We start from the raw sequence: 132,682 nt of genomic DNA on the forward strand, positions 1-132,682 counted from the left end.
CTCTCTGATGACATGCTTGATTTTGACTGAACATCCAATTTGAGTAACCTCTGATTATTATTATTATTATTATTATTATTAATAAATTATTATTATTATTGTCACAGGACCACACACGGGAAACAGGGATAGATCCAAAAGCAGTAATTTATTATTCAGGGTAATCCAAAATTGTAATCATCCAGGCAGGGGTCAAAATCCATATAATCAATCTAAACCAAAAGACACAAAACAAGAACAGGCTAGGAAACAGACCTCAGAAGTGGTGTGACGAATAACAATGACTCCGTGACAAACACTAACCAGACAGGGTATATATACACAGAAACTAACAATGTGATAGGGAACAGCTGAGTGCAATGAACAGTGATGAGTCCAGACAGGGATTGTGGGAAATGCAGTTCCAGAAGTAATGGTGACAGTATGGGGAAGAGACCTCTAGTGGACTCCCGGGGAAACACAAACCGGACACTGTGACAATTATAACCATAGTGAAATCGTGCAAGCGATAAAAACCCATCTTGTGCACTGTCTTAAGGCCTGTAAAACAATTTATTTATCTATATTAAAAAAATATGACCGGCCCACATAAAAAAAAAAAAAAAACGATGGACTGTCATGTACCTCTTACCTCTTCTCAGCTCGTAAATCTTGTACCTACTCCATTTCCCCCAATCATTACTCCATTTCTGTTTATGTCTCAGTAGTTACAGTCAAACTTACCTGCTTTGTGGTAATAAATAACAGCTTGATGTATAAAATCTGCAGTAAATGAATATGAAATCACCAATAATTACCTGTTACATGCCAGTAGGCCGTATAAAGTCCCCCTGTTGTCAATCATTTCATCCCTTAAAACTCATCTTTGATCACCAAAATGACATATTGAAAAATAATTTTTCATGCCTTAAAATAGCTTGAATGTAACTCTACACCCTTGCCTTGTTTAGTGTGGTTCTATGAATATGCCCCTCCTCCACTCACTCGCACCAGTTCAGATATCCACTCGTTGATGATCACAAGTTGACGTGATTGGTTACTAGGTAGTTTGTGACGTCAGATTCACCAGCGATTTCAAACCGTGTTTTTGAGACTGTCTTTGGTTCACTGCAGTTTTAACAAGAAAATACTTAGCAATGGTATTGACTTATGCATTTGTACATGGTTTGTCTTAAAGCATATTAAAAACACCACATAGACATATAAACAACATTAAAAGTCTGATTTTTCACCACAGCTTGACTTTAAAACATTATCTGAGACTGAAAAGATAACAGAAAAATAAATAAATTGCTAGTCTGGATTTAAATTGGCAAATGCTTAACAGTAAATGATTGGATAATTATTGCAGTGATATGTTTCTAGAAAGTTATATGTTTGGCAGCAGTTTGTCTAACCCTAATTGATGGATTTAAAACACGGTTGATACAAAAACGGATCCTTAGTGGCCTATTCTACCCCATAAGTCATTGCGCGCCGGTGACGACAGCATTTTGTATTTATTTTTAAAGGCGGCCGAGACTAGAGTTTGGTGGTGGACAGCAAATTCACATTTAAATGTAAGTATTATGTTTTTATTTACTCAAATAGCTAGCGAACCCAGAGTTAAAGTTTCATATAAACTTCATCTTACTCCTTCGTCACCATTGCGTGGCTTCATTTGTCAGGTAGTTTGAGGCAAAACTTGTGCTAATATTAGTTTAAAAACCTATTTGTAATATTTGCACTAGTCTATCTCACTTGTGTATTATAAGAAATATCACTCACCCTATAAAGCCCACAACAATAAGAAAAGCAGTAAATAAGGCAATGGGGTTTCACTTTTATGTGTTTTTGTAGTGCTGTCATGCAAGCTATGTGGTTTTAACCAAATTTGAGTATCCAGAAATATGATTTCTTAAGTATTTTGTATGCATGTCTTGATGTGTCATATTTTGCAGTGTTAACAATACACTTAAGATTGCACCCCTGTGTTAAGTACCCCTTTCTGCTTTTTTAGACCAATTCAGGAGAAAATGGGAAAATATATATATCTGTCCCAGCGTGTATCCCATATTTGTACATTTGTACATTTGCACATCAAACATCTTCGTTCATGACGCGGTCGAATCACGTGAGGCCGAGGGACCAGCGGAGCATCTTCATCTCCATAACATGGAGGGACTGCTTATGTTTGGTGGTGGCTGGCCAACACTCGGAACTGTACAAAGCGACCGGGCGTACAACGATTTTATAAATCTTGCCCTTGAGTGGTATGGGCATTCGGCGATCACAGAGAATGCCTGTGACTTGTCTCCATTTGAGCCATGCTGTATTGACTCGGGCTCGGGCGTCAGGAAGAGAGTCGCCGTCGCTCCAGATTAGAGAACCAAGATATTTAAATTCGATGACTTTGTTTAATGGCTGCCCTCCAACTCTGATTGTCCCGTCGGTCTGAGGTCCGCACTCCATATACTCGGTCTTTTTGATGTTAAGGCGCAGTCCGTACACGCCTAATTGCTCATTTCAGTCTTGCACTTGACGTTTAAGCTCACAACGGGTTTTGTCAGATTGGAAAGATGTCGTCGGTGAATAGAAGTGACCAGGGCTGAGACACCTGAATATCCCTCGTGGCAGTATCCATGCAAAGGATAAAAAGAAGCTGGGTGAGGGCGGATCCCTGGTGTACGCCAACGGTGGTCGGAAATGTTTCGGACAGGCCTGCAGGGCATCGGACGACGCTGGTGGTGTTGGTATAGAGAAACTGGATCCATCGTATGTACTCTTCGGGGGCACCGTGAGAGCGGAGGGAATACCGGGGCACACGGTCAAATGCCTTCTCGAGGTCGAGAAAGGCCATGTGTACTTGCTGGTTCTTCTCCCGGTGCCTCTCTAGCAGCAGCCTGACGCCGTGGATCGCATCAGTAGTGCCGCTTCCTCGAACAAATCCGCACTGATTTGGACTGATGGAAACAATCTTCCGGAGGCGGGTGTCAATTACGCGCTCAAATATCTTCATGGCATGGCAGAGCAGGCGAATCGGGCGGTAGGTGTTGCATTTGCTGACGTCGCCTTTGCCTTTCCAGATCGGGACCGTTACGCTGGCAGCCCATGTTGAGGGAATGGTACCCTCATCAATGATCTTATTAAAATGTCGGGCAAGGACTTCAGTTCCTCGGTGTCCGAGTAGCTTCCACGCCTCAGCGGGAATGTCATCGGGTCCCGGGGCCTTTCCTTTCTTCATCTTTCTAACTGCAAACTCGACCTCGGCAAGGCTGATCTGCGATACCGGCCCGAAGATGGGGGCGCTGCTTGTGATCAGTGGATGCGGGAATTCCATGTTGCAAATCGAGTCAAAATACTCTTTCCAGCGTTGCAAAATGGCGGGTGGATCACGAAGGACTTGATGGTTGGAGTCTTTGATATTCATTACTTGACCAATATCCAGTTTTGAGCAATGGCGGGCATTTGCGAGTTTGTAGATTTGGTTGGCTCCTTCAGGCGTGTCGAGCAGACCCAGTGTCGATCATATTTGACATGAGGCGAACCGAGATGCGGTTGACCTCAACGACATTGTTGTATATATATATATATATATATATATATATATATATATATATATATATATATATATATAATTATATAAGAAAATAAAAAGTTAAATATATAAGAAAATTAATACACACATCTTTGCTGAAATGTAGTGCTGTTGTTGTTAACAAGCCATGGTTCATTTGCTCTGCCCTTAGGATTGCAAATGTCCTGGGACAGGTGAGGGTGTGAGTGGGAAACTCACTGCTGCAACTTGGCCCTGGTTTATCCTCATGGATGAGGTGTTGGGACAGAGGCATTGCACCCTGTCGTCATTGCCTCAATCCCTGACACCAGGGCCGAGTTCAGCAGTGGGTGCCCACAGTGAGGAGGAGCCAGAGGCAGCAGCAGCAGCACCAGCAGCAGCAGCAGGAGCAGGAGCACCAGCAGCACGAAGGCGGCGAGACAGAGGATGAATTGTTGGACTTGATCAGAGAAGACATGCAACTAGAGAGGGAGGCAGAGGCGAGGAGAGCACAGGAAAGAAGGGAGAGGATGGACAGGCTGTTTTCTCTTCTTGAGAGAATGATTGAAAAATTTGTTTTTCACTTTTTTTCACTTTTATTTTTTAACAGGAAATAAATTATGTACATTATTTTTATGCAACTTTAAATGTGTAAATAAAAGAGAATGAATTGTTCTGGACATTGTTTATTTTTGTAATGACAGTCATAATTTCTACATGAAACAAATTCTTTTTTTTTTTTTTTTAAATAAAATTGGTAAATGAAAATCATTTGTTATATAGGCTATATAGAGCAGGGAGACCCTGGTGGAGCTGCTGGACCGGGATGGGCTGCCCCTGGTAAGGCCCCCTGCTGGTGGGACATCATCTGGGATGGTCTCCAGAGTGTTTAAGTGCATATTTCCACTATCCACTAAGTTGTCTACCAACAGGTTGCATCGATTCAATCGATGGCTTTCTGAGAAAAGTACTTTTAACCCTTTGACACGTACGATCACACCGGTGTGATCAGTCTAGGCTGGTCCCTGGTCAGTGCATCACGTGATCAACTGCTAAATTCAAAATTTCAAACTTTTGCTTTCACTGCTTTCCCGCTTTGACTGGCACTGAGCCAGAGACGGACGTGCTCAGCTCTCATCATTATCACAACTGTTCAGTGTATTTTAATGTTTATTTTAGGTTTCATTCACTTTAAATTACATTACACAATAACAAATATATAGTTTATTATTGCACACTAATATTTATAACAGCAAAATAACCTTTTAAATATGATGTAATATTAATATTTATTCGAGTCAAACACACCTTGTATATATAAAACGGCCGTTTCACACAGCAAGCGTCAGCGACGCGTGAGCAGCACTTATGTTTTTCGGCGTGCATTGCATGTTAATCAGAGTGCATTCACACCAGGAGCAGGAGCAGCGCATGAGCGTCAAGCAGGAGCGTCGCGTGAGATGCAGTGAAGCAGGGATTACTGTCATATATTTTGGGAGACATGGATGTAAATCATGCATGTTGTAAATCCAGCAGGCTCCGAGTCCGACTCTCCATCAGTATTGTAAACAAATAATGGCGGCGCCCATAGCCCGTGATAACTTACCGATCAACGTGATCTTTTTTTCTCCAAATAAAACCACATTAAGAGTTCTCTTACATATGTTTAACGATGTTAATAGCTACAAGTTTGTAAATATTTTGTATAAAAAAAAATAAAGATTTTAACTGTCATGCATTGCGAGTCTTTTTTTCCCCGCTGACAAGTGTTGTAGAGCTGACGTCACCGTTACCTCACACTGGCCTTTGTTCTAATTTAAAGACACAACTTTAATCAAGCTCACCAACTTCAGAGAAAATGACAGAAAATTTATATAAAAGAAGAAAACTGACAAATGAGGAAATTGAGGACATTTTTTTTTATTCTGATGAGGAGATTTTTGACAGCGAGGCAGAGAGTGACAGCGATGAAGATCTTCCACCAAATCTTGAAGCTCTTGACAGCACTGCAGATGAAGACACAACACCAGTCCTAAATGAGGCAGAAGAGGTAAACTCATTGTTATGGAAGGCAACCAACCTTTTTAATCCTCCTGGCCCAGGCAATTTTGACAACCAGCTCTGTGGTGTGCAAAATCCACCAGAATCACCCAGTAAGGTCAACTGTTTTAAAATGTTCCTCACAGAAGATGTTATGGGAGAAATTGTGGAGGAAACAAACCGCTATGCCTCTGACTTACAAGAAAAGGAAATTAAAGGAAAGCTGGTTAAATGGGTTCCAACAAATATCCCTGAAATGTACACATTTTTAGTATCAGTTCTCCTAATGGGGGTGATAAAAAAACCATCACTTCGTGATTACTGGAGCACAGACCCCATGCTCTTGACCCCATTTTTTGGGTCTTTGTTCTCACAGGATCGCTTCCTTCTGCTCCTCCGCTGTCTTCACTTCACAAACAATGCGACAGCAGTTTCCAACGACCCGCTGAAAAAAATCAGAAACATTTTCACTGCTCTCACCTCCTCCTTTCGTCGCATTTTTGTGCCATACAGGGATCTGTGTGTGGATGAGTCGCTGATGAAGTGGAAAGGCAGGCTGGCATTTCGTCAGTTCATCCCATCTAAACGGCACAGATTTGGGGTCAAGTTTTTTGTTTTGTGTGATGTGCTCACTGGTTATGTGCAGGACATGATCATTTACACCGGATCTACCACTGACATCCAACATTACCCAGGTCTTGGGATTTCTGGGTCTGTTGTGATGACACTTCTAGCACCTTACCTAAGAAAATGTCATGTTCTTTATGTGGACAACTGGTACAGCAGTCCCACACTTTTCCAGCACCTCTTGTCACTTTGCACTGGAGCTTGTGGGACTGTGCGCGCAAACAGGAAGGGGATGCCAAAGTTCACCTGTAAGATGAAAAAAGGTGAGGTGGAATTCGAAGAGAATGGGTCACAGTTGGCAGTTAAATGGCATGACAAGAGGGATGTGCATGTCCTTACCACAGTCCACCCAACTGGTATGGCAGCCACAGGGAAGCTGGATCACATCACTGGGCAACCAAAGATGAAACCAGTCTGTGTGCTCGAGTACAACAAAAAGATGGGGGCAGTTGACAAAGCTGATATGATGACTGGTTTTCATGAATGCGCCAGAAAGTCTACCAAGTGGTACAAGAAAATCTTTTTTCATGTACTTGACACTGTGTTACTCAACAGCCACATCGTCTACCGACAAATTACTGGTGAGAAATGGATACAAATCATCTAATAATAAATATAAACAAGATAAAAAGTGATAACATTTTTAATTAATGTAATCTAAAGTGTTAAATTCACAATAATAAACAGACCACACAGTCACATAATATTCTATTCTCCTCACTCCCTATTGATGTGCTCTACTATGAGTAGGAAAGGAAATCACCTCCCTACAATTCAGAACGAACCTGATGAGAGGGCTGCTGGAGGAGTACAGCACATTGCGTGGTCCAACTAAAGGAGGACATCCTGCCTTGGACACTCCTCTGCGCCTTACAGCCAGGCACTTCCCATCTGAAGTCCCTCAGACCACTTCCCAGGGCAGCAAGACCAGGCGGCACTGCAAGGTCTGCCTCTCCAGCACACGCAAGGGCAAGCAGAGGCGCCTCACCAAGCACATGTGTGTGCCGTGTCCTTGTGTGCTGTCCCATGTTTTGAGGAGTACCACACACTGAAGCATTATTAAGCCTGTAAAAAGTCAGAGTGTATTAATTAATTTATGATTATACTATTTTAATTATTATTTATTTTAATTATATTATTAAATATAAAGGTATGTATAATAGTTTGTTTAAACTTTTTTTTATCAAAAGTCAGAGTATATTTATAGATTTTTCGTTTGTTTGTTTATGATGATACTATTTTGATTGTTAATCATTGTAAATATATTTGTTAGCCTATCTGTTTTGTAATTGTATTAGTAAGTATACACGTATTGTATTAAACAAAAACATTTAACTTACATTAAAATAGATTTAATAAAACATACATGAAATGTGTATACTTTGTGATTTCTTTTTAACAAATGTCATACGTTTGAATTGTATGAATAATGCTAAACTTATACTATACATATATCTCACTAGCAAAGCAGAGAAAAGCTACATGGTATGACATCGTTAAAGGGATAGTTCACTTTAAAATAAAAATTCTGTCATCATTTACTCACCCTCAAGTTGTTTCAAACCTGTATGAATTTATTTCTTCTGCTGAACACAAAAGAAGATATTTTGAAGAATGTCTGTAACCAGACAGTTATCTGGAGCCACTGACTTCCATAGTATATATTTTTTCCTACTATGGAAGTCAATGGCTCCAGTTAACTCTTTGGTTACTGACATTCTTCAAAATATCTTCTTTTGTGTTCAGCAGAAGAAATAAATTCATACAGGTTTGAAACAACTTGAGGGTGAGTAAATGATGACAGAATTTTCATTTTAAAGTGAACTATCCCTTTAAATTATATTTCCAACAAACATTTGAGCAAGCTAATAATATAATAAATATAGATATAATTGTATATATGTATATGGTCACACAGCTTGCTCAAATGTTTTGTATATAGGAAAATATAATTTAACAATGTCATACCATGTAGCTTTTCTCTGCTTTGCTATTGAGAGATATAAAACTCAGTAACAATATTAACTAAAACAAACAAGAAAATCGATGTAAAGGGTTTACCATCAAATATGTGCTTTGGTATATTCATGTTACGTATAACGTATCAATTCAACTGAACCCCGACTTTACCTCCTCAATGCACGGATTACTGAATTTGCAATGTGCAAAGCAGCCAGTTGACAGACAAACAAACCGTAATGACGTGAACGACCACATTATTGAGCACTGTCCGTTTTACATTCTTTATTCATATTTATTGCATGCTTGTAAATAATTCTAAATGCTTCAGAATACAATTAAAAACTAAAATATAGCCTAACGTTACTCACCGATTGTCACGCGGCTGACTGTTGTGAGGGAGATGCAAAGTACCATGTGCAAGCGAAATTCAAAGCGGGGGGGGGGGGACGGGGGACGGGACATAAACATAACCATATCAACCATAGTCGGTACACGCAAACAAATTATTTGAGAAGTTTAGAATAAAAAATAAAGCGAAACATTCAAACTACTCACCTGCAGACGGTTATCCATCGTGTGCGCCATTGTGACTGCGAAATGTCACGTGACAAGGTTCATGCGTCTCCATGGAAATTAGAACGCGATCGATTGCAAAATAACGGTCGAATAAAAAAAACTCACGCCAGGCTGCCAGTCTGACTATTTTAGAAAGTACGTGCGAAGGGGTTAATACTGCATTGGGGGAAAACTACTAAAACCTTAGTTAAGCAAAATTATCTTGCATACTCTTATGTACTTAAAAGTATCAAGAGTAAAACTAAAGGTATGTATTCTGCAGGGGAAAAAAAAACTCCTTGTCAGGGCTTTTATGATGGTTTTGCATTTATATTAGGCTACTACTGCGTATGTTGCATTTTACTTCTGTATATTTTCAAGGTTGTTACATTTAAACTATATACTTTTGTGTAGTTTAATGTAAAAACGTATTGTGATGTGAGGGGAAAAAAAGTACTTAAGTAGGTTACTTCACATTTGTATGTGAATACTTAACGAAGTATGCAGTTCCGAAAATTAAAGTAACAAAATGTAGGCCTATTGTCATAATATTAACAAATTGTTTCTAACTACAGCTGCATCCCATATCAAAGGGCGCATCTGAAGCGCTCAAACCGGTCTAGCCTATGGAGGATTGTTCTTGGCGCTTGGCAACTGTGACAGCTGCTGATGACGAGCGGGAGAAATACTGGACTTTTTTATATTCAATTGGGTTTTATATTCAAACAGGGCTAAACCGAAAATACATAACCTGCCAGCGCCGGGGCTGAAACATCCTCACCATGTCCTCCAGTAAAATATAAAACATGAAAATGACAATAGCCAATTCTGGCTCCATAGCTGTTTACTCAATTATATAAAATGAATTAACAGGATGGCAGCTGTCCTCTCGCACCGTTGCTTTGCGCCAGGAGCGGTGATCAGAAACACCTGGTTGCGCAATTAGGAAATCCTATGAAGGCTACATGGTGCGTCCTTCGAAGGACGCATAGGCTGCATCCTTCGAGATCTGCGTCCTTCTAAGGATGCAGCCTTCACATTGGGACACAGCTTACATCAAGATACATCAGGCTCAAACTGTGACAGAATGATTGGGAGGGAGCATGAAGAATCATTTCCATACATAAATTGGCACTTCTGAGTCCAGGCGCCAGTTGCATAAACTTAGCCACTATGTTAAGACTGTGTCTTAAGAACTAATTTGGCCAACTAGAAATTAGTCAAGAGGTAATCAGTCTTACTTTTCTGATTCAAATTAGACTGATCTACCCTTTTATGTAACTGACTTTAAAAAGTTAGCACCAGTCTTGAAGAAAAAAATTAGATGACTAACTTTTAAGTCTAGTCTAAGCAGTTTATGCAACCGGCCCCAGATCTTAAATTCATTGAAAGTCATTGGGATGTGCTGGAGTAGACTTTACTGATTGATTGACTCTAGCATTATCAATACAAGATCTTGACCAAAAATGTATGCACCTCTTGATGGAAATAACATCACAACATTTATACATATAACAGAACATGCTGGAAACATAATAATCTCTGCAATAATGATCCATAGGCTCTTCAGCATTTTCCTCTTTAAATCCAAACAGCTACTTTTTTGGACTGGGCAGTGTATTATATAATATTTCTGCTGACATGCTGACATGAACACAATGGGCTGATGGCCTTGTTGTTGAGATGGAACATAGCTCAAAAAGTAATATACATAATTATTATTGATCAACTGTGTTTTTTGTAGAAGTGTCCTGCACAGTCCCATCCTATTGAAAAGGGTTTTATGACTGCTGTTCTTAGAGAGTATGGAGCATGTCAGATATGGCTAAATGGGAAATATAGGTTAGAAAATCTGGAGGTGTCTCAAAGATAGTAAAATCCGTAAACAGTAATCTGTAGCTCCCTGACCTTACCTGCATTGGCCAGTTCTGCACCTAGTTGTATAAAGTTGGTTGAAAAAAAGGACTCTGCAAATGTGTAATAGTAAAGGCACTCACCCCTGTAATACTCTCTTCAACACACATTTTACACAAACACGACTAATATTTTTTTATATATATATTTATTTATTGTAGTTTAGTTACATTGTTACATTTATTTATTTTTTAAGGAAAGAAAACTAAATAGAGTATGTTTATAAGTTTGAGTTACCATTTTGCGACGATAGAAGTTACAATTTACAGTCAAATTACATTAATGTGATACCATTAAACATGTTTATTTATATAGTTATATATACGTGTTAATGTTAACTTTGACAGCTCTAATTTTAGTATATCAAACATGTTTAATCAAGAACTTGAAGGTAGAAATACAGTATTTATTAGTAAAATATAAAACTGTACGTACAGTTTAACTGTATATATTACTGTTTATACAGAAGTAAATAATTCACAAAAATGCTTTTAGAAACACAAGCAAGATATAAATCTACAAGTAGTGCATTATTTTTTGTTTTGTTTGCCCAAGCTGTGAAACAGGCCACCATCATTTAATGTAACTGCTTGATGACACATGTAGGCGTTACCAGTTGTGCCTCCGTTTTCTCATCCTCATCAATGAGATGCTGAATATAGCATGAAGTGCCCACTAATACATGGCCAGTGGTCTGCATAGTGAACAGAGTCCATCTTAGGGCTTCCCTTTTAGAGAGAAAACAAGAACAGTGAGACATAAGCATTTCATATTTACTCTCTTAGCACTTTATATGTTAATGTAAATTAACTTTTTAAAAGATAATTTCTTTTTAAAAGATAATAATCTATTGTTTTTTATATAATTTATTATTGACTGCACTTCAATAATAATTTTTGTCATATAGAAGCCCTCAGAAGCCATTCATTATTTTTTGTCTTGTTTTCTCAGGATTTTGAAAATGACAAGAGGTTAAGAGTAACATTTAAAATATAAATAAATATAGAATATGTTATATGTTTATCTAAGAATATACATAATTTAAAAAATAATATTTTACTTTATTTCAATTTGTTGCACCAAAAGACAATGTTTTATGTACAGTATATTTATAGTAGCCGAATGAGTAAGTATAGCCTAAATCTCCACAGTGTACACAAAGCCTGGTTACTGACAAATTGTCTCAGGTTGCTTATGCAACCTGGTTCCCTGAGAAGGGGAATGAGACGCTGCGTCTTGGTGTTGATGCTTTGGGGAACACCATCAGCATGACCGGTGTCTGAAGCACGTGTAAACAAATGCCAATATTCACACACAGCTTCTTGTTGCTCAATGACTTATCAGGGAACTGGGTTGCATACACAACCTGAGACATTTCCTTTTGAAGTGGAACTTGAAGTGGATGCTGTGTCTTAGTGTCCAACAACATCATGCTTAAGGAATGCCTGCCCTACTAAGCTGTGAATATGCACAAAAATAGTGGGCATAGCACCAAAGACTCTACTGAATTCAGTCGGAGTGCATCAACTCTAAGGGCGTGACTTGCAAAAAGCTGCATACTCCATAAGTCAGTAAAAATCCCCAAGCTTCTATTCTCCATAACAAGGGAAGTCCTGGTATGTACTCGCTTCCTCCCTTCCTAGCGGAACAGGCCTCAGTCCAAAGCCCCAAGAGCAGAGCTATAAGGGGGGATACACAGTATAGCCTCGGCTCTGGTATGCCTCGCCAGCACCTCACCAATATTGCCTGAAAAGGATCTTTTGGAGCAGCCTACCAAAATGAGTTTTGAAGGGTGCTAATCCATCGACAAGGAGTGGACATCTACTTGTTTCCCTAAGATGTAGTTTAGGGCTGCACGATTAATCGAAAAAAATCACGATCTCGATTCAAACATAAATGCGATCTCATTTCTTAATGATGGCGATTCACTTCTGTGTATTTCTTTTTATTTTCTTTTATTTTCTTTGTATTTTATTTTATGATAATAATAATAATATTCAAGTTGTACCGGTAAAAGTGCGTGTTCAGTGCTGTTTGCGAGTGTCACGAGTCACCACAGCAATCAACTAACCGCTTACGTTTCTGTGGTAAATTGTAACAGCTCCTGCACTGGGATTCAAGTAGCTTGTTTAAGGTAATGGCGAAAATCATTTTAGAACAGCAGCGAAAATGTAAAAGTAGGCTATATACACTTTAATATATCCTTTTATTGAACCGGGTGCTTTGCTATGCTTTTACTTTCACTTTTGCCGCAGAGTTTCACTTATGTCCTATAAGTGTGTCGTATTTTTGATAATCCGCGCAGATTTCAGTTGATGATTCTGTTTAAAGTTATTAATAACAAATCATGAATGAAAGATAAAGAAAAGAGCAGAATGTGCTTTAAATTGAAAATAAATATTAAAAGCGCGATAAGTCGCAAAAGAGAACTGAATTATACTGACAGGATGCTGTGCGCGCGCTCCGAGCGCAACACGGACAAGCATAGTAGCCTTTGTCTTCGGTTGCACGCCTAAACGGCCAAATAAACACAGAAATGCCATAAAACTGCCAAGTCGAGTATTCCCGTAAACACAGTAGATGTAAGTACTATGTACATCAAACCCCCCGCAAGGTAACACCACTAATCTCTACAATCACCTCAAACGTCACAACAAAATACAGTACGAGTTAGCCATGAAAGACAAGGGAGCCACACCTCAAAATCCCACTAGGTTAGTGTTCTTTTGCCAAGAACCTTTAAGGTTCTGTGCCAATTGGAGCAAAAAGCACAGGTTCTTTATTATTGTAATGTTCCCTTATGTTCAACAACATAAAGCTTTAAAATTATTCACTTTAAGGGTTCTAAAATAAAGAAAAGAGACATTTTTTTGTTACTCCTGCACTTTATTATACTGAATGTCCTGTGTTTTTTTTTTTTGTTGTTGTTTTTTTTGTACTTGAGTGCAATAAATTTTGGTTAGAAAAATGAGAATCGTGTAAGAGAATTGTGATCTCAATTCCCATGGAGAAAAATCGTGATTCACATTTTAGCAAGAATCGTGCAGCCCTAATGTAGTCCAACTCCATAATGCCCAAGCTACAACTTTCTGTATTTCCACCAAACCAATTGGGAGCATACTTCCTATCACTGTTCAAGAAGGAAGGGAAACTAGAGAATTGCATATTGCAGTTTGCCCAATAACTTTCATCAAAGTTATTTTCATCCCTACTTAAAGATCCCAATGTCACTGGGTAAGATCAGCTCGTACCCTGACTTGAGTAAAGGCACTTCTCCAAGCGCTTCTGCTAGCGCTTCACTTCAGTACTAAACTATAGAGACCGATAGACCTTATGCGCCAGAGAAACGAGGGCGCCGCCATCTTTAGAATATTGTCTTTTAACTTCCGTTTTTGTGGTCGCTCTGTATATTTATATGGCGCTGCTGTCCAGGAGTAATTCGCTTTTGAAGTGGATTTACTTAATGTAAAGTTAACGAAAGTTATCATGTGGACTGTGATGTTTAAAGCAGATGACTTGACTACAGACCGAAAGTCAAAAGACAATGAGCGCAGCGCTGAAAAGGGGCGGGGCTACATAAGGTCTATAGAAGCGCCCATTTCCCTATATATATCCCTACTTCAAAACCCAACAGTAGTTGGGAAGGGAGGCAAATGAAAAAGAGAGACACTTGCAGACTGCCCACCATAATTCCATTTACCCTTAATGGGCTCCTGCCAAGCAACCCATTCACAGTGGAGCGGAAAATTCTTCTTTAGACCTTAACATAGGGGAGAATTTACCTCTACTCTGGAAAAAATATACTTTAAATAGGACATCAGTGTGGAAGCACTGCCAAAGGGAACCTACATCCACCCACAGCCACTGACCAATGCCACTCTCACCCTGGGGGCAGGTGAAGGGGCAGGCTGTCCTCAGACTTGACTTGACTTCTTTATCATCCCCATGGGGAATATTGTGTTTCAACATGCGTACACACAAAGAACCAACAATGTACATAAATATAAACGGACACATGCCCATCCTACAACCTAATCTGAAAACACTCTGGCATGCATAAGTAATCGAGCACTGCACAGCGCATAGTATGAATCGGGTGACAGAAATAGTGGTTCCCGATTTCTGTTTTTCTTTTAACCAAAAACATCTTAGGTTACGACTGTAACCCCTGTTCCCTGAGAAGGGAACGAGACACTGCGTCAATTACGACATTTTGCGGGAACGCCCCCCAGCGTAGCGCCTCTGAAGCATGAATGAAACTAAGCCAATCTTGATTGGTGTTGTGTCATGACGTAACGTGTGACGGCATACATGGAAGCTACAAAGGTACGCCGGCACATAACAGCGTCAGCTTCTGTGATGAAACAAGTCGCTCCCCGGCAGGTAACTATGAAGTAGCGGCTGTAAAACCCGGACTCCCTGTCCAGTGGAGGAACATGTTCTATGGCTTCCTTTACCAGCAGGGAGTTTACTTCCTGTTCCAATATACGACCCTGCTCTGGGTCGACTGCAGTCCAGACCACCCCATTGAATTTCAGTGGGCGGGAACCGAATTGCAGTCTGTACCCCTTTTGAATGGTGCACAGGGCCCAAGGAGAAATATTCGTTAGATTTTTCCATGCATCAAAATATTTTACCAAGGGAACCAGTCTCTCAGGCCATAAGCCTGTGTGGCAGACAGTGCAGCGTGCATTCGCTGGAAACCAATGCGTCCCAAAGCGCACTTGATGGCGGGAAGCCGACATCGATTTCCTTTGGGCCCCGCAGAGGAGGCTACCTCGATCGCTCCTCTGCGGGTGGGGCAGCCCGAAGAGATCCTACGTTTGCTAGGATCTCTTCCCTGAAGCCTTTTTTGCCTGCAGGATTCGGCTGAGAGCGCCGTCTATGCCCTCAAGCTCCTTGAGGGGGGGCTTTAGAGGCAACGCTCTCTTTTTGGGCCTGTCTATAGCCTGAGGAGCTGGTGGATGGCTGCGGCTGCCCACTGGGGGCAGACTACTTAGGTTTTAAGCGGCGAGGAATATATTGCTTAAAGGCCACCGACTGTTTTTTCGCCTCCTGAAACCTGTTGACGACTGTGTTAACGGAGTCACGAACAGGCCAGAAGGCGAAATCGGGGGATCAAGGAGGAAAGCCCTGTCTTTCTCCTTGATGCCTGATAAATTCAGCCAGATGAGTCTCTCCGTGACCACCATAGCCACCATAAAACGGCCGATAGCGCGGACCATTTCCCTTGGTGACACGGAGAGACAAGTTGGCAGCCTTACGCAATTCAGCTGTATCTTCAGGTGTTGGTCCCTCGCCCACATAAATATTCTTAAGAAGGTCGGCCTGGTAAGCATGTAGCACTGCCATGGGCAGCACCGGGGACTTCAGGGTTGACACAGTGTCGGGTGAAATATACCTAGCCAATATATATATATATATAATTAGGGCCCAAGCCCTGAAAGGGCGAAGGCCCTATTGTTTCCGGTAGGATTATTTATTAGGGCCCAAGCCCTGAAAGGGCGAAGGCCCTATTGTTTTCGTAAGGATTATTATTATTATTATTTTTTTTTTTTCTTCATTATTTTTTTTTTGCCTTTTTGCCACTTTTGGGGCCCTTAACATGCTCAAAAACTCTTGAAATTTTGCACACACGTCAGAACCTGCGGCCATCAGGGCCGGACTGATGCTGGTACCGGGGCGTGGCAGGGGGGCTCGACAGCGCCCCCTGGAATGAGGTCCAAAAACTTGGTCCATAAATCAAACATGCTTGCATGTAATAATATGAAACTCAGTACACATATAGATCTCATCAGGCCGAACAACTTTCGTGCTCTAAATTTTACAAAAGCCCAACAGGAAGTCGGTTATTATACGTTGTTTGGAAAACGCATACAATGGAATGTGAAATACTCCTCCTAGGGATTTCATCCGATCGCCACCAAACTCGGTGAGAATAAAGTCAAGACATTGAGGATGAATTCTTGCGAACAGATTTTTGATATCTCGAACGGTTTGGCCGTGGCGAGGAAACGAATTTATGGCGAATAATGGGACACAGGAAGTGTGTTATAACTTCTGCATACATTAACTGATCTTGATGAAACTTCCGCAGTGTGTTCGTTGTAAGAGGCCGATCACATGGATGTGACTATTGTGAGTCAAAGTTATAGCGCCACCAACAGGCAGCAGGAAGTGTGTCACTTTGAAAATGCTTTGAAGTCACCCTCTTACTTTTACCCGATTTGCTTCAAACTTTATGTGTATAATGTAAACACACGGCAGATGTAGACCTGTGAAAGGATTATTGATATCTTAGATACTGTTGCCGTGGCAACGCATCAAATTTTAATATTCTTTTCGGATGCGTTTGAGACTCTTAGCATGCTTGAAATTGGATGAAACTAGACAGACACATAACACTTATTAGCCAGTAGACATGTGAAAAGTTTCAGAAACGGGCGTGGCAGGGGGGCTCAACAGCGCCCTCTTGAACAGGGTCTGAAAACTTGGTCCATATATCAAACACGCTTGCATGAATTAATATGAAACTCGGTACACATATAGATTTCATCGGGCCGAACAACTTTCCCTCTGTCAAGTTTCACACCAGCCCAACAGGAAGTCGGCTATTATGGGTTGTTTGGAAAACGCTTGCTTTGGAATGTGATGTACTCCTCCTAGAGAATTCATTCAATCACCTCCAAACTCAGTCAGCATGAAGTCAAGACATTGAGGATGTTAAATTGTTGACGGATTTTTGATATCGCGAACGGTTTGGCCGTGGCGAGGAAACAAATTTATGGCGAGAAAAGAGAGGAGACGAAGTGTTATAACTTCTGCATACATTAACTGATCTTGATGAAACTTTAGCAGTGTGTTCGTGGTAAGAGGCCGATCAGATGGATGTAACTATTGTGAGTCAAAATTATAGCGCCACCAACTGGCAGCAGGAAGTGTGTCACTTTCAACATGCGTTTGACAAAAGTGGGGGGGTTAGTTTTACCAACAGTTACAAAAATCAGTATATATATTGGTCTCACCGAGCCGGACAACTTTCTAATTTACAGTTATTAGCTCAGAGCAAAAGGAAGTCAGATATTTTGGTTTGAATGTGGATTTTTTGGATATTTCAGACTCTGAGTTTTTAGCTACTCTTCCTAACTGGTTTATTTTATTCACACCAAACTTTTTCAAAATGATAAAGATACATTAAAGATGCTAAATTGTGAACGGATATTAAACATCTCAAACGGTTTTGCTATAGTGAGGGACTAAAGTAAAGTAACACTTAAAGCCTCATCTTCTAAAAATGTAACACCATTTATTTCTATATAAAAGTATAAAAATATCACAACTAAACCCATTTTATTCTTTTTTTTCAATTTAATAATTATTTATAAGTTTAAAAATAGTAATTGTACTATTTAGTCCCATAAAAGTCAAGTCATACATAGGGCTATACTGCCCTCTTGTGTTCAAAATCAGGTAGGGTTATTTTATCTACATAAAAATATACTAGGTATGTGACGGTGAGAATATTTTACCACCGGTTAATCGACGTGTGACACCGCTGTGGGCTTTTGAATCGCCAACTTAAAAACGAAAGTAAAATATGTTCGTCCGCACTGACATTGATAGTGGTTGAGCGAGCGTTTCAAATGAATTCCTATGGAAGTAGGAATTAACTGAAAAACGTTCACTCTGTTCTGCTCGTTCCTCGCCGTGGATGTGCACCGTTATGAATGCCCGTGCAGCCATGAGCATTTTAGTTTAATTTTAAAATTAGTGCCTTTCGGGGGGTGGATTGCTTGAAATTATTTTACAAAAGCACAATGTTGTGTTTCATTGCGACTGTACACAAACATAAGTTAAGACTTTGCAGTTTGGATGTCGTCCTGTATAATGACGGAGTATGTTTTTATGTGTCCACTGTTCAATCGCGCCCACGCCACACACACACACCCACCCACACACACACGGTTTACTATCTTTGTGGGGACTCTCCATAGATTTAATGATTTTTATACTGTACAAACTGTATATTTTATCTCCTTACACTAACCCTACCCCTAAACCTACCCATCACAGAAAACTTTCTGCATTTTTACATTTCCAAAAAAACTCATTCTGTATGAAGCTTGTTTACCCATGGGGACCTCTATTTAGGTCCCCACTGTGATACGAGTCCCCATGAGTCTGTGTGCATTCAGGTTAAAGTCCCCACCGGGACAGAAAAACATGAACACACATACACACACACACACACACACACACACACACACACACACACACACACACACACACACACACACACACACACACACAGCCTATAATAAAGAATAGTTTAGCATCCAAATACATGGCAAATGTTGAAACATTTTGATTCTAATGAGAGGGTTACGTGAACCCAACACTGCTTACTTTCATTTTTATTTTTACATTAAATTTAAAGGATTTGTTGTGGAATATTTTGAGTGTATCATAAAATCAGAATAAGTTAAGTCAAGTAATATTTTCTGTCTTTTATATATTTATATGTGTATACAGTATATATATATATATATATATATATATATATATATATATATATATATAAATAAATATTGCTGCGAGCAGCGATGAAGGGCCAAAGCCGGCGGTACCGCCACCCCGGTGCCTTTAGGTAAAGGCACCAGGGTTGCGGTGCCACCGGCTTGGGCCCGTAATCGCTGCTCGCAGCTATATTTATTATTATTATTATTATTTTGTCAACCTTTCGGGCACTTTTGGGGCTCTTAACATGCTCGAAAACTCTTGAAATTTTGCACACACGTCAGAACCCGCGGCCATCAGGGCCGGACTGAAGCTGGTACCCGGGCGTGGCAGGGGGGCTCGACAGCGCCCCCTGGAACGGGATCCAAACACGTGTCCATAAATCAAACACGCTCGCATGAATTAATATGAAACTCGGTACACATATAGATCTCATCGGGCCGAACAACTTTACCCCCGTCAAGTTTTACGCCAGCCCAACAGGAAGTCGGCTATTATGGGTTGTTTGGAAAACGCTTGCTGTGGAATGCGAAATACTCCTCCTAGAAAATTCACCGTGTCCCCTTCAAACTCGGTGTGCATGTAGTCAAGACTTTGAGGATGCTAAATTGCGGACGGATTTTTGATATCTCGAACGGTTTGGCTGTGGCGAGGAATCGAATTTATGGCGAGAAAAGAGAAACACGGAAGTGGAATAACTTCTGCATACATTAACTGATCTTGATGAAACTTCAGCAGTGTGTTAGTGGTAAGAGGCCGATCAGATGGATGTAGCTATTGTGAGTCAAAGTTATAGCGCCACCAACTGGCAGCAGGAAGTGTGTCACTTTCAACATGCTTTTGACAAAAGTGTGGGGGGGGGGGTTAGTTTTAACTACAGTAAAGAAAAAATAGTTTGTATATTGTTCTCATCAAGCCGGACAACTTTCTAATTTACATTCAATAGCTCTGGCCATCAGGAAGTCAGATATTTTGGTCTGAATGTGAATTTTTTTGCAAAATCAGCCTCTGAATTTTTAGCCACTCCTCTTAAACTATTTATTTTATTCGTACCAAACTTTTTCAACATGATGAAACTACATTAAATATGCTAAATTGTGAATGGATAATAAATATCTCAAACGGTTTTGCTATGGCGAGGGATTAAAGTAATGTCCAAAAAGGAAACACTAAAAATCTTCTAAAAATGTAATTATATACCATTTATTTCTATATAAAAGAATACAAATATCACAACTAAACCCATTTTATTCTGTTTTTGCAATTCAAGAAGAATGAAAAAGTTAAAACAGGCTATTTAGTGCTATTTGGTTCAACAAAAAAGCAAACATAGGGCTATACTGCCCTCTTGTGTCCAAAAGGACATCAAAATAGTATATAAAACTTTTTACCAGGTAGGCCAATATTGTATTTAAATATACATTTATTAGGTATGTGTCTGAGGATATTTTCCCACCGGTTAATCGACGTGTGACACGAGTGGGTGCTTTTAAATCGCTAATATAATAGTGAAAAAAAAATAATGATAATGTTGCACACACAAATCACACACATGTGGGAAAGAATGATGCTTTTAAACAACACTAAACCGCCATTAGGTGTCGCCAGGCATCCATCTTAATAAGCGAGTCATTGATTCATTCGTTCAAACGATTCGTTCGAATGAGTCGATCATGATTAAGACAGATGTTTATGGATTGATCATTCAATCTTTGAGTCAACCGATTCGTTAAAAATGCTGAATCGTTCAGTTATGAGAAAACACGTGATGCGTGATGGTTCTGCCCATAGACATCATATATAGCTAGACGCCCTATTGGCCGCTGGGCGCAAGAAATGCGGCCGCCATCTTAAACCGGTCATACTCCTATTTGCGTTGCATAGCAGCAGTAGACGCCAGAGCACTGTGCAACATATTCCTGCTCAAATCGGCGGACCATCGCTCTGGGATTACTTTTCACAAGTTAGATTTAACATTTAACATTACCGTACTATTGATTGTATTTTGTGAATAAAATATTCAATGTGTCCTGTATCATAGCTACATGTATGACGTTTGCAGCAAAAAAACCCGCGTGAAAATCGGTTCGGTATTCAGTGAGATATGATTAATTAAATGTGCTGACACCTGGCAAACAGATTACACTGAGCGGAGCGGTTGACCGGTTTAAGATGGCGGCCCCACGGCTCGTCCGTGCCAATAGGCAGTAGCGGTCGATAGGGCGTCTACCTATATGATGTCTATGGTTCTGCCGTGATCTTTGTTTAACTATTTTCGCTGCTGAAACAGAACAAAAACAGTCAACATTGCATCTAAAATGTAAGTGACTTAATTGTAACTGTTTATTAACCTGTTGTATGAAATCTAGGGGTGGGAGAAAAAATTTATTCTTAGATGCATCGCGATGCGGACGTGGACGATTCTGAATCGATTCACAAATGTAAAAAAAATCGATTCTCTAAAAAAATATTTTTCTAATAACGTAATATTGACGGAAGGCAAAAGGCGGAACTCTAAGCGGACGTGCGTGCAGTCTGTGGCGCGCACATAACAGAGAAGTTTCTTCTGCTCACCAAGGCTGCATTTATTTGATTAAAAATACAAACAAAAACATTAATATTGTAAAATATTATTCCAAAATTTAAAACAGCTGCTTTCTATTTTAATATATTTTAAACTGTTATTTATTCCTGTGATCAAAGCTGAGTTTTCAGCATCATTACTCCAGTCGTCACTGTCACATGATCCTTCAGAAATTATTCTAATATGATGATTGATACTCAAGAAACATTCATTATTATTTTAAATGTCGAAAACAGTTGTGTACAGTCTTTGATGAATAGAAAGTTCAAAAGAACAGCATTTATCTGAAATCTAAAGCTTTTGTAACGTTAAACACTACCGCTCAAAAGTTTTGGGTTAGTAATAATTAAAATTTTATTTTTGGGGGAAATAAATAAAATAAATCAATACTTTTATTTATGAAGGATGAGTTAAACTGATCAACAGTTACAGTAAAGACATTTATAATGTTAAAAATATATATATTTGAAATATATGCTGTTCTTTTGAACTTTACATTCATCAAAGCATTTTGAAAAAAAAAAAAAATCTGTACACAACTGTTTTCAACATTGAAAATAATAATGAATATTTATTGAGCATCAATCATCATATTAGTATGATTTCTGAAGGATCATGTGACACTGAAGACTGGAGTAATGATGCTGAAAACTCAACTTTGATCACAGAAATGAATTCCTATGTAAAATATTTAAAAATTGAAAACAGCTGTTTTAAATTGGAATAATATTTCACAATATTACTGTTTTTGTTTGTATTTTTAATCAATAAATGCAGCCTTGGTGAGCAGAAGAGACTTCTCCTAAAAACATTAAAAATCTTACTGACCCCAAACTTTTGAACAAAATATATATATATATATATATATATATATATATATATATATATATATATATATATATATATATATATATATATATATATATATATATATATATATATATATATATATATATGGGCTGTCAATCGATTAAAATTTTTAATCGCGATTAATCGCATGATTGTCATGAGTTAACTCGCGATTAATTGCATTTAATCGCACGTTTTTTATTTGTTCTAAATGTACCTTAAATTAATACTTTTCAAGTTTGTAATACTCTAATCAACGTGGGCATGGATAAATAGATGCTTTATGCAAATGTATGTTTATTATTGAAACCATAGTCAATATAGAGCATAAGGAGGAGACATGTTTCAAAGGTCATAGATGTTTTTCAAAGAACTTGTTCATGTCTATTAGACATGTAGAAAGAACAAAAAAATGCCAGGTTACCATTACTTCTCTTTCTTTGCACTGAGCAATTTACTAACACAAACATGATTAGATTTTTGCATGACAGGGGCAGCTCTTCTAAAAATGCTAAATGTAGGCTACATTAATTATTTATTATTACATTGTAGTTTGTCTCTCTCTGTGCCCATTTTGATGAAGCTAAATTCTCAATAAAAATGTTTTCATTGGTATATTTTACTGTTTCTGTTGTCAACGGAATGAATTTGAAATGGTGACTGAAACGCGACCCATTAAGACATAACCAGCTCTTCCTTCTAAGATGTTAAGTTAATCTGCACAAAAATTCTGATAATCGAGCCGTCGTCTGGTGAAATCAAATACACATAAGATAAAGACAATATCTGTGCTCTGATTTCAGCTATACTTGTAAAATTAGAGAAGCAACATAATATCTGTGAATTAAAGAGCTGCTCCTCCGCGTGAGACGCAGAGAGAGAGAGAGAGAGAGAGAGAGAGCGAGCGAGAGAGAGAGAGAAAGAGAGAGAGGCGCGCGCGCGTGCTGAGAGAGCAGTACCGGCATTACCGGTAGATTCTCAGAAACTAAATAAGGTTTGGGCGCTTTGTTGAAGGGAAAAAAATCGCTAAAGGGGTCTGCAATGTCGCCAAGTTGGCAACACTGTGTAATCTCCATTTCTCCAACTAGGGGTTGGGCCACGGGTCAAACAGAAAATACGCGCTGCGTTAATCGCGCGTTAAAAAAATTAGTGCCTTTAATATGATTTTGCGTTAACGCGTTATTAACGCGCTAACTTTGACAGCCCTAATATATATATATATATATAAATATAGCTGTGAGCAGCGATGGAGGGCCCAAGCCGGCGGTACCGCCACCCCGGTGCCTTTAGGTAACTAAAGGCACCGGGGTTGCGGTGCCACCGGCTTGGGCCCGTAATCGCTGCTCGCAGCTATATTTATTATTATTATTATTATTATTATTTTATTTTATTTATTTATTTTATTTTTTTTACTCTTTTTTACTTTTAATCGTACTAATCTGCTGTAAATAATGAGTCATTTTCCACAATCAGAGCATGTTTCATGACGTAACGAGTGAAAAAGCCACATGAATGCAGCATTTACATATTATTTACATATGACCTTTCAAATAACATATGGATGACACTTGACATCTTTCTAGTACATTGCAGTTCATAGTACAAAAATATTTCATATATTATGAAAAAGCAAACAATTAATATTTAAACAAAAAAATATTTTATTTAACAGCGAACAACTCAGCACAACTAAGAAGTAAATCAAATTGGCTACATGCATTGTAAAAAGTGAGTACACCCCTCACATTTCAGCAAACATTTTAATATATCTTCTCAAGGGACAATACTATAGAAATGAAACTTGGATATATTTTAGAGTAGTCAATGTGATGCTTGTATAGCAGTGTATATTTGTTATCCTCTGAAAATAACTCAACATACAGCCATTATTCACAAAATAGCTGGCAACAAAAGTGAGTTCACCCTAAGTGATAATAGCTGTACGTTGTTTAACCATGCAAAGCCACATGTCCTATTCATCATTTTCATGTTTTTGTCTGCTTGACAGGACCATACAAATTTTTGTATCTTGTTTTAGAGCAGTTAAATTTTGTGCTTTGTGTACAATTCTCTCATATTACCACTGGATGTTCAACATTGAACCTCATGGCAAAGAACTCTCTAAGGATTTGAGAATTAGAATTGTTGCTCTCCACAAAGTTGACCTAGGCTATAAGACGATTGGTAACACCCTGGAACTGAGTTACAGTACAGGCCAGGGTCAAACAGAGGTTTTCCAAGATGGGTTCCCCTTGGAACAGGCCTCTCAAGGATCAGTCAAAGAAGTTGAGTCCTTGTGCTGTACGTCAGGTGCAGAAACTGGCTTCAAAAAACAGACGCATGAGTGCTGCCAGCATTGCTTTAGATGTTGCAGAAGCGGAATGTCAACTTGTCAGTGCTCAGACCATGCGCCACACACCACAACAAGTCGGTTTGCATGGCCGTCGTCCCAGAAGGAAGCCTTTTCTGAAGCTGGCTCACAAGAAAGCCCGCAAACAGTTTGCTGAAAGCAACCTGTCCAAGAGCATGAATTACTGGAACCATGTCCTGTGGCCTGATGAGACCAAGATAAACTTGTTTGGCTCAGATGGTGTCCAGCATGTGTGGTGACACCCTGGTAAGGAGTACCAAGAAAATTGTGTCTTGCCTACAGTCAAGCATGGTGGTGGTAGCATCATGGTCTAGGGTTGCATGAGTGCTGCTGGTACTGGGGAGGCTTCTTTGAGGCAAACATGTATTCCAACATGTACTGCGACATTCTGAAGCAGAACCATCAGAAACCCTCCCTTCAGAAACTGGGTCGAACAGCATGATAACGACCCCAAACATACCGCCAAGATGACAACTGCCTTGCTGAGGAAGCTGAAGGTGAAGGTGATGGAGTGGCCAAGTATGTCTCCAGACCTGAACCCTATTGAGCACCTGTGGGGCATCCTCAAGCGGAAGGTGTAGAGGCGCCATGTGACTAACAGCCAGCAGCTCCATGATGTAATCATGGAGGAGTGGAAGAGGATCCCAGCAACAACCTGTGCAGCTCTGGTGAATTCCATGCCTAGGAGGATTAAGGCAGTGCTAGATAACAATGGTGCTCACACAAAATACTAAATACTCACTTTTGTTGCCAGCTATTTTGACAATAATCACTGAGTTATTTTCAGAGGACAGTAAATATATACTGCTATACAGTAGGGGTGTAACAATACATCGATATGAATCGATGCATCGATCAAACGTCTAACGATACGATGCATTGATACCACACATAAAATATCGATATACGGTACCTTTATTTTGACACACTCCACATCCTCACGTAACTTTTCTCCGCTGAAATAGACGCCTGACAAGATTGACTGAACCCTTTGTCACAAAAGCCGGTATTTTCCACTGTCAAGGCATCACGAGTTCATGTTTTACAGCAGAAACGGCAAGCCCCGAAAAGTCCGTTTTAGCGCTAGCGCATCAGTGCGCAGTATTCAGGTCAGGTGACAAGGCTGCTTGCTTGTCAATTTGAAAAGACGCGCTACCTGAGAGGAGTTTCGTCAAAGCTGACTAAAAGTGATCGAGGATGGATTTCAGCGAACTTGATGAACCCGTGATATCTTCTTCGGGGCGTAAAAGGAAAATAAAAGCTGAAACTTTTTCACGGAATCTTGCTAAAACAGCACGTTAGTGGTGAGGGAAAAGCTCTCTGTATTGCGTGTACGTTAATCACAACAACAAAGTTTGACAGGCGTCTATGTCAGCTGAGAAGATTAACGTTACAAAGATTAACCAAGTGTTTTATTATGTATCATAGCAATTATTTGGCTTTATTTAACTTGAAATGAAACATGAAATGTGGAGTTATCTACTTTTGCCACAAAAACAAAATAGATATAAAAAATACTTTCAATGAACTTTAATTTTGTAAGTTAGCAGTATATATATATATATATATTTTTTTTGTTGTTGTTGTTGTTGTTGTTATTGTTACTTAATCAAAACAACCCAGCTGCAGTTTGATTGATATTCAAATGCACAATATAAATGAAAAAACATGATATAAATGAACAAGAACGGAGTTATCTGTTTTTGCGAATGAACTTCTGTTATAGAGTTCATTTGCAAAAACAGATAACTCCGTTCTTGTTCATTTTCATATATGTGACCCTGGATCACAAAACCAGTCTTATGTCGCACGGGTATATGTGTGGCAATAGCCAACAAAACATTGTATGGGTCAAAATTATAGATTTTTCTTTTATGCCAAAAATCATTAGGATATTAAGTAAAGATCATGTTCCATGAAGATATTTTGTAAATTTCCCACCTTAAATATATAAAACATTTATTTTTGTGAATGGATGCAGCACTATCGCCAATAGAAATGGACAACTTTAAAGGCAATTTTCTCAATATTTCGATTTTTCTGTACCCTCAGATTCCAGATTTTCAAATAGTTGTATCTCGGCCAAATATTGTCCTATCCTAACAAACCATACATCAATGGAAAGATTATGTATTCAGCTTTCAGATGATGTATAAATCTCAATTTTAATAAAATTACACATAAGACTGGTTTTGTGGTCCAAGGTCACATATCATGTTTTTTTTTTTTTATTAAACTTGTAACAAACAACTTGTATATGTCCCAATTGGGAGAGGGTGTGCAATTTTCAAAGAGTTTAATTCAACTTTCATGTTATATATTTTTGCATGTAGGCTATTAGTGTGAGTTAATAAACGTAACTGGCTGTGTACACTTGGCACATAATATCTAAATATCGATTAATCGATCGATATAGCCCTGAATCGAATCGAATCGAATCGTATCGTAGAATTTTTTGAGGTATCGGCAAAAATCGTATCGCTGCCTGAGAGAATCGATATCGTATCATATCGTGATTAACTGTCCGATTTACACCCCCTACTATACAGGCAGCACATTGACTACTCTAAAATCTATCCAAGTTTCATTTCTATAGTATTGTACCTTGAGAAGATATACTAATATGTTTGCTGAAATGGGAGGGGTGTACTCACTTTTGTGAGATACTGTATATAAAAATAAAACACTCAATTTCTTGGAAATATGCATGTTGATTCATAGAAATGTTTGTCAATTAATAAATGGAAAGAGGTCCTTTTTATGGGCCTTACATAGCCGTGTTTCCACCGAAATTACCCGAAACAATTTGTCCCAGGAACTTTTTTTTCCCCTCAGACCTGTTGCTGTCTGCGTTTCCACCGTGGTCTAAAGTACCGGAAGATTAGGCAAATAGTCCGGTGACTTAGGACTGCTGGCTACTTTCCAGTTCCCGATGGATTTCATCCACTGAATTTAAGCTTAATAAAGCCTGAACCTCGTCGTTGGTCCATCGATCGTATTTTTTTAAACTCCATTGTTAATTTGAATAGCAAACAACTGTTACTGCACGCACCGCAACAGATAAAATGCTGCGTGGAGTCAACCAATCAAAATGCGGCATGAACTCAACCAATCAGCTTGTTCAGCACCCAAGTCCCACCCCTGAAAGTTTCTGAACTTTGAAAAAGTACTACCTCAGCTACCTAAGCAGGGACTTTCTGAGGGGGATATATCTACCCGGAACTTCATTTAGACCCTGGTTCCTGTGGTGGAAAAACACAGAGTACCACCCTAAAGTCCCTAGTTCCTGGGGAAAGTTCCTGCGGTGGAAATGCGGCTTATGTCTGGTGCAATAGGGAATGCAGTTGAGAGCGAATCTAAATTCCTTTGGGTCCTAAAACCGTCTTTTCTTGCTGATCTGTCTTTTTGCCATGGTAACCAGAGGCCTTTTCTGGCTTTTGGGGGTTGTTCACAGACACCTTGGCACCTAGTTTTGTTGTTGGGTGAAGGGTCTGTTGGATTATTCATTAAATATAATGAATGTGAGAGAACGGTGTGAGGCCGGTGTCGTGATTACAGCATTTTGTAGAAAACAGACAGAAAATAAAGGTTGTAATCATAAAAAAAATGAAATCACTATAAGTTTATAAATTCTTCCCTTAGTTTGGTTAAATTTGTTTTAGGTTACATTTAATTAAATTTCACAAGTTTGTGTGCCATCTTTTGCAGTTCTAACTACTAGGTCAGTCATTAATATAATATTTATTGATCTCAAGAAAGCATTTTTGTTGTTGTTGATATTGTAAGAAAATTTGACTTTTAAATGACTTAATGACTTATTTTGCCTGTGATTTTGAGAAAACAAGACAAAAAGTAATAAAAATGGCCTTTGTCGACTTACATACTTTAATTGTTACATTATTTCTTTCTCTTCCTATCTCAAACTGGATGATTCCTATATCAACGCATGGACACGCATGCACACACAAACTTACCTTAGCATCCTTTTTGCCTTATAGCACTGCAAATCATATGAAACAGAGTACATTCCATACAAGGTTGCCTGTACATTTAAGCAGCCAATAAAATCCTTTGGATGGTTTTTGTAAAGATCAAAGGTCAGTTTGGCTACATCCTTCCTCATCTGTTTCCAGCCGAATCCAGGATCACTCTTGGTTGTATTTCTCTGTGTAGTAATGATAAGGAAACAAAAACAAGATTTCACTTAAATGTGTTATCAGGTATTCGGTCAAAAACTCAAAATGTTGGAAAAAGATAGATGAGGAAAAGGGTGATCTGTGCAGGATATAGATTAATATAATGATGAAAGTATGTAAGGATGAAAGGATGTATTTTCCTTTTATATGCTCTAACATATGGAAGCATATGTGACTCTGGATCACAAAACCAGTCACAAGTAGCTAACAATACATTTTATGGGTCAAAATTATATTTTTTTCTTTTATGCCAAAAATCATTAAGATATTCAGTAAAGATCATGTTCCATGAAGATATTTTGTAAATTTCCTACTGTTATATATAAAACATTTAATTTTTATGAGTGAATGCAGCACAATCGCAAAAATAAATGGACAACTTTAAAGGTGATTTTCTTAATGTTTAGATTTTTTTTTTGCACCCTCAGATTCCAGATTTTCAAATAGTTGTATCTCGGCCAAATATTGTCCTATCCTAACAAACCATACATCAATGGAAAGCTTATTTATATTCATTCAACTTATTTATCCAGATGATGTATAAATTTCAATTTAAAAAAATTGACCAATGTGATTATTTTGTGGTCCAGGTTAACATATGGGCAGTGATATTCAATTTGAAATGTAATATGCAAAATGACAATGCATTTCTGTATTTACATGTACATTTTCCATTACATTTGTACAACGTTGTGTGCAAAATGAAAATGAAAATGTATTACAGAAATGATTAGATCTGTTTAACATGTTCAAGCAAAATTTTTTGCAAAATTATCATTTAAATGTTAGTTTTCTTAATTGCATTTACACTCACAGTTAAGGCACTTGCGATTGCATTTTCATTTTTGAAAATTCAATGTGCAAATTGAAAACGCATTCCGAGCCGATTCGCTGGCAGATGAAGTGGAGCGTAAACAGAGAAATGGTAGTGTTTCCGTAGATTATTACGTGTCTGCAGGTGATAGAACCAGTACGTTGTTGGAACGTCTGGGAGAATTTTCTGCCATTTCAGGCGTCGACACCTGTTTGGTGTCAACATTAAGCTGCATTGTTGTCTGATACTGGACTGTGTTAATGATGGTTTAGTTTTGTATAAAATATTCTCATTGTATGATACACATATGCTAATCTTTATTCTTATTACTGTTAACTATAATTACCCAATAATGTTGGAGATCCTATAGTTTTTCCATACAAATGCAAAGGCCTATTACTCTGAGATCACAGAATATGATGGTTCAGCTACTGAAAAATGTGACCGCTCTTTATTTCTTCATAATTGACTGTAATGTTCAATAAAGTGACTCATGTGATGTATGACCATCTCCCATTTCTATTTTATTAAGCATATTGATTAGATATTGGTAAATCTATAGGTACAGTAGGGTCACGGAATCTGACGGGTCAAATTCATAGCTACTGGAAAATGTGACCACTCTAATTTCTTTCACCATAACTGAATGTAATGTTCAATAAAGTGACTCATGTGATGTGCGACCATCTCCCCTCTCTATTTTAAAAAGCATATTGATCAGATATTAATAAATATATAGGGTCACGGAATCTGACGGGTCAAATTCAGAAGACCCAGCCTTTTTTGGGTGAATGTGGAGCAGGTCGGGGGCTGGTGACGCCATCGTCTATAATTCAGTGTCTAATATTTTAAAAACCGATGCAGCACAAACCAATTTTTTACCGGCACAAAACAGCCCAAACGAAGCCCAAACAAACAATACTATTTTGGGTGAATGTGGAGCAGGTCGGGGGGGCTGGTGACGTCATTGTTTATAATTCAGTGTCTAATGTTTTAAACACAGAAGCAGCACAAACAAAACTTTAACCAGCACAAACGAAGCACAAACAAACAAGACTATTTTGTGTGAATGTGGAACAGGTCGGGGGGCTGGTGACGTCATCACCTGTAATTAAATGTCTAATATCTAAAAAACTGAAACAGCACAAACTAAAAAATGTACACTGTTACGTCTTATGTTATTATTTGTTTGGAGTTGTTGTTTTTTTCCCCTTCCCTTTCTCTCTTTACTTTCACGCTTAGCAGGACGATGCAGCCACCTGATTGGTTTATCCATCTGTCAATCATCGAAATGCTTGGTGATGATACAACGCGGCTTCTCCAATGAGGGCGCGCCATGTGCCTATAAAGAGCGCACCTGTGTGGGAAGTGGGAGATGATTTGCACGCTAGAGCACACTTACTTTCACTTGATCGTTTTGTGATGCATGTTTGCCCTGTACCATTTTAGTGTTTTGAGAAACGTGTTGTTTGAGAACTTGGTAAGAGAGGCTCATTTGGGCTGTCTTTTCTCTGTCAGTATTTCGACGTTTTTCTGTTATGGTTGTTTGAAAGAGAAAAGAACAGCTGAGATATCACGTGATATACATGTGCTACACTGAGTTATCAATTGTGTATAGAACACTAGTTCGTTTTGTTAGCAAGAGTAGTTTATTTAGGGCGTCTTTGACGCTGAAGATCTTTTTGTTTTTGTCTTTGATGAATGTTAATTTAGTCAAACTATACATTGGGCCCTATTTTAACGATCTGAAACGCAAGTGTCAAAGCGCAAAGCGCAAGTAACTTTGTGGGCGGGTCTTGGCGCTGTTGCTATTTTCCCGGCGGGATAAATGACTCTTGCGCCAGGCGCAAATCTAAAATGGGTTGGTCTGAAGTAGCTTCATTATTCATAGGTGTGGTTTGGGCGTAACGTGAAATAAACCAATCAGAGCGTCATCTCACATTCTCAGCAGACGCGCTTTTTCTAAAGCGGATTCCTATTGTAACGGCGGATTTGCCAGGCGCACGCCAGGAGCGGTTCACAGCCAAGGAGAGCAACGCTCTCGTCAGGGACGTTGGGGATGGAGAAACCCACCCAAATTAACTTCGGTTAAAAAGGCGTATGATAATTTGGGTAAATGTGTAAGCTAGATGTATGCTTTTATAATAAATTGTCTATCTATCTATCTATCTATCTATCTATCTATCTATCTATCTATCTATCTATCTATCTATCTATCTATCTATCGTAATAATGTATGATTTGCAAAAATGAAAACTGCTGCTTCTGTGTAGATGAGAGAATCAAAGTGTATGCGTGTTGTGCACGAGCTACATTGATTATGGCCAAGCATGCGCCCTTAAAATAGCATATGAATAACATGCACAACGCGCCACTGACTTTAAACTATTTTTTCCTGGTTAGTGGCGCAATTGTTTTCTAAACCTGCAAAATAGCATGAAGGAATGTTTGCGCCGGAACACGGCTCCTTTTTTGCGCTGAACCGCCCAGGGAGCGCAAGTTCATTCCCTAGTTTAGCGACGTGCTTCTGTGGAGGGAAAAGCGCGCTTTGCGCGGGTGCAAAATAGGAATGATACATGCGTCGGTGTACAAAGTCAATTGCGCTGGGTGCAAGATAGGGCCCATTGTTTTGTTTATCTAGTAAGATTGGTTTTGGTTTTACTTCTTTCTTTGATTTGGCACGGTCTAGGTCTTTTCTCTTTACCTCTTTCTTTTGTAAACCTTTTCTTTGGTTTGTATAAAGTGTACATTTATGTAATCAATTATTTTGAGGTGTCCTTTTCATATCGTTTCTCATTGTAATAAATTATCACTTTACTTAAACTAGATTGGTTTGTGAGTGAGATGTTTTCCAGTACACGTTCAGTATTTTAATGTTGCACGCCTTATTCTCTCTAGACTAAAGGGGTTTGTAACATTAATGGGGGCTCGTCCGGGATCAAACGAAGTAAAAATGATTGAGCCTATTTTACCGACTTTTTGCATTGGGTGGGGGGCCAACTTCACACAGTGATTGACAGGGTGGGAGGGACGGGGACATGTTCGGCTCGGAATGCATTTTCAATTTGCGCACTGAAATTCATTGCCATTTTACATATTGCATTGTCATTTTGAATATAACATTTAAAATTGAGTATTGCAACCCATATGATACCATACTAACGTCAGTTACTACAATTCTTTTAATAATAATAATAATAATGTTCAATTTATAGAGTGCCTTTCCAGAGCTTATGGACGCTTTAAAATAGTAGTACTAAAATACAGAGACAATGAGCAGTCATTGGCAACTAGAACATTTAAGCACAACTGGCAGCCCAAAAGATTATAGACTGATCGTTATAGTTGCTGAAAAACAAGTTTATTATTTTATTTTTTCAAGCAAGTTGTTTAAAAAAATTGTGCGAACAAATAATACTGCGGTGGCTGTTGGTGGCTGTTGCTGACTATTTAATTCTAGCGGGTTTGGTGTCTCGTGTTACAAATCCAATAACGCAGTTAGTGACGATTCTTACTTACCAATCAGTGATCTGTAGTGTTTTCACGTCACGTTTTAGTATCGGTACCTCAATAGAGGTGGTACCATTTAAAGCGAGCTGTTCCGAGCCATACCATGCAGCGGAAAAGCACCACAAAGTGAGCCGTACCAAGCCGTACCGTACTGTACCATGCAGTGGAAAAGCGGCAAAGCGAGCCATACTGAACCGGTACCATGCGGTGGAAAAGCGCCATTTGTTCCCTTTCATAGGTTCTCTTGACACTGCGAGACTGTCCGACCGTTGGTGTGAGGAATGTTTTAAAGCCCTCATACCACCACGCCAATTTGATTGGCCAAAAGCACTTAGCATCGCCCCAAGAATACGTGATGTATGCTTCATATCAGTGTGCTACGCGCTATTTCATCAGATTTTATTCCTTGTCGGTCTCAGGTCGGGCTCGGACATAAATATCTTTATGCATGTCGGGCTCGGGTCGGGTTCGGTTACTGCTCTGTCAGACGCGGGCCGGGCTCGGACAGAAAAATTCGGCCCGATCCGCACTCTAGCTCATAGGCGATTTGTGTGGCTCTCTCCCTCCGAGCGGACAGAAGAAGCGCACTTCGCCGTCGTACAACGAGCTGTTAGAAGTGGTTACTTGTGCTGTAGACAAGCTAGGGCTAAAATGGGACAGCGAGCCTGCTCAAACTCAGGCCCTGTCGAAACTGAACGATCAGTATTTGACTAGTCGTACCCCAGCCCAGCCCAGCCCAGCCCCGCCCCGTAAGCCTCTCCCCTTTTTCCAAGACCTCCACCACGAGGTTTCGAAGTCTTGGAAGCAGCCTTTTTTGCCGCGCATCACAAATCCCGCTGCCACTGATTACAAAGCCGTACCGTACTGTACCATGCAGTGGAAAAGCACCAAAGCGAGCAGTACCGAACCGGTACCATGCGGTGGAAAAGCACCATTTGTTCCCTTTCATAGGTTCTCTTGACACTGCGAGACCATCCGACCGTTGGTGTGAGGAATGTTTTTAAGCCCTCATACCATCACGCCAATTTGATTGGCCAAAAGCACTTAGCATCGCCCCAAGAATACGCGATGTATGCTTCATATCAGTGTGCTACGCGCTATTTCATCAGATTTTATTCCTTCAGGAAGTGGATTTTATGTCGCCAGTAGGAAAGCGTATTTATCGTGTTCTTTGTTATACTCCAGAGCAGTTTTTCCACTCCTCTCAAGCAGACACGATGAGTTTCAGGAAATACATTGACCCATGCGAGAGGTTCATCGCAGGAGGAGACACTCACGACAAGTGCGTGCAATGCTTGGGCCTAATAACCCTTCACGTTCGACGTAATGGGCCAGCCCGATTGGGTGATGGGATAGCGCTTTTATGCTCTGCGTCCGTGGTCGAGACTTTCACTCCTTTACAGAGGAGTCCAGTTGGGGGGCATGTTGTCATCGCAAAACTGTCACGACAGACACATCCCTCATAGGCAGGGGGGAAGTCTATCAGGAATGCCCGAACGTAGGTGGATTTGTTTGGGACTGGATGCTCTGGCTCAGTAGTGGCCCGGGGCCAGGCTTTATGCCTTCATACCGATTCGATTACTCTTAGCGGTTCTCCTCAAAGTACGAAAGGCCGAAGGTAGACATCTGTTGCTGGTGGCCCCGTTCTTGCCCACTCAGATGTGGTTTTCAGACCTGGTTAGTCTGTTAGTCGGCCCTCCTTGGGAGGTTCCCCTCAGACCGGACCTGCTGAGTCAGGCCCAGGGGACGATTTGACATCCCCGTCCGGACTTATGGAAGCTATGGGTTTGGCCCCTGAGCAGGGCGCACTAATGCATTCTGGTCTCTCGACTGAGAATACAGAAACTATTGTTAACTCTAGGGCCCCCTCTACGAGGCACCTGTATGCTTTTAAATGGGGGCTGTTTACCTCTTGGTGCAGCCAGTGTGACCTGGACCCAGTTCATTGCCCTGTGAGTTCAATACTGGAGTTCCTGTTGAGTAGTTTTTCAGAGGGGGTAGCCCCTGCCACTCTTAAAGTTTATTTGGCAGCCATATCTCCAGAGCATGTGCCCATGAGAGGTGTTTCCGTTTTCTACAAGGGACGATATGACTTGTCCACCCTGAACAAATTCCCTCTTGGGATTTGGCTATCGTCATGGAAGGTTTGGCAGATCATCCATTCGAACCATTAGAGTCTGTGTCAGAAAAACAAAGAAGTCTCTTTTGGTGGCTCTATCCTCTCTTAAGAAAATAAGACCTAGCTGCGACCTACGCCAGGGTATGTTCCTAAGGTTGTATCAACCCCTTTTCATTCCCAGCAAGTGGTTTTGGAGTTTTTTTCCCCTCCTGACTCGGAGGCAGGGAGTGATGTGCAGTCTCTCTGCCTCTGCCCGGTGAGGGCGTTGAAGATCTATGTTGACCAATTGTTTGTGTGTTTTGATGGTAAAAACAAAGGAGTTGCCATCACCAAACAGAGAATGTCTCATTGGCTGATTGAGGCTATCTAGGCGGCCTATGAGGTGCGTGGTTTTGTTTCACCTCTAGGTGTGTGTGCTCATTCTACTAGTGGAATGGCTTCTTCTCAGGCCTCCCAGGTCTTATCTGCTTGAGCGGACTCTTTCCTATTCTTCAAGCTATTCTCAGGTATCTGAAGGCGTTATGGTATATTGTTCCCATAGCGACGGTCTTGCAGTGTTGAGAGAACCTATGAAAGGGAACCTCTCAGTTACGTATGTAACCTTGGTTCCCTTGGTACATACTTTGTAGGGTGGTTAAATGAGCACACAGACTATGAATGACAGGTGTGACGGGTTAATATTCTGGTGATTGTGAATGAGTGGGTAGAGCTGAATGATCTGGTGCTGATGGCATGCTGGCTGAATCCGTGACTCTAATATATTAACTACACACATCATAAACCTGTGTTTTAATGAATTAATTTATATTTAATGTGATAATTTAAAAACATGCTACACATGTGGACAAAACAAGCATTGATAAAGTTACTACATTCAAGGTCCTGCACAAAGACATTATCTTTTAAGACTGCACGTCCAAGGAATGGCAAACCTTGCCAGGCTCGTAAGAAAATGTAAAATCTTTAAAAAAAAAAAAAAAAAAAAAATGTAAATCTTTTTTTTTTTTATAGGCATTTTTTTTTTAATTTCTGATTCATTTCCTTGTATTGTAGGTACGCAGATAGTGTTCTGATGTGTCGTCCATGGTACACTGCATATTCTTGCGACATACAACAACTCAAAAATTAAAAGCTAAACATGTCACATATTTTTGGAAAGCTGAGACTCTTGTGATTCGAACGATGTCAGCCATTTTAATATACACTTAACACAGCAGGTACAATCATAGTCTTTGTCAGACCATCAACAACCAAATAATCTACTAAAAATATGAAGGAAGTAACCTATAAAGCCTCCTGTTAGTCCACTGGTCCATAACATTACAACAAAAATGGTTTAGTTACACTGTAAAGGGTCCAGACATTCGGTGAAATATTTAGTCCATAACACAATTATATATCAATAAATATCCACGGAATGTAGTAGTAGCATTTCAAGTAAGCCGACGGAGCTATCACATCGTCGACACATTCAGTTGGTCTAGATTATTTTCACATGTAAACATTACAGATTTTTTTTATGTCTAAATGGCCACTGACCCCTGAACTTTTGATTGACAGCTAATTTGAGCCAATTGGTTCATGCAAGAGGTTTGACCAGGCAGCATTAGGTAAGCAGCACAGTATGGGGCATCAGAGTTTGCAAATGACTGGCTTATCTCATAGCCAATGAACTTCTGAAAAGATTGATATGCAGTTTTAGTGGGATGAATCAACTTATCGACCACAGAAGTACGAGTGCAAAGTTTTATTGTGACCCATGCGTTGTGAGTAAAGCGTACATACATGGCATATGTGACACTTGTAGAGATGTTTTTGGATGGGGAGACATCACTCTCGACAAGTAAGTGTTTTATATAACAAATTTTACTTTGTATACTGAGGTATGCATTTATGTTTTGAGATTTTCCTGCCAACTTCTGTTGTGTTTTTGTTTTGCTCATGCGTGAGTGTATTTGTGTTTGGTGTTAGGCGATGTTGTGGGAGAAAGGAGGAATAGGGAGCTGTTCCTTTAATGTCGTAAGGATGCGAAATTGTAGTTCACTCGGAAGGGAATTATGGGTAGTGTGGTCCGGAACACGTCGCGTGTGCAGCGCTGAATAGAGTGGAGATATATGTTTCCTTATTTTTCTTTGTTATATTCAGTGGAAATGAACCGAGTATTTACGTTCACTGCAACATTGAAAGCCATGCGAATGCATGCCGAAGAGATCAATAAAGCAGATCAAACAAGCATCCGTTATCTTGCTCTCTCTATCAGAGAGAGCAAGATAACGGATGCTTGTGAGAGAGCGAGGATGATGAGAAAATACTCTAATACAAATAAGAGCAGTCATTTGAACCCTGCTATGCCTGTAATGGCAGAGAATGAGGAAAAATGGACGCACATCTCATTCGTGGATTGGTTAAATGAATTGGATGTTCAAGTGTCCAATAATGAAAGTAAAAATGATCCGTTCAAGCAAAGTTTTGCTCCTTGCCCTCAATCGGCTACAGTTAACAGACCTGTGTGTTGCTATGAGCCACAGATATCACCACAAACAAAGAGGGAAACCAACCCTTTCAAAAGTGTTGTGGAAAGTGAGTTTTTGTATCACCAATTAATCTCTGTTCTTGTCCACATGATAGTGGTACCGTCCAGCATAGCAATCATGAGGCTGAAAATAAGACTGCTTAGATTAATGCTGATGAGAGTTGTTTCCCTGAGTTTACTAGACCCCGCCTGCAGGGAAGAAAACCACGTCAGGCATGTTACGATCTATCATCTGACAGTGGAGAGGAATGCAGTACCCCAAGAGAAAGAATTCCTACTCTCCGACCAGGTCAGTTTGATGGTTCAAAGTCATGGAGAGAGTCCCTAAATCGTTTGGAGAATTGTGCCAGAGCTAATCACTGGTCTGAAAGGACAATGACTGTGCAGATGAGGTTTTGTTAGGTCGGAGCAGCAGGTGCAGTGATACATAAAAACCCCAGGTCGGGTAGATGGGATTACACCCGCATTGTGGAGGAAATGGATGCCAACACACGACGAACTGCAGCCAGTGTAACACAACTCATGCAGTCGGCCACAAGGCCAATGGAACGGAGAGCCAGAGCTGCAGCAGTCCGTGAATGCCCCAAACCGAGTGAAAATGAAGGAGAGGGTTCAGTGTCACCACACTCTGATCTGAGACAGAAACCATTCAGAATGGAATCTAAACCGCACCAACTAAGATTCAACAAACGAGGAAAAATTAATTGGGGAGAGATTGTATGCCACAACTGCCATGAGACGGAACTTCCCTTCTCCCAGGCTTGATCTGCCTCGTGTAACTCCATTAATACACCATTCTGCAGACATCCAACCTACTTCCACCATTCTCCAGGTAAAGGGCGCCTGTCCTGAAATGTGTATACACACTGTTATACAGCATGGAGCTATGTGCTCTCTTGGACAGCGGAGCGAGAAGGAATGTACTACCCCGTCACTGCTATGAGGCTATTAATAAAGGAGTTCGACCCCCACTTGAACTATCGACAATACAGCTCTGCAAGGAATAAGCCCTATAAATGTGGATGTTCTCGGGGAAGTCCACATGCCGATATAGGTCGGAACCCACACAGTCAGCGTTAATTTCATTGTAGCCGATGTAACAGAGGACACAGAAACCATTCTTGGACACCAGTTCCTGGAACAAGCACGAGCACGCCTCGACTTTGGCAGTCAGAAAATTGTACTGTTCGGTGAGCAGATACCTTACTTTAATCCCAAAAACAAACCCAGGGTGCATGTTGTTATAATAGCACGCACCACTGTTCTGGAAGCAGGACGTAAATACTGTATATCGTGCCAGGAAATGCACATTTTCGAGAGCATGTGCAGGGCAACGTGTTATTTAGCCCAACAAAAGGGTTTATGGAGAAACACAGAGTGTTGGTGGCATGGATTGTAATTGATGCTCAATGCAATAAACAAATTCCAATAAAACTGTATAACTCAAGTACCATTACCATGCGAGTAAGGAGGGGAGCCATTGCTGGGTTTCTACAGCCTGCAAATGTTGTAAGGGTTGCCGACTCTGAGCTGCCAACTGCAAGCCCAACCCCCGCAACTGTCCCAAGTCATTTACAGTCTTTATATGCTGAGAGTATAGTGCATCTGGGGAAGTCTGGATAAAGAAGGGCTAGCAGAACTTCTGAGCACTTATGGTGATGTTTTCTCAGCTGTACCGACGGACCTTGGTCGCACCAACCTGGTGCAACATGACATCCAAACAAGACCAGGTCCGCCGGTAAAACAGTAGCCCTGAAGAATGGCCTTTGAGAAACAGTGCAGTGCAGATGAACAGATCCAGCAAAACCTTGACACTGGTTTAGCTGCCCCTAGCCATAGCAGCTGGGCTTCGCCAATTGTTATGGTATGGAAGAAAGATCAGACGTACAGACTGTGTGGATTATAGAATCCTGAATGAATGCACTATTAAAGATGCTTACCCCCTTCCACGAGTCCAGGATACCCTGGACATTCTGTCTATGGAGAAATGGTTTAGCACCTTGGATCTGGCGTCAGGCTATTGGCAAGTGGAGTTAACTCCAAGGGCAGGCTGGAAGGGGCTATTTGAATGGAATGTGATGCCATTTGGCCTGTGCAACGCCCCAGCGACGTTCCAAGTCTTAATGGATCATGTTCTGGCTGGACTACAATGGGAAATTTGCCAAGTCTATTTGGATGACATAATTGTTCTGGGGAGGGATGCCAAAGAAATGATGCAGTGCCTAGCTCAGGTATTCGAAAGTTTGCACCAGGCCAACCTCAAGTTGAAACCCAAAACGAAATGCCAACATGAAAACGCAGATGTGCTGTCCAGGAGGCCATGTCAGTTCAAATTGTGCCTGCAGCCTTAAAGAACCTTCTTCCAGTAACTCACAGTTTTGTCATCAGGCAGTCCAGTGTGATTTTGACATCGGACCTGGAAATTATGTTCTCTTCGTTGGGTAGGTGATTCCTACGGGACATGTTCTGTTCACTTAGTTTTGTTGTGGGAACGTGATAATATGTTGTGGCCACGAGATATTCATTCGTGGGAACTTGATAATATGTTGTGGCCACAAGATCGTTTTGTTGAGGTTACAACATCCTTATGTCGTGGCCATGCTTTGAGATTACTATAATAGTAGTCCTATAGACCTTATGTAGCCCCACCCCTTTTCAAGGCTGAAAACACAGCGAGTGTCATGCATGCTTCAGTGTGTGTGTGTGGTAAATTAGACTACGTGTCTGGTGACCACCTGGTTGCTCTGTTACAGGACGTAGATGTGATATTGCGAGACAATGCTGGACGTGTGTGAGAGATAACATTTTAAATCGCCAATAAGCTTTGTTAATTGTGAACGGCTCAGTGACTGGCATTCTATTTGCCCAGGTTCGAATCAAGAGATGCAATGTCATTTTCTCTAGGGACTTATTTAGTCTACTAAATATAATTAACTGAATAACAGGCTAGTATAGTTAAAAATCACATTTTATACTAAAACAAATGTCCTTAAGAAGCAACTAGTTTTTCCTTTATTAGAGTATGCAAACAATAAATGTGTTTTACCAGATTCAGCGAATCTTGAACGTGTATGTTTTTTGTTGGATCTGGCAAGTTAATCAGGATGGTCTTATCCAGGACATACCTAGAAGCAATCCTGGCTGGTGTAGCTATATTTAATGAGTTTTGATTAGGTCCACAGTGGTTCCTTTGCTTCGTCCATGCAGTCATAATCAGCAGAAAAACCCCTCTCAACGAATGCATAGTTTGGATATTTTCTCGCTCTCGCTCTGTGCAAATTGATTTTAAAACGCCAATCACATTTTTTTTATATTATATTTCTTATTATGGTATTGTAATTTCAGGGAAGAAATAAAATAATACAGTCATACAGGACACTGATTACATATTGCGGGACACGGGACAAAGCTCCCAATTTCGGGACTGTCCCCCATTTGTCACCCTAGTCTTAACCCTCTGGGGTCTGAGCTGTTTTTGGGGCCCTTGAGATGTTCTGACATGCCCTGACATTTGTGCTTTTTTCAGTTGCTTATAAACATATTAATGGCAAAGGTGTAAATTCACTCTATAAAGCACAAACAGGGCTACCATAATATGTGAGCCACGTGTATGTACGTTTTCATTTTTGAGAGAATAATGTTTATGCATGGTTATTGAAAAAACTAAAAACTAAAATTTCTGAAATAAGGCCACAAAACACATAGTAAATATGTGTCAATAAGACTTTTGAATAATGGATGTCCTCGCCTAGTGTTTTTTCTTCAAAATCATGTGAAAATAGTCTTGCTTTATCGTTCACATAAAACCATACATTGATTTAAATTGATGTAAAACAGGTTTTGCTTGGAAAGCCAATATGCGAGGAGGCGTGAACGAGGAGTGGTTTACAACTTAGAACACCCACTCTGCATAATGATGAGCTATTCACACAGGTGTGAAACTGGCTGAGCCACAATGCAAGGACAAAGGATATTTAGAAGAAGACTTATATTGACCATTTAAGATTTTGCTTACATCTATCTTGTAAATATGTTTTGCCATTTTATTAAAAAGGTTACAATTACAACAATATTACAATTTCAACAATATTTCAAGTGTACTCTTTCTTTGTAAAAAAAGAAAATGATTATAGGCCTACATTTTATCTATGTATTCATTACTTTCATATTTCGCTTGACTGTAACGTTGTTTTCATGAAATATTAGGGCATATTGTTAATTTGCAGTTTAATACGTTGCTTATACAAATAGCCTACATTTTATTTCAACATATTTCAGTCGATTTTTACTCATCTCAGTATAGCAATACAGTTTGCTGAAACATCATCATTCATTCATTCACACACGCGATTTAAATTTAAACTGTCTTTACCAGCTGTGGTAAACAGCGCGCATCTCTGCCGTTCATTCATTCATAAACAGAAACCCACGTGAAGAAATTCACGTGAGAAGGAAAAAAACTTACTAGTATTCCTCAGCTCGCTCCTCGATATACCCGCACTTCTGGGGGACATTTTCCATTATTATTCCTCACAGCTGCAAGACGGTGTAAACAAGTAATGATCTGAATAAACTTGTGTTTTCTCGCGCTGATATGGGGGCGTTCACAGGTTTGCGCGGATTGCCTCAGTCATTTGCGTTTGAATAGCGCGCGCTCTCCGTGGGCGGAGTCACATTACATCTGAATTAGATGTAATTAGCTCGACTGGAATCGCTCTCTTTTAATACAGATTTCACAAGATGAGAATATTTGTTTTTTATATAAATTACTTCATTAAAAAGAAGAGAATTCAAGCTTCATGCCTGTGTGACTGTATGCCTGTTTGACTGAGTATTCGCTGAGTTATTGTTCATTTTCGGACGCGTTTCAGAATGGACTACACTGGCAGAGAGAAGGCAGAACTCGCTTCGTGTTTATTTTTCTTTTTTTGGCAAAAAGCACAGCACTTTGTTTTTATTGTGAGTATACACAAAAATAATACACATTTAACAGAATCGATTGATGTATGAAACTTGTTTTGTAAAATCAAATTCAAAAGAGTATTTCGGGTCTCAATTCAACTCATAAGGAAAAAAGCGAGCAGATCACGCCGGCGTGATCTCCGACCTCTGAGGGTTAACTATTCCTATACACAGAGACATGCAGAACATTCATCCATGTATATGAAATCATAGCGATTTATATGCTATTTTGTACTGCAGCAGCATGTCTGTCTGTCTTGCTCATAGCTGCATGTTTTGCATGTTTTGGCAGTAACAAGTCCTGTACTTGCTCTGCAGCAGCAGCAGCAGCAGCAGCAGCAGCAATAACCAACAGCTACAGTGTAGCAGATCTATTCAGCCAAGACCAATCATATCAACATTGCCATATCCATTACCATGGCAAACACTCAGAGAGTTGTCATAACAGAAATAAATGTAAATATAGCTGCGAGCAGCGATTACGGGCCCAAGCCGGTGGCACCGCAACCCCGGTGCCTTTAGTTACGTAAAGGCACCGGGGTGGCGGTACCGCCGGCTTTGGCCCTTCATCGCTGCTCGCAGCTATATTTACATTTATTTCTGTTATGACAACCTCATATATATATATATAAAAGACCAAAAATATTACTTGACTTACCTTATTCTGATTTTATGATACACTCAAAATATTCCACAACAAATCCTTTAAAGGGATACTTTGGGATTTAGCATTAAGCTTTGTATTAGTAGAAAACCTGTAGTATTTTCGAATTACCATGCTTTCCACCCTCATATCCCCCTGAGACAAGAGATTTATGTATTTTTTGTCTGGAAAAAATCCTCCGATGACGCAAAAATCGTCATTTTGCGTCATCGGAGGATTTTTTGGCCAGAGGTTAAAGACTACAGCCAGTAGATGGTGTTTTTCTTTGGAAGCTAAGCCAACAGGCTCTTGTTCAACTATTCAGCTGGAGAAAGCTGAATAGTTGGAGAAAGCTGAGTAAGTAGGGGTTACCATCTTCCTTTTCCCCGACTTGTCCGTCGGGCGAGAGATCGTTCAAAATGTCCGGGATTCAGCATTTGCGTTCTACGGTCGCCATTCATTGTTTACATGCACACCTTTTGTTTCAATCTAACTGAATTCATGCCGATTGGTGAATCTGAATGTAGTGTTTACATGAACGCTAAACAAGTGATCGGTTGATGTGCGTTTTACCCTTGCTAAGAAAATTCCCGCTCCTCCGTGAGAGATGGGAGACCCGGCGCGTCTCAGTAATGACGCCACCGGCCTCGCGCCGTTCTCCCGCAGCCGTCAGCCTCGTCCTGCTCGCCACAGTAAACATGATGAATGAATGGCGACTGTAGAACACAAAAGCCAAATCCCGGACATTTTTGGCGATCTCTAGAGATCCCTGGCAAACTCATCACGTAGGCTAAGTTAGCCTTGTTGTTTTCAACTGCGCACTCTTACCGGTAGGTGTGGCCTCCTAAGGCAGCGAAGCAAGTGCATTCTGGGAGTTGTTGTCTTTCATCCACATAAGCCAAAAAAACATTTTCTGGCTTTTCTCAGTCTAGAAAGCTCCAAATTCAAAAATTTCTTCACATTTCTTCTACTTATGACCTATTTTAAATACACATTCATCTTCCTAGAGGTGAAGTATCCCTTTAAATTTAATTTAAAAATAAAAATGAAAGAAAGCAGTGTTGGGCTCACGTAACCCTCTCATTAGAATCAAAATGTTTCAACATTTGCGATGTATTTGGATGCTAAACTATTCTTTATTATAGGCTTTGTACTTCACTCGTGTTCCAATATCGACGGGAAAAATCATCCTCTTCACAAGCGCAAAAATGTGCTTGGAAACATCACAGTGGAGCGGTGCTTACTGTGAATGTATGAATTGCACTACTGACTATTTAGAGCAGTGTAATTTTTATGTGTTAGGTTGACTATTTTATTATTATATTTTATGAAGGCTATAATGAACAGGCTGCGATGTCAAGATTACAATGCTGGAATGTGTGTGTGTGTGTGTGTGTGTGTGTGTGTGTGTGTGTGTGTGTGTGTGTGTGTGTGTGTGTGTGTGTGTTCATGTTTTTTTATCCCGGTGGGGACTTCAACCTGAATGCACACAGACTCATGGGGACTCGTGTCACAGTGGGGACCTAAATAGAGGTTTAGGGGTAGTGTTAGTGTGAGGAGATAGAATATACAGTTTGTACAGTAAAAAACCATTAAGTCTATGGAGAGTCCCCACAAAGATAGTAAACCGTGTGTGTGTGTGTGTGTGTGTGTGTGTGTGTGTGTGTGTCATACTCCGTCATTATACAGGACGACATTCAAACTGCAAAGTGTTAACTTATATTTGTGTACAGTCGCAATAAAATACAACATTGTGCTTTTGTAAAATAATTTCAAGCAATCCTCCCCCCAAAATGTGCCAATTTTAAAATAAAAATAAAATGCTCATGGCTGCACAAGCATTCATAACGGTGCGCATCTACGGTGAGGAACGAGCAGAAAAGAGTGAACGTTTTTCAGTTAATTCCTACTTCCATAGGAATTCATTTGAAACGCTCGCTCAACCACTATCAATGTCAGTGCGGACGAACATATTTTATTTTCGTTTTTAAGTTGGCAATTCAAAAGCCCCCAGCGGTGTCACACGTCGATTAACCTGTGGTAAAATATTCTCACGGTCACATACCTAGTATATTTTTATATAGATACAATAGGCCTACCTGATTTTGAACACAAGAGGGCAGTATAGCCCTATGTATGACTTGACTTTTATGGGACTAAATAGTACAATTACTATTTTTAAACTTATAAATAATTATTAAATTGAAAAAAAAAAGAGTAAAATGGGTTTAGTTGTGATATCTGTATACTTTTATATAGAAATAAATGGTGTTTAATTACATTTTTAGAATATATGAGGCTTTTAGTGTTTCCTTTTCGTACATTACAATTAGTCCCTCACTATAGCAAAACCGTTTGAGATTTTATTTTAAAAAATAATCAGTTAACAACATAGGCCTGCTGACTATAAAAATTACAAATATGGAGGTTTTATATATTTTATAACATATGATACAGTGAAGCAACCTCACTTGACGAGTGTCATTTCCTGAATACAATCACAGTTGAAACTGTGACATTGATTTTAATACAACAGGTTAATAAACAGTTTCAATTAAGTCACTTACATTTTAGATGCAATATTGACTGTTTTTGTTCTGTTTCAGCAGCAAAAATAGTTAAACAAAGATCACAGCAGAACCATCACGCACCACGTGTTTTCTCATAACTGAACGATTCAGCATTTTTAACGAATCGGTTGACTCAAAGATTGAAGGATCAATCCATAAACATCTGTCTTAATCATGATCGACTCATTCGAACGAATCGTTTGAACGAATGAATCAATGACTCGCTTATTAAGATGGATGCCTGGCGACACCTAATGGCGGTTTAGTGTTGTTTAAAAGCATCATTCTTTCCCACCTGTGTGTGATTTGTGTGTGCAACATTATCAATGTCTGTGCGTCCGTATTTTTCTTTCACTTTTATATTAGCGATTTAAAAGCACCCGCTCGTGTCACACGTCGATTAACCGGTGGGAAAATATCCTCAGACACATACCTAATAAATGTATATTTAAATACAATATTGGCCTACCTGGTAAAAAGTTTTATATACTATTTTGATGTCCTTTTGGACACAAGAGGGCAGTATAGCCCTATGTTTGCTTTTTTGTTGAACCAAATAGCACTAAATAGCCTGTTTTTAACTTTTTCATTCTTCTTGAATTGCAAAAACAGAATAAAATGGGTTTAGTTGTGAAATTTGTATACTTTTATATAGAAATAAATGGTATATAATTACATTTTTAGAAGATTTTTAGTGTTTCCTTTTTGGACATTACTTTAATCCCTCGCCATAGCAAAACCGTTTGAGATATTTATTATCCGTTCACAATTTAGCATATTTAATGTATTTTCAACATGTTAAAAAAGTTTGGTGGGAATAAAATAAATAGTTTAAGAGGAGTGGCTAAAAATTCAGAGGCTGATTTTGCAAAAAAATCCACATTCAGACCAAAATATCTGACTTCCTGATAGCCGGAGCTAATGAATGTAAATTAGAAAGTTGTCTGGCTTGATGACAACAATATACAAACAAATTTTTTTTTTTTACTGTATTTAAAACTAACCCCCTCACTTTTGTCAAAAGCATGTTGAAAGTGACACACTTCCTGCTGCCAGTTGGTGGCGCTATAACTTTGACTCACAATAGTTACATCCATCTGATCGGCCTCTTACCACGAACACACTGCTGAAGTTTCATCAAGATCAGTTAATGTATGCAGAAGTTATTCCACTTCGTGTTTCTCTTTTCTCGCCATAAATTCGATTCCTCGCCACGGCCAAACCGTTCGAGATATCAAAAATCTGTCCGCAATTTAGCATCCTCAAAGTCTTGACTATATGCACACCGAGTTTGGAGGGGACACGGTGAATTTTCTAGGAGGAGTATTTCACATTCCACAGCAAGCGTTTTCCAAACAACCCATAATAGCCGACTTCCTGTTGGGCTGGCGTAAAACTTGACCAGGGGAAAGTTGTTCGGCACGATGAGATCTATATGTGTACCGAGTTTCATATTAATTCATGCAAGCGTGTTTGATATATGGACCAAGTTTTAGAACCCCGTTCAAGGGGGCGCTGTTGAGCCCCCCAGCCACGCCCGGGTACCAGCTTCAGCCCGGCCCTGATGGCCGTGGGTTCTGACCTGTGTGCAAAGTTTCAAGAGTTCGAGCACGTTAAGGGTCCCAAAAGCCCCTGAAACCTTGAAAAACAAGATTTAAACTCAAAAGACACCCCACCCCCCCACCCCCCCCACACACAGAGACGCAGGGTCAGAGAGAGAGAGGGGGAGAAAATCCACATTCAAATCAAAATATCTGACTTCCTATTGGTCGGAGGTAATGAATGTAAATTAGAAAGTTGTCCGGCTCGATGAGAACAATATACATACCAAGTTTTAAGACTATTTAAAACTAAGCCCCCATTTTTGACTAAAGGTGGCGCTACTGAGCCCCTCACCACGCCCGTTTCTGAAACTTTCTGAAATGTGATGTGTCTGTCGAGTTTCATCCAATTTCAAGCATCTTAAAAGTCTCAAAAGCATCCAAAAAGAAAATTAAAGTTTGATGCGTTGCCACGGCAACAGTATCTAAGATATCAATAATCCTTTCACAGGTCTACATCTGCCGTGTGTCTACATTATACAAATAAAGTTTGAGGCAAATCGGGTAAAAATAAGAGGGTGATTTCAAAGCATTTTGAAAGTGACACACTTCCTGCTGCCAGTTGGTGGCGCTATAACTTTGACTCACAATTGTCACATCCATGTGATCGGCCTTTTACCACGAACACACTGCTGACGTTTTATCAAGATCAGTCAATTTATGCAGAAGTTATAACACCCTTCCTGTTTCTCTTTTCTCGGCATAAATTCGTTTCCTCGCCACGGCCAAACCGTTTGAGATATCAAAAATCCGTTCGCAATTTAGCATCCTCAATGTCTTGTCTTCATGCACACCGAGTTTGGTAGCGATTGGACGAATTTTCTAGGAGGAGTATTTCAAATTCCAGAGGATGCGTTTTTCAAACAACCCATAATAGTTGACTTCCTGTTGGGCTTTTGTAAAACTTAGAGCACGAAAGTTGTTCGGCCCGATGAGATATATATGTGTACCGAGTTTCATATTATTACATGCAAGCGTGTTTGATTTATGGACCAAGTTTTCGGACACCATTCCAGGGGGCGCTGTCGAGCCCCCCTGCCACGCCCGGGTACCAGCTCCAGCCCGGCCCTGATGGCCGCGGGTTCTGACGTGTGTGCAAAATTTCAAGAGTTTTTGAGCATGTTAAGGGCCCCAAAAGTGGCAAAAAGGCAATAAAAAAATAATAATAAAAAATATATAATATATATATATATATAAATATAGCTGCGAGCAGCGATTACGGGCCCAAGCCAGTGGCACCGCAACCCCAGTGCCTTTTATATACTTAAAGGCACCGGGGTGGCGGTGCCGCCGGCTTTGGCCCTTCATCGCTGCTCGCAGCTTTATTTATATATATATACACAGTATATATAAAAGACAGAAATTATTACTTTACTTACCTTATTCTGATTTTATGATACACTCAAAATATTCCACAACAAATCCTTTAAATTTAATGTAAAAATAAAAACGAAGGTTAGCAGTGTTGGGCTCATGTAATCCTCTCATTAGAATCAAAATGTTTCAACATTTGCGATGTATTTGGATGCTAAACTATTCTTTATTATAGGATTTGTACTTTACTCGTGTTCCTTAGGAGGGGAAGGTAAAAACTCAGAGTCTGAAATATCCAAAAAATCCACATTCAAATCAAAATATCTGACTTCCTATGGCTCGGAGCTAATGACTGTAAATTAGAAAGTTGTCTGGCTCGATGAGACCAATATATATACTGATTTTTGTAACTGTTGGTAAAACTAACCCCCCCACTTTTGTCAAAAGCATGTTGAAAGTGACACACTTCCTGCTGCCAGTTGGTGGCGCTAAAACTTTGACTCACAATAGTTACATCCATCTGATCGGCCTCTTACCACGAATACACTGCTGAAGTTTCATCAAGATCAGTTAATGTATGCAGAAGTTATACCACTTCGTGTTTCTCTTTTCTTGCCATAAATTCGTTTCCTCGCCACGGCCAAACCGTTCGAGATATTAAAAATCCGTCCGCAATTTAGAATCCTCAATGTCGTGACTTCATGCACACCGAGTTTGGTGGGGATTGGATGAATTCTCTAGGAGGAGTACTTCGCATTCCACAGCAAGCGTTTTCCAAACAACCCATAATAGCCGACTTCCTGTTGGGCTGGCGTAAAATTTGACTGGGGGAAAGTTGTTCGGCCCGATGAGATCTATATGTGTACCGAGTTTCATATTAATTCATGCAAGCGTGTTGGATCTATGGACCAAGTTTTGGGACCCCGTTCCAGGGGGCGCTGTTGAGCCCCCCTGCCACGCCCGGGTACCAGCTTCAGCCCGTCCCTGATGGCAGGTGGTTCTGACTTGTGTGCAAAGTTTCAAGAGTTTTTGAGCACGTTAAGGACCCCAGAAGCCCCTGAAACCTAGATTAACAATATAAAAGCAATAGTCAAATCCCCCCCTCCCCTCACACACACAGAGACACAGAGAGAGGGAGAGAAAATTCTTCAGAAAATCCACATTCAAACCAAAATATCTCTCTTCCTGTTGGTCGGAGATGGCTAATGTAAATTAGAAAGTTGTCCGTCTTGATGAGAACAATACACATACCAAGTTTTGTTGCTGTTGATCAAACTAACCTCCCCACTTATGACTAAAGGTGGCGCTACTGAGCCCCTCACCACGCCCGTTTCTGAAACTTTGCACATGTCTACGGGCTAATAAATGTGATGTGTCTGTCGAGTTTCATGCAATTTCAAGTATGTTAAGAGTCTCAAAAGCATCAAAAAAGAATATTAAAGTTTGAAGCGTCGCCATGGCAACATTATTAAAGATATCAAAAATCCTTTCACAGGTCTACATCTGCCATGTGTTTACATTATACACATAGGGCCCTATCTTGCACCCAGCGCAATTGACTTTGTACACCGACGCATGTATCATTCCTATTTTGCACCCGCGCAAAGCGCGCTTTTCCCTCCACAGAAGCACGTCGCTAAACTAGGGAATGAACTTGCGCTCCCTGGGCGGTTCAGCGCAAAAAAAGGAGGCGTGTTCCGGCGCAAACGTTCCTTCATGCTATTTTGCAGGTTTAGAAAACAATTGCGCCACTAACCAGGAAAAAATAGTTTAAAGTCAGTGGCGCGTTGCGCATGTTATTCATATGCTATTTTAAGGGCACATGCTTGGCCATAATCAATGTAGCGTGTGCACAACGCTCATACACTTTGATTCTCTCATCTACACAGAAGCAGCAGTTTTCATTTTTGCAAATCATACATTATTACGATAGATAGATAGATAGATAGATAGATAGATAGATAGATAGATAATTTATTATAAAAGCATACATCTAGCTTTTACATTTACACATTTAGCACATTTACACATCTAGCTTTCACATTTACCCAAATTATCATACGCCTTTTTAACCGAAGTTAATTTGGGTGGGTTTCTCCATCCCCAACATCCCTGACGAGAGCGTTGCTCTCCTTGGCTGTGAACCGCTCCTGGCGCGCGCCTGGCAAATCCGCCATTATAATAGGAATCCGCTTTAGAAAAAGCGCGTCTGCTCTTAAAGGGAATGTGAGATGACGCTCTGATTGGTTTATTTCACGTTACGCCCAAACCACACCTATGAATAATGAAGCTACTTCAGACCAACCCATTTTAGATTTGCGCCTGGCGCAAGAGTCATTTATCCCGCCGGGAAAATAGCAACAGCGCCAAGACCCGCCCACAAAGTTACTTGCACTTTGCGCTTTGACACTTGCGTTTCAGATCGTTAAAATAGGGCCCATAAAGTTTGAAGCAAATCGGGTAAAAATAAGAGGGTGATTTTAACCTGTTAACCGTTGCCAGTGCGCCCACGCACTGAAGCGTTTTTTTTTTTTATTTAGTTCAAATTTACTATCAGATTTAATGTTATACCTTGACAAACTATACATCATTAAAAAAATATAATACTCAAGTTTCAGTATTTGACCACTATTGTATTCTGAGAAACTTGTAGCGACAGTTATTTCTTAATTTCTGTCAGGAGTTATGAAATGAAAAAATGAGTCGATACCTTTAATATGAATTATGCGCGTCAGCCGCTTTCATTCATAAAAAAAACTCTGTGCTGTCGTCATGACAGCGATACACAAAACAACGTCCCTCAGGGCTTTTAGCTCAAAAATGTGCAGATTTGGAGAAATATTGATAGATTCTCATAGGTTTACATCAGATTTCTATTGACAGGAATAATATTTATTGAATTTATACCCAAATGCGTCGATGTAATCTTTATGAGCGTTTGGCACTCTCATTTACTTTGTTTTCAATTCATACCAATAGCCTGAGGGCGCTATATGCACAATAATAACCCATATATGGAACATGAAGAAGAGCCATAATCATGTGACATTCCAGGACGTCACTGATACACACAAAGCTAACAAGAGATCGCGCTGTATCATGCAGATACAGATATTTTGAAGACAATAAACATGATTGCAATGATATTTGAGTTACCTGTGTTTTTCAAGCCTTGCCAGGTATTTTCATAATAATAGATTATATTTATAATGTAATGCTAATCTATAGACCATCATTGTGCAGAATATGATCAAATAGTATATTTTCTGTCTGATTTTTTTTATCTGATGTCAAATTAGATCACAGAAGATTATTTAAAACACTTCACTTGCGTTTTAAAGGAGAACTTGGTAACTTTTTTAACTTAATAAAACTGTCTAGAAATCATTTGGATGGTTAAACAACCTGTTCTGGTGATATTGGTGACTTTCCCCGCTCCCCCCAGCGTTCCCAGGCGGAAAACCAACCTTGCAACTTGGAGACTACCGTCCCGGCAAGATATAAATTGGAAGTCTCGTGAGAAGCGAGAATGAGAACGAGAACGAGCGCGAAACACTAATTGCTTTACGGCAATTCGACATAAACACACACGCATGTATGATGTATTACCAGATTACCCACCTCGGTAGACAAAGCTCCACACGATACAGTTGGCTTGCTCCGATCAAAACAAACGCACATGAGCAGCGGTAGAGAGGGGGAGGAGGCCGCCGCAAGTGAGTTTTTTACGACCGTGTTGTGAAATATACGCCCCACCACAGCTGTAGGGGGAGCTCGTGGGGAAAACATGCGACAACAAAAGGGAAAATCAGCGAAGAAGTGACTAGAATTCGCTAGAGTTGCCGAGTTCTCCTTTAAAGTAAGTTTGGAGCACAAACATGGTTTTAATCTCATAAATTGTCATGTATTGATGGTGTGCTAAGCTAACATGCTAGCTAGCTCTAGGTGCTTCTATCTTGAAAAAAATTAACTAAATACAGAGTTTTAGACTTATCATCTTCAGATTTTAAACATAAAATGTTTAGACAGATGGCTTTAGCTGTAGTGCATTTCTAGATTGCTACAGGGTCAACTTCAATTTTATTTTCATGAAGATGTTTCATAAAAATAAATTTCTAATAACTTTTCAAAACTTTAAAGCTATTTATAACAATTTTCATTATGACAATAATTAATTCTACATTTACAATAAACTGCCAGGTGTCAGCTTTCAAATGAGATCATACTTGTGCTTTTAGTACAAAGGGTTCATGAACTGTATAAGTTTCAGTTTGGGTATGTCATTTCTGGGGATTCTTCAAAAGTGGGGTTGCAGCTTAACAGGTTAAAGCATTTTGAAAGGGACACACTTCCTGCTGCCAGTTGGTGGCGCTATAACTTTGACTCACAATAGTCACATCCATGTGACCGGCCTCTTACAACGAACACACTGCTGAAGTTTAATCAAGATCAGTTAATGTATGCAGAAGTTATAACACACTTCCTGTTTCCATTATTCGCCATAAATTCGTTTCCTCGCCACGGCCAAACCGTTCGAGATATCAAAAATCCGTCCACAATTTAGCATCCTCAATGTCTTGACTTCATGCTGACCGAGTTTGGAGGCGATTGGATGAATTGCCTAGGAGGAGTACATTAAATTCCACAGCATGCGTTTCCAAACAACCTATAATAGCCGACTTCCTGTTGGGCTGGCGTAAAACTTAGAGCACGAAAGTTGTTCGGCCCGATGAGATCTATATGTGTTCCGAGTTTCATATTATTACATGCAAGTGTGTTTGATTTATGGACAAGTGTTCGGATTCCGTTCCAGGGGGCGCTGTTGAGCCCCCCTGCCACGCCCGGGTACCATCTTCAGCCCGGCCCTAATGGCCGCAGGTTCTGACCTGCGTGCAAAGTTTCATGAGTTTTTGAGCACGTTAAAGGCCCCAAAAGCCCCCGAACCCTTGAAGAACAATAATAATAATAATAATAAATATAGCTGCGAGCAGTGATTACAGGCCCAAGCCGGTGGCACCGCAACCCCGGGGTGGCGGTACCGCCGGCTTTGGCCCTCCATCGCTGCTCGCAGCTATATTTATATATATATATTATACAAACATATATATATATATATATATATATATATATATATATATATATATATATATATATATATATATATATATATATGTATGTATTTATATATGTGAATATATCATTCAAAAGTTTGGGGTCAGGAAGATTTTTAATGTTTTTAGGAGAAGTCTCTTCTGCTCAAGGCAGCATTTATTTGATTAAAAATACAAACAAAAACAGTAATATTGTGAAATATTATTCCAATTTAAAACAGCTGTTTTCTATTTTAAAATATTTTACACTGTTATTAATTTATGTGATCAAAGCTGAGTTTTCAGCATCATTACTCCCGTCTTCAGTGTCACATGATCCTTCAGAAATCATTCTAATATGATGATTGATTGTCAATAAATATTAATTATTATTTTCAATGTTGAAAACAGTTGTGTACAGATTTTTTTTCAAAATGCGTTGATGAATGTAAAGTTCAAAAGAACAGCATTTATTTCAAATATAATTTTTTTTAACATTATAAATGTCTGTACTGTAACTTTTGATCAGTTTAACTCATTCTCGATGAATAAAAGTATTGATTTATTTTATTTCTTTCCCCCAAAAATAAAATTAAAATTATTACTGACCCCAAACTTCTGAACGGTAGTGTTTAATGTTACAAAAGCTTTAGATTTCAGATAAATGCTGTTCTTTTGAACTTTCTATTCATCAAAGACTGTACACAACTGTTTTCGACATTTAAAATAATAATGAATGTTTCTTGAGCATCAATCATCATATTAGAATAATTTCTGAAGGATCATGTGACAGTGACGACTGGAGTAATGATGCTGAAAACTCAGCTTTGATCACAGGAATAAATAACAGTTTAAAATATATTAAAATAGAAAGCAGCTGTTTTAAATTGGAATACTATTTTACAATATTACTGTTTTTGTTTGTATTTTTAATCAAATAAATGCAGCCTGGGTGAGCAGAAGAAACTTCGCTTAAAAATCTTACTGATCCCAAATTTTTGAACAGTAGTGTATATATATTATATAAAAATGTAAGGGATAAGACAGATAATTTTACTTACCTGACCTGATTAGAACAATGAAAAAACTTAAATGAAAAAATAACTTGGGATCACTAAAACGAGGGCGCGATTGAACAGTGGACACATAAAAACATACTCTGTCATTTTGTTCAGAACATCATTCAAACTGCAAAGTGTTAACTTATATTTTTGTACAGTAGCAATAAAACACAACATTGTGCTTTTTTATAATACATTCAAGCAGTCCGCCCCCGAAAATGAAACTAAAATGCTCATGACTGCACGGGCATTCATAATGGTGCGCGTCCTCAGCGAGGAACGAGCAGAACAGAGTCAACGTTTTTTAGGTCATTCCTCCTTCCATAGGAATTTATTGAAAACGCTCGCTCTGCTCCGCACCATTATCAATGTCCGTGCGGACGAGCATATTTTACTTTCGTTTTTAAGTTAGCGATTAAAAAGCCCCCAGCGGTGTCACACGTCAGTTAACCGGTGGTAAAATATTCTCACCGTCACATACCTAGTATATTTTTATATAGATATATATAAACCTTGATTAACAATATAAAAGCAATAGTCAGATCCCCCCTCCCCTCACACACACAGAGACACAGAGAGAGGGAGAGAAAATTCTTCAGAAAATCCACATTCAAACCAAAATATCTCTCTTCCTCTTGGTCCGAGCTAGTTACTGTAAATAAGAAAGTTGTCCGTCTTGATGAGAACAATACACATACCAAGTTTTGTTGCTGTTGATAAAACTAACCCCCCCACTTTTGACTAAAGGTGGCGCTACTGAGCCATTTCACTACGCCCGTTTCTGAAACTTTGCACATGTCTACTGGATAATAAATGTGATGTGTCTGTCGAGTTTCTTGCATTTTCAAGCATGTGAAGAGTCTCAAAAGCATCCGAAAAGAATATTAAAGTTTGATGCGTTGCCACGGCAACAGTATCTAAGATATCAATAATCCTTTCACAGGTCTACATCTGCCGTGTGTCTACATTATATACATAAAGTTTGAAGCAAATCGGGTAAAAATAAGAGGGTGATTTCAAAGCATTTTGAAAGTGACACACTTCCTGTTGCCAGTTGGTGGTGCTATAACTTTGACTCACAAATGTCACATCCATGTGATCAGCCTCTTACAACTAACACACAGCTGAAGTTTCATCAAGATCAGATATAACACACTTCCTGTTTGAATTATTCGCCATAAATTTGTTTCCTTGCCACGGCCAAACCGTTCGAGATATCAAAAATCCGTCCGCAATTTAGCATCCTCAATGTCTTGACTTCATGCCGACCGAGTTTGGAGGCGAATGGATGAATTTCCTAGGAGGAGTACTTCAAATTCCACAGCATGCGTTTCCAAACAACCTATAATAGCCGACTTCCTGTTGGTCTGGCGTAAATCTTAGAGCACGAAAGTTGTTCGGCCCTATGAGGTCTATATGTGTACCGAGTTTCATATTATTACATGCAAGCGTGTCTGATTTATGGACAAGTGTTCGGATCCCATTCCTGGGGGCGCTGTCGAGGCCCCCTGCCACGCCCGGGTACCAGCTTCAGCCCGGCCCTGATGGCCGCGGGTTCTGACCTGTGTGCAAAATTTCAAGAGTTTTCGAGCATGTTAAGGGCCCCAAAAGTGCCCGAAAGGTTGACAAAATAATAATAATAATAATAAATATAGCTGTATAGCAATATTGCGGGCCCAAGCCGGTGGCACCGCCACCCTGGTGCCTTTAGTTACACTAAAGGTACCGAGGTGGCGGTGTCACCGGCTTGGGCCCTCCATCGCTGCTCGCAGCTATATTTATATATTTTTATATATATATATTATATATATATATATATATATATATATATATAGACACACTGTTACGCCCTATGGCTCAAAGGGACGCAACAAAGACGGGGACACACGCAGAAGTGCCAAAAAATATACGAAATTTAATAACAAAAGAGAACTATACAGAAAAAGAATGAAGTAACATGAGACTGTCAGGAATCAGTGGTGTAAAGTTAAGTGAATGCATGAAGTGTAATGGGCTGTAGTAATGTTGGATGCGAAACGTAAACAGAAAGCAAACAAAACAGAGTCCGAAATGCAGCCGCGCCCCTCCCGCAGTCATTTGTCATAAGGCCCTTTTTAAAGGAAGAGACCGGAAAACAGCAGCAGGTGTCCACAATAAGAACGCCCACCGATAACTCCTTTGGAAGGCGGCACAGGGATGACGCGCATGAGCCGTCACACCCCACCCCTTAAGACAGGGGTCTATCAAGAAACCCTGTAATACACAAAAAAAAATTAGCAACAATATCAGTGCACTTTAATTACCCAGAGGAGCACGCGACAGGGCATCAGCAACAACATTTTCAGATCCTCTGACATGTCGAATATCCAGGGAGTAAGCCTGTAAAAACAGAGACCAACGAATAAGCCTTTGATTCGGACAATGGAATGAATTCAGGAACGTCAACGGGTTGTGATCCGTAAAGACCACAACGGGTTGACCCAAACCAACGTAGACCTCAAAATGTTGCAACGCCCAAATCAGAGCCAGAGCTTCCTTTTCCACTACGGAATAATTCAACTGATAGGAATTAAACTTGCGAGAAAAGAAACTGACAGGGTGGATCACACCTTCCTCATCGCCCTGTTGAAGGACAGCCCCTGCACCAACTTGGCTTGCATCCACCTGTAACGAAAAAGGCCTCTCAAAACAAGGAGCAGCCAGGACAGTGGAAGAACACAATAAAGACTTAACATTGTCAAAAGCCAATGCACAATTCGACGACCAAACAAATTTTGCCTTAGCCTTTAAAAGATCAGTGAGTGATGCGACAACGGAAGAAAAATTGCGGCAAAAGGAACGATAATATCCTACTAATCCTAAAAAGCGCATCAGCTCTTTTTTTGTAGTAGGAATAGGATAGTCACAAATAGCCTGAACTTTAGCACTTAAGGGCCGTACCTCCCCGCTACCCACAACTTTGCCAAGATAAGTTATAGTAGCCTGAGCAAAGCTACACTTTGCAAGATTCACTGTCAACTTGGCGGCTGACAAACGCCGTAAGACAGCGCCCAAGCGTTCTAAGTGTGAATCCCAACTGTCGCTAAACACTACAAGGTCATCTAAATACACCGCACACCCTTCAAGGCCCGAAACTACACGATTCATCAGCCGTTGAAAGGTGGCAGGTGCATTTCGTAACCCAAAGCTCATAACCCGGTATGAGTAGAGGCCTGATGGAATAACAAATGAGGAAATTTCCTGAGCTCTTTGACTCAAAGGCACCTGCCAATATCCTCTCAGCAGGTCAAGCTTTGTTACAAATTTAGCAGAACCAACTTGATCAATACAATCATCCACTCGTGGGAGTGGGAAACAATCCGGCCTTGTCACACTATTAAGTTTACGAAAGTCGGTGCAAAATCTTACCGCACCATCAGACTTTGCAACCAACAAGCAAGGCGATGCCCAGTCTGAACTCGAAGGAACTGCTATATCATTTTCCAGCATATATTTGATTTCTGCTTCCATTAGCTTTCGTTTCTCTGGTGACACTCGATAATAACGTTGTTTTATAGGTGATGCGTTACCCACATCAATGTCGTGTTCAGCCCAGTCAGTACGCGTTGGCGTGTCCCCAAACAATTCTGGAAAACTCTGTAACAAAGAAATCAAATCTACAGACTGTAACGGTGACAAGTGAACTAGAGTAGCATCAAGTTTTTCCAAAGATTCAGTATTGTTTAATCGCCCATGTAAAACACTATCATCAGGTTCATAACCCTCTTTCTCCCCTGAACAAAAGTTTGAAACCTCAGACGTCGCAAGTAGAACTGAATGAACGGATCCATCATTATTTGACTTAAAACTCTCATAGTACGGTTTTAACAGATTTACATGATATAAGTGAGTAGACTTCCTCCGATGTGGAGTTGCCACTATGTAATTTTCATCGCTCAGTCTACGCTTCACCACAAACGGGCCCTCAAATTTCGCTTCAAAAGGAGAAGACGGCAATAGACGTGACACAAGGACCTGATCTCCTGGCTCAAAAACACGGCGTTCAGTTTTACGATCATACAACAGTTTCATCTTATGCTGTTGCTTTTCAAGCTTAACACTGGCTAACTCTCTTGCTTGTATCAGCCTCTGACGAAATCCATCGACATATGCAAGCAAATTTTTGGGTGAATCTGAACTTTTAACAGGATTTTGCAGTACTGCCAAAAGCCCCCGAACTTTATGACCGAAAACTAAGTCGTTAGGACTAAATCCAGTGCTTTCTTGTACAACTTCACGTGCAGCTAACAATAACCAGGGCAACCCCTCCTCCCAATCTCCATCCAACTGTACACAATAAGCACGAAGGAGAGATTTCAAAGTCTGATGAAATCTCTCCAACGATCCCTGGCTTTGTGGATGAAATGCACTAGCAAGATTATGCTTAATTTTTAGCTGTTTTAATACTTGTTGGAAAAGATGGGACGTAAGGTTAGTACCCTGATCACTCTGAATAATTTTAGGAATGCCAAAAATTGACATAAACTGTGACAAAGCCTTTACAATTGAACGTGACGTAATTGTGCGCAAGGGATAGGCAGAAGGAAAGCGTGTAGCCAAGCACATAACGGTAAACAAATACTTGCTACCTGACTTCGAACATGGTAGAGGACCCACGCAATCCACAACAACATGTTCGAAGGGTTCACAGTTCGCTGGAATCGGATTTAATGGAACCGGTTTTAAGACCTGATTCGGCTTACCAGTAAGTTGACAAGTGTGACACTTTTTAACATAAGCAGAAATATCCCGCTTCAGTCGTGGCCAAAAAAAAATAGCGTAGAACCCGATTATAGGTTTTCTTAACCCAAAGGTGACCAGATTTTTCATGAGCAACTTCTAAAACCATAGAGCGAAACTTTGTTGGAACAACTATTTGGACAATAGGATCACCGACAAAATCCTGGCCATGAGGACACCATTTCCTCAGCAAGAGTCCATCCTGAATGAAGTACGCTCTGGCCACATCAGCTGCGTCACTGTCAGAAAGAGCAAGAGTGAATAATTCAGACAATGAAGAATCTGAATGTTGCTCCTTACTCCATTCATCTGTAGAGAACGGAAAAGACAAATCAGACAAGTCAGGTATAGGAAGAGAAATATTTGCCCTTGACACTTGTTTGGTTTCATCGGTCAGGACACACTGAGCATTTTTGACCATAGCCCGAGTTGCAATAGCTACAGGATCTCCCTTTAAAACTTCTTGAGTAACCTCACTCCTAGACAAAACCATAGGAGATGGCGGTACACTAGGCCAGACCTGACCCCCTGCCAATTTGTTACCCAAAATAAGGTGAACCCCCTCAATTGGTAACACAGGGCGCAGTCCTACCGCAACCTCACCAGTCACCAAATCAGAGCTAAGTTTCACCTTATGTAAAGGCACTGATAATGTATTTAATCCCATTCCCCGGACTAACATGCTCTCACCAGTTTCAGATTGCGAGGAAAATGGCAAAGTGGACTCTAAAATGAATGAATCCACAGCTCCAGTGTCCCGCAGGATTTTAATGGGAACTTCCATGGATCCATCCAACAAAGACACTCGCCCTTCTGTAATGAAAGGAGCAAAACTAGACAAGCAATTATTAGAAAGTTTAATATCAGTGTCACTATCACATAGGTGAACAGAATTGGCCATTGCCGCAGGTTTAAATTTACCCGTCTCAACTCGTTTATTTTTACTTTTAAGTATCAAACAATCTGCTTTCCAGTGTCCTTTTCCCCGACAGTAGTTACAAGTTTTGGATTGATCAAATTTGCTTGAAAATGTGTGGCCAGACTGTGAAGTGGTATTTGTAAAATGAGCTAAACCCGCTTCCTCCAGGGAGCCGCGCCCCTCCCGTGTCTGCCAAACAGCAGCCGAACTCTTATGAGTAAGCACATAGTTATCAGCCAATGATGCCGCTTCTTCAGGAGACTGAAATTTGTGTTCATTAACATACGTTGCAACTTGCTCTGGAACAGAGTTTTTAAACTGTTCAATTATAATCAACTCAAGCAAACCCTCAAATGTTTTAACATCAAGCGATGAACACCAACGCGTAACCTGTCGTCTTAACTCCCGTACAAACTCCAAATGGGTCCGGCCTGGAATCATCTTACACGATCTAAATCGCTGTCGATAAGTTTCAGGCACACACTCATAAACTTTCAACACCGCTGCCTTAACAGTATCATAGTCCTTACACTCATCAATAGTTAAAGCAGAAAAAGCTAATTGTGCCTTACCAACTAACACGCACTGCAACAACAATACACAGTTTGTGTTGGACCAACCTTGCATCTCAGCGACACGTTCAAAAAGAGAAAAAAACACATCCGGATCATGTTCATTGAATTTAGGAACAAGTTTTAAATTTTGATGCAATGGAAAACTTCCAGAAGCACCAAACTCCAGTGAACTATCAGTATTCTCCTTACTTTCCTGTAAAAGTTTGAGCTTTAAATAGTCCAGCTCCATTTTCGCCTTCTCTAACTCAAGTTTACCTTGTTCAGATCGTTGTTTAATTTTCTCATGATCTATTTGCAACAACAACAACTCTTTTTGTTGGTCAAAAGTTCAAACGGACTGTGAAGCAGGTACGTTTTGTGCTTGTACGTCCTGAATTTGCTCCATTGTAGACGACAAAATTCCTTTACTCACCAATTTATTTTCCAACTCAATCTTAATAGTACTTTCTTTAAGTCTCTTGTCACTAATTGTAATTTCATAAAACTCAGCAATTCTTAAAAGCTGCTCTTTCGTGCATTTATCTAATGATTCACGTGAAGGTGATTTAGCAAACTTTTCTACATCCGCCATAAACGCATCACAGAACGCAAGCAACTAATTGTGCAAACAAACACTCAGAATTTCCCCCCTATCTACCTTTCCAAACAATCTAACTTACTAGACCCTAATCTTCATGTAGTTACAGGCGGGGGGAAATTAAGCACACGAACCCAATGGGTGCAATTGCAACTAGTTAAACTAGCGACAAATCACAACACCACGGAAGTGCTCCCGAGACAACCGCTACTACCCGCTTTCACCACAGCACTACAAAAACAACAAAACCGACATGTCTCAAAGGAAACAAGTCGCTTAGCCTAACCGGGAAAAACTCCAAGTAAAAAACAATTTTGCACAACAGTTACTTACCCGTCTGTGACTTCGAACGGCGATCGAATCATTGCGAACTGCACAAATCACTGTCAGGTGGTCCCCAACACAAAACTAAATTGCGCCGTGACGTGAAATTATTCAAATAGGGTTTCCCTCAAAACGTCAGGAGCAAACAACCGTCTCAAACTATGTTTAAACGAATAACCGAAACCAAAAACAAAAACTCGACGAAACAAATGAGTTTATCAAATATTTCCATCATTCGCAAACTATCAAACAAAAAAGGACGAGCCCCCATTTGTTACGCCCTATGGCTCAAAGGGACGCAACAAAGACGGGGACACACGCAGAAGTGCCAAAAAATATACGAAATTTATTAACAAAAGAGAACTATACAGAAAAAGAATGAAGTAACATGAGACTGTCAGGAATCAGTGGTGTAAAGTTAAGTGAATGCATGAAGTGTAATGGGCTGTAGTAATGTTGGATGCGAAACGTAAACAGAAAGCAAACAAAACAGAGTCCGAAATGCAGCCGCGCCCCTCCCGCAGTCATTTGTCATAAGGCCCTTTTTAAAGGAAGAGACCGGAAAACAGCAGCAGGTGTCCACAATAAGAACGGCCACCGATAACTCCTTTGGAAGGCGGCACAGGGATGACGCGCATGAGCCGTCACACACACACACACACACACATATATATATATATATATATATATATATATATATATATATATCAGACAAGTAATATTCTTTGTCGTCACTTAAAAAAGAATATATATATATATATATTCTTTTTTCCCCCTATTTTTATATATATAAAATATATTAATAATTATTAATATATTAATAATTAATTATTATTATAATAATTAATATTATAATATATATATATATATATATATATATATATATATATTATATTATATATAAATATATATATAATTACCTTTTTTTGGATGCTAAACTATTGTTTATTATATGCTTTGTACTTCACTCACATTCCAAAATCGAAGGGAAAAATTATCCTCTTCACATGCGCAAAAATGTGCTTGGAAAATTCACAGTGGAGCGGTGCTTACTGTGAATGTACGAATTGTACTACTGACTATTTAGAGCAGTGTCATTTTTATATGTTAGGTTGACCATTTTATTATTATATTTTATTAAGGCTATAATGAACAGGCTGCAATGTCAAGATTGCAATGCTGGAATGTGTGTGTGTGTGTGTGTGTGTGTGTGTGTGTGTGTGTGTGTGTGTGTGTGTGTGTGTGTGTGTGTGTGTGTGTGTGTGTGTGTGTATGTGTGTGTGTGTGTGTGTGTGTGTGTGTGTGTGTGGCGCGTGGGCGCGATTGAACAGTGGACACATAAAAACATACTCCGTCATTATACAGGACGACATTCAAACTGCAAAGTGTTAACATATATTTGTGTACAGTCGCAATAAAACACAACATTGTGCTTTTGTAAAATAATTTCAAGCAATCCACCCCCCGAAAGGCGCTAATTGTAAAATGAAACTAAAATGCTCATGGCTGCACGGGCATTCATAACGGTGCGCATCCACGGCGAGGAACGAGCAGAACAGAGTGAACGTTTTTCAGTTAATTCCTACTTCCATAGGAATTCATTTGAAACGCTCGCTCAACCACTATCAATGTCAGTGCGGACGAGCATATTTTACTTTCGTTTTTAAGTTGGCGATTCAAAAGCCCCCAGCGGTGTCACACATAGATTAACCAGTGGTAAAATATTCTCACCGTCACAAACCTAGTATATTTTTATGTAGATACAATAGGCCTACCTGATTTTGAACACAAGAGGGCAGTATAGCCCTATGTATGACTTGACTTTTATGGGACTAAATAGTACAATTACTATTTTTAAACTTATAAATAATTATTAAATTGAAAAAAAAGAATAAAATGGGTTTAGTTGTGATATTTGTATACTTTTATATAGAAATTAATGGTTTTTAATTACATTTTTAGAAGATGAGGCTTTTAGTTTCCTTTTTGTACATTACTTTAGTCCCTCACTATAGCAAAACCGTTTGAGATATTTATTATCCATTCACAATTTAGCATATTTAATGTATTTTCATCATGTTGAAAAAGTTCGGTGGGAATAAAATAAATAGTTTAAGAGGAGTGGCTAAAAATTCAGAGGCTGATTTTGCAAAAAAATCCACATTCAGACCAAAATATCTGACTTCCTGATGGCTGGAGCTAATGAATGTAAATTAGAAAGTTGTCCGGCTTGATGAGAACAATATACATACTATTTTTTTTTTACTGTAGTTAAAACTAACCCCCCCACTTTTGTCAAAAGCATGTTGAAAGTGACACACTTCCTGCTGCCAGTTGGTGGCACTATAACTTTGACTCACAATAGTTACATCCATCTGATCGGCCTCTTACCACGAACACACTGCTGAAGTTTCATCAAGATCAGTCAATGTATGCAGAATTTATTCCACTTCGTGTTTCTCTTTTCTCGCCATAAATTCGATTCCTCGCCACGGCCAAACCGTTCGAGATATCAAAAATCCGTCCGCAATTTAGCATCCTCAAAGTCTTGACTACATGCACACCGAGTTTGGAGGGGACACAGTGAATTTTCTAGGAGGAGTATTTAACATTCCACAGCAAGCGTTTTCCAAACAACCCATAATAGCCGACTTCCTGTTGGGCTGGCGTAAAACTTGAAAGAGGGATAGTTGTTTGGCCCGATGAGATCTATATGTGTACCGAGTTTCATATTAATTCATGCAAGCGTGTTTGATATATGGAACAAGTTTTCAGACCCCGTTCAAGGGGGCGCTGTTGAGCCCCCCTGCCACGCCCGTTTCTGAAACTTTTCACATGTCTACTGGCTATTAAGTGTTATGTGTCTGTCGAGTTTCATCCAATTTCAAGCATGCTAAGAGTCTCAAACGCATCCGGAAAGAACATTAAAGTTTGATGCGTTGCCACGGCAACAGTGTCTAAGATATCAATAATCCTTTCACAGTTCTACATCTGCTGTGTATTTACATTATATACATAAAGTTTGAAGCAAATCGGGTAAAAATAAGAGGGTGACTTCAAAGCATTTTGAAAGAGACACACTTCCTGCTGCCAGTTGGTGGCGCTATAACTTTGACTCACAATAGTCACATCAATGTGATCGGCCTCTGACAACGAACACACTGCTGAAGTTTTATCAAGATCAGTCAATGTATGCAGAAGTTATAACACACTTCCTGTTTCTCTTTTCTCGCTATAAATTTGTTTCCTCCCTACGGCCAAACCGTTCGAGATATCAAAAATCCGTCCTCAATTTAGCATCCCCAATGTCTTGACTTCAAGCTGCCCGAATTTGCTGGGGATCGGATGAATTCTGTAGGAGAAGTACATTAAATTCCACAGCATGTGTTTTTCAAACAACCCTAAATAGCCAACTTCCTGTTGAGCTGGCGTAAAACTTAGAGCACGAAAGTTGTTTGGCTCGATGAGATTTATATGTGTACCGAGTTTCATATTATTACATGCAAGCGTGTTTGATTTATGGACCAAGTTTTTGGATTCTATTCCAGGGGGCGCTGTCGAGCGCCCCCTGGATCAATGTCAGTGCGGACGAACATATTTTACTTTCGTTTTTAATTTGGCGATTCAAAAGCCCCCAGTGGTGTCACACGTCGATTAACCGGTGGTAAAATATTCTCAAAGTCACATATTACCTAGTATATTTTTATATAGATACAATAGGCCTACCTGATTTTGAACACAAGAGGGCAGTATAGCCCTATGTATAAGCAGGAGTAACTAAAAACTCAGAGTCTGAAATATCCAAAAAATCCACATTCAGACCAAAATATCTGACTTCCAGATGGCCGGAGCTAATGAATGTTAATTAGAAAGTTGTCCGGCTTGATGAGTACAATATAAAACTTTTTTTTTTTTTACTGTAGTTAAAACTAACCCGCCCACTTTTGTCAAAAGCATGTTGAAAGTGACAAACTTCCTGCTGCCAGTTGGTGGCGCTATAACTTTGACTCACAATAGTTACATCCATGTGATCGGCCTCTTACCACGAACACACTGCTGAAGTTTCATCAAGATCAGTTAATGTATGCATAAGTTATTCCACTTCGTGTTTCTCTTTTCTCGCCATAAATTCGTTTCCTCGCCACGGCCAAACCGTTCGAGATATCAAAAATCCGTCCGCAATTTAGAATCCTCAATGTCTTGACTTCATGCACACCGAGTTTGGTGGGGATTGGATGAATTCTCTAGGAGGAGTACTTCGCATTCCACAGCAAGCGTTTTCCAAACAACCCATAATAGCCGACTTCCTGTTGGGCTGGCGTAAAACTTGACCGGGGGAAAGTTGTTCGACCCGATGAGATCTATATGTGTACCGAGTTTCATATTAATTCATGCAAGCGTGTTTGATCTATGGACCAAGTTTTGGGACACCGTTCAAGGGGGCGCTGTTGAGCCCCCCTGCCACGCCCGGGTACCAGCTTCAGCCCGGCCCTGATGGCAGGGGGTTCTGACTTGTGTGCAAAGTTTCAAGAGTTTTTGAGCATGTTAAGGACCCCAAAAGCCCCTGAAACCTTGATTAACAATATAAAAGCAATAGTCAAATCCCCCCCTCCCCTCACACACACAGAGACACAGAGAGAGGGAGAGAAAATTCTTCAGAAAATCCATATTCAAATCAAAATATCTCTCTTCCTGTTGGTCAGAGATCATTAATGTAAATTAGAAAGTTGTCCGTCTTGATGAGAACAATACACATACCAAGTTTTGTTGCTGTTGATAAAACTAACCCCCCCACTTATGACTAAAGGTGGCGCTACTGAGCCCCTCACCACGCCCCTTTCTGAAACTTTGCACAAGTCTACGGGCTAATAAATGTGATGTGTCTGTCGAGTTTCATCCAATTTCAAGTATGTTAAGAGTCTCAAAAGCATCAAAAAAGAATATTAAAGTTTGAAGCATTGCCATGGCAACAGTATTAAAGATATCAAAAATCCTTTCACAGGTCTACATCTGCCGTGTGTTTACATTATACAAATAAAGTTTGAAGCAAATCGGGTAAAAATAAGAGGGTGATTTCAAAGCATTTTGAAAGGGACACACTTCCTGCTGCCAGTTGGTGGCGCTATAACTTTGACTCACAATAGTCACATCCATGTGATCGGCCACACTGCTGAAGAACACACTGAACACACTGCTGAAGTTTAATCAAGATCAGTTAATGTATGCAGAAGTTATAACACACTTCCTGTTTCCATTATTCGCCATAAATTCGTGTCCTCGCCACGGCCAAACCGTTCGAGATATCAAAAATCCGTCCGCAATTTAGCATCCTCAATGTCTTGACTTCATGCTGACTGAGTTTGGAGGCGAATGGATGAATTCCCTAGGAGGAGTACATTAAATTCCACAGCATGCGTTTCCAAACAACCCATAATAGCCGACTTCCTGTTGGGCTGGCGTAAAAAGTAAAAGTACGAAAGTTGTTTGGCCCGATGAGATCTTTATGTTTAACGAGTTTCATATTATTACATGCAAGCGTGTCTGATTTATGGACCAAGTTTTCGGACCCCGTTCAAGGGGGCGCTGTTGAGCCCCCCTGCCACGCCCATTTTTGAAACTTTTCACATGTCTACTGGCTAATAAGTGTTATGTGTCTGTCGAGTTTCATCCAATTTCAAGCATGCAAAGAGTCTCAAAAGCATCCGAAAAGAAAATTAAAGTTTGATGCGTTGCCGCGGCAACAGTATCTAAGATATCAATAATCCTTTCACAGGTCTACATCTGCCGTGTATTTACATTATACACATAAAGTTTGAAGCAAATCGGGTAAAAATAAGAGGGTAATTTCAAAGCATTTTGAAAATGACAAACTTCCTGCTGCCAGTTGGTGGCGCTATAACTTTGACTCACAATAGTCACATCAATGGGATCGGCCTCTTACAACGAATACACTGCGGAAGTTTCATCAAGATCAGTTAATTTATGCAGAAGTTATAACACACTTCCTGTGTCCCATTATTCGCCATATATTCGTTTCCTTGCCACGGCCAAACCATTCGAGATATCAAAAATCTGTTCGCAATTTAGCATCCTCAATGTCTTGACTACATTCACACCGAGTTTGCTGGCAATCGGATGAATTCCCTAGGAGGAGTATTTCACATTCCATTGTATGCGTTTTCCAAACAACGTATAATAACCGACTTCCTGTTGGGCTGGTGTAAAACTTAGAGCACGAAAGTTGTTCGGCCCAATGAGATCTATATGTGTACTGAGTTTCATATTATTACATGCAAGCGTGTTTGATTTATGGACCAATTTTTCAGACACCATTCCAGGGGGCGCTGTCGAGCCCCCCTGCCACGCCCGGGTACCAGCTTCAGTCCGGCCCTGATGGCCGCAGGTTCTGATGTGTGTGCAAAATTTCAAGAGTTTTTGAGCATGTTAAGGGCCCCAAAAGTGCCCGAAAGGTTGACAAAATAATAATAATAATAATAATAAAATATAGCTGCGAGCAGCGATTACGGGCCCAAGCCGGTGGCACCGCAACCCCGGTGCCTTTAGTTACCTAAAGGCACCGGGGTGGCGGTACCGCCGGCTTGGGCCCTCCATCGCTGCTCGCAGCTATATTTATATATATATATATATATATATATATATATATATATATATATATATATATACATACATACATACATACACACAATATATATATATATATATATATATATATATATATATATATATATATATATATATATATATATATATATATATATATATATATATATATATATATTATTGTTTAAAAGTTTGGGGTCAGTAAGATTTTTAATGTTTTTAGGAGAAGTCTCTTCTGCTCACCAAGGCTGCATTTATTGATTAAAAATACAAACAAAAACAGTAATATTGTGAAATATTATTCCAATTTAAAACAGCTGTTTTCAATTTTTAAATATTTTACATAGGAATTCATTTCTGTGATCAAAGTTGAGTTTTCAGCATCATTACTCCAGTCTTCAGTGTCACATGATCCTTCAGAAATCATACTAATATGATGATTGATGCACAATAAATATTCTTTATTATTTTCAATGTTGAAAACAGTTGTGTACAGATTTTTTTTTTCAAAATGCTTTGATGAATGTAAAGTTCAAAAGAACAGCATATATTTCAAATATATATATTTTTAACATTATAAATGTCTTTACTGTAACTGTTGATCAGTTTAACTCATCCTTCATAAATAAAAGTACTGATTTATTTTATTTATTTCCCCAAAAAATAAAATTTTAATTATTACTAACCCAAAACTTTTGAGCGGTAGTGTTTAACGTTACAAAAGCTTTAGATTTCAGATAAATGCTGTTCTTTTGAACTTTCTATTCATCAAAGACTGTACACAACTGTTTTCGACATTTAAAATAATAATGAATGTTTCCTGAGTATCAATCATCATATTAGAATAATTTCTGAAGGATCATGTGACAGTGACGACTGGAGTAATGATGCTGAAAACTCAGCTTTGATCACAGGAATAAATAACAGTTTAAAATATATTAAAATAGAAAGCAGCTGTTTTAAATTGGAATAATATTTTACAATATTACAGTTTTTGTTTGTATTTTTAATCAAATAAATGCAGCCTTGGTGAGCAGAAGAAACTTCTCTGTTATGTGCGCGCCACAGACTGCACGCACGTCCGCTTAGAGTTCCGCCTTTTGCCTTCCGTCAATATTACGTTATTAGAAAAATATTTTTTTAGAGAATCGATTTTTTGACATTTGTGAATCGATTCAGAATCGTCCACGTCCGCATCGCGATGCATCTAAGAATACATTTTTTCTCCCACCCCTAGATTTCATACAACAGGTTAATAAACAGTTACAATTAAGTCACTTACATTTTAGATGCAATGTTGACTGTTTTTGTTCTGTTTCAGCAGCGAAAATAGTTAAACAAAGATCATGGCAGAACCATCACGCATCACGTGTTTTCTCATAACTGAACGATTCAGCATTTTTAATGAATCGGTTGACTCAAAGATTGAATGATCAATCCATAAACATCTGTCTTAATCATGATCGACTCATTCGAACGAATCGTTTGAACGAATGAATCAATGACTCGCTTATTAAGATGGATGCCTGGCGACACCTAATGGCGGTTTAGTGTTGTTTAAAAGCATCATTCTTTCCCACATGTGTGTGATTTGTGTGTGCAACATTATCATTATTTTTCTTTCACTATTATATTAGCGATTTAAAAGCACCCACTCGTGTCACACGTCGATTAACCGGTGGGAAAATATCCTCAGACATATACCTAATAAATGTATATTTAAATACAATATTGGCCTACCTGGTAAAAAGTTGTATATACTATTTTGATGTCCTTTTGGACACAAGAGGGCAGTATAGCCCTATGTTTGATTTTTTGTTGAACCAAATAGCACTAAATAGCCTGTTTTAACTTTTTCATTCTTCTTGAATTGCAAAAACAGAATAAAATGGGTTTAGTTGTGATATTTGTATTCTTTTATATAGAAATAAATGGTATATAATTACATTTTTAGAAGATTTTTAGTGTTTCCTTTTTGGACATTACTTTAATCCCTCGCCATAGCAAAACCGTTTGAGATATTTATTATCCATTCACAATTTAGCATATTTAATGTAGTTTCATCATGTTGAAAAAGTTTGGTACGAATAAAATAAATAGTTTAAGAGGAGTGGCTAAAAATTCAGAGGCTGATTTTGCAAAAAAATTCACATTCAGACCAAAATATCTGACTTCCTGATGGCCAGAGCTATTGAATGTAAATTAGAAAGTTGTCCGGCTTGATGAGAACAATATACAAACTATTTTTTCTTTACTGTAGTTAAAACTAACCCCCCCACTTTTGTCAAAAGCATGTTGAAAGTGACACACTTCCTGCTGCCAGTTGGTGGCGCTATAACTTTGACTCACAATAGCTACATCCATCTGATCGGCCTCTTACCACGAACACACTGCTGAAGTTTCATCAAGATCAGTTAATGTATGCAGAAGTTATTCCACTTCCGTGTTTCTCTTTTCTCGCCATAAATTCGATTCCTCGCCACAGCCAAACCGTTCGAGATATCAAAAATCCATCCGCAATTTAGCATCCTCAAAGTTTTGACTACATGCACACCGAGTTTGAAGGGGACACGGTGAATTTTCTAGGAGGAGTATTTCACATTCCACAGCAAGCGTTTTCCAAACAACCCATAATAGCCGACTTCCTGTTGGGCTGGCGTAAAACTTGACGGGGGTAAAGTTGTTCGGCCCGATGAGATCTATATGTGTACCGAGTTTCATATTAATTCATGCAAGCGTGTTTGATATATGGATCAAGTTTTAGAACCCCGTTCAAGGGGGCGCTGTTGAGCCCCCCAGCCACGCCCGGGTACCAGCTTCAGCCCGGCCCTGATGGCCGTGGGTTCTGACCTGTGTGCAAAGTTTCAAGAGTTTTTGAGCACATTAAGGACCCCAAAAGCCCCTAATACCTTGATTAACAATATAAAAGCAATAGTCAAATCCCCCCCTCCCCTCACACACACACAGACACAGAGAGAGGGAGAGAAAATTCTTCAGAAAATCCACATTAAAACCAAAATATCTCTCTTCCTGTTGGTCGGAGATGGTTCATGTAAATTAGAAAGTTGTCCGTCTTGATGAGAACAATACACATACAAAGTTTTGTGATTCTAGGAAAAACTAAGCCCCCATTTTTGACTAAAGGTGGCGCTACTGAGCCATTCCACCACGCCAGTTTCTGAAACTTTGCACATGTCTACGGGCTAATAAATGTGATGTGTCTGTTGAGTTTCATGCAATTTCAAGTATGTTAAGAGTCTCAAAAGCATCAAAAAATAATATTAAAGTTTGATGCGTTGCCACGGCAACAGTATCTAAGATATCAATAATCCTTTCACAGGTTTACATCTGCCGTGTGTCTACATTGTACACATAAAGTTTGAAGCAAATCGGGTAAAAATAAGACACTGATTTCAAAGCATTTTGAAAGTGATGTACTTCCTGCTGCCTTTTGGTGGCGCTATAACTTTGACTCACAATAGTCACATCCATGTGATCGGCCTCTTACAACGAACACACTGCTGAAGTTTCATCAAGATCAGTTAATGTATGCAGAAGTTATAACACACTTCCTGTTTAATTTTTTCGCCATAAATTTGTTTCCTCGCCACGGCCAAACCGTTCGAGATATCAAAAATCCGTCCTCAATTTAGCATCCTCAATGTCTTGACTTCATGCACACCGAGTTTGGAGGCGAATCGATGAATTCCCTAGGAGGAGTACATTAAATTCCACAGCATGCGTTTCCAAATAACGCTAAATAGACAACTTCCTGTTTGGCTGGCGTAAAACTTAGAGCACGAAAGTTGTTCGGCCCGATGAGATCTATATGTGTACCGAGTTTCATATTATTACATGCAAGCGTGTTTGATTTATGGAAACGTGTTTGGATCCCGTTCCAGGGGGCGCTGTCGAGCCCCCCTGCCACGCCCGGGTACCAGCTTCAGTCCGGCCCTGATGGCCGCGGGTTCTGACGTGTGTGCAAAATTTCAAGAGTTTTCGAGCATGTTAAGGGCCCCAAAAGTGCCCGAAAGGTTGACAAAATAATAATAATAATAATAAATATAGCTGCGAGCAGCGATTACGGGCCCAAGCCGGTGGCACCGCAACCCCGGTGCCTTTAGTTACCTAAAGGCACCGGGGTGGCGGTACCGCCGGCTTTGGCCCTCCATCGCTGCTCGCAGCTATATTTATATATATATATATATATATACATACATACATACATACACACACATACATATATATGTATATATATATATATATATATATATATATATATATATATATATATATATATATATATATATATATATATATATATATATATATATTATTGTTCAAAAGTTTGGGGTCAGTAAGATTTTTAATGTTTTTAGGAGAAGTCTCTTCTGTGCTCACCAAGGCTGCATTTATTGATTAAAAATACAAACAAAAACAGTAATATTGTGAAATATTATTCCAATTTAAAACAGCTGTTTTCAATTTTTAAATATTTTACATAGTAATTCATTTCTGTGATCAAAGTTGAGTTTTCAGCATCATTACTCCAGTCTTCAGTGTCACATGATCCTTCAGAAATCATACTAATATGATGATTGATGCTCAATAAATATTCATTATTATTTTCAATGTTGAAAACAGTTGTGTACAGATTATTTTTTTTTTTTCAAAATGCTTTGATGAATGTAAAGTTCAAAAGAACAGCATATATTTCAAATATATATATTTTTAACATTATAAATGTCTTTACTGTAACTGTTGATCAGTTTAACTCATCCTTCATAAATAAAAGTACTGATTTATTTTATTTATTTCCCCAAAAAATAAAATTTTAATTATTACTAACCCAAAACTTTTGAGCGGTAGTGTTTAACGTTACAAAAGCTTTAGATTTCAGATAAATGCTGTTCTTTTGAACTTTCTATTCATCAAAGACTGTACACAACTGTTTTCGACATTTAAAATAATAATGAATGTTTCTTGAGTATCAATCATCATATTAGAATAATTTCTGAAGGATCATGTGACAGTGACGACTGGAGTAATGATGCTGAAAACTCAGCTTTGATCACAGGAATAAATAATAGTTTAAAATATATTAAAATAGAAAGCAGCTGTTTTAAATTGGAATAATATTTTACAATATTACTGTTTTTGTTTGTATTTTTAATCAAATAAATGCAGCCTTGGTGAGCAGAAGAAACTTCTCTGTTATGTGCGCGCCACAGACTGCACGCACGTCCGCTTAGAGTTCCGCCTTTTGCCTTCCGTCAATATTACGTTATAAGAAAAATATTTTTTTAGAGAATCGATTTTTTGACATTTGTGAATCGATTCAGAATCGTCCACGTCCGCATCGCGATGCATCTAAGAATAAATTTTTTCTCCCACCCCTAGATTTCATACAACAGGTTAATAAACAGTTACAATTAAGTCACTTACATTTTAGATGCAATGTTGACTGTTTTTGTTCTGTTTCAGCAGCGAAAATAGTTAAACAAAGATCATGGCAGAACCATCACGCATCACGTGTTTTCTCATAACTGAACGATTCAGCATTTTTAACGAATCGGTTGACTCAAAGATTGAATGATCAATCCATAAACATCTGTCTTAATCATGATCGACTCATTCGAACAAATCGTTTGAACGAATGAATCAATGACTCGCTTATTAAGATGGATGCCTGGCGACACCTAATGGCGGTTTAGTGTTGTTTAAAAGCATCATTCTTTCCCACATGTGTGTGATTTGTGTGTGCAACATTATCATTATTTTTCTTTCACTATTATATTAGCGATTTAAAAGCACCCACTCGTGTCACACGTCGATTAACCGGTGGGAAAATATCCTCAGACACATACCTAATAAATGTATATTTAAATACAATATTGGCCTACCTGGTAAAAAGTTTTATATACTATTTTGATGTCCTTTTGGACACAAGAGGGCAGTATAGCCCTATGTTTGCTTTTTTGTTGAACCAAATAGCACTAAATAGCCTGTTTTAACTTTTTCATTCTTCTTGAATTGCAAAAACAGAATAAAATGGGTTTAGTTGTGATATTTGTATACTTTTATATAGAAATAAATGGTATATAATTACATTTTTAGAAGATTTTTAGTGTTTCCTTTTTAGACATTATTTAATCCCTCGCCATAGCAAAACCGTTTGAGATATTTATTATCCATTCACAATTTAGCATATTTAATGTAGTTTCATCATGTTGAAAAAGTTTGGTACGAATAAAATAAATAGTTTAAGAGGAGTGGCTAAAAATTCAGAGGCTGATTTTGCAAAAAAAAAATCACATTCAGACCAAAATATTTGACTTCCTGATGGCCAGAGCTATTGAATGTAAATTAGAAAGTTGTCCGGCTTGATGAGAACAATATACAAACTATTTTTTCTTTACTGTAGTTAAAACTAACCCCCCCACTTTTGTCAAAAGCATGTTGAAAGTGACACACTTCCTGCTGCCAGTTGGTGGCGCTATAACTTTGACTCACAATAGCTACATCCATCTGATCGGCCTCTTACCACGAACACACTGCTGAAGTTTCATCAAGATCAGTTAATGTATGCAGAAGTTATTCCACTTCCGTGTTTCTCTTTTCTCGCCATAAATTCGATTCCTCGCCACAGCCAAACCGTTCGAGATATCAAAAATCCGTCCGCAATTTAGCATCCTCAAAGTCTTGACTACATGCACACCGAGTTTGAAGGGGACACGGTGAATTTTCTAGGAGGAGTATTTCACATTCCACAGCAAGCGTTTTCCAAACAACCCATAATAGCCGACTTCCTGTTGGGCTGGCGTAAAACTTGACCGGGGTAAAGTTGTTCGGCCCGATGAGATCTATATGTGTACCGAGTTTCATATTAATTCATGCGAGCGTGTTTGATATATGGATCAAGTTTTAGAACCCCGTTCAAGGGGGCGCTGTTGAGCCCCCCAGCCACGCCCGGGTACCAGCTTCAGCCCGGCCCTGATGGCCGTGTGTTCTGACCTGTGTGCAAAGTTTCAAGAGTTTTTGAGCACGTTAAGGACCCCAAAAGCCCCTGAAACCTTGATTAACAATATAAAAGCAATAGTCAAATCCCCCCTCCCCTCACACACACACAGACACAGAGAGAGGGAGAGAAAATTCTTCAGAAAATCCACATTCAAACCAAAATATCTCTCTTCCTGTTGGTCGGAGATGGTTCATGTAAATTAGAAAGTTGTCCGTCTTGATGAGAACAATACACATACCAAGTTTTGTTGCTGTTGATAAAACTAACCCCCCCACTTATGACTAAAGGTGGCGCTACTGAGCCCCTCACCACGCCCGTTTCTGAAACTTTGCACATGTCTACTGGATAATAAATGTGATGTGTCTGTCGAGTTTCATGCAATTTCAAGTATGTTAAGAGTCTCAAAAGCATAAAAAAAGAATATTAAAGTTTGATGCGTTGCCACGGCAACAGTATCTAAGATATCAATAATCCTTTCACAGGTTTACATCTGCCGTGTGTCTACATTGTACACATAAAGTTTGAAGCAAATCTGGTAAAAATAAGACAGTGATTTCAAAGCATTTTAATAGTGATGTACTTCCTGCTGCCTGTTGGTGGCGCTATAACTTTGTCTCACAATAGTCACATCTGTGCGATCGGCCTCTTACAACGAACACACTGCTGAAGTTTCATCAAGATCAGTTAATGTATGCAGAAGTTATAACACACTTCCTGTTTAATTTTTTCGCCATAAATTCGTTTCCTCGCCACGGCCAAACCGTTCGAGATATCAAAAATCCGTCCGCAATTTAGCATCCTCAATGTCTTGACTTCATGCACACCGAGTTTGGAGGCGAATCGATGAATTCCCTAGGAGGAGTACATTAAATTCCACAGCATGCGTTTCCAAACGACCCTAAATCGCCGACTTCCTGTTGGGCTGGCGTAAAACTTAGAGCACGAAAGTTGTTCGGCCCGATGAGATCTATAGGTGTACCGAGTTTCATATTATTACATGCAAGCGTGTTTGATTTATGGACACGTGTTCGGATCCCGTTCCAGGGGGCGCTGTTGAGCCCCCCTGCCACGCCCGGGTACCAGCCTCAGCCCGGCCCTGATGGCCGCGGGTTCTGACCTGTGTGCAAAGTTTCAAGAGTTTTCGAGCATGTTAAGGGCCCCAAAAGTGGCCGAAAGGTTGACAAAATAATAATAATAATAATAATAATAATAATAATAATAATAATAATAATAATCCTACCGAAAACAATAGGGCCTTCGCCCTTTCAGGGCTTGGGCCCTAATAATAATAATAATAATCCTACCGGAAACAATAGGGCCTTCGCCCTTTCAGGGCTTGGGCCCTAATAATATAGCTGCGAGCAGCGATTACGGAACCAAGCCGGTGGCACCGCAATCCTGGTGCCAGGGTGGCGGTACCGCCGGCTTTGGCCCTCCATCGCTGCTCGCAGCTATATTTATATTTATATATATATACACACACAAACACACACAAACATATATATATATATATATATATATATATATATATATATATATATAAATAAATTTAAGGGACAAGACACAGATAATTTTACTTGCCTGACCTGATTAGAACAAAGAAAAAAATAAAATAAAATAAAAAGTAGGGGATCACTAAATCGAGAGAATATTCTGATTTTATGATACACTCAAAATATTCCACAACAAATCCTTTAAATGTAATGATATTCCGAACGGAACAAGAATAAAAAATCAAAAATAAACTATAAACAAAGCCAAAACGAAAAAAATAAATATAATAAAAAAAAATAATTTCAAGCAATCCATGGCATGATTTATTTATTTTTTGGACTAAAACATTCTGGCTTTTTTTAAACTCAAACATAATTCTTAAATTGAATAATAATAATAATAAAAGAATAAAATGGGTTTAGTTCTGATTTCGTTGAAATCGCTCGCTCTCCGTACCTAACTTTTCCTGAATACAATCACAATTGAAACTGTGACATTGATTTCATACAACAGGATATTAACAGTTAAAATTAAGTCATTTACATTTTAGATACAATATTGACTGTTTTTGTTCTGTTTCAGCAGCGAAAATAGTTAAACAAAGATCACAGAAGAACGCATCTCACAGGAACGTGTTTTCTCATAACTGAATGATTCAGCATTTTGAACGAATTGGTTGACTCAAAGATTGAATGATCAATCCATAAACATCTGTTTATGTTTATGGATTGGATGTTTATGGATCCATGTTTATGGATCTGTATATGTTTATGGATTTCGAATCGTTTGAAAGAATTAATCAATGACTCGCTCATTAAGACGGTCACTTGGCGACATCTAATGGCGGTTTAGTGTTGTTTAAAAGCATAATTCTTTCCAACGTGTGTGTGATTTGTGTGTGCACCATTATAAATGTCTGTGCGGACGTCCGTATTTTTCTTTCACTTTTATATTAGCGATTTAAAAGCACCCACTCGTGTCACACGTCGATTAACCGGTGGGAAAATATCCTCAGACACATACCTAATAAATGTATATTTAAATACATTATTGGCCAAGCCGGTAAAAAGTTTTATATATTATTTTGATGTCCTTTTGGACACAAGAGGGCAGTATAGCCCTATGTTTGCTTTTTTGTTGAACCAAATAGCACTAAATAGCCTGTTTTAACTTTTTCATTCTTCTTGAATTGCAAAAGCAGAATAAAATGGGTTTAGTTGTGATATTTGTATTCTTTTATATAGAAATAAATGGTATATAATTACATTTTTAGAAGATTTTTAGTGTTTCCTTTTTGGACATTACTTTAATCCCTCGCCATAGCAAAACCGTTTGAGATATTTATTATCCATTCACAATTTAGCATATTTAATGTAGTTTCATCATGTTGAAAAAGTTTGGTACGAATAAAATAAATAGTTTAAGAGGAGTGGCTAAAAATTCAGAGGCTGATTTTGCAAAAAAATTCACATTCAGACCAAAATATCTGACTTCCTGATGGCCAGAGCTATTGAATGTAAATTAGAAAGTTGTCCGACTTGATGAGAACAATATACAAACTGTTTTTTCTTTACTGTAGTTAAAACTAACCCCCCCACTTTTGTCAAAAGCATGTTGAAAGTGACACACTTCCTGCTGCCAGTTGGTGGCGCTATAACTTTGACTCACAATAGTCACATCCATCTGATCGGCCTCTTACCACGAACACACTGCTGAAGTTTCATCAAGATCAGTTAATGTATGCAGAAGTTATTCCACTTCCGTGTTTCTCTTTTCTCACCATAAATTCGATTCCTCGCCACGGCCAAACCGTTCGAGATATCAAAAATCCGTCCGCAATTTAGCATCCTCAAAGTCTTGACTATATGCACACCGAGTTTGAAGGGGACACTGTGAATTTTCTAGGAGGAGTATTTCACATTCCACAGCAAGCGTTTTCCAAACAACCCATAATAGCCGACTTCCTGTTGGGCTGGCGTAAAACTTGACCGGGGTAAAGTTGTTCGGCCCGATGAGATCTATATGTGTACCGAGTTTCATATTAATTCATGCGAGCGTGTTTGATATATGGATCAAGTTTTAGAACCCCGTTCAAGGGGGCGCTGTTGAGCCCCCCAGCCACGCCCGGGTACCAGCTTCAGCCCGGCCCTGATGGCCGTGGGTTCTGACCTGTGTGCAAAGTTTCAAGAGTTTTTGAGCACGTTAAGGACCCCAAAAGCCCCTGAAACCTTGATTAACAATATAAAAGCAATAGTCAAATCCCCCCCTCCCCTCACACACACACAGACACAGAGAGAGGGAGAGAAAATTCTTCAGAAAATCCACATTCAAACCAAAATATCTCTCTTCCTGTTGGTCGGAGATGGTTCATGTAAATTAGAAAGTTGTCCGTCTTGATGAGAACAATACACATACCAAGTTTTGTGATTCTAGGAAAAACTAAGCCCCCATTTTTGACTAAAGGTGGCGCTACTGAGCCATTCCACCACGCCCGTTTCTGAAACTTTGCACATGTCTACGGGCTAATAAATGTGATGTGTCTGTTGAGTTTCATGCAATTTCAAGTATGTTAAGAGTCTCAAAAGCATCAAAAAATAATATTAAAGTCTGATGCATTGCCACGGCAACAGTATCTAAGATATCAATAATCCTTTCACATGTTTACATCTGCCGTGTGTCTACATTGTACACATAAAGTTTGAAGCAAATCGGGTAAAAATAAGACACTGATTTCAAAGCATTTTGAAAGTGATGTACTTCCTCCTGCCTGTTGGTGGCGCTATAACTTTGACTCACAATAGTCACATCCATGTGATCGGCCTCTTACAACGAACACACTGCTGAAGTTTCATCAAGATCAGTTAATGTATGCAGAAGTTATAACACACTTCCTGTTTCATTTTTTCGCCATAAATTTGTTTCCTCGCCACGGCCAAACCGTTCGAGATATCAAAAATCCGTCCGCAATTTAGCATCCTCAATGTCTTGACTTCATGCACACCGAGTTTGGAGGCGAATCGATGAATTCCCTAGGAGGAGTACATTAAATTCCACAGCATGCGTTTCCAAACAACGCTAAATAGCCAACTTCCTGTTTGGCTGGCGTAAAACTTAGAGCACGAAAGTTGTTCGGCCCGATGAGATCTATATGTGTACCGAGTTTCATATTATTACATGCAAGCGTGTTTGATTTATGGACACGTGTTTGGATCCCGTTCCAGGGGGCGCTGTCGAGCCCCCCTGCCACGCCCGGGTACCAGCTTCAGTCCGGCCCTGATGGCCGCGGGTTCTGACGTGTGTGCAAAATTTCAAGAGTTTTCGAGCATGTTAAGGGCCCCAAAAGTGCCCGAAAGGTTGACAAAATAATAATAATAATAATAATAATAATAATCCTACCGGAAACAATAGGGCCTTCGCCCTTTCAGGGCTTGGGCCCTAATAAAATATAGCTGCGAGCAGCGATTACGGGCCCAAGCCGGTGGCACCGCAACCCCGGTGCCTTTAGTTACCTAAAGGCACCGGGGGGCGGTACCACCGGCTTGGGCCCGTAATCGCTGCTCGCAGCTATATTTATATATATATATATATATATATATATATATATATATATATATATATATATATATATATATATACATACATACATACATACATACACACACATACATATATATGTATATATATATATATATATATATATATATTATTGTTTAAAAGTTTGGGGTCAGTAAGATTTTTAATGTTTTTAGGAGAAGTCTCTTCTGCTCACCAAGGCTGCATTTATTGATTAAAAATACAAACAAAAACAGTAATATTGTGAAATATTATTCCAATTTAAAACAGCTGTTTTCAATTTTTAAATATTTTACATAGTAATTCATTTCTGTGATCAAAGTTGAGTTTTCAGCATCATTACTCCAGTCTTCAGTGTCACATGATCCTTCAGAAATCATACTAATATGATGATTGATGCTCAATAAATATTCATTATTATTTTCAATGTTGAAAACAGTTGTGTACAGATTTTTTTTTTCAAAATGCTTTGATGAATGTAAAGTTCAAAAGAACAGCATATATTTCAAATAAATATATTTTTAACATTATAAATGTCTTTACTGTAACTGTTGATCAGTTTAACTCATCCTTCATAAATAAAAGTACTGATTTATTTTATTTATTTCCCCCAAAAATAAAATTTTAATTATTAGGCTACTAACCCAAAACTTTTGAGCGGTAGTGTTTAACCCTCTGAGGTCTGAGCTGTTTTCTGGGCCCTGGAGGTGTTCTGACATGCTCTGACATTTCTGGTTATTTCTGTTACTTGTGACATTTTCATGGCTAAAGTCTAATTACACTGTATTCAGCACAAACTCTGCTACAATAATATATCAACAGCATGTATGTAAAAGTTTGTAGTTTTGAGATAATGACATTTATGCGTGGTTTGTGAAAATACAAAAAAAAATTCTCACTGAAATAAGGCCATGAAACCCCTACTGATTATTTCTTCACAAGACTTTTGAAAATTGTATGACGTAGCCTAGAATATTTGCTGCAAAACTATGTGAAAATCACCCTGACGGCTCATTCAGAGAAGACAATATATTGATTTAAAATTTTTACGACGTGTTTTGTGTTAGAAAGCCTTATGCGGAAGGTGTGATCACCTCATTAATATGTAAGTTTTTCTCACCTGAGAAAGACAAAGACTCTCCCCAACGGCCCTATTAGGAGCTATCCTAATATAGCTCCTAATAGCCCTGTCATTCTGAGCAACCTTGCACAAAACTGTAAATGAGGAGATTTAAAAAAGAATGGCTTTTAAATTGTTTGGATTTATTTACAACACAACATAACCCAAAGATACACAACAAATGCCAAAAAAAAAACACTTCAAAGACAGACCTTTGTGCCATTCCTAAAAACATTGTACATACTACATACCTTTAATTTCCAAGGTGTTTGATTTTCACTTTACCATGTTCATGTTCCAGAGACTCATGTAAATGTTGAAGTCCTCAGTGGCATCTGGGCCCTGAAAAAAAAAGTGAACATACTGATATCAAGAGAAAGGCCTGCACGATTTTGGAAATAAATATTAGATTTTTCTGGTTAAAATTGCTTTTTAAAGTTCACAAAACACACACACACACACACACACACACACACACACACACACACACACACACACACACACACAAATGTTTCCAACAATATATAATATAATGAACACAAGGTTTGTTGTGCCTTATAGGCATAAGCTATGCGCAGTGCTGGGTAAAATAATAATAACAATAGATAGCAGTATAAATCTTCCAAAATATTTCAGTAACAACCAAGCTAGAGAAAAATATATTGATTATCATGTTACTTCAAATGTTTCCATTCGTTATGATGATATGAAATGAGATACTGTAATAGTAAAAACATGAAGCCGTTTGGTGCGTTTTGCTTTTCAAATTTTCAAATGATACATTCAAACGCGATCGCGCTGAAAAATCTGATACATTCAAACGCGATCGCGCTCAAATATAAAACATTATGGTTACCATACATACATATCTACGTTTGACCAGATATCCACAAACACAGTAGGCCTAACAGTAAACACGGGTCTAAATATTATAATATTCCCCATATATCTAGCAACAGTTCAACTGCAATGTGACATTTATGCAACAATAACAAACTAATATGTAAAAATTTCTTACCTTAAATCTTTCTTGTCTTTAAATTGCGTTCTTCTTCTTCTGAGGTAGCCTAAATCCAATGTAAGCTCAGGCGCGTCTTTAAAACACAGTAAGGAGTAAGTTACGAAGTCTCTGCTTCTTTGTTTTGAGGTGATGAGGGCGTTTACAGGTCTGCGTTTCTCCGCATGGATCATTTGCATGTCAATCGCTCGTGCGCTCGTAGGCGTGTTCAAATTAAATTTAATGAGGACGCGTTTGAGAAACTGTACATGCCGCTGCTTTCGTATGGATTACTTAAAAATAGAATATTTGTTTTTTATATTATTTACATACTTTAAAAATAGAGATTCCAAGCGTTGTATAGACATGCGTTTCAAGTCTGTGTGACAAACATTCGCTGAGTTACAGGTCATTTTCTGTCGCGTTTCAGAATGAGTTTCAAATTGAGAGAGACGGCAGAACGCGCATCATGTTTATTTTCTTTGTTTTGCGAAAAACACAACATTTTATTTTTATTATGAGTGTACACAAATAAAAGAAGACATTTAACAGTTTTGAATGTTGTACAATACAAGTATGTAAAATCAAAATCAACAGAGTATTTTACACTGATATAAAAAAAAACGAGCAGATCACGCCGGCGTGATTGTCGACCTCAGGGGGTTAACGTTACAAAAGCTTTAGATTTCAGATAAATGCTGTTCTTTTGAACTTTCTATTCATCAAAGACTGTACACAACTGTTTTCGACATTTAAAATAATAATGAATGTTTCTTGAGTTTTAATCATCATATTAGAATAATTTCTGAAGGATCATGTGACAGTGACGACTGTAGTAATGATGCTGAAAACTCAGCTTTGATCACAGGAATAAATAACAGTTTAAAATATATTAAAATAGAAAGCAGCTGTTTTAAATTGGAATAATATTTTACAATATTACTGTTTTTGTTTGTATTTTTAATCAAATAAATGCAGCCTTGGTGAGCAGAAGAAACTTCTCTGTTATGTGCGCGCCACAGACTGCACGCACGTCCGCTTAGAGTTCCGCCTTTTGCCTTCCGTCAATATTACGTTATTAGAAAAATATTTTTTTAGAGAATCGATTTTTTAACATTTGTGAATCGATTCAGAATCGTCCACGTCCGCATCGCGATGCATCTAAGAATAAATTTTTTCTCCCACCCCTAGATTTCATACAACAGGTTAATAAACAGTTACAATTAAGTCACTTACATTTTAGATTCAATGTTGACTGTTTTTGTTCTGTTTCAGCAGCGAAAAAAGTTAAACAAAGATCACGGCAGAACCATCACGTGTTTTCTCATAACTGAACGATTCAGCATTTTTAACGAATCGGTTGACTCAAAGATTGAATGATCAATCCATAAACATCTGTCTTAATCATGATCGACTCATTCGAACGAATCGTTTGAACGAATGAATCAATGACTCGCTTATTAAGATGGATGCCTGGCGACACCTAATGGCGGTTTAGTGTTGTTTAAAAGCATCATTCTTTCCCACATGTGTGTGATTTGTGTGTGCAACATTATCATTATTTTTCTTTCACTATTATATTAGCGATTTAAAAGCACCCACTCGTGTCACACGTCGATTAACCGGTGGGAAAATATCCTCAGACACATACCTAATAAATGTATATTTAAATACAATATTGGCCTACCTGGTAAAAAGTTTTATATACTATTTTGATGTCCTTTTGGACACAAGAGGGCAGTATAGCCCTATGTTTGCTTTTTTGTTGAACCAAATAGCACTAAATAGCCTGTTTTAACTTTTTCATTCTTCTTGAATTGCAAAAACAGAATAAAATGGGTTTAGTTGTGATATTTGTATTCTTTTATATAGAAATAAATGGTATATAATTACATTTTTAGAAGATTTTTAGTGTTTCCTTTTTGGACATTACTTTAATCCCTCGCCATAGCAAAACCGTTTGAGATATTTATTATCCATTCACAATTTAGCATATTTAATGTAGTTTCATCATGTTGAAAAAGTTTGGTACGAATAAAATAAATAGTTTAAGAGGAGTGGCTAAAAATTCAGAGGCTGATTTTGCAAAAAAATTCACATTCAGACCAAAATATCTGACTTCCTGATGGCCAGAGCTATTGAATGTAAATTAGAAAGTTGTCCGGCTTGATGAGAACAATATACAAACAATTTTTTCTTTACTGTAGTTAAAACTAACCCCCCCACTTTTGTCAAAAGCATGTTGAAAGTGACACACTTCCTGCTGCCAGTTGGTGGCGCTATAACTTTGACTCACAATAGCTATATCCATCTGATCGGCCTCTTACCACGAACACACTGCTGAAGTTTCATCAAGATCAGTTAATGTATGCAGAAGTTATTCCACTTCCGTGTTTCTCTTTTCTCGCCATAAATTCGATTCCTCGCCACGGCCAAACCGTTCGAGATATCAAAAATCCGTCCGCAATTTAGCATTCTCAAAGTCTTGACTACATGCACACCGAGTTTGGAGGGGACACAGTGAATTTTCTAGGAGGAGTATTTCACATTCCACAGCAAGCGTTTTCCAAACAACCCATAATAGCCGACTTCCTGTTGAGCTGGCGTAAAACTTGACCGGGGGAAAGTTGTTCGGCCCGATGAGATCTATATGTGTACCGAGTTTCATATTAATTCATGCAAGCGTGTTTGATATATGGACCAAGTTTTTGAACCCCGTTCAAGGGGGCGCTGTTGAGCCCCCCTGCCACGCCCGGGTACCAGCTTCAGCCCGGCCCTGATGGCCGTGGGTTCTGACCTGTGTGCAAAGTTTCAAGAGTTTTCGAGCACGTTAAGGGTCCCAAAAGCCCCTGAAACCTTGAAAACAAACATTAAACTCAACAGAAAAATCCCTCCCACCCCTCACACACACAGAGACAGACAGAGAGAGAGAAAATTCTCCAGAAAATCCACATTCAAACCAAAATATCTGAGTTCCTGGTGGTCTAAAGTTATGACTGTAAATTAGAAAGTTGTCCGTCTTGATGAGAACAATACACCTACCAAGTTTTGTTATTCTAGGAAAAACTAAGCCCCCATTTTTGACTAAAGGTGGCGCTACTGAGCCATTCCACCACGCCCGTTTCTGAAACTTTGCACATGTCTACTGGATAATAAATGTGATGTGTCTGTCGAGTTTCATGCATTTTCAAGTATGTTAAGAGTCTCAAAAGCATCAAAAAATAATATTAAAGTTTGATGCGTTGCCACGGCAACAGTATCTAAGATATCAATAATCCTTTCACAGGTTTACATCTGCCGTGTGTCTACATTGTACACATAAAGTTTGAAGCAAATCGGGTAAAAATAAGACACTGATTTCAAAGCATTTTGAAAGTGATGTACTTCCTGCTGCCTGTTGGTGGCGCTATAACTTTGACTCACAATAGTCACATCCATGTGATCGGCCTCTTACAACGAACACACTGCTGAAGTTTCATCAAGATCAGTTAATGTATGCAGAAGTTATAACACACTTCCTGTTTCATTTTTTCGCCATAAATTTGTTTCCTCGCCACGGCCAAACCGTCCGAGATATCAAAAATCCGTCCGCAATTTAGCATCCGCAATGTCTTGACTTCATGCACACCGAGTTTGGAGGCGAATCGATGAATTCCCTAGGAGGAGTACATTAAATTCCACAGCATGCGTTTCCAAACAACGCTAAATAGCCAACTTCCTGTTTGGCTGGCGTAAAACTTAGAGCACGAAAGTTGTTCGGCCCGATGAGATCTATATGTGTACCGAGTTTCATATTATTACATGCAAGCGTGTTTGATTTATGGACACGTGTTTGGATCCCGTTCCAGGGGGCGCTGTCGAGCCCCCCTGCCACGCCCGGGTACCAGCTTCAGTCCGGCCCTGATGGCCGCGGGTTCTGACGTGTGTGCAAAATTTCAAGAGTTTTCGAGCATGTTAAGGGCCCCAAAAGTGCCCGAAAGGTTGACAAAATAATAATAAATATAGCTGCGAGCAGCGATTGCGGGCCCAAGCCGGTGGCACCGCCACCCTGGTGCATTTAGTTGCACTAAAGGCACCGGGGTGGCGGTGTCACCGGCTTGGGCCCTCCATCGCTGCTCGCAGCTATATTTATATATATATATATTTATATATATATATAAATGTAATATATATATATATATATATCGGACAAGTAATATTCTCTGTCTTGTCACTTTACAATATATATATATATATATAAAATTCAGAGGCTGATTTTGCAAATAAATCCACATTCAAACCAAAATATCTGACTTCCTGTTGGTCAGAGCTAATGACTGTAAATTAGAAACTTGTCCGGCTCGATGAGTCCAATATATGTACTGATTTTTGGAACTGTGGGTAAAAGTAACCCCCCCATTTTGCCAAAAGCATTTTGAAAGTGACACAGTTCTTGTTGCCAGTTGGTGGCGCTATAACTTTGACTCACAATAGTTGCATCCATCTGACCGGCCTCTTACCACGAACACACTGCTGAAGTTTCATCAAGATCAGTTAATGTGTGCAGAAGTTATAACACTTCGTGTCTCTCTTTTCTCGCCATAAATTCATTTCCTTGCCACGGCCAAACCGTTCGAGATATCAAAAATCCGTCCGCAATTTAGCATCCTCAATGTCTTGACTTCATGCACACCGAGTTTGGTGGGGATGGGATGAATTTTCTAGGAGGAGTATTTCACATTCCACAGCAAGCGTTCTCCAAACAACCCATAATAGCCGACTTCCTGTTGGGCTGGCGTAAAACTTGACTGAGGGAAAGTTGTTTGGCCCGATGAGATCTATATGTGTACCGAATTTCATATTAATTCATGCAAGCGTGTTTGATATATGGACCAAGTTTTCAGACCCCGTTCAAGGGGGCGCTGTTGAGCCCCCCTGCCACGCCCGTTTCTGAAACTTTTCACATGTCTACTGGCTAATAAGTGTGATGTGTCTGTCGAGTTTCATCCAATTTCAAGCATGCTAAGAGTCTCAAACGCATCCGAAAAGAACATTAAAGTTTGATGCGTTGCCACGGCAACAGTATCTAAGATATCAATAATCCTTTCACAGGTCTACATCTGCCGTGTGTTTACATTATACACATAAAGTTTGAAGCAAATCTGCTAAAAATAAGAGGGTGATTTCAAAGCATTTTGAAAGTAACACACTTCCTGCTGCCAGTTGGTGGCGCTATAACTTTGACTCACAATAGTCACATCCATGTGACCGGCCTCTTACCACGAACACACTGCTGAAGTTTCATCAAGATCAGTCAATGTATGCAGAAGTTATAACACATTTCCTGTTTCTCTTTTCTCGCCATAAATTCGTTTCCTCGCCACGGCCAAACCGTTCGAGATATCAAAAATCCGTCCGCAATTTAGCATCCTCAATGTCTTGACTTCATGCACACCGAGTTTTGAGGGGATTGAATGAATTCTCTAGGAGGAGTATTTCAAATTCCAGAGCGTACGTTTTTCAAACAACCCATAATAGCTGACTTCCTGTTGGGCGGAGCTAATAACATAGAGTGCGGAAGTTGTTCAGCCTGATGAGCTCTATATGTGTACTGAGTTTCAAACTAATACGTTCTTGTATGTGTCCAAGATTTCAGATTGCATTCTAGGTGGCGCTGTTGAGCACCCCTGCCACGCCCGGGTACCAGCTTCAGCTCGGCCCTAATGGCCGCGGGTTCTGACCTGTGTGCAAAGTTTCATGAGTTTTCGAGCATGTTAAAGGCCCCAAAAGCCCCCGAACCCTTGAAGAACAATAATAATAATAATAATAAATATAGCTGCGAGCAGCGATTACGGGCCCAAGCCGGTGGCACCGCAACCCCAGTGCCTTTAGTAACCTAAAGGCACCGGGGATGGCGGTGCCGCCGGCTTGGGCCCTCCATCGCTGCTCGCAGCTATATTTATATATATATATATATATATATATATATATCTTTCTATCTATCTATGTCTATATATATATATATATATGTATATTTACACACACACACATATATATATAAGACAGAAAATATTACTTGTCTTACCTTATTCAGAGCTTAGACCTCAGACCTTAGCTTAGACCTCAGACCTTATTCACGATTTTATGATACACTCAAAATATTCCACAACAAATCCTTTAAATTTAATGTAAAAATAAAAACGAAAGTAAGCAGTGTTGGTCTCACGTAACTCTCTCATTAGAATAAAAAATTTCAATATTTGTGATGCATTTGGATGCTAAACTGTTCTTTATTATAGGCTTTGTACTTCACTCATGTTCCAATATCGATAGAAAAAATCATCCTCTTCACACGCGCAAAAATGTGCTTGGAAACATCACAGTGGAGCTCTGCTTACTGTGAATGGTACAAATTGTACTACTGACTATTTAAACAGAGCACTGTAATTCGTATATGTTAGGTTGACTATTTTTATTATTATATTGTATTAGGGCTATAATGAACAGGCTGCGATGTCAAGATTGCAATTCTGGAATGTTTGTGTGTGTGACGCTGTTGCGGTTGAACAGAGGACACATAAAAACATAAATAAAATGTTTAAGTTCATTCCTACTTCCATAGGCATACATTGAAAATGCTCGCTCTACTCCGCACCATTATCAATGTCTGTGCGGACGTCTGTATTTTACTTTCGCTTTTAAGTTAGCGATTTAAAAGCCCTCAGCGGTGTCACACGTCGATTAACTGGTGGGAAAATTTTATCACAGTCACATCCCTAATATATTTATATATAAATACAATAGGCCTACCTGAAAGAGAATTTTACTTGCCCGACCAGAGTATAGCCTGATTAGAACGTCAATAACAAAAAAATAACTTGGGAATCACTAAAACGAGAGATTATTCTAATTTCATTACATTCATTTTAAGTTGCAATCAGCAGTTCATAATAAATGTATTACTGATCAATGGTAACAAGGTTGCCCTGCTGAGGCTCATGCAGCTTCTCCAGGAGAATTGTAAACAAATGAGCGCAGCACACAAAAACGCAACGCAGTTAACAACATACTGACTATAAAAATTACAAATATGGAGTTTTTTATATATTTTCTAACATATGATAAGAGTTAAGCAACCTCATTTGACGAGTAGGCAACTATTTCCTGAATACAATCACAATTGAAACTGTGACATTGATTTCATACAACAGGTTAATAAACAGTTACAATTAAGTCACTTACATTTTAGATGCAATATTGACTGTTTTTGTTCTGTTTCAGCAGCAAAAATAGTTAAACAAAGATCAGCAGAACCATCGTGCATCTCACAGCAACTTGTTTTCTCATTACTTAATGATTCAGCATTTTGAAACGAATCGGTTGACTCAAAGATTCAATGGTCAATCCATAAACATCTGTCTCAATCATGAATGACTCAGTCATTCGAACGAATCGTTTGAACGAATGAATCAATGACTCGCTCATTAAGATGGTCGCCTGGTGACACCTGATGGCGGTTTAGTGTTATGTTTAAAAGTATCATTTTTTCCAACGTGCACCATTATCAATGTCCGTGCGGACCTCCGTTTTTTACTTTCACTTTTATATTAGCGATTTAAAAGCAGCCGCTCGTGTCACACGTCGATTAACCGATGGGAAAATATCCTCACAGTCATATACCTAATAAATTTATATTTAAATACAATAGGCCTACCTAGTAAAACGTTTTATATACTATTTTAATATCCTTTTGGACACAAGAGGGCAGTATAGCCCTATGTTTGATTTTTTGTTGAACCAAATAGCACTAAATACCCTTTTTTTTTTACTTTTTCATACTCCTTGAATTGCAAAAACAGAATAAAATGGGTTTAGTTCTAATATTTGTATCATTTTACATGAAAATAAATGGTGTATAATAACATTTTTTAGAAGTTATGTTGAGATGTTTCCTGCTTCCTTTTTGACAAATTTAATCCCTCGCCATAGCAAAACCGTTTGAGATATTCAATATCCGTTTACAATTTTGCATCATTAATATATTTTAATCATGTTGAAAAAGTTTGGTGGGAATAAAATAAACCTTTTAGGATGAGCAACTAAAAACTCAGAGGCTGATTTAGCAAAAAATCCATATTCAGACCAAAATATCCGACACCCTGTTGGTCATAGCTAATAACTGTCAATTAGAAAGTTGTCCGGCTTGATGAGAACAATACACCTACCAAGTTTTGTGATTCTAAGAAAAACTAAGCCCCCATTTTTGACTAAAGGTGGCGCTACTGAGCCATTTCACCACGCCCGTTTCTGAAACTTTGCACATGTCTACTGGATAATAAATGTGATGTGTCTGTCGAGTTTCATGCATTTTCAAACATGTGAAGAGTCTCAAAAGCATCCGAAAAGAATATTAAAGTTTAATGCGTTGCCACGGCAACAGTATCTAAGATATTAATAATCCTTTCACAGGTCTACATCTGCCGTGTGTCTACATTATACACATAAAGTTTTAAGCAAATCGGGTAAAAATAAGAGGGTGATTTCAAAGCATTATGAAAGTGACACACTTCCTGTTGCCAGTTGGTGGCGCTATAACTTTGACTCACAAATGTCACATCCATGTGATCGGCCTCTTACAACGAACACACTGCTGAAGTTTCATCAAGATCAGTTAATGTATGCAGATGTTATAACACACTTCCTGTTTGAATTATTCGCCATAAATTCGTTTCCTTGCCACGGCCAAACCGTTCGAGATATCAAAAATCCGTCCGCAATTTAGCATCCTCAATGTCTTGACTTCATGCACACCGAGTTTGGAGGCGAATGGATGAATTTCCTAGGAGGAGTACATCAAATTCCACAGCATGCGTTTTCCAAACAACCCATAATAGCTGACTTCCTGTTGGTCTGGCGTAAAACTTGACCGGGGGAAAGTTGTTCGGCCCGATGAGATATATATGTGTACCGAGTTTCATATTAATTCATGCAAGCGTGTTTGATCTATGGACCAAGTTTTGGGACACCGTTCAAGGGGGTGCTGTTGAGCCCCCCTGCCACGCCCGGGTACCAGCTTCAGCCCGTCCCTGATGGCAGGGGGTTCTGACTTGTGTGCAAAGTTTCAAGAGTTTTTGAGCACGTTAAGGACCCCAAAAGCCCCTGAAACCTTGATTAACAATATAAAAGCAATAGTCAAATCCCCCCCTCCCCTCACACACACAGAGACACAGAGAGAGGGAGAGAAAATTCTTCAGAAAATCCACATTCAAACCAAAATATCTCTCTTCCTGTTGGTCAGAGATAGATCATGTAAATTAGAAAGTTGTCCGTCTTGATGAGAACAATACACATACCAAGTTTTGTTGCTGTTGATAAAACTAACCCCCCCACTTATGACTAAAGGTGGCGCTACTGAGCCCCTCACCACGCCCGTTTCTGAAACTTTGCACATGTCTACGGGCTAATAAATGTGATGTGTCTGTCGAGTTTCATGCAATTTCAAGTATGTTAAGAGTCTCAAAAGCATAAAAAAAGAATATTAAAGTTTGATGCGTTGCCACGGCAACAGTATCTAAGATATCAATAATCCTTTCACAGGTTTACATCTGCCGTGTGTCTACATTGTACACATAAAGTTTGAAGCAAATCTGGTAAAAATAAGACAGGGATTTCAAAGCATTTTAATAGTGATGTACTTCCTGCTGCCTGTTGGTGGCGCTATAACTTTGACTCACAATAGTCACATCTGTGCGATCGGCCTCTTACAACGAACACACTGCTGAAGTTTCATCAAGATCAGTTAATGTATGCAGAAGTTATAACACACTTCCTGTTTCTTTTTTTCGCCATAAATTCGTTTCCTCGCCATGGCCAAACCGTTCGAGATATCAAAAATCCGTCCGCAATTTAGCATCCTCAATGTCTTGACTTCATGCACACCGAGTTTGGAGGCGAATCGATGAATTCCCTAGGAGGAGTACATTAAATTCCACAGCATGCGTTTCCAAACAACGCTAAATAGCCGACTTCCTGTTGGGCTGACGTAAAACTTAGAGCACGAAAGTTGTTCGGCCCGATGAGGTCTATATGTGTACCGGGTTTCATATTATTACATGCAAGCGTGTCTGATTTATGGACAAGTGTTCGGATCCCGTTCCAGGGGGCGCTGTCGAGGCCCCCTGCCACGCCCGGGTACCAGCTTCAGCCCGGCCCTGATGGCCGCGGGTTCTGACCTGTGTGCAAAATTTCAAGAGTTTTCGAGCATGTTAAGGTCCCCAAAAGTGCCCGAAAGGTTGACAAAATAATAATAATAATAATAATAATAATAATAATAATAATAATAATAATAATCCTACCGAAAACAATAGGGCCTTCGCCCTTTCAGGGCTTGGGCCCTAATAATCCTAACGAAAACAATAGGGCCTTCGCCCTTTCAGGGCTTGGGCCCTAATAATAATAAATATATATATATATATATAAATATAGCTGCGAGCAGCGATTACGGGCCCAAGCCGGTGGCACCGCAACCCCGGTGCCTTTAGTTACCTAAAGGCACCGGGGTAGCGGTGCCCCCGGCTTAGGCCCTTCATCGCTGCTCGCAGCTATATTTATATATATATATATATATATATATATATATATATATATATATATATATATTTATATATATCTTTAAAGTATTTTTATCATGTTGAAAAAGTTTGGTGTGAATAAAATAAACCACTTAGGAGGAGTAGCTAAAAACTCAGAGTCTGAAATATCCAAAAAATCCACATTCAGACCAAAATATCTGACTTCCTGTTGCTCGGAGCTAATGACTGTAAATTAGAAAGTTGTCCGGCTTGATGAGAACAATATAGGTACTGATTTTTGTAACTGTGGGTAAAAGTAACCCCCCCACTTTTGTCAAAAACATTTTGAAAGTGACACACTTCCTGCTGCCAGTTGGTGGCGCTATAACTTTGACTCACAATAGTTACATCCATCTGATCAGCCTCTTACCACGAACACACTGCTGAAGTTTCATCAAGATCAGTTAATGTGTGCAGAAGTTATACCACTTCGTGTTTCTCTTTTCTCGCCATAAATTCGTGTCCTCGCCACGGCCAAACCGTTCGAGATATCAAAAATCCGTCCGCAATTTAGCATCCTCAATGTCTTGACTTCATGCTGACCGAGTTTGGAGGTGATTGGATGAATTCTCTAGGAGGAGTACATCAAATTCCACAGCATGCGTTTTTCAAACAACCCATAATAGCCGACTTCCTGTTGGGCGGAGCTAATAACTTAGAGTGCGGAAGTTGTTCGGCCTGATGAGATCTATATGTGTACCGAGTTTCATATTAATTCATGCAAGCGTGTTTGAAATATGGACCAAGTTTTCGGACCCCGTTCAAGGGGGCGCTGTCGAGCCCCCCTGCCACGCCCAGGTACCAGCTTCAGTCCGGCCCTGATGGCCGCAGGTTCTGACCTGTGTGAAAAGTTTCAAGAGTTTTTGAGCACGTTAAGGGCCCCAAAAGCCCCTGAAACCTTGAAAAACAAAGATTAAATGGAATAGACAAATCCCCCCCACCCTCTCCACACACACACACACACAGAGAGAGAGAGAGAGAAAATTCTCCAGAAAATCCACATTCAAACCAAAATATCTGACTTCCTGTTGGTCTGAGCTAATGACAATAAATTAGAAAGTTGTCCGGCCTGATGAGAACAATATACGTACCAAGTTTTGCGATTCTAGGAAAAACTAAGCCCCCATTTTTGGCTAAAGGTGGCGCTACTGAGCCATTCCACCACGCCCATTTCTGAAACTTTGCACATGTCTACTGGATAATAAATGTGATGTTTCTGTCGAGTTTCATGCAATTTCAAGTATGTTAAGAGTCTCAAAAGCTTAAAAAAAGAATATTAAAGTTTGAAGCATTGCCACGGCAACAGTATCTAAGATATCACAGGTCTACATCTGCCGTGTGTCTACATTATACACATAAAGTTTGAAGCAAATCGGGTAAAAATAAGAGAGTGATTTCAAAGCATTTTGAAAGTGACAAACTTCCTGCTGCCAGTTGGTGGCGCTATAACTTTGACTCACAATAGTCACATCCATGTGATCGGCCTCTTACAACGAACACACTGCTGAAGTTTCATCAAGATCAGTTAATGTATGCAGAAGTTATAACACACTTCCTGTTTCCATTATTCGCCATAAATTCGTTTCCTCGCCACGGCCAAACCGTTCGAGATATCAAAAATCCGTTCGCAATTTAGCATCCTCAATGTCTTGACTTCATGCTGACCGAGTTTGGAGGCGAATGGATGAATTTCCTAGAAGGAGTACATCAAAATCCACAGCATGCGTTTCCAAACAACCCATAATAGCCGACTTCCTGTTGGGCTGGCGTAAAAAGTAAAAGTACGAAAGTTGTTCCGCCCGATGAGATCTATATGTGTACTGAGTTTCATATTATTACATGCAAGCGTGTCTGATTCATGGACCAAGTTTTCGGACTTCGTTCAAGGGGGCGCTGTTGAGCCCCCCTGCCACGCCCGGGTACCAGCTTCAGCCCGGCCCTGATGGCCGCGGGTTCTGACCCGTGTGCAAAGTTTCAAGAGTTTTCGAGCATGTTAAGGGCCCCAAAAGTGCCCGAAAGGTTGACAAAAAAATAATAATAATAAAATATAGCTGCGAGCAGCGATAACGGGCCCAAGCCGGTGGCACCGCAACCCCGGTGCCTTTAGTTACCTAAAGGCACCGGGGTGGCGGTACCGCCGGCTTTGGCCCTCCATCGCTGCTCGCAGCTATATTTATATATATATATATATATATATATATATATATATATACATACATACATACACACACATACATATATATGTATATATATATATATATATATATATATATATATATATATATATATATATATTATTGTTCAAAAGTTTGGGGTCAGTAAGATTTTTAATGTTTTTAGGAGAAGTCTCTTCTGCTCACCAAGGCTGCATTTATTGATTAAAAATACAAACAAAAACAGTAATATTGTGAAATATTATTCCAATTTAAAACAGCTGTTTTCAATTTTTAAATATTTTACATAGTAATTCATTTCTGTGATCAAAGTTGAGTTTTCAGCATCATTACTCCAGTCTTCAGTGTCACATCATCCTTCAGAAATCATACTAATATGATGATTGATGCTCAATAAATATTCATTATTATTTTCAATGTTGAAAACAGTTGTGTACAGATTTTTTTTTTTTTCAAAATGCTTTGATGAATGTAAAGTTCAAAAGAACAGCATATATTTCAAATATATATATTTTTAACATTATAAATGTCTTTACTGTAACTGTTGATCAGTTTAACTCATCCTTCATAAATAAAAGTACTGATTTATTTTATTTATTTCCCCAAAAAATAAAATTTTAATTATTACTAACCCAAAACTTTTGAGCGGTAGTGTTTAACGTTACAAAAGCTTTAGATTTCAGATAAATGCTGTTCTTTTGAACTTTCTATTCATCAAAGACTGTACACAACTGTTTTCGACATTTAAAATAATAATGAATGTTTCTTGAGTATCAATCATCATATTAGAATAATTTCTGAAGGATCATGTGACAGTGACGACTGGAGTAATGATGCTGAAAACTCAGCTTTGATCACAGGAATAAATAATAGTTTAAAATATATTAAAATAGAAAGCAGCTGTTTTAAATTGGAATAATATTTTACAATATTACTGTTTTTGTTTGTATTTTTAATCAAATAAATGCAGCCTTGGTGAGCAGAAGAAACTTCTCTGTTATGTGCGCGCCACAGACTGCACGCACGTCCGCTTAGAGTTCCGCCTTTTGCCTTCCGTCAATATTACGTTATAAGAAAAATATTTTTTTAGAGAATCGATTTTTTGACATTTGTGAATCGATTCAGAATCGTCCACGTCCGCATCGCGATGCATCTAAGAATAAATTTTTTCTCCCACCCCTAGATTTCATACAACAGGTTAATAAACAGTTACAATTAAGTCACTTACATTTTAGATGCAATGTTGACTGTTTTTGTTCTGTTTCAGCAGCGAAAATAGTTAAACAAAGATCACGGCAGAACCATCACGCATCACGTGTTTTCTCATAACTGAACGATTCAGCATTTTTAACGAATCGGTTGACTCAAAGATTGAATGATCAATCCATAAACATCTGTCTTAATCATGATCGACTCATTCGAACAAATCGTTTGAACGAATGAATCAATGACTCGCTTATTAAGATGGATGCCTGGCGACACCTAATGGCGGTTTAGTGTTGTTTAAAAGCATCATTCTTTCCCACATGTGTGTGATTTGTGTGTGCAACATTATCATTATTTTTCTTACACTATTATATTAGCGATTTAAAAGCACCCACTCGTGTCACACGTCGATTAACCGGTGGGAAAATATCCTCAGACACATACCTAATAAATGTATATTTAAATACAATATTGGCCTACCTGGTAAAAAGTTTTATATACTATTTTGATGTCCTTTTGGACACAAGAGGGCAGTATAGCCCTATGTTTGCTTTTTTGTTGAACCAAATAGCACTAAATAGCCTGTTTTAACTTTTTCATTCTTCTTGAATTGCAAAAACAGAATAAAATGGGTTTAGTTGTGATATTTGTATACTTTTATATAGAAATAAATGGTATATAATTACATTTTTAGAAGATTTTTAGTGTTTCCTTTTTGGACATTATTTAATCCCTCGCCATAGCAAAACCGTTTGAGATATTTATTATCCATTCACAATTTAGCATATTTAATGTAGTTTCATCATGTTGAAAAAGTTTGGTACGAATAAAATAAATAGTTTAAGAGGAGTGGCTAAAAATTCAGAGGCTGATTTTGCAAAAAAAATCACATTCAGACCAAAATATCTGACTTCCTGATGGCCAGAGCTATTGAATGTAAATTAGAAAGTTGTCCGGCTTGATGAGAACAATATACAAAATATTTTTTCTTTACTGTAGTTAAAACTAACCCTCCCACTTTTGTCAAAAGCATGTTGAAAGTGACACACTTCCTGCTGCCAGTTGGTGGCGCTATAACTTTGACTCACAATAGCTACATCCATCTGATCGGCCTCTTACCACGAACACACTGCTGAAGTTTCATCAAGATCAGTTAATGTATGCAGAAGTTATTCCACTTCCGTGTTTCTCTTTTCTCGCCATAAATTCGATTCCTCGCCACAGCCAAACCGTTCGAGATATCAAAAATCCGTCCGCAATTTAGCATCCTCAAAGTCTTGACTACATGCACACCGAGTTTGAAGGGGACACGGTGAATTTTCTAGGAGGAGTATTTCACATTCCACAGCAAGCGTTTTCCAAACAACCCATAATAGCCGACTTCCTGTTGGGCTGGCGTAAAACTTGACCGGGGTAAAGTTGTTCGGCCCGATGAGATCTATATGTGTACCGAGTTTCATATTAATTCATGCGAGCGTGTTTGATATATGGATCAAGTTTTAGAACCCCGTTCAAGGGGGCGCTGTTGAGCCCCCCATCCACGCCCGGGTACCAGCTTCAGCCCGGCCCTGATGGCCGTGGGTTCTGACCTGTGTGCAAAGTTTCAAGAGTTTTTGAGCACGTTAAGGACCCCAAAAGCCCCTGAAACCTTGATTAACAATATAAAAGCAATAGTCAAATCCCCCCTCCCCTCACACACACACAGACACAGAGAGAGGGAGAGAAAATTCTTCAGAAAATCCACATTCAAACCAAAATATCTCTCTTCCTGTTGGTCGGAGATGGTTCATGTAAATTAGAAAGTTGTCCGTCTTGATGAGAACAATACACATACCAAGTTTTGTTGCTGTTGATAAAACTAACCCCCCCACTTATGACTAAAGGTGGCGCTACTGAGCCCCTCACCACGCCCGTTTCTGAAACTTTGCACATGTCTACTGGATAATAAATGTGATGTGTCTGTCGAGTTTCATGCAATTTCAAGTATGTTAAGAGTCTCAAAAGCATAAAAAAAGAATATTAAAGTTTGATGCGTTGCCACGGCAACAGTATCTAAGATATCAATAATCCTTTCACAGGTTTACATCTGCCGTGTGTCTACATTGTACACATAAAGTTTGAAGCAAATCTGGTAAAAATAAGACAGTGATTTCAAAGCATTTTAATAGTGATGTACTTCCTGCTGCCTGTTGGTGGCGCTATAACTTTGACTCACAATAGTCACATCTGTGCGATCGGCCTCTTACAACGAACACACTGCTGAAGTTTCATCAAGATCAGTTAATGTATGCAGAAGTTATAACACACTTCCTGTTTCATTTTTTCGCCATAAATTCGTTTCCTCGCCACGGCCAAACCGTTCGAGATATCAAAAATCCGTCCGCAATTTAGCATCCTCAATGTCTTGACTTCATGCACACCGAGTTTGGAGGCGAATCGATGAATTCCCTAGGAGGAGTACATTAAATTCCACAGCATGCGTTTCCAAACAACCCTAAATAGCCGACTTCCTGTTGGGCTGGCGTAAAACTTAGAGCACGAAAGTTGTTCGGCCCGATGAGATCAATATGTGTACCGAGTTTCATATTATTACATGCAAGCGTGTTTGATTTATGGACACGTGTTCGGATCCCGTTCCAGGGGGCGCTGTTGAGCCCCCCTGCCACGCCCGGGTACCAGCCTCAGCCCGGCCCTGATGGCCGCGGGTTCTGACCTGTGTGCAAAGTTTCAAGAGTTTTCGAGCATGTTAAGGGCCCCAAAAGTGGCCGAAAGGTTGACAAAATAATAATAATAATAATAATAATAATAATAATAATAATAATAATAATAATAATAATAATAATAATAATCCTACCGAAAACAATAGGGCCTTCGCCCTTTCAGGGCTTGGGCCCTAATAATCCTACCGAAAACAATAGGGCCTTCGCCCTTTCAGGGCTTGGGCCCTAATAATAATAATAATAATAATCCTACCGGAAACAATAGGGCCTTCGCCCTTTCAGGGCTTGGGCCCTAATAAATAATCCTACCGGAAACAATAGGGCCTTCGCCCTTTCAGGGCTTGGGCCCTAATAATCCTACCGGAAACAATAGGGCCTTCGCCCTTTCAGGGCTTGGGCCCTAATAATCCTACCGAAAACAATAGGGCCTTCGCCCTTTCAGGTCTTGGGCCCTAATAATAATCCTACCGAAAACAATAGGGCCTTCGCCCTTTCAGGGCTTGGGCCCTAATAATAATAATAATAATAATAATAATAATCCTACCGAAAACAATAGGGCCTTCGCCCTTTCAGGGCTTGGGCCCTAATAATAAATAATCCTACCGAAAACAATAGGGCCTTCGCCCTTTCAGGGCTTGGGCCCTAATAATAAATAATCCTACCGGAAACAATAGGGCCTTCGCCCTTTCAGGGCTTGGGCCCTAGTAATACAAACAAAAGGCAGCAGCTTTTCAAAGGCAGCAAATAACATATGGCCTCAACTCTATATAGCTACTCTTTGATCTCTTTTTTTATCTGGTATAGAATCACAAAGATAATTCCCCAAATACCATAAATGTTTTCATCCATATCTTATCTGAAATTCAACATGAAAGCCGGGTCTCTTAATCTGATCATGAAGAGCATGCGCTAAATGTAGAAGAATCACGATTGAGATGCTGACTATGTAGAGCATTCCATATTGATCACTTGTAAGGTACTGACATACCCTTAAATAGGTTTCTTAGAAGGCAGGAAGGGACAAGGCATCTAACTATTGGTTTGGAGCAGAGCCTACAGTATATGAAGACCTCCGATGCAAAAGCCTCTAAAAGCCACCTATGTCAAAAATGATATAATAATACTGAGTGAATGCGCTCCACACATAGTATAACGTACATCAAATACTTTCACTTCAAACTCACTAAATCCCAGCCTCAGCCCATTCAGAAATGTCGGTACTTAGGTAGAAACCTATACATAGGAGCCTAATAAAAATGTTAATATTACAGAAAAACGTTAGACGGACTTAGAGGCTTTTGCATCTGAAGTCTTCATATGTAAAAAAAAAAAAAAAAACTGTGGTGTAAATACATTTTTTAAAGTTGTTTATATGCCTATGTGGTGTTTTTAATATGCTTTAAGACAAACCATGTGCAAATTCATAAGTCAACACCATTGCTGAGTATTTTCTCCTTAAAACTGCAGTGAACCCAAAGACAGTATCAAAAACGTGGTTTGAAATCACCAGTGTTTCTTAGGTCAGAAACTACCTTGTAACCAATCACGTCAACGTGCGAGCGGGCTTTAGCATATCATCATTACTATGCTGTGAAGCAGGGAAGGCTCAAGGGAAGCCAGTTGTCCCGGTAGCCAATATTTTTCTGTTGATATGAAAAATCTGATACTTTTAGCTATAGTGGGTGAATTATGTATATCATGTTACGATGTTATGATGTACTATATGCCTTTCTCCAATGATGTTCGAAGTTGTTCAAAGCGCTTGTAAGGATGCTGATTTTCGGAAGGCAGCTGTCCGACTTTGCAGCAACATTATTACCTGTTTGCTAGCGTAGTCAAGCAAAAGGTTAGTTAAATTAATTACCGTTATGTGTCCGACGTTGTAGAGAGTGATACATAAAACACATTACCATTCTGATACATCGACTAAACTAGCCTGGAGGTGGGGCTCTGCATATTCATGCTTTTTTTTCATCCTCGTAATGCAGGAGAGAAATGACAATAAAAACTGCTTGACATAACTTAAGATATGCTTTGAGGAGGTGTCCCTTCCAATCCATTCTTCTCACTTACCCTTTCTACTTTCTTCTGACCCGGAAGGTGTCTCTGAAAAAGAAAACAAAAATGTGTCCTTTATGTGTGTTGACACCTATGCTATAATTACTACTTCCACATGTACATTGGTTCACATTTTAGATAATCAATCAAAAATCTTTGTCTGAGTCTGCAAACTCACAAAAAAGTATTACTTTGGACCTTTAGTATACCTAATTCAAAACTAATTAAGTAAACTAAATAAGAAAATTAAATATAGAAAACCACATTTTGAGAGCAGTATGTCTGTGAAGTGCAATGCAAAATGTCATGAATGCCAGGTCATTGCAATGGAGATTTTGAATTTGAGCAAGCACATGAAAAAGTGTAAGCAAAAGTGGTTTGGCAAAGTGGGTAGTGTACATGATATAAAATTGAAAAATGGAAGACTTGGTAGGATCCATGTGCAGAGTTTAATAAAGGGCAGACAAGAGTCATACAACAGGTGAGAGTTCAATCCAGTTAGACAGTCCAACCAGGCAACCAAATCCAAGATGTCTATTGCAGGGTTGCCAACTCTCACGCATCTGGCGTGACACTCACGTTTTCAGCATCAATCTCACGCTCTCACGCCAAAATCCATGTTTCTCCCCTCTCAATCCTTTAATTTTCTGTTGATGACTATACTAGACCACAGCGTATTAATGACAGGAGAAGAGTTTAAGGGCCACAGCTGTAACATCTGCCTACAACGTTCTCACTGCAGTATTCTCTGATCGTTGTTTCGCTGAAAACCTTGCACCTCAGTTGCATGTGAAAAGTTCAGAGAGAGTTCAGAGCATAGGTTCGGAGTCGGAGCCCACTGATGCAAGTTTGAAAGTTTGGATGACAATCAAGGTAAGCAGATAATAAAATGGTGTGCCTTTCACTACACAGACGTACCCTTGCTCAGTCTGTGTGCCGAGAGTACAGACGTCAACTATAGATGCGAACATTGTCTGACGTGCGTTATGTGGGCTAGCTAATTGCTCAATAAAAATAGACTAATGGTACAAATTACGTTTTGGCAAATCGGGCAAGTGGCATTTTAAAATTTCCCAAATGATCAAAGCTTGCCCAGATTGTGTTGAGCCTGCCACACTCAAATGCGGATGCTGAGCGAACCTTCAGTTATTGGCCTAAACAAGACTGACACCAGGAACAGACTGTCACTTGATGGCACCCTGTGAGTGATGGGGGAAGTTCGGATCATTTTACTGACTCGCTTGTTCGATCTCGTTCATTAAAATGAACAAATCTTTTTCGAGTCATTTCGTTATACTTTTAACTGCCAAATTCCCCGAACACATCCACCTACGCAGTCTTTATCATATTCTGAATTAAGAAATCATTATAATGCAGTCAGAAATAATTTACAGGGAACATAAATAATTACTTTACCTTCCGAGTCTTTAGTTCATTTGTCACATCATTTGAACCCTGCTTCAGATACGAGCCTCCCGCAGAGGTAGTGAAGCAGGCCAACACTGCCACCGTGGCATAGGTTACAAGGCCTAATGTGTGAAACTTGTGTTGTGGTTTTCTGGGGAGGTGGAGTAACTATTATGTGTCCCTTTTGTTTTGAGATTTTCTATTGTTTTGATGTTGTTGTTTTACATGTTTGTTATTTAATCACCTCTATCTTAATTTTTTTATAGTGCAATCAATAAATTAATTGTACATTTTGAAAACTTTTCCATTCTATTATTTTTTCTTCTTCTTTTTTTTTCATAAATCAGGGTTTAAACTAAGTAAACAAGGACTGACATTTTTAAAATTAGGGTTAGGGTTACGCGCGCGCACTGATGTTTTACAGAGTCTCACTCCAGCCAAAGTCCCAAAGTTGGCAACCCTGCTATTGCACAAGATCTAGGCTAAACTAAGTCTGTGCATTTGCAGTTTGGTGATTTCACCAGCAGGTTCTATCAAAGTGCAAGTTTGGACTGCAGTGGAACATAAATGTTGTCCCTATGGTTAATACTTCAGGCATGATTTTGTGTATCAGCAGACCAATATAATTATGGCTTTGTGAATATTGTTAATTATTCATTATTAGGGATGGGCATTTTTGCAAACTTTTCATTTCGAGTAGGGGTGAGCAGGGCACAACCTAATACTTTTTGACTTTCTCAGTTTGTGTAAATTCACTTAGGGTTCAGAGTATTTATTTTTTCCCCACATTAATTTCACATGTCTAGTACAATTATGTGGTTTTGTTTCATTAATACAGTGTATATATATATATATATATATATATATATATATATATATATATATATATTTTTTTTTTTTTTTTTTTTTTATTTACGCCTTAAGAATGGGGGCATGTTGTAACGTGAGGGGCACATTGTAACACGACCATATAACAACTTGAAATGTTATCTGATCTAATCAAAAAAATATACAAGACAAACTAAAATATTTTGTCAATAATTTTCATAAAAATAATGGAATTTTTTTAATAATAAAAAATATATATATATTTTGAGTTTGACAAAAAACACCACAAAACACAACTATGCAGCATAGTTAAAAACATAATAATAATTAATAATTTCAGAACACTGACTGTTAGGGCCCTATCTTACTCCCGGCGCAATGCAGTGCCAAGCACGATGCAAGTGTTTTTTGCTAGTTTCAGTCCGACGCAGTTATCATTTTCACGTCCTGTGCCACGTTGTTTAAATAGCAAATGCATTTGCGCCCATTTGTGCAGGTCTAAAAACGAGGTGTGTTCTGGCGCATTGTTGGCACGTTGCTATTTTGAGGCAACAGAAATAGACTGCGCCACTGACCAACTGAAACCTGGTCAATGATGCAATATATATATACTTTTTGTTATTTAAAGAGCGCGTTAATAATATGCACCTATAGGCAGGTCCACAACGCACGTACACTCTTGCTTATTAAACACACAGGGATGCACAGCAGCACACAAACATGCCAAATATTTAAAATAAAAGGATTACAATGTAAAATATTATTATTGTGTACATAAAGATATGGTGGAATCCGGCTTGTCCCGTAGATGGTCTACTAGTGCACTTTTACCTCGCACACAAGCAGTTCTGTTTGTGCTCTGGAGATGGCTTCGGCCTTTCCACTATCAAATTCCGTCATGTAAATAGCGAATCTGACATGGCGCGAGCGCAACTGGCATTAAAAGGGAATGGCAGAGGAGACTCTGATTGGTTTAAGGCACGTAAATCCCAAAACACACCCATTACTCATTAAGAGAATAGGGACAACTCTTTTAGACCATGCGCCTGGCGCGCCGACCATTTTTCCTGTCTTTAAACTAGCAAAAGTGGATTCGGACGCGCCCTGAATGAACTTGCGCTTTAGACCATGCGCTTAGATCGTTAAAATAGGGGCTTTAGTCTTTATTCATCTTTTTCTCTTGGTTTCTCAATAGAATTTATAAAAGTATAGAATATAATTGCATAGTTCTAATAGGGGCATGTTGTAACGCAGTGTTAGCCCACAACTGGGATTTAAACCCGGCTAGGTTAGTTCTGCTGGTTAGATCAGCATTAAAGAACTATCTCAACTGTTACATAACATATATAAGATTCAAATAATATCATATTTGTCTAATTTTAAGTAAACACAAAAAAAGAGAGATGAAAAAGAGTGTAGATAGATAGATACAGAGAGCTGTTGAAATTAAGTGCTGTTTAATGCGTTTTTTAGTAAAGTGAAAGACCTGTTAAAGTTTGATGTTTAGTTATATTTGCATTTAAAAGAGTTTGTTATTTCGATTTTTGAGGTTAACATTATGCCGAAGTGTAGACCTTGTGGTCAGGCTGTGGGTGGCTTCACAAATTAAATCAGATGTTCTCAATGAGCTCTAACTGTGCTAATGACAGTGATGAGATATTTTTACTTGACCATAACTTGCATGCTACAAAAGTCACTCTTAGCATATGAATAAGTGTTGCATTGGATATTAGTTTATATAGAAATAAATAAAATAAATTAGTTTGAGAGCTAGCACATCATTTACACAGTCTGCATGTGGTCATCAGTTCTACCCCTCTCAATCAAACGATCATGAACATGTACAGTGGGGAGAACAAGTATTTGATACACTGCCGATTTTGCAGGTTTTCCTACTTACAAAGCATGTAGAGGTCTGTAATTTCTATTATATGTGCACTTCAACTGTGAGAGACGGAATCTAAAACAAAAATCCAGAAAATCACATTGTATGATTTTTAAATAATTAATTTGCATTTTATTGCATAACATAAGTATTTGATCACCTACCAACCAGTAAGAATTCCAGCTCTCACAGACCTGTTAGTTTTTCTTTAAGAAGCCCTCCTGTTCTCCACTCATTACCTGTATTAACTGCACCTGTTTGAACTTGTTACCTGTTTAAAAGACACCTGTCCACACACTCAATCAAACAGACTCCAACCTCTCCACAATGGCCAAGACCAGAGAGCTGTGTAAGGACATCAGGGATAAAATTGTAGACCTGCACAAGGCTGGGATGGGCTACAGGACAATAGGCAAGCAGCTTGGTGAGAAGGCAACAACTGTTGGCGCAATTATTAGGAAATGGAAGAAGTTCAAGATGACTGTCAATCTCCCTCGGTCTGGGGCACCATGCAAGATCTCACCTCGTGGGGCATCAATGATCATGAGGAAGGTGAGGGATCAGCCCAGAACTGTAACAATCACGAAGCAGGATGCAAATGCAAGTAAAAATGCTTTATTAAGCCTGAGAAGATAGATGCAGGTCAGGCGGACACAAACACAGATGGACGGTGACGCAGGGACCTCGGCAGGCAACAGGTGGTGTGCTCGGCGATCCAGTGCAGAAATCCTCGGTGGCAGTGCGCGGTGAATCAGTGCAGGAATCCAGACAGACGATTATCACGAATACACGAACTAAATCCACAATCCAACGAACAGGCATGGGAACAGGAACAGGATCACACACCAGGAAAACACCACAGAGGGAAAACAGAGGGACTAAATAGGGTTCACTGATCAGCTGCAGCTGATGCGCTGATCATACACAGCTGGTGTGCTGATCAGCAGCAGCGATCAGCGACTCCACCCACAATCACACACACACACACACACACACACACACACACACACACACACACACACAATACAAGACGAGACGAAAGGAGACAGTGAATTCAAGAACCATGACAAGAACTGCACGGCAGGACCTGGTCAATGACCTGAAGAGAGCTGGGACCACAGTCTCAAAGAAAACCATTAGTAACACACTACGCCGTCATGGATTAAAATCCTGCAACGCACGCAAGGTCCCCCTGCTCAAGCCAGCGCATGTCCAGGCCCGTCTGAAGTTTGCCAATGACCATCTGGATGATCCAGAGGAGGAATGGGAGAAGGTCATGTGGTCTGATGAGACAAAAATAGAGCGTTTTGGTCTAAACTCCACTCACCGTGTTTGGGGGAAGAAGAAGGATGAGTACAACCCCAAGAACACCATCCCAACCGTGAAGCATGGAGGTGGAAACATCATTCTTTGGGGATGCTTTTCTGCAAAGGGGACAGGATGACTGCACCGTATTGAGGGGAGGATGGATGGGGCCATGTATAGCGAGATCTTGGCCAACAACCTCCTTCCCTCAGTAAGAGCATTGAAGATGGGTCGTGGCTGGGTCTTCCAGCATGACAACAACCCGAAACACACAGCCAGGGCAACTAAGGAGTGGCTCCGTAAGAAGCATCTCAAGGTCCTGGAGTGGCCTAGCCAGTCTCCAGACCTGAACCCAATAGAAAATCTTTGGAGGGAGCTGAAAGTCCGTATTGCCCAGCGACAGCCCCGAAACCTGAAGGATCTGGAGAAGGTCTGTATGGAGGAGTGGGCCAAACTCCCTGCTGTAGTGTGTGCAAACCTGGTCATGAACTACAGGAAACGTATGATCTCTGTGATTGAAAACAAAGGTTTCTGTACCAAATATTAAGTTCTGCTTGTCTGATGTATCAAATACTTATGTCATGCAATAAAATGCAAATTAATTACTTAAAAATCATACAATGTGATTTTCAGGATTTTTGTTTTAGATTCCGTCACTCACAGTTGAAGAGTACCTATGATAAAAATGACAGACTTCTACTGTACATGCTTTGTAAGTGGGAAAACCTGCAAAATCGGCAGTGTATCAAATACTTGTTGAACTATATATATAGCTCTGGAGTAAACTGTGTTGTCATCGTCCAGCTCAGTTTAGTTCTTGTATAATAGTGTCAATGCAGGCAGATCAATATTATTGTTGAATATTAAATTAAATGTTAAATTTAATGTCCCCAACTAAGCAAGCCAAGCCAATGGCAACAAAGGTGGAAAAAGGTGACAGTGGCAAGGAACCAAAACTCCATCAGGTGGCAGAATGGAGAAAAAAAAACCTTGGGAGAACACAGGCTCAGTCGGGAGTCAGTTATATGTCAGAAGTCAGATTGGTTTGAACAGGTTTTATCGCAGTTTTTGTCCAACTCCATTGACTTGTATTGGATGTGCTGTGAGGTACGGTATTACTCCGCCGCCGGAAACAGAAATGGGGTTGTTTGTATTCTTTCTGTAGTCTTATGCACCAACTGGGCTGGAGTGTCTATTATTCTAGCTCTCAACGGAAGAATGTACGGGTGTGAGGAGTTTGGAAAAATAGGTCCACAGTTTTACAACGAATGGTAAAACACCTGTTGGAAAGCATCTTTTGCAGAGATTTTTGTGTGAGCATATCAGTGAACACCCCTGACCACTCGGTGAGTTTCACGTCTTTGTAAACGAAAGTTTAATGCGTTTCAGGAAGGATTGTTCCAGTGCACCTACTGTATGCAGCCATTGTGGAGGTGGGGGGGGGGGTGCTACCACAGAAACCGAAAATCTGATCTGAAAACAGGGCTTTAAGTGTAAAACACTGAACTTGTCCTTTAAGCTACTGTGATATTGAAATTGGTGACACGAATTATGAAATTTCAGTGGCATCAAATTTTGATATGATACAATCTTATTAAAAGTAAATACAACTAGACTGTGAAATATATCATTATTGTTAGATAAAATGACTCGTATTATGATATAACATTTTGCTCATCGCCCAACCCCTATATTTGCTATTAGCAAGCCATGTTGTCAGGTTAGTGTTAATCTAACATCTTATGTGTAAAAAATGTTTCATGCTTATCCTGACCAGATCACCAGAAATATGAAACATTGACTTCATCTGCTGATGGAGCTAATGAGACTGAGCAAGGAGAGGTTTTGGTTGAGGTTGATGCTAATAATAATGAACTGGGACAGCCTTCTGCAGATCAACCTGAGATCAGCGGCCTTGCATCGGCTTCCTCTCCTACCCTGCACGCTGTTGATATCCCAGCGTACACAAGCACTGATCCTGGAACTTGGGGAGAGATCAACGACGAGGTTCGAGAGTACTGGGCTGATAGAGGACCACAGTTTTGTCAAAATATGACAGCTGATTTCTCTGCATCAGAACAACAATATAAAAATCAAAAGAGAAGATTTTCAAAAAGTCTTTTTAATCGCAGACTAGTGAATGGTGAAAATGTCAGACAAGATTGGCTGCTCTATTCCCCATCTAAGGGACCCGTGTATTGTTTTGTCTGTTTGGTTTAATTGACAAGAACGCCCATTCAAAATTTGGAAGTGCTGATGGCTTTAATGATTGGAAGCATGCAAATGAACGGATTGTCGAGCATGAGGGATCTGAGTCGCATCGCAAATGCATGCTTGTGTGGATTTCAAGAACTGCAGAACAGGGTAAAATTGACAATGAATGAAAACGGCAGTACGAAACAGTACTGTTCAGAGGTTCTTAAAAGAGTGCCATTATTAAATTTATATCTGAGCGAGGACTTGCTTTCAGAGGACACAACCAACAATTTGGATCACCCCAGAATGGAAACTACTTGGGTTGCCTTGAACTAATCAGTCAATTTGATCCATTTCTTAGAGAGCATATTGTACGGTTTGGCAATGCAGGCAAGGGGACTCCTTCATATCTTTCATCTACTGTGTGTGAGGAGTCAATTGATTTGATGAGTGACAAGCTGCTCTCTGTAATCCTGGATAAAATCAGGACAGCCAAATATTTTTCAGTAATTGTCGACTCCAGCCCAGACATTTCACATTCAGACCAGCTCACTTTTATTGTGCGATATGTATCTGAAGAAGGAAGCACAGAGGAGCGTTTTCTTAAGTTTCTACCCATAAGCAGTCACACTTGTGAGTCACTGTTCAATTTAGTTATTTCAGTTCTGACAGAGATGAATATAAACATAGAGAACTGTCGTGGACAACGCTTTGACAACGCCAGTAATATGGCTGGTGCTTATAAAGGTGTGCAATCTCGCATACGTGAAGTCAACCCGTTAGCTGAATGGGTTCCCTGTGCGGCACATACTCTGAACTTAGTTGGGGTAAATGCTGTGAACTGTTGTCTTGAGACTGATGAGTTTTTCTCATTTGTACAGTCTCTTTTTAACTTCTGCTCAAAATCCACCTGGAGGTGGCAGATTGTTACGTCCAACCTAGGAGAAAATGAGAAGAGTCGTGCTCAAACTCTGAAATCCTTGTCAAACACAAGGTGGAGTGCGCATGCACAAGCAATCAGCACCCTTTGTCTAAATTATGACAACATTTTCCAGTCCCTTCAAACAATAGCAGAAGATGATCATCAAAACCTGACCACTCGCAATGAGGCCACATCTCTCTCTAGGCAGATGGAGAAGCTTGAAGTTGCCATCCTGTGCAGTGTGTGGAACACAGTGCTGCAGCGTGTTCAAAAAACAAGCACACAACTTCAAATGGTTGTCCTTGACCTGTCTAATGCTGTTGCTCTGGTGGGCTCATTGAGAGATTTTATTGCAGATCTCCGTGATCAGTTGAGAGGTTTGAGTCAACAGCCAAAAACATGTCGTCATGTGTATCCCAGACATACAAAAGTGACATATAAAGGGAGAGACGACGTAAAAAGCAACCAATGTCAGGAAGACAGAAGTTTCAAGTTTGTGTGTTTAATGTCATAATTGACAAACTTGTGGCTGAGCTTGATCGGCGCTACAAATCATACAAAGATCTTGAGCAAAGTTTTGGATTTCTGAGCAACATGCATTCAATCATCTCTGAAGAACTACGTTCTAATGCTACAGTATGTGTCTTCAGAAGAAATACCACACGGATTTGCAAGACGATTTCCCTGATGAAATTGCCCAATTCAAGCACTTTACCAAAAATGAGAAAAACAAAAGTGCCGTAGCCTTGCTTCAGCTCCTGAGGAAAAAAACCCTGCATTCTGTGTTCCCTAATATGGACATAGCTCTTCGTATTTTCTTGACTTTAACTCAATAACTTGTTTGCAGTAACTCATAGCCCCGGGGCCCAGTGAGCTCTTAATGTGGCCCTGCCCCTGGGACCACAGGAGGATCTGATGCGCTAGTCTGCATAGAGGGCGGGATATCAGACCCCCCCTAATGATTTGTATAAGCCACCACTGACATATTGTCTGACCTCACAAGGAGGTGGTGACCTTTAGGTCTGGCAGGAAACTCCTCAGAGCTTGGAACACCGCCAGCATTTCCAGGCAATTTATGTGCCAGGAGGAATGATGGTCCTGTCATAGACCTCTCGTGAGAGAGGCATCTGTCGAAACAGCTTTCCGGCGACATGACACTTCCAGCACGGGACCTTGGGACAGAAACCAAGCTTTTTTTTCCACATAGATAGGGAATGAAGGCATCTGCGCGTTACCCTGATCATGCGGAACGGGTTCCCACTAGGGGAAAACCCATTGGTTTTGAACCACCACTGCAGGGCCCTCATGTGCAGCAGGCCGAATGGAATGACGTTGGATGCTGCATGCCACAATACCACACCACTCGCAGGAACGTGGTTCTCTGGGCTGTTGCCAATACACTTTTCTTTATGTTGAGTCTCAACCCCAAGCTCTGGATGTGGGAAAGGACGACATCTCGATGCCGAACTGCCAGCTCTCTTGACTGGGCCATAATAAGCCAGTTGTCGATATAATTTAGCCCCCTGATACCCTAAAGCCTCATGCATTTTGGTAAATGTGAGAGGGGAGAGCACTAGGCCGGAAGAATCCGAAATTGGAACGCTTCACACCTGAAAGCGAACCTCAGGAACTTCATGTGAGATGGAAGGATGGATATGTGGAAGCATGCGTCCTTCAGATCTATCGTGACAAACCAATCCTCGGATTTGATTTGACTCAGAATGTTGGCAATGGTGAGCATCTTGAACCTGAACCTCCTCAGAGACTGATTCAAGTGCCTGAGATCTATAATTGGACGCAACCCCCCATCCTTCCTGGGAACTATGAAGTTGCGACTGTAAAACCCGGACTCCCTGTCAGGCGGAGGAACACCAGCAGGCCTCCTTTACCAGCAGGGAGTTTACTTCCTGTTCCAATACCCGACCCTGCTCTGGGTCGACTGCAGTCCACCCCGCTGAATTTCGGTGGGCGGAACCCGAACTGCAGTCTGTACCCTTTTGAATGGTTTGCAGGACCCAAGGAGAAATATTTCTTAGATTTTCCATACATTGAAATATTTTACCAAGGGAACCAGCCTCCCGAGGCCTCTCAACCTCTTCGGGTATCGTTCGAGATTTGTTCACGACCCCCTGAAGCGGCTCTCCGGCAGGGTTCAATTGAAAATTATTCTGGGTGTGCAGATGCGAGCCCTGCCTGGCCGCAAGCCTGTGGGACAGACAGTGCAGCTTGCGCTTGCTGGAAATCGATACGTCCCGAAGCGCACTTGATGGCAGGAAGCCGACATCGATTTCCTGTGGGCTCCACAGAGGAGGTGACCTCGATCGCTCCGTCGCGGGTGGGGCAGCCCGTAGAGATCCTATGTAGTACATATGAAAGTGCTATATAAATGCCTCATTCATTCAAACATTGTAACAGGAAACCACCACAATCCTCTGCTGAGTAGGGAGCTGGATTGACCATGGAACTGGCACAGAGAGAGGTGGTGGTGAGCAGTGAAGATAATGACATGATGACTCATAGTCATGTGATATGGAGTGTCTTTAAAAACACTCTTTTGTGCTGAATTACTTCCTTCCAGCACGAATTAAAATCTAAAGTTGACAGTTTAAAGCAACAACATGGAACTTTTCCTCTGCGGTCGCCCTACAGGTTGGAAGCGGAATTGTCCATTACCTCTGTCGTAAAATGATTTACGGTTACTGTATATGAAGCATGCAGGTTTTTTTCATATGGGCAATGACAATATTATTAATCTTCCCCCTTTCATAATTTATACATGTTTAGTAGACTAAACATTTTAACTCAAACATTTGCGATTTGCATGTCGATTGCAATGCTCAAATCTGAACGAGAATGATAGCGATAGCATCCTAACCATCTAAAACTACCATGTTAGTGTTTACTAGCTACCAGATTGATAATTCGCTCATCTACTAGCTGATTCATGAAGATAAATAAATGGAGGACCAGATAGTTTCCGTAACGTAGCCAGGCAGACAACAGATTAGAAAAACTAAAGATAGTATGCAAGCAATTTACAGTTACTTACTAGTTCAACAGCATGACGGCCAAGTCAGCATCGGTCTGGTAACTCTCCTCCTCCATTAGCTAACGCCAGCGAGCAAACGCTCAACCAATATTGATCCTCGTCCTGACTTTCAGTTTATTACTCTCCCTTTTCCTCTTCCGACTCTACTCCGACAAAACCTTGGACTTCTTACGTTTCGCTGCTGCTTCAGCCATGACGAAAACAGACGTAGGAAAACAAACGCGCTGGTTGGCCACATTTGAGGAAGTGGTGGGCAAAGTGACGTATGCCGTAAAGCAGTCGAATTTTGTAGTTCTTTTTGAGCTCTGGTTACTACCCGCACCCCGAAGTTACATAGTGCCAGTAAAAGCGATACAGACCCCGTCAGGCTCTGGCAGACGTCTCATTCAACCTATTGTAAGTCGATGTACTATCACAAGGGTCTTGGAAATATATTATGAAGGTTGAAAAGTTACATGTTGTTGCTTTAAGAGATGAGCCCAATATTCAGTTACTGAAACTTAACTTTGCCTTTAGCCAAATCAAATTGCCTTGGAACAATTAATAGATTAATAAGACCAAAGATTGCCCGTTTGATATACCCAAAACTAATTTTATCTCATGTTTAACCACTATGTACATAAGCAGCAAATTCCTGAAGGACTGGCCTAGATAAAGCTGTTCTTGGCGGGTACACGAGCACTAATGGCCACTAACGGCCTGTAGCTCTGCTAGCTCACATCTCCGAATATGTCTAAACAATTTTTCAAACAGGGGTTTGAATGTAAAACACATATTTAAGGTCTAAACGACTACATTCTCACCTAAAAATACTCTTAAAACTACATTTTGTGACACTATAAAAGTAGTATTTGTAAATGAATTGTGTTTTTGCTCCCCCGCCATTGAAGCTCACTGTGAGAGATGCTGTCAGTATAGATCAGGCAGAAACAAGCAGAGTGTCACAAATAGTGAAGCTGTTTCCGAATGGTATCAGTAGAATATCGTATGCCTGGAAAAGGCTCTCAGGCAATCAGATTTGAGAACCAGAACAAACTGTTCACAGAATTCATTTAATTCATTTAAAATGTTACAGTCAGTATCAACAAATATTGGGGTGCGCTGTTAATCCAGAACCTCAGTTTAAAACACTGACCTGTGGGGCCCACTTTTGTCCTTTTCCTAAGACCATGAGGTCAGTGTTGTCCTTTAAGGTCTGAAAAAAGTCCTCAGTATCCACTCCAGTTCCATCCTCATCCAACACTAAAGCACTGACACAATGCATGTGAAATACATCCATCACCTAGAAAGGAAAACAATGCCTTCCTTGAAAAAGCTTTGGAGCAACTGTGATGGAATTTAATGCAGTGCTTCCGTTCTAGAGCTGGTTCCACATGGCACTAAATATCCAACATTTGAATTATCACATATATTGATTCAATTTGACCACTACAATGGTAAAAGCCAAAGTAAAAAAAAAAAAAAAAAAAAAAGGAAACATTATATTATCTAGTGTAGTTAAATTTGACATACTGTAATAGTGTGAATTACAAATATTTCTTCACATTTCACTTTTATTTCAATCTCCTCAATCTACGGTTTTCAGAGACTGAGGTAGCTAACAATACTGGAAAATGATTGATTAAGGATAAGACAACAAAATTTTGCTTGAAATATTTTGAAAGAGCATCTCCTGATCTCCACATGTATCTAACAAAATTTACCTTAACTGTTAGAAATTATTCAATAACTAGTTTTTAAATACATTTTTAGTGTCATACAGGACCATGTAGTATTGTTTTAGAATATGTCAGACATGAAAAATATGCAAACTTATTGGACTGAATTTCCTATTTGTTATTTGAAAGAGATATTAGAGTATGTATCTTGTATGTATCGATGAACAATTTTGCAATTGAGAGGTAGCAAAGATGTAGGGGTCTCAGATTTAAGACATATAGCAAATCTGTTTTAACCAAGATTAATAAACTAAATAAGACTTCATGCTTATTCTGACATAAATGTTGTCTTATACTGCAAATCAGATCATGCAGACAGAATAGACAAGCCACTTTTCTAGTCTTTAAGATATTTATTAATATAAATATTTAATATATTTATATTTAAAGATAAATATTTCATAAAGAAACAAATCATTATTTCGGATTATTTTTGTTTCTACCTATCCTTTTAATTGCTGTCCTCACCTTGTTCCGTAGGTCTCTCAGGTCACTTGCCATGATGCCTTTCTTAACGGAGCGATCAAAGTCGATGACCCGGAAGGGTCTGGCGTGCTGAGTCCAACGTGGTAAGAGCTGCTGGGTTATAGAACCACAGGCTGATATGCATCTGTGGACAGTGACACACACACACACACACACACACACACACACACACACGCACACACACACACACACACTTAGTCAAAAAATGGCTTGCTTGAAAACTCAGTTCCCAGTTTTGCACAAACAAATATAAAGAAGCTTATTCTAATTATGAATTAATAGAACAAAACATTGCATATAAAAGGACAATCGTAATACAAACACTGTTACTTTGACAGGGAGGTCGAGAACACATCAAGAGATTTCTTGGCATTGTCCATTGGAATCAACTGTATAGCTCCAGTAACCTTCAAAAATACAGAAAATATAACATAAGTAAATAAATACCATTAATATCATATCTTTACAGTATGATCATAGACAAGCAATTTCCTACTCCAGTAAGAAACAGGGACACACATAGCACTGTCTAAATACACATAGGACAAGAGGACACTGATACTGTGAACAGTACATCTAGTTTCTGTCCATTCTGTCCATAAAATATATTATATTCAGACATTAAAATATTTAGAGTATAAAATCTACTGTAAAGCTAAAACTATTTTGTAAACCTGAACACATAATAAGGATAGATCTGATTAGCTTTCTTGATTTCATTAGCTATTGTAAAAAAAGTATTACTATTTTATAAGAAACCTTATTACAATACCAATAATCACATAATACCTTAAAGCAAGCTCCACGGCTCCGGTTTCTGCTCTGGTATTGTTCCGAATTTACATTAAATCTGCTTGTGTCATCTCTTTGTGGCCTTGAGTATCATTGCAAAACGATTTTTTTTTTTTCACCTTTGCTCCACACTGACAGCAAGAGTGTTTGGTCATGCTGTGTTGAGCAATAATGTCTAAGAGCCTCTCAGTTCCAGTTCACATCACACCACAACAAATAAAACATATAGTGATATACTTGTCGTGCATGTTCTGTGTTCAAAAGAACTTCACTTCACATCCACTAGCCAATATAGAAGTAAGGCCAATCATTTAAGGTTGTTTTTGCCACACAATAAAACTTTTTAAAAGATAATTGCGACTTTTTATAACACAATTGCAAGTTTACATCTCGCAATTCTGACTTTATTTCTCAGAATTGTGAGATAAGTCAGAATTGCGAAATATAAACTCACAATTGTGTGTCATAAAGTTAGAATTGCGAGAAATAAACTCACAATTCTGACTTTATAACACACAGTTGTAAGTTTATATCTCGAAATTCTAACAAATTTTCTCAGGATTTTGAGATATAAACTCGCAATTGCAAGTTATGAAGTCCAATTTTTTTCCAAGGAAAAAAACCCTTTTTTCCCCCCAGAATTGCGAGTTTAAATCTCCCAATTCTGACTTTATAACACGCAATTGCGTGTTATATAATTCCCGAGATATAAACATCCAATTCTGAGGAAAAAAAGTCTTGCAATTGCAAGTTTATATCTCACAATTCTGACGTTATAACACAATTGTGACCAGACATGGGCAGTATTTCAATTAAATGTATTTTAAATACGTATTTAATTACTTTAGTGTATTTTGTAATTTGTATTTTGCAGGTGTGGAAAAAATAAAATGTAGTTTGTAACAAAATATTTTGAGGGAGTGTATTTAGAGTATTTCAAATACTTAAATACTTAAGAAAAATCACCATATGCTTATCACCATAGTAAATGATTTTGCCATATTTTCGGTCTGATGTTGGCAATGTCCAGGTTAGATGCACGGAAATCACGTGACACCCTGTAGACCGGGCTCCCTCCAAGAAGTGAATGAGTTTTGAACCCCTACGGGTGACGTCACGGACACTACGTCCATATTTTTTTACAGTCTATGTTTTGAACACAGGAGAAGAAGTGGCACTGCTCCTCTTAAAAACGGCATTAAAGGGATAGTTCACATAAAACTAAAACTTTTGTCACCCTTTTATTGTCCCAAACCTGTATGAGTTTCCTTCTTCTGCTGAACACAAAAAAAAGATATTTTGAAGAATGTCTGTAATCAAACAGTTGACAGTAGCCTAGCCATTGACTTCCATAGTATTTTTTTCCTACTATGGAAGTCAATGGCTTCCGTCAACTGTCTGGTTACCAACATTCTTCAAAATATCTTCTTTTTATTTCAACAGAAGAAAGAAACTCATACAGGTTTGGGACAACATACAGATAAGTAAATGATGACAGCATTTTCCTTTTTGGGTGAACTTACTATTTTGTGAAAAATATACAGTCTACACACACACATATTGCACACTGAACGGCATTATAGAGAAAATAATTGTGCCTTTTGAGATCAATGCACTGTGTTGTCATTCATAAAAGGACCTCATATTATGAAACAGCGCGTCTTTCGTAACTCCACTGAAATCTCCATGCTAAGCAAGCGTTCACAATATAACATCCATCTTCAGGTTTTACACGTTTTTAAACGTATTACATATGAGAAATATTGATATTCCGTCGGATTTTGTATAAAATAATCACCAATCCTAGCCTGGGTGCCAGCCCCAACCCCGCCCACAACATTTTTTGGTCGGGAAGTTCGGTCTGGACTCGATCCGTTGAGGAGTAATTATGCCCGGCTCCTAGAAGGCTGAGCCAATCAAATTGCCAGGGCGGGCTTTAATTGATCATGGACAGATGATCTGCAGTTACGTAATCACCCACGTCACCAAAGAGCGCTTGGGTTGAATTGGTTTTCAACAAAGATGACTGCCGCTGGAGAATTGAGATGTTTAGATTCCGCTATCGTGTCTGTTATAAAAGAAATCGACAGCGCATTCATTTTAAAAGATGAACAGAGAACCGCAATCAAGGCATTTGTCAATCGGAAAGATGTGTTTGCCGTCCTTCCTACAGGATTCGGCAAAAGTTTAATTTATCAGCTGACTCCGATGGTTGCTAAGAAGATGGGACGCAATGAAAACCCTGTGGTCATTGTGGTTTCTCCTTTGGTCGCACTCATGGAGTGCTTTATTATTACTTTACTCATTACTTTACTACTTCTTCCTGTGTGTGTGCAGTTGAGCTCTGTTGACAACAATAGGCTTGTTCGACTTCATGCAGCTCTGCGCAGACCGATCGGCGGCTGACTTAAAGCAGTGCATGCCGGTTAGAAATTTTGTCCGACTTGATACAGCGCCGACACCACGTGACTGTGACGTATGCCATCTAAGTACCGCGAGAGCGATTCGAGAGTAGCCGGAGAACTCAGCCAGTGCAGCTTCTCCAGAGCGGCTGCACTGGGCTGCAGGAGCTCTGATGACGACACAGCTGTTCCACGATTGGCCGGATTCACTGCATGACAACGATCACATGTGTTTCGTGTTTATTCGAACACCTTTAGTTCCTCTAAAGCTCTCAAATCAGTTTTTTATAACAGTAAACACTCTTTTCATGTCGTTACGATGTTATATATTGTGTAGTGTTTATCAAATTAAAACTGATTAAAAAACATAGACTCCACTTCATTGATAGTAGCTTATGTTGAACTTTATTCTTGTTCAAACAGACGCTGTATGAAGCAGTACATAAAATATTGAATGAAAATGTCTCTGAAACATCTATTATTTGGCAAATATTGCATTTATTTCACTTCAGCTGTGGTAAAGTATGCAAACACCACGTGAGCGGTCACCACGGGAACCAGAAAGTGTCCGACTTCATGTCTCTGTTTGCAGCTCCTCCCCGCCTGCACGCGGCTACTCTCGCCGATCGGGTGCATCCAGCCGCAGCCGATGTCGAACACACCTTATGTGTCACTCAACATACGTCACTTACTGCGTTGCTCTGATTGGTTGTAGGTCTATCCAATTGAGTGCAGAGTTGTTGTTTTTTCCTGGTTCGGTTAAGACACGCCTCATAATCAAAGCTCTATGGAGCAGTATCAGACTCACATTCTGCCTAGAATGAGTATGAAGAAGTCAGGCTACATCAATCCTATTGTTTTTCAATAATTGCGCACGCAGCGCAATTCTACTATGGAAAAGGCATACGCGATCAGGGCAGTTAGAGTCTTGTGTGTAAAACAAACCCACACATATTATGATTAATATGATTAATCATATATATTATGATTAAAATGGAATTTTGATTTTGTGACAAATTCTGTCTGTTTTTTTCCCCCTTTTTTATTTTGCTACTTCGCCATTTTGAATTTACACATTTCTCATATTTGTGTTATTGCTACTATTTGTGTTATTGACCTTTTAGTAATAAAAAAAAAAGACTTAAGATTATTGTGGGAGTATTTTTGTATTTTCAAAATACTAATTACTTGTATTTTATTTAAATACATTTTTCACATCAGTATTTTGTATTTTATTTTGTTACATTTCATGAGCCAGTATTTGTAGTTTGTAACAAAATAGTTTTTGATGTATTTGTGCCCACCTCTGATTGTGACTTTATATCACGCAATTCTGACTTTATAACTCGCAATTGTGACTTTATACAACACAACTCTGAGATAAAAGTCGGATTTGTGAGATAAAAAGTCGCAATTACCTTTATAACTTTTTGTTCTGTTGCGGAAACAAGCTCACTCACATTGTGTCGATGTGATAAGAGTCACACTTGGGAGCCCCAAACACCTCTGATTACTTCAGAGAAGGTCAATGAAAATTGGCGAGTGGAATTTACATGCCACTTCTCTCAGATTTGTTCTTCGGAGCCAGTCTCCCAACCCTTCATGAAGCACAGTGGAATGCAGTGACCTGGCGTTTCCTGATGGATCGAAGTTCCAGAACTCCTGAGATCTAAGCACGTGCAAGTATGTGCTTAGAACTATTAATGTTGCTGTCTCCACGAAGTGCTGAAATGTCAATCACAATTGGCAGTATCATCATGCCATGGCCTATAGTCATAAAAAGAAGAGCAAATCAAACTTTATTAACGAAACAGAAGATCAGAATTAATAATTTCTTTGTATTATTTTATTTTTCATTTTTTATTAATTGTAATAATTCATTACATTTATATAACATTTTTCTCTGCACTCAAAACACTTTACATGGAAGGGGGAATCTCCTCAACCACCACCAGTGTGCAGCATCCACCTGGATTATGCGACGGCAGCCACATTGAGCCAGAACGCCCACCACACACTAGCTTATTGGTGGAGAGAAGGACAAGTATATTGTAGTGGGGCTTGGGGAAAAAGGAGAGCAAACATGTGAGTTGTTAAACCCGGAGGCTGCGTTTATTTCTTGTGCAATAGTGGGAATGAAGGAGTGTTGGTGCTCTTGTGCTTCTGTTGTGAGAGTGCTGGAGAAAGCGGAGTGATGACTGCAAACTTCAGCCAGACAGCAGGGAGTTAGCTTGACCAGCAGAGAGTTCTATGAAGGCTTCCAGGTTCCTTCTCATTAATCACTCTCTGTAAGAGAAAAGGGTAAACAGAAGACAAACAGACGTTAGTGAATGTCTGGGAGATCAAAACTCAACTGGTATTTCTTCACTGGTGGGTATATGGCCCCAGTGATGAGTTGGTCGATGGCCGTCAGGTGTGTGCGTTGATTTCTGGTCAGCTGCTCTGTGTGTGTTGCCAAGGGCGACTGATGTCAGGATGAAAGGAGATAGCTGTCAGGTGTGTGTGTTGATTGCTGGTCAGCTGCTCTGTGTGTGTTGCCAAGGGCGACTGATGTCGGGATGAAGGGAGATAGCTGTCAGGTGTGTGTGTTGATTGCTGGTCAGCTGCTCTGTGTGTGTTGCCAAGGGGCGACTGATGTCGGAACGATGGTAGTCCGCCACAATATATGGGGATGATTAGGAGGCCATGATGGACAGAGGTCACTGGGCAAATTTGTCCAGGATGCCGGGGTTACACCCCTACTCGTTTTGAAAAACATTAATTTTAAGCAATTTCGAGTTACCGTCCTATTTCTATTCTAAATGCTGATACTAAGTTGTTCGCCAAAGTCATTTATCTCTTGATGCAGAGAAGGCATTTGATCGTCTTGAGTGGCATTTTCTGTGGCAGGTTTTGTATCATATGGGCTTTGGACATAACTTTCTATCTATGATTCAAACTTTATATAATGATCCTACTGCAACGGTTTTGACAGGGATCACCTGTTCTAAGCAATTTCCCATATCTAGAGGATCTCGACAGGGTTGTCCTCTCTCGCCTCTGTTGTTTGTTTTATCTCTTGAGCCTCTTGCTCAGGCAGTTCGGCAGTCAGTTAGTCATAACCCTATTGTTATACATAATACCAAACATTTTATATCTTTGTATGCAGACGATATCCTTCTTTTCCTTCATAATGTTTCTCATAGTCTTCCTCACCTTTTAAATATTTTTAAGGACTTTGGTCAGGTTTCAGGATATAAAATCAATTGGGAAAAATCTGTATTATTACCTCTGAATTCTTGTACTGGACAGGCCCCTACCACCGTAGCCAGAATGAACAAACCAGTTGTTCAGACGTTTAAATATTTAGGAATCTCAATTTTCCCTACAGTGTCAGCCACAGTGACTAATAATTACAATAAAGTACTTGTTGAGGTGGAAAATAGTCTTCAAAAGTGGAGCTCCCCAACTTTGTCTTTTCATTCCCGCATTTCAGTGATTAAAATAAATACTCTCTCCCGAATAAATTTTGTTGGTTCTATGCTTCCTCTGGCACTTCCCAAAGGTTATTGGAAAAAAATTCAGTCACTACTATCTAAATTTATTTGGGCTGGTAAAAGACCCCGAATTAAAATTTCTGTCCTTCAAAGGCCAAAAAAGTCTGGGGTTTTAGGACTCCCAAACTTTCAATTATATCATTGGGCCTTTGTGTTGCGCCCTCTTTCCACCTGGTTTGACACGGCATCTTGTGTATCTTGGCGTTCTATTGAGGAAAATATTGTAAAGCCCCACCGATTACAAGATCTTATTTACTCTAATATCTCTATTAAACAATCTAAGGTTAAATTTGGGTCCATTATCACTGAGCTAATTTCCACTTGGAACGCTGCTGAAAAATATTGTAAAATATCTCCAAATTGGTATCTCCAGTCACCCATTTTCTTTAACTCTCGTCTCCAGCTGGGAGGACGCCCTATATACTTTTCTAGTTGGGCAAATAATGGTGTATTTACACTATCTGACATTTTTGGGGCTGAAGGTCTCCGCTCATTCTTAGACGTTCAGAAACTCTTTAATTTACCCGGTTCCTCCTTTTTCTTTTATCTTCAGTTACGTACAGCAATGCGCACCTATGGGGTTCCTTGGAATGGCACACTAGGTTTACACCCTTTTCACAAGGTTTTGACCGGGGGTAAGGGGTTGGTCTCTATTATTTATGCCGTCTTGTTGCAGGCACCTAATAAACCACTCTCTCTTGACAGAGTTTGGAAGCAGGATTTGCCATCTGTTAATAATAATCTGGACTGGCACTTGATTTGGCATAATCTGTCTTTCTCTTCCAGAAACCCCAACCACCGAATGATTCATTATAACTTCATACATAGGTCATATTTCACTCCCCGCAGTTTGTTCAGATTCAAAGCTTTGCCCTCTCCTAACTGTACTCTGTGTTTGCAAAAGAGTTTGGGCACTTTTCTTCATATGGTTTGGGAGTGCCCAGGAAATGTGGTATTCCCTGCATATACCCTGTCTATTTGATTTCATATGTCTGGTAGTTTTGCCATTGTTATGTATTTATTATTTATTTGTTATGCCACACTACCATGTCAATTTCTCTGTTAATCTTGCTATTACTGTTAAATTGATGCTTGCCACATCTGTTTGTTCATTTGCTTGTTGTTCTTTGTTTTGCTTTGTTTTTCAAAAAAGTTAAATGGAAAAACCAATAAAAAATTTAAGCAATTTCGTTATGCGATATATATATATATATATATATATATATATATATATATATATATATATATATATATTTATACAGTGCTATGCATAAGTGAATACACCCATGCTAAAGTTGACTAAAAAGAGGAATAAAAAATCATATTTTGGAAATTGAACTTAATGCCTTAATTTAAAAAATTTGGAAAAATCCAACCTTTAAGGACACCAATTTTCTTTGTGAATGAATAATGTATCGTAAATAAATAAATGGGTAACACTTTAGAATACTGTATCTTACTTACTGCATAACTAATAAGGAATTATTGAGGAACTAATAGATAATTATTTATTAACACTTAAGTCACTACTGTTAACTACTAAGGAAGATGTGTTAACTAATTAGTATGTAATAGAATTGTATGATTGTGTTAAGTTTCAGTTAGTTAATCAATAACTAATGAATTATGTCATAACTCTTGAAGAACTATTATTAATTATCTATTAATTAATGTGCAAGAAAAATAACTAAGAAGTAACTACTAATGAACAGTCATACACAGTGGTTACTACAATAAACCGTTTTATTTTAGCAGTGGAGTGGTGGATGAAGTACACAAATCAAGTACTTGAGTAAAAGTACAGATAACCCAATAAAATATTACTCCAGTAAAATGATAAACTATTGGCCTATTCATTTTCAAAATTACCTTAGTAAAAGTACAAAGGTAATTACTTGATGTCATGATTCCTGTCCTGTGTTTCCCTTGTCTGGTGTGCATTTTTGTTATTTCCTGTTCTGTGCCATGTTTTGTAGTCCTTTGTAGTCTTTCTTGTTTATTAGTCTCCCCAGGTGTTTCAGATTAACCACGCCCCCTTGTTATCTTGTTTAGCTTGTTAGTCTCTGTATTTAAACCCTGTATCTTGTTTTAGTGTTTGTGGGTTCTTGTTTGTGTATGTTGGCTGTTTGGTTCCTGTGTCCTGTTTCCCGAGTCTGAGTTTGTCTAGGTTTTGGTTTATTAAATAAAGTTTGCTGCATGTGGATCCTGCTTCCTCCTATCATTCAGCCAGCAGCGTTACAGAAGAACCCACCACTCAATGGATCCAGCAGCAGCTTTGGGGAGTCTCCAGCCAAGATGGCGGCCACGTCTGATTCTGGTTCCCAGGATGGCCGCCACCACGTTGTCTGAGAATCTCCAGCCAAGAAGGCGGCCACGCCTGATTCTGGTTCCAAGGATGGCCGCCGCCACGCTTCCTGAGCCTCTGTCTGTTCCTGAGACCGCATCTGTTCCTGAGTCTGAGCCTGTTCCTGAACCTGAGCTTCTTCACGTCGCTTCTGCTGATCCAGAGACTGTTCACGTCACTTCCACTGATCCAGAGACTGTTCACGTCGTCGCTTCTGCTGATCCAGAGACTGTTCACGTCGCTTCTGCTGATCCAGAGACTGTTCACGTCGCTTCTGCTGATCCAGAGACTGTTCACGTCACTTCTGCTGATCCAGAGACTGTTCACGTCACTTCTGCTGATCCAGAGACTGTTCACGTCGCTTCTGCTGATCCAGAGACTGTTCACGTCGCTTCTGCTGATCCAGAGACTGTTCACGTCACTTCTGCTGATCCAGAGACTGTTCACGTCACTTCTGCTGATCCAGAGACTGTTCACGTCGCTTCTGCTGATCCAGAGACTGTTCACGTCGCTTCTGCTGATCACGTCACTTCTGCTGATCCAGAGACTGTTCACGTCGCTTCTGCTGATCCAGAGACTGTTCACGTCACTTCTGCTGATCCAGAGACTGTTCACGTCGCTTCTGCTGATCCAGAGACTGTTCACGTCACTTCTGCTGATCCAGAGACTGTTCACGTCGCTTCTGTTGATCCAGAGACTGTTCACGTCACTTCTGCCGATCCAGAGCTTCACGCCATCCCAGAGTCTCCTTCGCCGCTGGTCCCGCCCAGCTCAGAGTCTCCTTCACCGCTGGTCCCGCCCAGCTCAGAGTCTCCTTCGCCGCTGGTCCCATCCAGCTCAGAGTCCTCTTCACCGCTGGTCCCGCCCAGCTCAGAGTCTCCTTCAACGCTGGTCCCGCCCAGCTCAGAGCCCTCTTCGCCGCTGGTCCCGCCCAGCTCAGAGTCCTCTTCACCGCTGGTCCCGCCCAGCTCAGAGTCTCCTTCAACGCTGGTCCCGCCCAGCTCAGAGCCCTCTTCGCCGCTGGTCCTGCCCAGCTCAGAGCCCTCTTCGCCGCTGGTCCTGCCCAGCTCAGAGCCCTCTTCGCCGCTGGTCCTGCCCAGCTCAGAGCCCTCTTCGCCGCTGGTCCTGCCCAGCTCAGAGTCTCCTTCAACGCTGGTCCCGCCCAGCTCAGAGCCCTCTTCGCCGCTGGTCCCATCCAGCTCAGAGTCCTCTTCACCGCTGGTCCCGCCCAGCTCAGAGTCTCCTTCAACGCTGGTCCCGCCCAGCTCAGAGCCCTCTTCGCCGCTGGTCCCGCCCAGCTCAGAGTCCTCTTCACCGCTGGTCCCGCCCAGCTCAGAGTCTCCTTCAACGCTGGTCCCGCCCAGCTCAGAGCCCTCTTCGCCGCTGGTCCTGCCCAGCTCAGAGCCCTCTTCGCCGCTGGTCCTGCCCAGCTCAGAGCCCTCTTCGCCGCTGGTCCTGCCCAGCTCAGAGCCCTCTTCGCCGCTGGTCCCGCCCAGCTCAGAGTCTCCTTCAACGCTGGTCCCGCCCAGCTCAGAGCCCTCTTCGCCGCTGGTCCCGCCCAGCTCAGAGTCCTCTTCACCGCTGGTCCCGCCCAGCTCAGAGTCTCCTTCAACGCTGGTCCCGCCCAGCTCAGAGCCCTCTTCGCCGCTGGTCCGGCCCAGCTCAGAGCCCTCTTCGCCGCTGGTCCTGCCCAGTTCAAAGCCCTCTTCGCTGCTGGTCCGGCCCAGCTCAGAGCCCTCTTCGCCACTGGTCCTGCCCAGCTCAAAGCCCTCTTCATCGCTGGTCCAGGACTCTTTACCGGGGAGCCTCCCCAAGAAAATTTTGGGGGGGGGCAATACGCCTCCGGACCAGCCCGATCCGCCATGGCCGCCTGAAGGGTCGTCTCCGCCCTGGCCGCCTGAAGGGTCGTCTCCGCCCTGGCCGCCTGAAGGGTCGTCTCCGCCCTGGCCGCCTGAAGGGTCGTCTCCGCCCTGGCCGCCTGAAGGGTCGTCTCCGCCGTGGCCGCCTGAAGGGTCGTCTCCGCCCTGGCCGCCTGAAGGGTCGTCTCCGCCGTGGCCGTCTCCTCAGCCAGCACTGCCCTGGCTGCCAGCACTGCCCTGGCCGCCTGCACAGCCTGATCCGCCCTGGTCTCCCGTTCTGCCACAGTCTCCAGGCCCTCTGCCGTTCCACGGGCCTGGCCCTCCATCCCGCCCCCGGGTCCGCCTCCGCTCCACCACCCTCCTGAACTATTTCCTGAGGAGCATCTGGAATCTGCTCCTTAAGTGGGGGGCTATGTCATGATTCCTGTCCTGTGTTTCCCTTGTCTGGTGTGCATTTTTGTTATTTCCTGTTCTGTGCCATGTTTTGTAGTCCTTTGTAGTCTTTCTTGTTTATTAGTCTCCCCAGGTGTTTCAGATTAACCACGCCCCCTTGTTATCTTGTTTAGCTTGTTAGTCTCTGTATTTAAACCCTGTATCTTGTTTTAGTGTTTGTGGGTTCTTGTTTGTGTATGTTGGCTGTTTGGTTCCTGTGTCCTGTTTCCCGAGTCTGAGTTTGTCTAGGTTTTGGTTTATTAAATAAAGTTTGCTGCATGTGGATCCTGCTTCCTCCTATCATTCAGCCAGCAGCGTTACACTTGAAAAGTAAAAAGCACTGATCAATGTTTTTTATTTTATTTTCTAGCCAGTTTTAGTCATTCTTCAGCACTAATAAGAAAGATAAGTGCAGACATTTACTAGGCTATATATTGATCTGCAAATAAGCAAACTTTTTATTTAATTAGCAAAATGTATCATAATGTATGATAACTTATCTATTTTACAAAGGTTTAGATAATACCGTTAATAATGTGTTTTTTACAGTAAGTTTGATTTGAGTCAGAAGTATGTGGTAATTCTGTATTAATTACTAATGAGTTCCCTATATTCTCACTTTAGAATACTGTTCCAGGTTCCAAGTAATTCCTGAAGAATTATCTAATAATTATTTGTTAATTACCAATTAATTTCCTTATATGTTCACTTTAGAATACTGTTTCAGGTTATAAGTAGCCTAATTCCTGGATATTTATTTGATAATTCTTTATTAATTACTAATGAGTTCCCTATATTCTCACTTTAGAATACTGTTCCAGGTTTTAAGTAATTCCTGAAGAATTATCTAATAATTATTTGTTAATTACCAATTAATGTCCTTATATGTTCACTTTAGAATACTGTTTCAGGTTATAAGTAGCCTAATTCCTGGATAATAATTTGATAATTATTTATTAATTACTAATGAGTTCCCTATATTCTCACTTTAGAATACTGTTCCAGGTTCTAAGTAATTCCTGCAGAATTATTTGATAATTATTTATGAATTACTAATAAGTTCCCTATATTTTCAGTTTCCCTCAGTCATTGCCTCAAACATGAATTTACTCAATGGCATTCTATGCTAAGGAAAACAGACACACACAGTACTGTATATAAAATATAAAAACTAATCTGAGGTTAGTTTTGTATGACTGTTCATTAGTAGTTACTTCTTAGTTATTTTTCTTGAACCTTAATTAGTAGATAATTAGTAGTAGTTCTTCAAGAGTTATGACAGAATTTATTATTTATTGATTAACTAACTGTTACTTAACACAATCATAAAAATATATTACATACTGATTAGTTAACACATCTTCCTTAGTAGTTAACAGTAGTGAAGAAGTAGTTAATGAATAATTACCTATTAGTTCTTCAATAATTACTTATTAGTTATGCAGTAAGTAAGATACAGTATTCTAAAGTGTTACCAATAAATGTTCTTCCTTAAAATACATGGTGCATAAGTGAGTACACCCCTATGTTAAATTCCCATAGAGGCAGGCAGATTTTTATTTTTAAGTATTTTTTTTTTTTTTTTTTTTTTTTTAGGATACTATGCATCCTGATAAAGTTCCCTTGGCCTTTGGAATTAAAATAGCCCCACATCATCACATAGCCTTCACCATACCTAGAGAGTGGCATGGTTTTATTTCAGTTAGCCTAAAAGCTAGTTTGATTTGCATTGGCATGGGGTACTTTCCATAAGATCATCTCTCAAGGTATGGTGAAGGCTAAGTGATGATGTGGGGCTATTTTAATTCCAAAGGCCAAGGGAACTTTATCAGGATGCATAGTATCCTAAAAGTTTTTTTTTAAAAATACTTAAAAATAAAAATCTGCCTGCCTCTATGGGAATTTAACATAGGGGTGTACTCACTTATGCACCCTGTATTTTAAGGAAGAACATTTATTTATTTACGATACATTATTCATTCACAAAGAAAATTGGTGTCCTTAAAGGTTGGATTTTTCCCAATTTTTTAAATTAAGGCATTAAGTTCAATTTCCAAAATATGATTTTTTATTCCTCTTTTTAGTCAACTTTAGCATGGGTGTATTCACTTATGCATTGCACTGTTTATATATATATATATATATATATATATATATATATATATATATATATATATATATATATATATATATATATATTGCTATTTAGGTTTAATTTAGACTATATTAAATTATTTATATATAATTTATCTATATTTCAGTTTAAGTTTAGTTTAAGTTTATTTCTTTCCAGTTAATAATTTTAGAGCTTTCCAGTTTACTTATTTCAGTCTATTGCAAGGCAACATTTCAAATTTTCTTAATTTTTTTCAAACTAATATTATTAGGCCCGATTTATTTAGCCTAATTTCAGCTTTATTTCAGTTAACTTAAATGCTTTTAATAGTTATAGTTACAAATTATTTAGGCTAATGCCGGTCCAGGACACCATTAGTCCTGGAGTCACAATTAGACAGGCCACCCCATAAAAAAATAGTTTGGTTTGCTACATATTCCCACTTTTGGGTCTTCTTTCCTGACTATAGGCCATGTCATGATGATATTGGGGGGTGACAGAATTTGCATAAAAACGGTTTAATTCAATTATATTGTTAACAAAGTTCGGGAGGAGCATGTTCAGATAATCAACCAAATTAGCAACCAAATTAGCAAATTGGACCATTGTCTCATCCGAAGCAGGTATTAAATATAGATCCTCGTCTCTTTTTTTCCCTGTGTACTTTAACAGCGTCAAGATCGTTTTTTCATGGATGTATGAAGTCACCAGTTAACATTGTTGCCATAATACATTTACAATGTAATAACTTTGTTGAAATAAAACCCATGTAACTATAGGACACTGACTTTTCCTAAATGTGTCTATATTTTATTCTATCATTGTTATTTTATTAAAATTACAAGACACAAAAGAGTTTTGAGTATTTCAACCTTGAATGGCCATAACAGTCATACTGAACGTATACATTTGCATACGACCATATGATCGTATGCATACAATTTTCATTGTAATTTTACAGCTCACTAAAACAAATATTGGTTACTAAATCAGTTCGTTTTCTCACAGTTATTATATTTTCATATTATTTTCCAGAGTTTTGGCCAGTTTGGGGCATATGCGTTTCATATGTGCCTATAAAGGTTTTACCTATGCATTGAAATGCATATTGGCGAAGTTATTGTATTCAAAATATCCAAGGATGAATACATTTGTTTTCTGTCACGAAACAGAAACTCAAGATCAAATTGCGAGTCAAATTAATAGTCTTTATTAGACAACTCCAAACACACAGTCTCAGTAGAAGTGCAGAATAATCCAGCTGTGCAAAGTCTTCCGCAAAGACAAGGAATAACTCCAGCCTGTCCTCACCATTCAGAGAATGAGAGAACAGCAAGCAGTTGAATACAGACTCGAGCCACTAGCAGAGCTGACGGAGAAGAAAAGACATGAGCAACAACGATCCGATAACACACACACAGAACGATGCGTTACACCGACCTGTGCCCACTCTGATAAACTCATCAGGTGCGCAGTGATTAATTAACCCTGACAAGCCCAACGAGTGGACCCCCACACACACACACACACACACACACACACACACACACACATAAATGAGCATACGGATCCATGAACCGTGACAGTACCCCTTCCCTCAGGAGCGCCACCTGGCGATTGTAATCATCGATAAGAGAATGATCCAATATGTCCCTTGCAGGCACCCAACTCCTCTCCTCCGGACCGTAACCCTCCCAGTCCACCAAGTACTGGAATCCTTATGAAGATAAAATGATGCCATAAAGTATTGCATGCGCAGGGTAAGATTTGTGAAAGTGTACATAAGATTGCAAGCGTAAATTAAATTTGCATGCGCAAGAGAAGATTTGTAAAGGTGTAAATCGCCTTTCAAGTGTAAGAAAAAAATATTTGCAGCATTTCACTGTTATTCGTAAGTGTAATTCATATATTGTGAAGCTGCAGCTTCATGCTAACGCAAAATAAATATGATCTGTATTCCTCTGACTTCCATTTTTCCGCCCTTACACTTTTGGCACGGTTTTTACGCTCAAATACGGCCAAAAGTATTGCAGGCCCGTGAACAGCAATTTGCGACCGAAAACAACAGAGTTAGGAACTGCAAAACAGATTCACTGCATAAAATCAAACTTTGTGTAAAAACTAAACTGTTGCAAATGTCTAAATGTGTGCATAGGGCAACAAAGTTACCGAAATAACCCGATTTGTACAGTTACGTCTTTCTTTTACCTGCGCTTCCAGTTTTGGCACGATTCTCTCACTCATTGAGTTTTGCAAGCGCGAAGAGGAGGGCGGGACCACCTTCATCATTTAGCCAATCAGATGAGCTTCTCGCTGACTCTAGGTTTACTCGTATCTGATTGGTTCAATAAACACGCCAGTCACCAGAACACATCTTTATCTTCATTTGGCTCAGAAACCTTCTGGTTGCCGAAATGGTACTTTTAATGCACACATACATGTTAAATAAATAGATAAACAAATAAATAAACAAATAAGTCATGATTGCTTAATAAGCTGTGCACCATTAGGATGACTATATGAGTCCATACTGAATTTCGAGCTGGTGTGTTAAGAAAAAAAATGTATCTGAACTACTGCATGCATAATTTCACCTGTCTACTGATTGGGAGGATTCCACTATTATCATGTTACAATTATATTTTTTTCGTGTATTTAAGAGCATCTCTAAATTATGCACCATTTATCACCTGCAATGCCATCGTGTAACCACTAGATGGCTGTATAGCCCTATATATGAACATATCAAGATGCTGTATATTCCCTGTTGCTGGGTTTTTATTCAGACATAATTAGTTACTTTTTGTCAAAGTTGAGTTTATGTTGATTTAGTATCAGTTTTTCATTACAGTCAAATCTGGACACAGAGAAAGCATTTTGTTATTTAAACTAGCTACATATACTAGCTTGATCAGTCACACGAAAGTAATCACTAAATCAGAATCAATATTGACAGTGCTACCAAGACAATATTTCAAAATATGTAATTGAGTGTTAAATGCCACGAACAGACATGATGTGAAAAACACTGCATCAGAATTGTATTATTACATAAAGAATGGGTATTAAATGTTTTGATTGTAAAGTTTAACATCTGCTCAGTGGTGTAACAGATTATATAATATATCAAATTTCAATCCAGTAACGTTAACACCAGCTTGAAATTCAGTATGAATGTTAGTCAGCTTTAATCAGCCTAATGGTGCACAGCTTATTAAGCAATCATGACTTATTTGTTTATTTATTTGTTTATCTATTTATTTAACATGT

At 39.5% G+C, this 132,682-nt stretch overlaps 2 protein-coding genes across 2 annotated transcripts; one reads left to right on the plus strand and one right to left on the minus strand.

The window, feature by feature from the left end:
- Nucleotides 1-5,393: 5,393 nt before the first annotated feature.
- On the plus strand, nt 5,394-7,254 carry LOC308699620 (piggyBac transposable element-derived protein 4-like; the record flags this gene model as incomplete). Its single annotated transcript, XM_081380516.1, has 2 exons — nt 5,394-6,783; nt 6,953-7,254. The coding sequence occupies 2 exons, from the start codon at nt 5,394-5,396 to the stop codon at nt 7,252-7,254; spliced, it is 1,692 nt and encodes a 563-aa protein (XP_081236642.1).
- A 3,517-nt stretch (nt 7,255-10,771) lies between these two features.
- On the minus strand, nt 10,772-116,876 carry cidec (cell death inducing DFFA like effector c). The gene is made up of 7 exons (XM_081381203.1): nt 116,721-116,876; nt 116,262-116,338; nt 115,914-116,055; nt 114,863-115,009; nt 102,151-102,183; nt 28,929-29,119; nt 10,772-11,361 (listed from the first exon to the last, which is right to left on the minus strand). Exons 2-7 carry the CDS (start codon nt 116,309-116,311, stop codon nt 11,211-11,213), a joined length of 714 nt encoding a protein of 237 aa, XP_081237329.1. The 5' UTR covers nt 116,312-116,338; nt 116,721-116,876; the 3' UTR covers nt 10,772-11,210.
- Nucleotides 116,877-132,682: the final 15,806 nt, after the last annotated feature.

Source organism: Scardinius erythrophthalmus (assembly GCF_964197995.2).
Source record: "Scardinius erythrophthalmus genome assembly, chromosome: 12".
Lineage (NCBI taxonomy): Eukaryota > Metazoa > Chordata > Actinopteri > Cypriniformes > Leuciscidae > Scardinius > Scardinius erythrophthalmus.

Coding starts and splice junctions, on each gene's coding strand:
- cidec (XM_081381203.1), bottom strand. CDS start 116,311: ATGGACAATGCCAAGAAATCTCTTGATGTGTTCTCGACCTCCCTGTCA. Junction 115,010..115,913: donor TGAGAGACCTACGGAACAAG/GTGAGGACAGCA, acceptor TTTCCTTTCTAG/GTGATGGATGTATTTCACAT. Junction 29,120..102,150: donor GTCAGAAGAAAGTAGAAAGG/GTAAGTGAGAAG, acceptor ATTACTACACAG/AGAAATACAACCAAGAGTGA.